The following is a 144,179-nucleotide window of genomic DNA, read 5'->3' on the forward strand; positions in this document are numbered from 1 at the left end:
TTGGTAAATGATTTGGGTTTTCATTGATATACTTGAAAAGCATGCCTTTTTTTCGGAACTACGAACGAGCTGAGAAATATATCTATGAGTTACTTCTTTTATCACTTTTATTATATTGTTATGAACTGTTGTTGGCTATTGGTGTTGGACTCCGCCCTTTGTTCCAGCTCGTCACTACTTTCAACCTAATGTTAGGTCTGTTACTTATTGAGTACATGGGGTCGGTTGTACTCATACTACACTTCTGCATCTTGTGTGCAGATGTTGGATGCTGATATTGTTGTGCACGGCGGGAGCTGGATTTGAAGATGTACCTGCATTCCGATCATAGCTGCCTCTTGATCTTGGTAGCTTTAGAATTTTAATCTGTTCATGTATATTTCAAACAAATGATGTACTTTATTTCATACAAGCTTTGTAAATTTTTAATCTTAGAAGATCATGATTTGTACTACCAGTCCTTGGGAAATTCTTTGTATAAAAGCAGTTGTATTATTATTATTTCTTCTCTTAATAAATCTCATTAAATTGGATAGTTGTTAATTGGCTTACCTATCGGGTTGGGTTAGGTGCCATCACGACTAGTTGGATTTTGGGTCGTGACAACCGAGGTGGTATAAAATATCCACATCATAGTCCTTTAACAATTCGAGCCACCTCCGTTGCCTCAAATTCAACTCTTATTGCTTGAATATATACTGCAAGCTCATGTGATTAGTGAATATGTTAACATGAACTCCGTATGGATAGTGACGCCATATCTTTAGAGAGAAAATGATAGCTGCTAGCTCTAGATCATGGGTTGGATAATTTTGCTCATGTTTTCTCATCTTCCTTGAAGCATATGTAATCACTTTCCCGTGTTTCATTAGTATGCTTCCTAAGCCCACTCTGGAAGCATCACAATATATGACGTACCCCTCGGGATCTTCAGGAAGAGTTAACACTGGTGCCGAGGTTAATATGTCCTTTAAGTCTTGGAAGCTCTTCTCACAACCATCGGTTCACCGGAATTACCTTGCCTTATGCGTCAACTTCATTAATGGAGAAGCTATAGATGAGAAATTTTCTACAAACCTTCCATAGTAACCGGCCAAGCCCAAGAAGCTACGTACCTCGGTAGGAGTTGTGGGCCTTGGCCAATTCTTAACTGCTTCAACTTTTTGACTATCAACTTTGATACCTTCTCCTGATACTATATGGCCAAGAAAAGCCACCGAGCTTAGCCAGAACTCGCACTTAGAAATTATGGCATACAACCTGTGATTCCGAAGTGTGCGTAGAACCTTTCGCAAATGCTCTTCATGCTTTGCCTCCATTCGAGAGTACACCAAAATATTGTCAATGAACACGATCACAAATATATCCAAGAATGGCCTGAATACTCGATTCATCAGATCTTGACGGCTATTGGTGCGTTGGTTAGGCCAAAAGACATAACAAGAAATTCATAATGGCCATATCTCGTCCAAAAGGCTATCTTCAGAACATCTTCTTCCTTGATCCTTAGCTGATGATACCCAAATCTGAGATCGATCTTCGAAAAATACTTAGCGCCTTGCAATTGATCAAACAAATCATCCATTCTTGGAAACATATAATCGTTCTTAATGGTTACCTTATTCAGTTTCCGGAAATCAATACACATCCTCAACGAACCATCTTTCTTTCAAACTAACAACACTGGGCTCCCTAGGGGGAAGTACTGGGTCGAATGAAGCCCTTATCAAGAAAATCCTTCAACTGATCTTTTAATTACTTCAACGCTGCAGGAGCCATCATGTATAGAGGAATAAATATTGGTTGCGTATCAGGTGGCACATCGATGGCAAACTCAATCTACCTCTCGGCTGGAATACGCGGGAGCTCATCAGGGAACACGTCGGTAATTTCACTAACGACCAGAACCGACTAAAGGTTGGGAGAACTCGCCTCTGTATCTTGCACTCGTATCAAATGGTAGAAACATCCTTTCGTGATCATGTTTTGAGCTTTAAGGTAAGAAATAAACTTCTCTTTTGGCGCTGCAACATCGCCCTTCCATTATATAACAAGTTCTCCCAGAAAGTTAAAGCAAACAACTTTCTTCCAACAATTCACTGTGGCATAACAAAAGGACAGCCAATCCATTCCCATAATAACATCAAATTCTGTCATTTCTGATTCATTCAAATCAGCCAAGGTATGGCGATCATGAATTATTACATCACAACCTCAATACACCCGTCTAACTATCAAGGACTCTCCCAATGGCATGGACACTTCAAACGGTTGTCGTCGCAATTTAGGTACTTTACCACATTTACTAGCAACAAATGGACTAATATATGACATGGTAGAACCTGGATCTATCAAAGCATACATGCTAATGGAAAACACGGATAGTATACCTATGATTATGTTTGGTGAAGACTCTGAATTCTGATGACCTGACAACGCATAGATGCGATTATGTTGTTGCCCACCCAGGCTGGATATGGACATTCCATCTCTACCTCTACCTCTTCATATCGACGTCCGTATACCTTGCTCTCGAGGATGTGCTATTAATGAAGAAGCTACTACTGACCCCATAGGAAGTATCATGCTACCCATAATTCTCACTGGGCAAAAGAGCATGATGTGACCGGGCTGCCCATAAGAATAACACAAATCTGAACCCTAGCGGCATTGACCAAAATGATTCCTACCACATCGGCCAAAACGTGGCATCAGGGGTCTCGCCCTGCTAGGATCCCCACTATTCTGTGAACTCTACCCTCAGAAGTTCTGGCCCCGACTGCAATAAGTGGTCTGTTATTGATACTAGCCCTGGGATTGTGATGGAGCATACCTAGCCAAGGAATTAAATTTCATGCTGTACTCCCGGACACTCATATTACCTTGCTCCAACTGTAAGAATCTATCTTGTCAAGCTCGGCAGAGTTCAACGACCTATACTATTTGTAAGAATGCCTCAGAAAATTCCCTCCATCATGCTGCTGGGGCAAGAGGTCCCCTAGACTGTTCCCAAGTCTCATACCACACCACAACTATATCCCTCAACCTACAATAGGCAAGCTCTACGGACTCGGTATCAGTGGGCGTGCATCACTCGTAAAGTTCGTTGCATTTAATCTAAAATTTTTTGAGGATCTTCGTTTGGATATGTTCCTGTGAATAGCGGAGGGGGTCCAAATTTATGAATTCTCGAACTCTCGTACTGGCTACTTTATCTGAAGTGGCAGCGGCCTGACGTTAGGCCTGTGAGGCCATCAACCGTATTAACAATTGCACTACAATTCTCATATCTAAATCTTGGTCAGTAGCAATCGGAGGAGGAATAAGAGATACATTAACTTCTCTATGCTGTTCCGGGGGTGGTGGTGCCGTCCTCGAGGCCTGAGTTCCAACCACATCATGAAGTCCGTATTGACCCATAGGGGCAGGTGGCACCTGACTGGTACCTTCTCCTACTTCTTCATTCAATCCTTGAGAAAGTTTTTGACATCTCGTGGTAGGCATTTCTATAAAAATAAACAAGATGGGGATCAGAAGCAAATACTTATAACCCAGCTCTATCGCACGATCTAGATTAGAAAAAGGGTATTCATTCTAGATATCTTGTAGCCTCCTATTTATAAGTATGGTGCAAAACATACTCATGAACAAGACTCTACTGGATACTACTTGCAGACTTCCTAGGACACGACCTACTCTAGTACCAAGTTTTTCACACCCCAACCTTGGGAGGTGCGGCTGGCACACGATGCCGAAGACCCGTGCGAACCGATGTATGCTCTCATATCTCTTTATTCATAAATATCTGGGCCATGGGCCTCCATGTAATAATCACCAGAATTAATATGTGTACAACTGATTAGCAAAAGAAATGTTGGCATTTTATACGTGATCATCAGTGTCACCAACATAGTCATACCCAACCATTACATGCAACTGAGCGCTAGCCTGAAAGCCTCTAAGAGTACAAAAAAAGTTGTACACTTACAAACTTGGTCGGGATAGGGCCCCACCCTACCCAAAATGATTAGAACATATGCTTCAGTGCCTATTGACCCTTTAACAGCTACTCCGTAGATGTGGAGAGCAACCACCAATAGCTGAACTGTGCACCTACTAGGGAGGGGCGTCACCGGATTTGTCTATACCTGGGGCATGAACACAACGCCCAAGAAAAGGGACATCAGTACAGAAAATGTACTGAGTATGTAAGGCTAATAAAACATGTAAATTAGAGACATAACATAAGAGATATGGTTGCAGGATTTCAACTTGGGTACCGAAGACAAGCCCCGGGGGCATAAACTGTAGAAGCCATAAACTTGAAAAGATACAACTATATGAAGGGTTAGGCCACTCATTGACTCTATGCATTAAATACAATACAATGTTACATAGCCCCTCATTGGGGAATCTTACTTTGTATCGCACCTGGCCTCACAAAGGACTCGGTAAACTTTATTTCTTTCATCATATCGTACCCGGCCACAAGAGGTCCCGTTTGTACCTAGCCTCAAGATATCTCGGTCGTATCCAGCCACATGAAGGCTCGATCGTGTCTTTTACCATCATCATATCGTACCCGACCATAATAGGCTCGGTAAAACGTACCCGGCCATCATAGGGCTCGGTAGAATCGTACCCGGCCACGTGGAGCTCGGTAAAACCCAACTGATCAGTGTTTGCACAATAGGTACCATACCCGGCCGACTATAGCGTGGCTCGGTAGAGTAAAATAGATACATATATATGATGCATGCTGGACTCATTGGAATCACATTTTGAACCTTTCGGAGTGACGTAAGGTCGGTATCCTTCGTACACGTTATTAGGATTAACTCTTCATCAAGAATCTTATAAGAATCAGGAACTACCAACAACATTGATAATATAAGAATAAGAGAAGTAACATCAATATCAATCGTTTCATAAGAAGGGCAGCAATGTAAGTACTGCTAGCTTCTAAGAGTAGAGTATCTTTGGGAGCTCGTTCATTACATTATGTACAATTGGAGTCGTGCAAAAGAATGAAGGGTATTGCCTCACATACCTTGTATATACTGCCTCTATGGTGATTAAATTTGCCTCTAACGAATCTTTAGAATCAATACCACCAGATGATAGATGTTGCAACAACGATTTCAAGTTTCTTTAAGCTAAATCCTAATAGAACCGTCTTCTGACTCAGTTTATTCTATTTTGAAACTTCAAAGGAGATTTGAGAGAGCTTAAGGTGAGTTGTAGTGAGTGATACTCCTAAAAAAATGAAAGAGAATGAGCCTCGCAGGCAGATATTTGGCATAAAGTATGTATATTTATATGCATATTACCTCGCATTTTACTCATGTTTCGTAGATGTTGGATTTGTAATGTACTAATATGTGCTAATTCGTGGTATTTTGTATTATGTAGGAGTCATCTGGAGGCAATGTGGGATTAAAGTAAAGGATTTGAAGCAAAAAGGGAACAAAACGAAAGAATGGGCCAGCGTAGTGCACCGCGCTACCCGTGGCACAGTTTATAGATGCAAAATCTTTCCAGCGCTAGGGTTAGCGCCCTGCGCTACCCTGGGCGCTAGGTGACAGGAAGTCTTCTATTTCGTGTGGGACAACGTTATTTCGACCCTACATACCCCCAACTCGTATAAAAAAAATCTAAACCTATTGGAGAGGGGAGACGCCACTTTGAGAGCAAAATACAAGTACGGAACACTCAGGAGTAAGGATTCTCAGTTTTTCTTCATCTTTCTTAGTATTTTTAACTATTCATCACTTATGAAATTATTTACCTATATCATGAGTGGCTAAGAACCACATTATTCTGGGCTTATAGGTTGTTCTTGACTATTGTAGTTCGACGGTTGATTGCTTTGCTTGAATTATCATATTAATTTGTGTATTCAATCTTGCACTTAATTATTCTATTGGGTAGCTCACAATAGAGTACTATCTATGAATTTATAGTTGAACTCGAAAATGGGAACTATAGATTGCATATAAGATTGAGTAGAGTAAGTTCTTGAATCCGGGCATCGGAGAATAGATTTGCGATTAGGATAGACATATTCTAGTTACCTTACTTGGTTATTTTTGCAGGAAATATACATGCGTTCTTGTCAGTTTTAATTTTATAGACATATAGTCTTAGGTTGGCTTGAATAGGTGAGTGAAGCATCGAAAGAACTTTGTGAGCATAATAAACCCTGCTAATCAACAGATTAGATAAGTCACTTGATTACATCAACTAGAAGAACGCAATAGGAAAGACGTTAAACCCATAACCCTGTAATATCCCCATCTTATTGAATTCTTGCTAAGTGGTTGTTTACTGTACTTGGGATCTTATTTTCTTGTATGCTTATTAGTCTCGTAGTAATTTCGTTAATTAAAACCACAATCATTTTCTTCACACTAACTGGAGCATTAAATTTATAAATAGTTTAGATTGGATAATAGTTGATCATAAATCCTCGTGGGAACGATACTTTCTCATCACTTATTATTTGTTGACCGCGTATACTTGCATATGCGTTTGGACCCAACAAGTTCTTGGCGTTGTTGCTTGGGATTTAGAAATTATCTATTTGTACGAAATAAGCTTTTATTTGTTTTTGTTCGAGATTTAATTTGTTTTGCTGTTCTGCCTCTATAGGTGTTCATAGAGAATGCTAAGAAGAAGTAACAGTTTGAACAATCTTTCGCCTTTTGATCTTAAACCCGAAAGACTCTTCCATAGGTTAAGCAGGGAGACGGAAGCAAGAGCAGGAATTGCAGAGTTGGCACCATAGTCCAGCCACAATCAATCGAGATGGTAGAAAATGAAGAGCGACTAGTGATAGAGGCCGCAAGGCCTAATCTGGCTAATATGACTCAGGCTATCGTGAAACCTGATATAACTGGGCACTTAGAGCTGACGTAGTACATGGTGCAACTGATTCAATCCATAGGGCTATTTGTGGGTTTATCAAGTGAGGATTCCAAAGGCATATACATAATTTATTGGAGATTACGGATACATACAACTATACGAACATCTCCAAGGACTATGTCAGACTCACTTTGTTTCCCTTTTATATGATGGGGGAAGCAAATGAATGGTTAAACAAAGATCCCACAAACTCGATCCACAATTGGGATGATCTAGCACAAAAATTCTTAATCAGGTTTTTCCCACTAAAAAGACAAAGTCATTGAGGAGCCAGATTCTTGGGTTTCAACAACGAGATGGTGAGACTCTTCGTCAAGCTTGGGTAAGATACAAAAAACTACTCAGAGACTTCCCACATCATTGTCAGACTGATGAGGTGTTGGTATATACTTTTGTGGATGGGTTGGACGAGACCTCCAAATTAAATATAGACTCAGTTTGTGGAGGAAGTTGCATGCAAAAGCCATACAGTGAGATTTAGACTCTACAGAACAATTTTACTGCAATCGATCATAACTGGCAAGAAGAGGGTGAATCGAGAAGAATGATTAGACAGAAAGCAGCATGTACACTCGAGCTAGATGAGATGTCAGCCATGCGGGAAGAAATTTCTAAACTTACCAACCAAGTGGCTAAGATAGCAATGGGTCATGGGTATCAGATGCAGCAAGTTTAGATGGTGGCCATATGTTGTGAAATTTGTGCTGAAGGTCACACGCGTGATCAATGTCCGGTAAATACAAAATCTATTCATGTGGGCTACCAGAGTAGAGGTCCAATGAAACAAAGTGCACAATATGGAAATACTTATAATCTCAATTGGAGGTCCCACCTGAATTTCTCATGGGATGGAAACCAGGCTAGTCAAAATCAATACAGACCCCAAGGAAACTACAATCATCCCCAAAGGCCATATAACAGGTAGAAGAAGACACAAATAATATGTTGAGAAAACTGTTAATTGACAACCAGCAACTTCGAATAGACAACCAGTAGCTAAGGACTGATTTTCAAAATTTAGAAAGGCAAATTGTGCAGTTAGCTGCACAATAAAATTCCCTACCTACTGGAGCATTTCCAAGTGACACTAAGAAGAATCCTATAGAACACGTGCACGCAATTAATTTGAGAAATGGGAGAGAATTGGAGGAGCCTCATTCTCAAAAGCCTGTATTTGAAAGAGAGTTGGTGCCTAAGCAGTAAAAGAAGCCGAAAAGAAGGATGGTGAACATAGGAAAGTTATAGAGGTAAGGCCACCACTACCTTTTTCTCAAAGGTTGAAAAAATATAAAGATGATTCCAAGTACAAAAAGTTCTTAGATATCTTGAGCCAGGTGCATGTGAATGTACCTCTGGTAGATGTGTTGCAAGAAGTTCCTAAATATGCCAAGTACCTGAGAGACATTGTGTCCAACAAAAGAAGGTTGACAGAGTTTGAAACGGTTGCACTTACTGAGGAGTGCAGTGCTAGAGTATAGAGTAAGCTCCCGCCTAAGTTGAAGGATCCAAGTTGTTTTACAATTCCCTTGGCGATTGGAAAACACGAGGTTGGTAAAGCCTTGTGCAATTTGGGAGCAAACATTAATTTAATGCCACTATCAATGTTCAAGCAGCTCAATTTTGGAGCCCCCAGGCCTATTACTATAACTCTACAACTAGCAGATCGGTCATTAGCAGTGCCTGGCGGAATTATTGAAGATGTGCTGGTACGAGTGGGGATGTTCATCTTCCCCACTGATTTCATTATTCTTGACTACCTGACAGATGAAGAAGTGCCTATTATTTTGGAGTGACCAGTCCTGGCTACTGCTGGAGGAATTATAGATGTGAGGGAATGAAAGCTGAAGATGAGAGTACGTGATGATAAATTAACTTTTAATGTGTACAAGGCGCTTAAAATTCCCAAGCATTATGAGGATTTGTGCATGATCTCGGTGGTAGAATCAAAGTTGATAGGGCAAGATCTTTATGTGGAGCCTACTGGCATGGAAAAGAAAATTGAGTTAGAAGAAGTGGCGTTGGGAGCTGAATGTGAAAGGTAAAAGAGAAAAGGGTCAGAGAGGAAAGAAAAGATCCTCCTAGAGCACGGAAAATGCAAAGCTCTATGAAAAGAGGAAGAAGCGAAAGCACCCAACCTGAGCACAGTAGCAGAGTCATGCCACGATTATAAATAAGGCACTTGTTGGGAGGCAACCCAACATGTATTTTATTTATTTTTATTTTTATTTTTTTAGTGTTATATTTTGTTTGTTTTTATTTTGCAGATTAAGGGAAGTCCGAGTACCCGGAGTTGAAGCTAAGGAGCATGTTTGAGCTTAAGTGTGGGGTCGCCCTGATCCTTAATATTGAGGATAATATTGCTAACTAGGCCCTAGAGGATCTCAGGGAGTATTTCTCATCCTTGTTTTAATATCTTTCTCTGTGATCCATGCATCGAGGACTATGCATGATATAAGTGTCGGGTGGGGGAACTACTTTCTGAAGTGTAATTGTATAAAACTTTTTCTTTTTCATTTGTTTTTTTTTGAAGTCATAGTTAATCATAGTCTAGTTTAGAGTAGTAGTAGACAACTATTGAAAAAGACAGAAAAATTAGAAAAAAATCAAAAAAAGCTCGGACTTTTCCCGACGATGGATCTCTTGGACAACTATCTTGAGGGATTAAGGTCCGATTAAAATACCAAAAAGATTTTCTTTTATTTTTTAGGATAGTTAGATAGTATCCCTTGGTTTTTCTTTAGGCACCGGTTCTTTTCCACGGGTATATCTTGAACCGCGTATTTTGATTTTATCTTTTTAGGAGTAGGATAGGAAGAAAACTGAGTGCTCTAGATACATGACATGTTTGATGCTGGCACATTAGGGTATGGCATGTGCTCTGTCTTCCTGTTATATTTGATTTGAATTGTAATGCCTAAGTAAAATAAATAGCCTACTCTGTGACGCATGTTCTTAGTTGTTTGACTTGCATGTCACCTAGTGCATTATTTCTTAATTTTCTCAACTATATGTGCTTGCTTGACTTGAGAGTTGAATAGAACCATCTAGATTAAGTTATGTGCAATGTGTGTGTGAAGATTTGTGATATTCTATGCTATCCTGTGTAGTCTCGAACTTGCCATGTGTGTTAGTCAAAGTGAAATCTTTAAGTTGTGCTATACTAGGCGATAACGTAGGCAGTTCTTTGCTTGATCACAGATGTACTTGTCACTTACAACTAAAATATCTCCGTTGTTAGACCCTTTGAGCGTGTAGACCTTTTCCTTAGCACCCATATTACAAGTCGTATCCCTAATTTTGTTCTTATCTTAAGCTTGTTGAACCTTTACATCCGAAGGCACTTAGTCGCTAAAAGAAGTACGGTGAGAGTGTAACGACAGGATCGGTTATTTTGAGCAATTGCAATCTGTTTAGCTATTTGAAGTCTTGAGTAGCTTTGTATGATGCATTATTACATGTGTGAATCGTCGGTTTTGGTTTTCAGGTTAATCGGAATTAATTTGGGAAAGATTCTCAACTAGGAAGCTTTAAGTTGGAAGAGTTGACCAAATTTGACTTTTGAGTATTTAACCTTGGATCGAAGTTTGATGGTACTGTTATGTCCGGATGGTGATTTTGGACTTGGGCGTATGGTCGGATTTTCATTTGAATATTTTTAGAAGGTTTTGGCACTAATTGGCAAAAGTTGAAAATTTGAAGGTTTGGAATGTTCATGAGTTTGACCAGGAGTTGACTTTGGTGATATAGGGTTTAGATTGTCATTACAAGAATTAGGATAGCTTCGTTATGTCATTTGGGACTTGTGTGTAAAATTTTAGGTCATTCCGAGTTGATTTGATATGGTTCGGCACGAGTTTTGGAAGTTGAAAGTTCAAAAGTTCATTAAGTTCGATTTGAGGTGCGATTCATAGTTTTGATGTTGCTATGCGTGATTTTAGGCCTCGAGTAAGTCCGTGTTATGTTATGGGACTTGTTGGTATGTTCGGACGGGGTCCCGAGGGGCTCAGGTGAGTTTCAGATAGGTTTGGGTTGTGTTGCGCTCATTTTTGATGTTTCAACGTTATTTCTTCAAGCATAAATGGTACCACATTAAGCAAATGAGCTCCAATTTCTGTTTTGATTGAAGCATTATATCCGTATCATAATTTTGAAACCATAGCAACTGCAACTATCAAATTTCGACATCGTATGAGAAATTTATGGTCATTGTACTAAGAATTGGGTTGCTAGATTTTTTTCGAATTAATTACGCAATTGCCACTGGATTCGTATTTAAATATCCGCACTATATTCAAATATTGAAACCAACGTATCTCTTTTATTATAAGGTCAAATGGAGTGATTCAAAAGCCCACTTTGACTGAAATATCACGAGGAATCCATTAGAGGTGTCAAAAATGAGTTTTAGGATTTTTTGACATGAGAAACGAGGTAGAACAATTGGGCAGAAACATATAATATCGAGGGTTTGTTCATTTGGTCATATTTTGTGTTGGGGAGCTCGAATTTGGGCAATTTTGGAGGCGATGTTTCACCACATAGATTGGGGTAAGTGTTCAATACTCGATTTTGGTTATATTTCATGAATCCATCTTCGTTTTTGGCATTTGATTGATGATTTGAAAGTGAAATTTGGGAGTTTTTGTTTAAAATTTGATAAAGTAGAATTTTGAGTTTTGAACATTGATTCGGAGTCAGATTTGAGTGAAACTAGTATGGTTGAACTCGTAATTGAATGGGTTCTCGGATTTTGTGAGTTTTGTCAAATTCTGAGGTGTGGGCCAGGGTTTGACTTTTTGGTTGACTTTGGGATTTTGATTAAACATTCCAACTTTATCGATTGTGTTTGTTTCCTTTTGCATTTTTTTGATGTTCTTGAGTTTCTTTTGGCTAGTTTCGAGCCATTCAGAGGTCGGTATGCGCGGGATGGCATTTTTGGAGTATTGTTTGGCTTGCTCGGTATTGGATTCGGCTTGTTAGAGGTAAGTAACACTTCTAAACTTGGTACTGAGGGTATGAACCCATGAATATACGTGTTATGTATTTGGTATTGAGGTGATGCACATGCTAGGTGACGGGCGTGTGGGCATGCACCGTGTGAATTATGACTCGGTTGACTTTGTGGTATTGTGTAGTTACCTAATCTTATTTGTATCCATGAAATTTCTACGTGCTAGCGTAATTGAGCTGTGATCTATGTTAGAAACCTTGTTTAGGCTATATGCTTATCCTATTGGGACCCACTGAGGTCATTTCTGTTGTTGAGTTCTTTGCTTAAATCACATTTACATACTCAGTCATATTCATTCATTTGCATATCATACCTTAGTCTCTGTTATCATTTGTTGTCACATCATGTTATCATTGTTGGGCTAATTGGCTTGATATTTGTGAGCCCGAGAGACTGAAGAGATTGATGATTGAGTTGGGGCCTAAGTGCCAGATTGTGAGTAATATTGACAGGATCGGGTTGCACGCTGCAACATGCCCTATAGGATTTATATATATTATTGATGGGATCGGGCTGCATGCCGCAGCAGGCCATATTGGCTTTATATATATATATATATATATATATATATATATATGAATTGGGTTGCATACCGCATCATGCTTTATGGGTTTTATATATATTATTGATGAGATTAGGCTGCACACCGCATCAGGCCATGATGGCTTATATTGGCGCTTGGTCAGGATCCGCTCCTCCGGAGTCTGACATACCAGCAGTGAGCGCAATATTTATTGATTCATGATGGGATCGGGCTGCTTGCCGCAGCAGGTACCGTACAATGCTGAGTGACTGAATGTGTTGAGTGATTGAGCGTAATGAGTGGGAGTGTGAGACAATGATATTGAGTACTCTGAGAGTGTGAGTACGTGAGTTTAGGACTATGATGCATTGCATTTGACATGCATATTTGACAAAAAGGCATAGAGATACATTTCCTCATGTTACACGATTTTGTGACATTTATGACTTCACATACACATTGACATGTAGGCATAGAGATGTACTTTCCTCATGCTATCTGAGATTGAAACATCTTATCTATTGTTGAATGTTTTTGGGAAAAATCATAGATTTCTGACTTACTCATATTTTGATGATTTCGGTGAAAGATTTGGATTTTACTGTTATACTTGAAAAGCATGCCTATTTTTTCGTAATTGTGAATGAGCTGAGCATCATATCTTTGAGTTGTTTCTTGTACTATTATTATATTGTTATGAGTTGTTGTTGGCTATTGGTGTTGGACTCTGACCGTTGTCCAAGCTCGTCACTGCTTTCAACCTAAGGTTAGGTTTGTTACTTATTGAGTACATGTGGTCGGTTGTACTCATACTACGCTTCTACACCTTGAGTGCAATTTTTGGAGCTGATATTACTGTGTATGGCGGGAGCTGGCTTTGAAGATGAACCTGCGTTCCGGTTGTAGCTGCCTCTCGTTCATGGTAGCTTTAGATTTATAAAAATCTATTTATGTACATTTCAAATAGATGATGTATTTATTTCATACTAGCTTTGTAAACTCTAAATCTTAGAAGCTCATGGTTTGTACTACCAGTCCTTGGGGATTCTTAGTATAAAGGTTCAGTTATATTATCATTATTTCTCTCAGTAGATCTCATTTGAGTAGGATTGTTGCTAATTGGCTTACCTAGCTGGTTGGGTTAGGTGCCATCACGACTAGTTGGATCTTAGGGTCGTGACAGAGAGATTGGGAAGTAGCTTTCGGCTGGAACCATGGAAAGGCCCATAAGGGGCACTAAAGTTGTGAAAAATACCACTAGCCGATGAAGAGTGTGTGTAGAAAAGAAGAAAAAAAAGAGAAAAGAAAATTGCAATGAAAAAATACAAATAATGTAGATAGTCAAAAAGAAGAGGAAAAAAACACACACCTCCTATTCTTCCTAATTCATGCTAGTGGGGATATAGAAGTGCTTAATTGAACAATGCTATGTTGCGTATGGTTTGTGGCGAGTGAATTGGTTGAGAAGAATATATGCTCAATTATTGAGTGTAGTGTATTAAAGTGCTTAGGAGGGTTAGTCACTATTTCTAAATGTATCTTACATGTCCCTTAGCCTATATTACAACCCGTAAAGTCATAATTGATCCTAGACTTGGCTAGCTTAGATTAGTGGAGATGTATACTACGGGCAAGCTTATGGTATGACCACGAGATACACATGAATTTCTTTGTGAGAGTGAGCGAATTTTGTTCAATTTTGTGATGTCCTTAATTTATGTTCAAAGTTATACTTGAACGTGTGGACTATTTCTATATTGACTCTCTTATTTCTTGGTGAGGAAACATGATCTCATGACGGATTGGTAATGTTGTTAACTTCTCTTATTGGGTGAGTGCGCGAGTTGTGGGTGATTAGTGGCAACGAGTCAGCTCTTGAGGTAGGGTGGTTATGGGTAGGTTGTTTGAATTGGTTAAGTTGAAATGTCTATACTTGTGTATGTTGAAAAATGAGAAGAATGTAAATTTCGTATGCTCATGCTTGATTGCCGGTATCGACCATAATCAAAGATAGAGTGTATGATTGAAAATTGAATTGCTCCTCCATTGTTGAGATGTAAGTTGTTGGAGGTGTAGTTGATAGTTTCATTGCTCGAGGGAGAGCAAGAGCTTAGTGTGGGGTGTTGATATTCGGCATAAAGTATGTATATTTATATGCATATTGCCTCACATTTTACTCATGTTTCGTAGATTTCGGATTTGTAAGGTAATAATTTGTGCTAATTTGTGATATTTTCATGTGTAGGAGTCACATGCAATGTGGGACAAAAGTGCACTATTTGAAGTAAAAAAGGAACAAAACGAAAAATGGGCCAGTTAGCGCCCTGGGTAGCGCCCCACGCTACCCGTGGCACAGTTTACAGATGCAATTTTTTTTCCAGTGGCAGGGTTAGCGTGGACATCCCCAACTTGTATAATAAGAAGTTTAAACCTATTTTGGAGGGGGTTGGGGGGGGGGGTGGGATAACACTTTGAGGGCAAAACACAAGCATGGAACACATGAGCGAGGATTCCTAGTTTTCTTTATCTTTCTTAGTATTTTCAACTATTCAACACTTATGAAAGTGTTTACCTATATCATGAGTGGCTAAGAACCTTATTATTCTGGAGTTATGGGTTGTTTTTGACTATTGTAGTTTGACGGTTGATTGCTTTGCTTGAATTATCATATTAATTTATTTATTCAATCTTGCACTTAATTATTCTATTGCATAGCTAACAATAGAGTACTATCTACGGATTTATAGTTGAACTTGAAAGTGAGAACTATAGATTGCATATAAAATTGAGTAGAGTAAGTTTTTGAATTCGGGCATCAGAGAACATATTCGCGATTAGGATAGACATATTCTAGTTGCCTTACTTGGTTATTTTTGCAAGAAATATATATGCGTTCTTGTCAATTTTAATTATATAGACATATAGTCTTAGGTTAGCTTGAATAGCCGAGCGAAGTGTCGAAAGAAATTCGTGAGCATAATAAACCCTGCTAATCCACATATTAGATAAGTCAAGTGATTACATCAACCAGAAGAACACAATCGGAGAGACGTTAATCCCATAACCCTGGAATATACCCATCTCATTGAATTCTTCCTAAGTGTTTGTTTGCTCTACTTGCGATCTTATTTTCTTGTTTGCTTATTAGTTTAGTAGTAATTTAGTTAATAAAAATTACAATCATTTTCTTCACACTCACTTGAGCATTAAATTTATAAATAGTTTAGATTGTACAATAGTTGATCATAAGTTCTCGTGGGAACGATACTTTCTCATCACTTTATTACTTGTTGACCGCGTATAATTGCGTGTGTGTTTGGACCCAACAATGCCCTTATATACACGTACCAAGTATAGGGAACTCCGTCCGCTCCGCATGCAAAATGGGTCGCCCCGCCCTGTTTACAGCACCCGGCAAGCCAATTGCTGTTAGCGTACTGAACGTGTCATCCCCATTCGACCCCTCTATATCCATATGTGTCACCGGCTGATTGGCCTCATCAGAGGTCAAAATTACCAAGCTTCATTTAATGTGTGGGGTGTAATAATTTGGAAGGATTTGAGCCAATTATGAACCCTAAATGGGTTAGGATGGTATTGCTCAACTTTGTGGAATTCAATATTGAAAAATGTAGATTGATATTAATTGAGTGAGTTGGACATTTGAATTTTTTGGAGGTAAGGACAAGATAAGTTAAGATGTACCTTCTTTTGAAGAGAATTTCATGAAAATCGCGATTTTAAAGTATACAGAAATAATTTGAAATGTTGGGATATGTTCATAGGAGAGAGTGGATCGTGCCTTCTATTGTTGTAATGTTATAAATAGTTTTGTGCTATCTTACAATAATAACAATAACAAATCCAGTGTAATCCCATTAGTAGGATATGGGGAGAGTAGTGAGTACGCAGACCTTAGCCCCACCTTAAAGGTAGAGAGGCTATTTCCGGTAGACCATCGGCTCACGAAAAATGAAAACAACAGCATTAGCACCAAGCAGTAACGACAACAAGATAGTAAGTAAACGAAGCAAAAGGAACAAGTAATACTTCAAAAATTTCTAACAATAATAAAATACAAGACTAACACTAATACTCTCGACTACCTACTAGTCGTCTTCCTTGATTCTCGACCTCCATACCTTCCGATCAAGGGTCATGTCCTCGGTAAGCTGAAGTAATGCCATATCCTGACTAATCACCTCTACCCAATACTTCTTTGGCCTACCTTTAGCTCTCCTCCGCTCCTGCAATGCCAACCTCTCACACCTTCTTATTGGGGCATCTTTATTTCTCCTCTTCACATACCCAAACCATCTAAGCCTAACTTCCCGCATCTTGTCCTCCACCGGAGACATTCCCACTTTGGAGTGAATATCTTCATTCCTAATCCTATCCATCCTGGTATGCCCATCCATCTCAATATCCTCATCTTTGCTACTTTCATCTTCTGGACATACGAGTTCTTGACTGTCCAAGACTCATCCCCATACAACAAAGTCGGTCTAACCAACACTATGTAAAACTTGCCTTGGAGTTTAGTATCACATTTTTATCACATAAAATACCGGATGTTAGCCTCCACTTCACCTATCCCGCTCCAATACAGTGTGCAACACACTCGTCAATCTCTCCATTTTCTTAGATAATTGACCCAAGGTACTTGAAACTATCTCTCTTTGGGATAAGTTATATATCAAGCCTCATATCTACGTCGGCTTCACTAGTTGCGGGACAATTGATATCGCACTCCAAGTATTCTGTCTTGGTCCTGCTCAACTTGAAACCTTTAGACTTCAAGGTCTATCTCCAAACCTCCAATATCGCATTAACGCCACCTCACGTCTCGTCAATTAGTACAATATCATCTGTAAATAACATACACCATGGTACCTCCCCTTGAATGTGGCGCGTCAGTATGTCCATCGCCAAGGAAAATAAAAATAGTATGAGAGATGACCCCTGGTACAACCCCATCACAACTGGAAAGTGATCCGAGTCTTCCCACCCCCTATCCTCACTTGGATCTTAGTTCGATTATACATGTCCTTAATCACCCTAGTATAAGCAACAGGAACACCTCTAGCTTCCAAACATCTCCATAGAACATTGTCATAACCCAAACTAACCCCTGTCGTGATGGTGCCTATCGTGGAACTAGGCAAGCCGACTCATTTCCAAAACAAATCGATATTTTCATTTCAAAGATAATTTCAATGTTATTTAACATAAAAACCTTCGTAAAGGAGTTCCAATCAAAATAAAAGTACGAAATGAAAAGCCCGACATCGGGGTGTCACTAGTCATGAGCATCTACTACAAACTGTCTAACGATATCAAGGCTAACTCAGCCTAGAAAATAACTAAATACAACTAGAGGAAGATAAGAGGGAGAAGAGCAGGGGCTGCGATCGTCAAACAGCTACCTTGCTATCTCCAATCAGAACACTCAATAACCGCTACCATGTACAGCTACGCCTGAATCTGCACACAAGGTGCAGGGAGTAACGTGATTACGCCAACTCAGTAAGTAACAACAATAAATAAAGACCGTGCAGTGGTGACGAGCAATAAAGCATATAATATTCATATCGGGAAATCTCAGTAAAATACCACATGCTTTTAAAATCAGGATTTGAATCAAAACATCTCGTTTAACCTAGTTCCAGTAAAAATCATTTAAAGATAATTTTCAACAGTTTTCAGACAGAGGAAAAATGTAAAGGTGAGCAAAAATGATGAAATCATAAACAACCCCTCGGGCAAAACATCACTCATATACAGCCCCTCGGGCAAACCTCACAGTCACTCATGTCACTCGGACATACCTCACAATCACTCTTGCCACTCGGGCATACCTCACAATCACTCATACCTCCCAGTCATTCGGCACTCGGCACTCGCACTCAATAGGAACCTGCGCTTACTGGGGGTGTGTACAAACTCCGTAGGGGCTCCTTCAGCCCAAATGCTATAATCTGCACGGACAACTCACGTGTTGCACGGATAACTCACGTGCTATAATAATAAAGTATGCTGCAGGCGAGCAGCCCCGATCCATAATCATCCTCACAAATCAGGCCCTCGGCCTCACTCAGTCATAAACCTCTCAAGCCACTCGGGCATTTCAATAAAACAGGGCATTCGGCCCAAAATATTTATATGCATCAAAATAGAGTCATAAAACTGAATTATGCGGTAAACAAGTATAAACATGACTGTATAGATTTTCAATCGAAAACAGTGAGAGGATAGTAAGAAACAACCCTAAGGGTCCAAACAGCACTGGCGCAAGGCCCAAACATGGCATTCAGCCCAATTTACAGAAACTCTTTCTAAAACATATGAGTATCATATAGTTTTAACAAAATATGCAACTTTACAGTTGCTATGGGACGGACCAAGTCACCAATTCCCAACGGTGCACGCCCACATACCCGTCACCTAGCATGTGCGTCACCTCAAAGTAGTAAAATGATACGAAATTCTGGGTTTCATACCCTCAGGACTAGATTTACAATCGTTACATTTACATTAAGACGTGAAATTCTTATTCTGTAATGTCCTTTCCTCGTGAATTGGTCTCCAAATGCCTCGAATCTGGTCATAAATAATTCATTTCAGTCAATAAAATTCATTGGAATTAATCCCATAAGAAAATAATGATTTTCCATAAAAATTTGAAAATTAACTCAAAAATCGCTCGTGGGGCCCTCACCTCGGAACTGGACAAAAGTTACAAAATCCGGAAGCCCATTCAACCACGAGTCTAACCATACCAATTTTACCAAAATCCGTCCCCAACTCGACCCTCAAATCTTCAATTTAAACCAAGTGGGTTTTTAAATTTTTCCAACTCAATTCACCAATTAAATGATAAAAACAACCATGGATTCGGGTAATTTAACCAATATTGAGTTAAGAATACTTACCCCATTATTTTCTCTGAAAATCACCCAAAATCGCCTCAAATCCGAGCTCCAAATCGTCAAAAAATAGTCCCATTTTCAGAACTTAAACTCATTGCCCAGACTTTTCTTCTTCGCGAACGCGGTCAGTGCCTCGCGTTCGCGAAGCACAAAATAACTCCCGTCCAAATTCCTCCTTCGCGAACGCGACAACACCCTCGTATTCGCAAAGCACAAAATGCCTCTGCCTCAATGCCTTCTACGCGAACGCGTCCAACCCATCGCGAATGCGATGCTTCGTTTCCCCCTCACTGCGCGAACGCGACACCCCCTACGCGAACGCGTAGACCAATTGCCTGGGGTCCTCGGCTGCTTCCTCTCTTCTTTGCGAATGCGTAATACTTCTCGCATTCGCGATGCACACCTAGTTCACCCTTCACGAACGCGTTCTTCTCTTCTCGAACGCAAAGAGCAAATATTGCCAGCCTCTTAGTTCCTCTTCGCGAACGCGATGAAGGAAACCAGATGGTGCATCAGAAAAATTCCAGCAGAGTTCCAAGTCCATAATCCAACCCGTTAACCATCCGAAACTCACCCGAGCCCCTCAGGACCTCAACCAAATATTCCAATAAGTCCTAAAACATCATACGGATTTAGTCGAACTCTCAAATCACCTCAAAAAATGCTAAAACCATGAATTACACCCCAATTCAAGCCTAATGAACTTTGAAATTTCTAATTTCTACAAACGACTCCGGAACCTATCAAATCACGTCCGATTGACCTCAAATTTTGCACACAAGTCATAAATGACATAACAGAGGTATTTCAATTTTCAAAATCGGATTCTGACCCAAGTATTAAAAAGTCAACCCCTCGGTCAAACTTCTCAAAAATTAAACTTTTGGCATTTTAAGCCTAATTCCTCTATGGACCTCCAAATAATATTCCGGACATGCTCCTAAGCCCAAAATTACCATACGGAGCTATTGGAATTATTAGAATTCGAATCTGAGATCGTTTACATATAGGTCCATATCCGGTCCACTTTTCTAACTCAATTTTTCAATTATGAGTCTAAGTATCTCATTTCACTCCGACTTCCTTCCGGACCCGAACCAACTAACCCGATATAACATAATATAGTTGAATAACACAAAAAGAAGTAAAAATTGAGAAAACGGGGCTATAACTTTCGAAACGACCGACCGGGTCGTTACAAACATCCCTTGGGACATTGTCATATGCCTTCTCTAAATCAAAGAATTTTGTGCTACCTTATAATATCATTTATATATGTATCATAGGTTTGGCTAATCTAAAGCTCCATAAATTACCATGCTTGGTCGAGTTTAGTTGCGGGATTGAGAGATTAAGCATGTAAGAGAAATCCCAAGACAAGGAGTCACAACTACGTATGGCACACATGGCCTTTGTAGCTGACAGCAATAGCTAGCGCAAAAGTAAGCTTACCCATGCATGCCTAGCAACTCCTACACAGGAAGGGGTTTTCCTACGTAGGGAAGATGAGCTCCTATGCACACAATCCCTCTCCTATGGAGCCTTCCTACACACAACCCCCCTACTCCAACCCCTTCTACGCGCAAATAAGGCCAACCATGCACCCTCTAATCTCCTATGCACGCTCGGGTCTCCTACACATATACATTTGTGCATAGCTACACGTGGTCCATAGCCCATTCCAATGGTAAGGACAAAGAGTTTAAGGGGAGGATATCCATCCCTACGTAGCTATGCACGAGGGCTGCATAGCTATGCACACCCCTTGGGAATTATAAATGGCAACGACAAGGAGAGAGGATAGAGAGAATTTTGAACAAGGTCTTGATTCTAAAGAGAGATGATCACTTTTCTCATAAATACACCCCAAAGTAAGAATTTATGATACATTTATAACTGCATAACATCCTTAATGCTAGCCTAATACCTTTTCATGGATCAAACCCATAGGAATCCATTAAAATTTCAAGAATCTCTACCAAGATTCCAAAATAGAGTTTTGAACTCATAAGGTAATATCTGTATCCTATGTTCTAATACAAGTGTGAGATGGATAATTTGGGAATATAATAGGTGAAGAATTACCATTTGAATGAGAAGATACACTAGTTTTTGAATGGATATTATGAAATAAGGTTTGTGATAAATAATAAATGAGTAGAGACAAAAGGTAAAATTAGATGAATAATATCTAGCACCTATTGTATTGTTTAGATTGAATCCTTTTAAGTCAATTGGGATACGAAGAGCTACGCTAGCTTCAGTACACTCAAGATATATTGAGATGTACCTTTCCATCAAATTATTTCTTCAAAACTTTATGTTTTCTAAATGTTAGCTATATGACCTTTTTTTTTTATAAGGAATGAATAGCTTCTAAAAGCTATATGACTAAATAGCTTCTAAAAGTTATTAGTGTATAATTGTGTATGACAAGTAATTATACACTATCAATATTTTACCCTTTAATGATATAGTTTCAAATGCTAAGCTTCACATGACGAATTAATTATGAATAAATCAAGGTTTTAAATAAAGATTAATAAGATGCTAAAGCTTTTCCAAGAGCATGAATATGATTCTATGGCTTTTCAAATGATAAAGGCTAAAAATATGCAAATAATTAGTGAAAGATTAAAGACTATGATTATGGCCAAGGGTGCCAAATGAGAATGAAACTGTTTTGGGAGTATCCTTAGATGACTAAAGGTTATTTGCAAAAGAGTGGCATATTACACGCCCCGGTGTAGGACTAAGATCCTCCGGTGTTCGCAGGTTCTATGCCCAAGGATGACCCCCAAATTTTAGTTGATGGGTTGTTGATATCCCAGTGGGTTATGCATCAGAATGGAGGTCGTGGAACTAACCTCATACCGGTCAATAGATGTGGATTCCATGTGGTATTATATATGGAAAGAGTCTCATTGAAATAATGCTTCTCCCGCAGTTTGGATGAATTCACCAAGGTTTCATAGATATTTTCTTTCCTACTTAAATGAGAGAGGAGCATGCTTTGGGGTACGTGAACTTGAAGCAAGGAACTATGAGTGCGTGAGATTATAGCTTGAAGTTCTCCCAAATTTTCAAGTATGCTCCCTACATGATGCCTAACATAGGGGCTAGAATTTGTCGATTTGTGCAAGGCTTGGGGGCCATGTTATCAATGAGTCCTCGATAGCCGCCATGAATTATGACGTGAATTATGCCAAGATTATGGTATTTTCGCAAAAGACCAAGGCACACAAACATAAGATCTTTGTACGGTAAGGGGTCATCCGTACATACTCAGTCAGTTGCTCATTATTCTATCAATGATAGTCACCAAGGCCTAGGTAGAACCAGTGGATCTAGTCTAGGTAGAGTCATAGTAACACGTACTCTACAAGTTCAAAATAGTGTAGGCTAGAAGTCACAACAACAACCTTCTTGTGGTTAGTGTGGAGAAGGTCATTTTAGGGTATGTTGTTATGATGCTAATGCATGGTATAAGTGTGGTGTCAGGGGCCACATAAGGAAATATTGCCCATCCCAATAGAGGTTTAGTGGAGGTATGGCACAGCCTACTAGTTCAATGGCCATTAGCTCGTGGCACTCAGGCACCTCGAGGTGCGGTGCAGCTAGGGGTGGTACACAGAGTTCGGGAGGACCCAACTATTTCTATGCTATGAAGGGTCGCCAAAGTTCAGAGGCTTCTCTAGATATCGTCACAGGTATATTAACTGTCCAATCTCATGATGTGTATGCTCTTATTGATCCTGGTTCTAGTCTTCTTATATGACCCCATATGTTGTAATGAAATTCAGCATAGAGCCGGAGCAACTACTTGAGTTGCTCTCTATATTTACTCCGATTGGTGATTCTATAGTGGCCACATGGGTTTAGAAGGGTTATATCGTAATAGTACATGGTCGAGACAGCACAACTAACCTTGCCATTGGTAATGATAGACTTTGACATCATCATGAGCGTGTATTAAATATACTTATGTTATTCCATCCTCGATTGTCGATCCAAGATCAGAGGTTTAGGTTTCCAAATGAACTAGTCATTGAGTGGAAGAGGAATATTATCATGCCTATGGGTAGGTTTATTTCCTATCTTAAGGTAAAGAAGATGATCACTAAAGGGTGTATTTATCACTTAGTTCAGGTTATAAACACGAATACTTAGGCACCAACTCTCTGGTTTGTGCCAATAGCGAATAAGTTTTTGAAAATATTTAATAACAAGCTTCCTGACATTCTACTAGATAGAGTGATTGATTGATTTTAGGATCGCTATTATTCCAGACATGCAACTGTAATGATCCGATAGGTTATTTTGAGTTCTAGCTTCCTATTTTGTGATTTGAGATCTTGAATAGCTTCATTTCATAACTTATGACAAGATTGCATGGTTCGTTTTATTTTTTGGAAGGTTTTGATGTATTTTTATAAAGAAATCTTGATTCTAGAGCTTTAAAGTTGTTGGAGTTGACCACAGTCAACATTCTTGGTAAACGACCTCGGATCGGTATTTAACAATTCCGGTAGTTCGTATGATGATCTTGAATTTGTATGCATATTTGGTTGGGTTTCAAGTGACTCGAGGCCATTTCGGTGCTTATTGTTAAAAGTCAAAAGTTTGAGTTAGGAACATTGAAATTCTTGAGTTTTGATGGCTGATTATGATTTTTGATGTTATTTTCATGTTTTGAGCTTATGAGCGAGTTCGTATGAGGTTTATATACCTATTTGAATGTTTGGATAGGGCCCCGAGGGGCTCGAGTGAGTTTCAGGTTTATTTCGGGCTGATTTTTGCTAACTTTCCATTGGTGGTTCTACTGCATTTATGATGTCCAGCTCGCAAATATGAGATTCACATTTGTGAGTGCTAGCTCGCATTTGCGATACCTGGGGAGGAATTTCGCAATTGTGATGCATATGTCGCAATTGAGGCTCTTGCAATTGTGATGCACCTGTTGCAATTGCAACTTTTGAGGCTAATGGGACCCTATCGCATTCCACTATTTTTGCATTTTCGAGCTCCACAATTGCGACATATGCAGATGGGTAAAAAGGGAAGGGTTCTGATATTAGCTCATTTTATTCCATTTTGAGACCTTGACTTCGTTAGGAAGCAATTTTTAAGAGGATTTTCTTTTCAAATTCAAAGGTTAGTAACTTTAACTTGTTTTTGATTAATTTCTATTTTTCCCCATAGATTTTCATCCCTAAATCTAGAATTTCATAGAGTAAAAATAGGATTTTTGGGTAGAACATAGGATTTTGTATTTTAGAGATTTAGACCTTGATTTGAGGTCGGATTTTAAAATAAATTACATATTTGACCTTGGGGATTAATGCGTAATCGAGATTTGGTCTTGATTTCAGATTTCGACCAAGTGGGCCCGGGTTGGATTTTGCTTACTTTTTCAAATTTGTTAAAGATCAAACCTTTTTTATACTAGGATAGCTATTAAAAGTTGTTTTGCCTTATTTGATTTTTAATTGATTAGATTTGAGTTGTTCAGAGGTTTGTGCTAAATGAAAAATGGTAGTGGGGGTTGGGGTATTTCGAAAAGAGGTAAGCGTCTTGGTTAACTTTGATTTGAAAGAATTAGGTTGTGATTTATTCTACGTGTTATATTTGTTGGAGGCGCCACATATACAAGGTTACGATTATATATGTGTTGGCCATGGGTTAGGCATGCGGGTAGAATTAGCCTTATTCATAACTTATTGCTTCACGTATTATTTCTAATATGCTCTAAACAGATCATGAAACTTCTTGATTGTTCTTATTCATGTTATAGCTATGTTTGAGCTTGTTGAGATGATTGGATATTAAGGTTTATGAAATGTTGGCTTGGCTATTGGTGCAAAAGTGATAGTTATCCCTCATGTGGTGTGTTATACTTACTCACTCTTCTTGATGTTGTTTGTGCTTCAATACATTACATATATATATATATATATATATATATATATTCTTAGTAGGAGAAATAATTGCATGAAGGATGTTTCCACGCTTGTGAGGAAGAGTGATTATGCACGAAAGATGTTTTCATGCTTCTTGATATTATTACTATTGCACGATGGGTATTTTCGTGCTTGTGAGAAAGAGTGAATACTCACAAAAGGTATTTTCATGCTTGTAAGGATGAGAGAGAAATGCACGAAGGGTATTGCCGTGCTATTTGATATAATATCTTTTATTCCTTGCTTTTACTATGCGGATTGAGGACTTGGCTATGTTGTTTCGTGGTTGTCTTGTGATTCTCCCAGATTTGAGTTATTTTGAAAGTCTTGGTTGTTCTATTTGAGAAAATATGGTCGTTATTGTCCTTAGTCGATTTTTTTACTATTCTTCTACGTCTTCATCTTGCTATTACTCTTGTTATCTTACTTGTTATCTCCCTATTGCTATCTTACTTGTTATTCCACTTGTTATTTTGTTATATCTCTTGTTATAACTCCTTTTATCTAGCTGCATAGGTTTATATAGTAGGTGTCCTGTCTTAGCCTTGTCACTACCTCGTTGGGGTTAGACTCGACACTTACTGAGTACGTTGGATCGGTTATACTCATACTACACTTTTATACTTCTTGTGCAGACTCTGGCATTGGTCCTAGCGGTGTTTAGAGAGATAACTAGCTTGGACTGCTAAGGAGACTCGGGGTAGTTCTGCACTCTCATTCGCAGATTCTGGAGTCACCTTCCCTATCCTTGTTACTATTTATTATAGCAGATGGTGTTACTTTTCATTGCAGATGTTTTATTTGGTAAATCTTTAGAAGCTCATGTGCTCAGTGACACCAATCTTGGGAGGTTATTTAATGATTGTTTTGGTTTAGACTCGTTATTTATTGCATAGCTTTTACTCTCATTTATTATATCATTTTATTATATGTTAGTTTTGTATCTCTTATTATGGTTAAATGTTGGCTTGTCTAACAAGCAGTGATAGGTGCCATCACGACCACTTGGTTAGGATTTTGGATCGTGAGGACAACCCATATCAATACTGCCATATAGAATAGCCCCAGCAGAGTTGAAAGAGCTAAAGCAATAGTTTAGGGATCTTCTGGAGAAAGGTTTCATATATTACGAACCAAAATTCCCCCATTGGACATGATAGAACCTAACCTCCCGCTAGGTAAGCCAACATTTGCAACAAAGTAAGTTAAAACAAAGAAGGATAATCTACTGACATGATATAAATAAAGCATACATAAGTCTCAGATCATCAACCAAGTACCGGAATTACTACAACAATCTTTTAAAACCCGATAGTATGGAGTCATAAGCAACTAAAAAAAGTACAACTAAGACTCAAATATAAAAGTACTATATGAACCAAAATAACAATAGGATATATAAGATGGCCAAAAGCTGCGAATAAAGTACAACATCTCACCACGAAGTTTCCGAACCAAGCTTCTAAGCGCCCTCCTGAATGCTACTGGGACCAATACCAGGATCTACACAAATATGCGCAGAAATATAGTATGAGTACAAAATCAACATGTACCTAGTAAGTATCAAGTCTAACCCCGATGAAGTAATGGTGAGGTTTAGACAAAGGTGATACTATTCCATAACCTAATGAACTCATAACAATGTACAATAAACGAAAGAACTACTAAAACATCACGGAGATATATAGTAAAGTACAAGGCCAATAATCAACTATTAAACATGCTTCCAAGTAAGTTGATCAAGAACTCAAGTAAGGCACAACATTAGCATATAAGGATCACTACATGAGTCTACAATGTCAATGCATAAGAAAAACTCCATTTCTTCCTCAACCGACACCTCCCAGGTACCTATATCACTGTGCACACCCAACCCTAGGTAGAATGGGTGATCACGTGATCTAGAGGGATGGATACAAATTTATGCACCGAGCATCACAATTCCATAATAAATCATCAACATCTCAGCTTTTGATTCCGTGTTTTAGGTGAAAAATCCATGAGGAATCAAGGTTTATGAATAAATCCAAGTAAGAATTACTTACCCTTCAAAATCCCCTCATCCTATTTTTCATAACATAAAAATGGTGAAAATGAGCTAAATCTCAAAATGTGGTTATAGTATACCCCAAAATACACATTGCGGTTTCAACTTATGCAACCGAGGCCATCATCACCGCGATGTACCCCATGCGATCGTGAAGAACACCCATGTGCACACATATGCGGTTGTGACCCCCTGTACGGGTTTGCAAAGACAAATTCCTAGACCCAAAATTCCTTCTATGTAATCGCGACCCTAGGCCACGCGATCGCGATTCACTACAGTGCATCAGAAAACCAGTAGTTGAATCATGTTCCAAAATACTCCAAAATTTACCCCGAAACTCACCCGAACCCCGAGGACCGCGTTCAATCATCCTAATAAATTCGTATACCCTATAAAAACTTGTCCAAAGGCTTGACACACTAATAACAACATCAAAACTAATAATTAATCTTCAAACAAAAAATTTCAAACTTTCTTAAGTTCATAATTCTGACTGTTGACTAGAAGTGCCGAATCAAATCCAGCCCATCTGAGATTCAAATCGAACACATGTACAAGTCAAAAATCGTCATATGAACCTATTGGAGCCTTCAAAATACCAATCTGAGCTCGTTAATCCAAAATGTTGACTATGGTGAACTCTTCTAATCGTAAGCCTCTAGTTAGGAACTAGGCATTCCTAATCAATTTTGAACCCTTTGGGAATCAAATCAACCATACCCCAAGTCATAAAATGCCAAAATAACCTAAGGGAACCATCAAATAGGTAAATGAGTTTCTAGATGTAACGAGTCGACCAATCATTTTGTGTATTTTAGCCACGTTCCCCTATTTATTGCCTTCTCTATATTTATTTATGGTTATGTGACTTGTCGGGGTAGTTGGTTTGGGTTTCGGTAAGTTTCAGAGTAAATTGGAATACTTAGTCCCAAAATTTGAAGCTTAGATTGAAAGAGTTGACCAGAGTGTTGGTTTGGTACATTTCAGCATAGTTTTAGAAGTTGGAAGTTCATTAGTGCATTAGACTTGAATCAATGTGCGATTCGTGGTTTTGGTATTGTTTGATGTGACTGAGGCTTCGAGCAAGTTCGAATCGCATTTTAGGGCTTGTTGGCATGTTCGTACGGGGTCCCGGGGGCCCCGGGTGTGTTTCAGATTGAGTTCGGACCATTTATGCTTGTGTTGAGATTGTTGGTTTCAGAGCTTTTGATTTCCTTCTTCGCGATCGCGTAGGGTCTTTACTGGAAGATGATTTTTGTTCTTCGCGTTCGTGAAGGATTGGCTGTGTTCACGGAGTGTTGGGTGATTGTGCAATGCGAACACGTGTGAGGGACCGCGTTTGCGTAGAAGGAAGGATGGGCTGTATGATGGCACACGTTATTCATCGCATTCACGTGGAATAGTCCGCGATCGCGAAGCCTGAGGATGTTTTGCCATCGTGTTCGCATCTGTAGCCATGTGATCGCGTATGGGACTTTGTGAGCTACTAGAGTTTGTTCTCCCCAATCGCGAGTGCTTTTCCGCGACCGCGTAGAGTAATCACTGGGTAGCAGATATTAAAATTTCAAATCGAGGGTTCTGTTCCATTTTTCATCTTTTGAGTTAGAGATCTCGGATTTGGGCGATTTTGGGGAGGATTTTCAAGGATTTGATCAGGGTTAGCGTTTTTTTACTCGGATTTGATTATTATTCATTAATCCATCATTGTTTTTATCATTTAATTAGCGTTTTGAGTTGGAAAAATTGGGAAATTTTGTGAAAACTTCCTAAGCTATAATTTAAAGATTTGAAGGTCGATTTGAGATCAGAATTGGATAATTTTAGTATGGTTGGACTCGTAATTGAATGGATGTTCGAATTTTGTAAGTTTGGTCGGGTTCCGAGATATGAACCCGGTGTTGACTTTTGAGTTGACTTTTTGATTTTCTTTAAAGATTGGAACTTTACTATCCGGAATAGTTTCCTATGGTTTGTATTTATGGTATAAAGTTCTTTTGGCTAGATTCGAGTAGTTCGGAGTTGGATATTCGTAGGAAAGGCTTACTAGTGGATTGAGTTAGCTTGTTTGAGGTAAGTATCTTGCCTAACTTTGTGTGGGGGAACTACCCTTTAGGAATTGGTTTGTTTTTGCTAATTGAGTTATGTGAAAGCCGTGTACGCAATGTGAAGAGCGAGTACACGGTCCATATTTGGTATTTGACCGATTTAGGCTATTTAGACTCTTTTCATGCTTTTAATTGAATTGTCTTAACATGTTATATCTTTCATTGTTAATCCACCCTTTCATGTGCTAATCTACCCTTACGTGCTTTATTTGACATTGTTAACACTTCTTTCACTTCTTATTTTCTAATTTGCTCTTATATGTTTTAGTTGAAGTTATTGCCTTCGTGGTGTTTTGTTACATCTTTCAATTGGTGAATTACTTGTAATTGAAGTTATTGGTGTTGAGGTTGAGAAAGCCGTTATCACACTGAGGCGAAGTTGTTAATTATTGAGATATCCTTCTTGTTGGGCTATTCACTTTTATTGTGCTATTATTGAGATTCTTGTATATATTGTGGTTGAGCCATGGGCTATTTGTTGTGGAAACATTGATATTATTGATTCTTTTGGCAAGTTGTGGTATATGGACACTTGTGGTGCAAGTTGTGATTATGTAGTGATATTGATACGCATGCGGTGGTATAAGTTTTGGGGTTGATACGCATACGGTGAGATAAGGTGGGGTTGATACGAGTGTTACTAGTAGGGGAACTACTTGAAGCCACGCGGTGTGATAAGTTGGGCTAAAACGCGAGTAGTTATTTCGGGAAAAAAGATTTTTAAAACTAAATGTAAGGCTCTCGCGGTGATATAAGGAAAGATTGTGGTTGTGGTTGTGAAATAAGATTATGAGGCGGTACCTCGGTTGTGATTCTTGTTGTTACGTCTCATTTACCTCACTTGTATTTGCCCACATTGTTTTCTTGATGTTCTTATTATGTGTTCCTTCCTTGTTGCCTTTATTGCTTTAAATTCAGTTGTATCTTATCTTCTTGTATTGCTTTATTGCCTCATTTTTCTCGTTTCCATTATTAGACTGTACTATACTTGTTCAACTTCTTTTTCTTATCCTAGTATGTGTCTTGACCTGGCCTCATCACTACTCTATCGAGGTTAGGCTTGATACTTACTAGGTACCATTGTAGTATACTCATACTACTCTTCTGCACATTTTTGTGTAGATCCAAGTACCTCGACCCAAGCTAGGCACCAGTGAGTAGAGCATTCAGTTCGGAGACTTCAAGGTATACCTGCCCGGCGTTCGCAGGCCTCGGAGTCACCCTCTGTCCTTGTTTTTCTACTGCTTACTCTTTATTTAGACAGTGATGTATATTTTATAGAATATTCGTATAGAGCTTATGACTTAGTCTTACCAGATTTTAGGTGTTATTGTCAGCGGTATTGTTGAGTTCTTTTATGATAGCTAAAGGGTTAAATTTGAATTTCTATTCTTATTTCTGCTATTTCTCCATGCATGTTAGGCTTACATAGTCTTAGAGACTAGGTGTCATCACGACATCCTACAGTGGGTGATTAGGGCCATGACAAGTTGGTATCAGAGTTTTGGGTTTATAGGTATTACGAATCATAAGATGATTTAGTAGAGTCTTGCGGATCTGTACGAAGACGTTTGTACTTATCTTCGAGAGGCAACATAACTTTTAGGAAACTTCACTTCTTTGATTCCTTATCGTGCTAATTTGTTGGCTTCAAAATTTTGAATTTTTGTTTTTCTATTCTCTCACAGATGGTGAGGATACACACTACTAGATCCGGAAATCAGACACCCGCGCCCCCTGATAGAGCCGTAGGAGGCCGGGGTTGGGGCATAGGTCGAGGAGGGGCACGTGGTGCAGCTAGAGCACCTGCCCGCTGCGACAGGGGGCCACCAGTAGCTCCAGTTAGGGGGCAGGCACCCGAGGCGCATGTTGCCACCCCTTGCAGTTTAGGAGACCCTCGCACAATTATTGAGCATGTTCAGCACTCTAGCTTAGGAGGGTTGATTCCACTTGTACCAACCATATCTCAATCTAGGGAAGGAGCTCCGAATCCCGCAGCCCATACTCTAGAGCAGTGGGTCCATGTTGCCTTTGACGAGGAGCAACTTAGACTTGAGAGGTTCAAGAAGTATCATCTTCCTACTTACTGTGGCTTAGATTCAGAGGATGCACATGGGTTTCTAGAGAAGTGCCACCGTATTCTCCGTACCATGGGTATTGTAGAGACGAGCATAGTTGCTTTTACTACCTTCCAGGTGTCAGGAGCAGTGTATCAGTGGTGGAGAGATTACGAGGAGGGTAGCCTAACCGATAGAGCTTCACTTAGATCGACTCATTTCACAAAGATATTCTTGAGAGAGTTTGTTCCCCAGACCCTTTGGGATTATGGCACATGGAGTTTGAGCAGTTGCGCCAGGGTACTATGACAATGTCAGAGTATGCTGTTAGATTCAGTGATTTGTCTAGACATGCACATGCCTTGGTTTCTACAATCAGAAAGCGAGTCCGCAGATTCATCGAGGGGCTCAACTATGGTATAAGATTCAGCATAGCTTGAGAGTTGGAGACAAGTACCTCATATCATCTGGTGGTAGAGATCGCACTGAAGTTGCAGGGTATGCAGGGCCGTGATAGAGAGGACAGGGAGGCAAAAAGGCCTCGAGATTCTGGCGGATATAGTGGTGCGCGTTCCCCACTTGCATCCCATCATGATAGAGACTATGTGAGCCTCCTAGTCCATTCAGCACTTCTAGCTTCTAGTGGTACTCTGGCTATTCCGAGGTCTCAGGTTGCACATGTTGCTTAGCCACTATCTAGTGCACCTCCTGCACGGGGTGCGTTCAGCGGTCATTCTAGTCGACCAGGCCCGATCCAGTTCTAGCATCCACGCCCACCGAGAGCTTGTTTTTAGTGTGGGGACACCAGACATATGGTGAGGGACTGCCCCAGACTCAGGAGGGGTGCACCTCCACAAATTACTTAGGCTCCTCGTATTACATAGGGTCCACAGACTTCTCAGGTCGTGGTTGCTGCTCTAGTTGCTGCTTCACCTGCATAGCCAACTGGGGGTGGAGGTCAGACGGGTAGGTGTCACCCTAGAGGGAGAGGCCAGGCCAGATTCTATGCTTTTTCGGGTAGGACGGAGGCAGTTGCATCAGACGCAGTCATCACAGGTATTGTTCGGGTTTGTCATAAAGATGCATCAGCCTTATTTGATCCAGGCTCCACTTACTCATATGTGTCATCTTACTTTGCTCCGTATTTGGATATATCTCATGATTCTTTGAGTTCTCCTGTATATGTGTCTAGACCTGTAGGAGATTCTATTATTGTGGACCATGTGTATCAGTCGTGTTTAGTTGTTATGGATGGTTTTGAGACCATAGTAGATCTATTGATACTCAGTATGGGAGACTTTGATGTTATCTTTGGCATAGACTGGTTGTAGCACTATCATGCTATTTCGGATTGTTACGCTAAGACTGTGACACTAGCTATGCTAGTTTGCCACGGTTAGAATGGAGGGGTAAATTGGATTATATTCCTAGCAAGGTCGTGTCCTTCCTTAAAGCATAGTGGATGGTTGAGAAGGAGTGTGATGCATATCTAGTCTTTATGAGAGATGTCAATGCTGACATACCTACCGTTGAGTTAGTTTTGGTAGTGAGAGATTTCACAGATGTATTTCCAGCATATCTGTCACGCCCCAACCTCGAGAAGCGCAACCGGCGCTTAACCGAGTGAACCCGGCCAAGAAAGCCTGTCAGATACTGTCTACCCAACTTACCCATGATGAAGAAAAGATGTGATTTCATTAATTATACAGTAGGGACCTCATTCATGTAATACTAAATACAACATAACTGGTTTAATATTCCCAACACCCATATACAACCCACATAGTGTCTACGGAGCCTCTAAACAAACAAAAGAGTGTAAAGATGGTGCCGGAAACAAGGCCCTGGCTATACCTCAAAAAGTGACCACAATATAAACAAAAGGTACAATACATGACCCTAGAATGAAATAGGGCTCACCGAGTCCTCTAGGAAGAGGATGCAGCAATATCTGTGATCAACATTGTCTGCTATGTAACCACCTGCATCCATTTAAAGAAGCAGGCCCCCGGCCAAAAGGACGTTTGTACAGTCGAATGGCACTAGTATGTATAGCTAAAATATCAAGAATTTAATAAGAGCTTCAAATAATAATAAGAGCTTCAAATAATAATAAAACATCAAGTTAAAGATCACATAAGTTTTCAAGTCAATTTCCACGTTATTAGGTAGGATGGTTTTTATTGCCAATATGCCACAATCCACATAACCACCGTGTTCTTGCACGGAGTCCGATCTCGGCCCGATCGGCTAGGCCATCTAATTTGAGACATCAACCATTTTCACATCTTCATCCACAATACCACCGTGTTCTTACACGGAGTCCGATCTCGGCCCGATCGGCTAGGACATCTCATTTGAGACATCGACTATATTCACAATTTTATACACAATACCACCGTGTTCGTACACAGAGTTCGATCTCGGCCCTATTGGCTAGGCCATCTCGTTTGAGACATCACCCCTTTTCAATTAATCATTTCAATTCATATTTCTTTTCCCTTTTTCCAATACAATGACACGAGTGGCCCCAATTATAAAGTTATTCTGGGCGTTTGGCTGTATTTCATGATTCAACTTCTTTTCCACATTCCAACATTATTTCTATCATCAATAACAACACTGTTTTTCATTCAAGGCTTATGATTTTACATGTGAGCAATTTAGAATCTAAGGCTCATAGAGGCGTTTCACACAATTTAGCGCATATTATAAGCTTTGAACATTTTCTCAGATGACGAGATAACATGATGAAAGCATGGGAATACATATTACACATATATTTTTAAAGCAAGCACATTCGGGATAGCAATTTCTAGGACGATCAATTTGGGACTTACGTCGATTGCTTGAATACCGTGGGATTAAATTCTAAGAAGAGGGGGTTAGCCAACATAACTCAATTGAGCCTCTTAAAACTCTAAGATATTCCGGAATATTAGCAACTTCAATCTATTTTAGCAATATAGCAAAATTGAACCCAAGATTAGGAAAACGATCATAATTCTAGCTCACTTGAGCATTCTATCAAACACTATATGTGTATTAAGGTTTCATGATACTTTTTATGAAAGACTCCACCAACCCACACCCCATTCTTTTCTATCTTTAACTCACAACCTCCCCACATACCTTAGGAACACATGCGTGCAAGGTAAGCACTCCCATCCCCGTGAATTACCTTACTAATGGTCCATTCTAGTTACATTTTGAAATTAAGAGTTTAGGTGATAGAATCTTACCTCTTAGGAAGAATACCTAGGTGCCTCTCTTGATAATCTTCAATGTTTTAAGTGAGAATTGAAGAGCAATTTGTTGAACATCATTTTCTCCCTCTAGGACCCTCTCTCTAACTCTAAAAATATCAGAAAATAAGTTCAAAATGGTCCAAGGTAGGTGTTTTAATGGAATAGGGTCGGGTTTAAAAACCCTAAAAATAAAGCTTCGAAACAGGTTCTGAGGTCGCATATGCGACCGCATAATGGTTATGCGTTCCGCGAAATGACTGCGAAATTGGGGTGCCAAAACTGGAAAACACCTGATCGGGTCTGCGGTCACTATGCGGCCCGCATACCTATTCTGCGATTACATAATACACCGCAGAATGGTTTTGCGGTCGCATAGTGCACAACAGAACCTCCCTCCGAAAATTCTGAAGGCGGGATATATGATAATAGTGCGGCCCGTGAAATGGTTATGCGGTCGCATAATGGCCGCGAAATTGACATAAAAAATGCCTAGAAAACTGCCCCACTCTGCGACAAGTTTGTGGTTTGCAAAAATGCCTGCTTCTGCCCAACATTTTCCTTCAACTCCCCACCGTACTTTTCAATCCAAAAAGTCTGAACTGCGGCTCGCAAGCTCGCCGGGAAGAATTTCTACTATTATTAACCTCTACGCCTACTTGGCATCACAAAATCTGGATTTTTAGAAAAATTTTTACGGGGCCTTACATCCTCCCCCACTTAAGATCATTCGTCCTCGAATGAGGATCGGGGTCTACTATTAGCACCTTATGCAACTCAGGTTTTCATACCCCACACCAACAGCCCCAAATTTAACTAACTCCCTAAATTTTCAAAAATTTCGCCAGAGCTTCTTTTGTAACTAGGCCTATCCACCTGTTAGAGAGCCCCGGAATCACATCCTAAAAACATGTACACAATCCAACGATGTAACATAACTCATAATAATACCAACCGTGGCCTCATGTAAACAACATATAATCAAAAGGAACACTTTTACATTAACTGAACAAGTGATACAAAATTCATAGGTGACAAGTTCATAAAAATAAAGGATTACAAAACTATTTAAACAAGTAAGGATACTTCTTCTTCATTTCTTCCTCGGCCTCCCAAGTGGCCTTTTCAACCTGCTGGTTTCGCCATAACACTTTCACGGAGGTAATTTCTTTATTTCTCAACCTTCAGACTTGTCTATCAAGAATGGCAACTGGAGTTTCTTCATATGACAATTCTCCATTAACCTCAATGGTCTCAATCGGCACAATAGCAGACGGATCTCCAACTACCTTCTTCAACATGGACACATGAAATATCGGGTGCACTAATGACATCTCGGGTAGTAGCTCAAGCTTGTACGCCACCTTACGAACCCTCTGGATGATTTTGTACGGCCCGACATACCTCGAACTCAATTTTCCTTTCTTTCCGAACCGCATTATTCCCTTCATGGTGGAAACCTTCATAAATACCCAGTCATCTTCTTTGAACTCTAAGTCTCTATGACGAACATCCGAATAGGATTTTTGACGACTCTGAGCAGTTCCAAACCGTTCCTTATTGGTCTTAACTTTTTCCATAGTCTGATGCACGAGGTCTGGCCCTATAAACTCTACTTCCCCAATCTCGAACCACCTAATGGGAGATCTACATCTCCTACCATACAATGCCTCAAATGGTGCCATCTGAATACTTGTATGAAAGTTGTTGTTATAAGCAAACTCTATGAGTGGCAAATGATCATCCCAACTACCCTTGAAATTAAGAACACAAACACGCAATGTGTCCTCAAGCATTTGAATAGTCCGTTCTGCTTGCCGTCGGTCTGTAGATGGAAGGCTGTACTAAGATTTACCTGAGTACCCAAACCTTGCTGAAATGTCTTCCGAAAATTGGCCATGAACTGAGCCCCTCGATCGAAAATGATAGAAACTGGAGTGCCATGTAGCCTGACTATTTCCTTGATATACAACTGAGCATACTGTTCCGTTGTGTCAGTAGATTTAATAGGCAAGAAGTGTACTGATTTCGTGAGTCAGTCCACGATCACCCATATTGAGTCAAACTTGCACGGAGTGCGCGGTAATCCTACCACAAAATCCATATTAATCATCTCCCACTTCCATATTGGAATTTCTATGTTTTGTGCCAACCCACCAGGCCGTTGATGTTCGGTTTTCACTTGCTGACAATTCGGACACCTTGCCACAAAGTCCGCCACATTCCTTTACATGTCATTCCACCAATAGAGTTCCTTGAGGTCGTGATACATCTTCGTAGAACCTGGCGGAATACCTAGAAGCATGAGCCTCGATCATGATTCTTTCCTGGAGACCATCTACATTTAGAACACATAGGCGCCCTCGGTACCTTAGTGTACCATCATCCATGCCAAGAGTAAAAGCCATAGTTTTATGTTTTTGAATCCCCTCCTTCAATTGCACCAAAAATGGATCGTTGTATTGCTTCTCTTTGAGTTCTACAACAAGCGATGATTCAGTCCTATTTTACATAATTACCCCTCCTTCATTAAGGTTCGTAAGATGAACTCCCAAACTAGCCAATCGATGGACTTCCTTGGCCAATGGCCTTTGATATACCTCCAAGTGTGCTAAACTACCCATAGAATTCCGGCTAAGGGCATCCGCCACAACATTGGCTTTCCCCGGTTGATATAAAATATCGATATCGTAATCCTTGAGTAACTCAAGCCATCTTCTCTGCTTCAGATTCAGCTCCTTTTGTTTGAAAATATATTAAAGACTCTTGTTGTCCGTGAATACCTCCACATGGACCCTATACAAATAGTGACGCCAAATTTTCAATGCAAAAACCACCGCCGCATGTTCTAAGTCATGAGTTGGATAATTCTTTTCATGAGTTTTGAGTTGCCTAGAAGCATAGACTATAACCTTGCCGTGATGAATTAATACACACCCAAGCCAAAGCATTGCAATATACCACAAACCCTTGTGTACCCTCTGGCAGGGTCAACACCAGCGTTGTAGTCAATCTCGATTTCAACTCTTGGAAGCTCCTTAGACAAGAATCAGACCATTGGAACTTCACCGCTTTCTGAGCCAATTTAGTCAACGGAGAGGCAAGAGTAGAGAACCCCTCCACAAACTTCCTATAATACCCTGCTAAGCCCAAGAAACTGCGAATCTTGGTAGGCGATGTAGGTCTAGGCCAATTCTTCACCGCTGCTATCTTTTGAGGATCAACCTTAATTCCTTCTTTGGAGACAACATGACCAATGAATGTGACAGATTTGAGCCAAAATTCATACTTTGAAAATTTCACATACAATTGGTGCTGATGAAGAGTCTGCAAAACTGCCCTGAGATGATTGGCATGGTCCTCCCGACCTCGTGAATATACAAGAATATCGTCAATGAACACTATCACAAAGGAGTCGAGGAAAGGCTTGAAAACACGATTCATAAGGTCCCTGAAAGCTGCTGGGGCATTTGTTAGCCCAAAAGACATTACTAGAAATTCAAAGTGCCCATATCGGGTTCTGGAAGCTGTTTTCAGAATATCCCGCTCCCTGATCTTCAATTGGTGGTACCCGGATTGTAAATCAATTTTAGAGAAGTATCTAGCACCATGTAACTAATAAAACACATCATCTATTCTTGGTAGTGGGTACTTGTTTTTGATTGTGACTTTGTTGAGCTGTCGGTAGTCAATACACATCCCTAGTGATCCCTCTTTCTTTCTCATAAAAGAGGACCGGTGCACCCCATGGTGACACACGCGGTCGGATGAAACCCTTTTCTAACAAATCCTTCAATTGTTCCTTTAGTTCCTTCAATTATGCTGGTGCCATCCTGTAGGGCGGAATAGATATAGGTTGCGTTCCTGGCATCACATCAATCCTAAAATCAATCTCCCTGTCTGACGGAATCCCAGGGAGCTCATCAAGAAAGACCTTTAGAAATTCATTCATAACTGGCACAAACTCGAGTGCACGTGATTCATTCACAACTGGCACAAACTCGAGTGTATGCGCCTCAGCATTGGTGTCTGTAACCCAGACCAAATGATAGATACACCCCTTATTAATCATCTTCATGGCCTTAAGGTAAGAAATAAGCCTACCCTTCGGCATCACATTATCCCTCTTCCACTCAATAACCGACTCATTTAGAAATTCCAACCTCACAGTTCTAGTTCGACAGTCGAGCTTAGCAAAACATGAATAGAGCCAATCCATCCATATACTTACATCAAAATCGACCATCGCCAATTCAATGAGATCGGCCACGGTGTCCCAACCACGCACCATGACAAAACAACCCCTATAAACTCGTGCGGACACAATATTCTCGCCAACTGAAGTAGATACAGAGAACGGCTCAGGAAGTTATTCCGGTTCTATCCCAAATTCCATAGCAACATAAGGGGTAACATAGGACAAGGTGGAACCAGGATCAATAAGAGCATATACATCATGAGTTTGGACAGTCAATATACATGTGACAAAATCTAGAGAAGCCTCTGCACTCTAGCGACCACTCATAGCATAGAAATGGTTGGGTCCTCCTGAACTCTGTGCACCACCCCTAGCTGCACCACGCCCTGCTGGTGCCGGAGTGCCTCGAGCTGGAAGGGGTGCTGAAGATATAGTAGTTGTAGAAGTGGATGGTTGTGCCGTGCCCCTGCTTGCTCCCTGGCAGGATGAACGACACTCCCTCTGAATATGACCCCTCAATCCACACCCGTAACATATAAGTAAGTCCATGTAGCAGATCCCCGAGTGCATATTCCCACACCTGGGGCATGAGGGCCTCCACTGCTGCCCCGATTAGGCCTAAAGTGACTCCCCTGCTGCTGACTATTCCCCGCTAGCGGTGCACTGACTGAAGACTGAGCATAAGACTGGGATGGCCCTGATGACCCTCCCTTGAAAGCTGATTTTACCCCACCAAATGATTCCCCAAAGTTGCCCGCAGACCGAACCTTGCTGGTACTCTATCGCTCCCTTCTGTTCTTCAACTTGCGGTCCTCTGTAGCTCGAGAAAATGTTACCATTTTCCCATAGTTCATATCTAAATTCAAGGCAGCTCTAGCCTCTATAGTAGTTAACATGTGAATAGCATATTTTGACAGGCGCGCGAACTCTATGTGACACTCCCACACACTCCTACTCCCTTGCTTAAGATTCTCAAACTCTGCGGCACGGGATGCCCTAGTCTTGGCAGGCAAGAAATTGTCTATAAAGGCATTACCAAACTCACTCCACCTCGCTGGAGGTCTCCCTTCCTCCCAAGAGTCCTCCCACAGCTTAAACCAAGAATAGGCCACCTCTTTCAGGCGGTAGGTGGCCAACTCCACTCCCTCTGTCTGAGTAGCCTGCATAACCCGGAGAGTCTTATGTATATCATGAATGAAGTCATGTGGGTCCTTCTCAGGATTAGCACCCGTGAACACCGGAGGATCCAACTATAAAAACCTGTTCACCCTCGAACTAGTAGAATCCTCTTGTGGGCTAGAAGATGTGTGTGAAACATTCGACCTTTGGGCCTGAGAAGCCACTATCTGAGTCAGCATCTGAATAGCTCCCCTCAGATCCCCATTAGAAATACCAGAGCCGGAAGCTGGGGCTGGAGGTGGAATCAGAATATCAGGTGGAGGAACCGTCGCCCCCTCAGTAGGTGTAGGAACTGGTGTGGCCTGATCCAGTGTAGTGGAATCAGGTAGTGTAGCAGTCAGGGGATTATCCTCACCCTTCGGGTGTTCACCTGCATCCTCAAATAAAGGGTCAACTGCTACTCCTAAGGCATCCTTGGCTCCTTGGCCAGTTCTTGCTCTCTTCTTAGGTGCCATATTATGAAATTTAAAGCAATGCACGAGTTAGAGGAGGAATATTTGCACATTTAGTTTCATCGCACGATCCAGAATATCAAAGAAGGGTATTTTTCCTAAATGTCCAAGTAGCCTCCAACTTATAGATGTGGTCTACAACACACCGATAAGAAGGACTCTACCAGATACGGCTCCGAGATATCCTAGGACACTTTAAAACCTCAGGCTCTGATACCAAGTTTGTCATGCCCCAACCTCGGGAAGCACAATCGGCACTCAACCGTGTGAACCCGGCCGAGCAAGCCTGTCAGATACTGTCTACCCAACTTACCCATGATCAAGAAAAGACATGATTTCATTTATTATATAGTAGGGAGCTCATTCATGCAATACTTAATCGTTTTATTAGCCATAGCGCCTTTGAGTCTCAAAATACACATTTCTTATAGTTCGAGTGGAAAAAGTGATCAAACACAGCATAACTGGTTTAACATTCCTAACACCCATATACAACCCCACATAGTGTCTACAGAGCCTCTAAAGATACAAAAGAGAGTAAAGATGGTGCCGGCAACAAGGCCCAAGCTATACCTCAAAGAGTGACCACAATATAAACAAAAGGTACAATACATGACCCCGAAATGAAATGGGGCGCACCGACTCCGCTAGGAAGAGGATGCAGCAATATCTGCGATCTACATTGTCTGCTATGTAACCACCTGTATTCATTTAAAGATGTAGGCCCCCGGTCAAAAGGACGTTAGTACAGTCGAATGACACTAGTATGTATAGCTAAACACCATCTCAATAGAATGAATAATAATACAAGAGGAACAATCAAGAATTCAATAAGAGCTTCAAATAATAATAAAACATCAAGTTAAAGATCATATAAGTTTTCAAGTCAATTTCCACGTTATTAGGTAGGATGGTTTTTAGTGCCAATATGCCACAATCCACAATACCACCATGTTCTTACACGTAGTCCGATCTTGGCCCGATCGGCTAGGCTATCTCATTTGAAACAACAACCATTTTCACATCTTCATTCTCAATACCACCGTGTTCTTACACGGAGTCCGATCTCGGCCTGATCGGCTAGGCTATCTCATTTGACACATCAACCATATTCACAATTTCATACACAATACCACTGTGTTCTTACACGGAGTCCGATCTCGGCCCGATCAGCTAGGCCATCTCATTTGATACATCACCCCTTTTAAATTAATCATCTCAATTCATATTTCTTTCTCCTCTTTCCAATACAATGGTACCAGTGGCCCAAATTATAAAGTTATTCTAGGCACTTGGCCGTATTTCATGATTCAAATTCTTTTCCACATTCTAACATTATTGCTATCATCAATAACAACACGGTTTTTCATTCAAGGCTTATGATTTTACATGTGAGCAATTTAGAATCTAAGGCACATAGAGGCTTTTCACACAATTTGACATAGCAGTCTTTAATCAAATTTGACTTGGAGTCCAGACATTTTTTAAGCACATATTCTAAGTTTTGAACATTTCTCAGATGACGATATAACATGATGAAAGCATGTGAATACATATTACACATATATTTTCAAAGCAAGCACATTCAGGATAGCAATTTCTAGGACGTTCAATTTGGGACTTACGTCGATTGCTTGAATACCGTGGGATTCAATTCTAAGAAGAGGAGGTTTAGCCAACATACCTCAATTGAGCTTCTTAAAACTCTAAGATATTCCGGAATATTAGCAACTTCAATCTATTTTAGCAATATAGCAAAATTGAACCCAAGATTAGGAAAACGTAATAATTCTAGCTCACTTGAGCATTCTATCAAACACTATGTGTGTATTAAGGTTTCATGGCCCTTTTTATGAAAGACTCCACCAACCCACACCCCATTCTTTTATATCTTTAATGTGCATCCCCCCTTCATACCTTAGGAACACATGCATGCAAGGTAAGCACTCCCATCCCCATGAATTACCTTACTAATGGCCCATTCTAGTTACATTTTGAAATTAAGTGTTTGGGTGATAGCATCTTACCTCTTAGGAAGAAGACCTAGGTGCCTCTCTTTATAATCTTCAAGGTTTTAAGTGAGAATTGAAGAGAAATTTATTGAAGATCACTTTCTCCCTCTAGGACCCTCTCTCTCACTCTAAAATATCAAAAACTAAGTTCAAAATGGTCCAAGGTAGGTGTTTTAACGGAATAGGGTAGGGTTTAAAAACCCCCAAAATGAAGCTCCAAAATAGGTTCTGCGGTCGCATATGCGACCGCATAATGGTTATGCGGTCCGCGAAATGACCGCAAAATTGGGGTGCCAAAACTGAAAAAAACAATCGGGTTTGCGGTCACTATGCGGCCCGCAAACCTATTATGCGGTCATATAATGCACCGCAGAACGGTTATGCGGTCACATAGTGCACCGCAGAACCTCCCTCTGAAAAATCCCAAGGCAGGATATGCAACAAGAGTGCGGTCTGCGAAACGGTTATGCGGTCGCATAATGGCCGCAAAATTGACATAAATAATGCCCCAGAAAACTGCCCCACTCTGCGACCAGTTTGCGGTCCGTAGAGTGGTTCTGCGGCCACAGAATGGGCTGCAGAAATACCTATTTCTGCCCAACATTTTCCTTCAACTCCCCACCGCACTGTTCAACATTTTCCTCTATGCCTACTTGGCATCACGGAATATGGCTTTTTAGGAAAAGTTTTACGGGGCCTTACAATATCTTTTGGGCATGCCATCCGACAGAGATATCAATTTTGGTATTGACTTATTGTCGGGCACTCAGTCAATTTCTATTCCACCATACCGTATGGCACTAGTAGAGTTGAAGGAGTTGAAGGAGCAGTTACAAGAGTTGCTTGATAAGGGTTTAATCTGGCCTAGTGTGTCACGTTGTGGTGCTCCTATTATGTTTGTCAAGAAGAAGGATGGTTCTATGCGGATGTGTATAGATTATAGACAGCTAAACAAGGTTACAGTGAAGAACATGTACCCATTACCCCGAATTGATGACTTATTTGACCAGCTATAGGGTGCCAGAGTGTTCTCAAAGATTGATTTATGGTCAGGGTTTCATCAGTTAAAGATTCAAGACCCGGATATCATGAATACTACCTTTAGGACTAGGTATGGTCATTACGAGTTCCTTGTGATGTCATTTGAGCTGACCAACACCCCAACAACATTTATGCATCCGTTGAATAGTGTATTCCATCCATATCTTAAATCATTCATCATTATGTTTATTGACGACATCTTGGTGTATTCCTGAAGTTGAGAGGATCATGAGCAACATCGGAGGATCATGCTCCAGACCTTGAGAGAGAAGAAGTTGTATGCAAAACTCTCGAAGTGTGAGTTCTGGCTTGATTCAGTGGCATTTTTGGGACATATGGTGTCGAGTGAGGGGATTAAGGAAGATCCAAAGAAGATTGAAGTAGTACAGAGTTGGCCTAGACCATCTTCAGCAACTGAGATTTGGAGTTTCCTTGGTTTGGCTGGGTATTATCGCCATTTTGTACAGGGTTTCTCATCCATTGTTGCACCTATGGCCAGATTAACCCAGAAGGGTGCTCCTTTCAGATGGTCCAAGGAGTGTGAGGAGAGCTTTCAAAAGCTCAAGACTTCTTTCACTACAACCCAGTGTTAGTGTTGCCTACGGGTTTGGGGTCTTACACTGTGCATTGTGATACGTCATGTGTTGGCCTGTGTTGATGCAAAACGGTAGGGTGATTGCCTACGTGTCTCAGCAGTTGATGGTTCATGAGAAGAATTATCCTATACACAATTTGGAATTGGCAGCTATTGTTCATGCCTTGAAGATTTAGCGGCAATATTTGTACGGTGTCCCATGTGAGGTCTATACCGACCACCGGAGTCTCCAACATCTGTTCAAACAAACATATCTTAATTTGCGGCAGCGAAGGTGGTTAGAGTTGCTTAAAAATGATGATATCACTAATTTATATCATCCCGGGAAGGCCAATGTGGCGGCCAATTCCTTGAGTAGAAATGCAGAGAGTATGGGTAGTTTTGTATATCTATCGGCAGTAAAGAGGCCACTAGCCATTGATGTTCAGGCCGTGGCCTATCAGATTGGATGTTTTGGAGCCCAGTCGAGTTCTTGCTTGCGTGGTTTCTCGGTCTTCTTTATATGAGCGCATGAGAGAGTGTCAGTATGATGACCCCCATTTGCTTGTCCTTAAGGACACAATGCAGCACGTCGATGCCAAGGAGATTTCTATCGAAGATGACGGTGTGTTGTGGATGTAGGGTCGGTTATGTATGCCCAATGTAGATGGGCTACATGAGTTGATCTTTCAAGAGGCCCACAGTTTGCAGTACTCCATTCATCCGGGTGCTGCTAAGATGTATCAGGATTTGAGATATCATTATTAGTGTAGCAGAATGAAGAAAGATATAGTGGAGTATGTCGCTCGGTGCCTACTCCAATCGAGTATTCAGATGGCTCCTTAGGAGGCCCTATATGGGGAGGTGGTTCCGTTCTCCAGTTGGTTGGTTTGAGCTCAGTGAGGCTAGATTGTTGGGCACAAATTTGGTTCGAGATGCCTTAGAGAAAGTCAAGTTGATTTAGGATCGACTTCATATAGCTCAGTCTAGACAGAAGAGATATGCCAATCAGAGAGTTCGTGATGTTGCATTCATGGTTGGAGAGAGAGTTTTTCTCCAAGTTTCACCTATGAAGGGTGTGATGAGGTTTGGGAAGAAGGGCAAGTTGAGCCCGAGGTATGTTGGTCCTTTTGAGATCCTCGAGAGAGTAGGGGAGGTGTCTTACAAGCTTGCATTTCCACCTAGCTTATCTGTAGTTCACCCGGTGTTCCATATTTCCATGCTCTAAAAGTATCACGGTGATCCATCCCATATTTTAGATTTCATCTCAGTGCAATTGGACAAGGATTTAACTTATGTTGAGGAGTCGGTGGCCATCTTGGACAGGTAGGTCTGAAGGTTGAGGTCAAAGAACATTGCTTCAATAGAGGTTCAGTGGAGGGGTCAACTAGTCGAGGAGGTGACTTGGGAGACCGAGCATGATATGCGTAGCCGTTATCCTCATCTTTTCACCACTTCAGGCATGTCTCTATACTTGTTCGAGGACAAACGTTTGTTTAAGAAGGGGAGGATGTAATGACCCGGCCAGTTATTTTGTGAATTTAAGCCCCGTTCCTCTATTTATTACCTCATCTATGTTCATTTGTGGTTATGTGACTTGCTGGGTGGTTGGTTTGGGTTTCGGGTAGGTTTTGGAGTGAATTGGAATACTTAGTCCCAAAGTAGGAAGCTTAGGTTGAAAGAGTTGACCGGAGTTTGACTTTTGTATAGATGACTCCGAAATGGAATTTTTATGGTTCTGATAGCTTCGTACTGTGATTTTGGACTTAGGCGTATGTTCTGATATTGATTTTGTGGTCCGTCGGTCGTTTTGGCTTGAATTGGTGAAAGTTGGAAAGTTAAAGGTATGGAAAGTTGAGAAGTTTGACCGAGAGTTGACTTTATTAATATCGAGTTCGAATTTTGGTTTCGAAAGTTGGAATAGATCCGTTGTGTCATTTATGACTTGTGTGCAAACTTTGAGGTCATTTGGACTTGGTTTGGTACGTTTCGACATTAGTTTTAGAAGTTGGAAGTTCATTAGTTCATTAGGCTTGAATCGATGTGCGATTCGTGGTTTTGGTGTTGTTTGATGTGATTTGAGGCTTCGAGCAAGTTTTTATCATGTTTTAGGACTTGTTGGCATGTTCTGATGGGGTCCTAGGAGCCCCGGGTGTGTTTCGGATTGAGTTCAAACCATTTATGCTTGTGTTGAGATTGCTGGTTTTAGAGTTTCTGGTTTCCTTCTTCGCGATCGCGAAGAATAGGTCACGATCGTGTAGGGTCTTTGCTGGCAGTTGATTTTTGCTCTTCGCGTGTACGAAGTATTGGCTGCGTTCATGGAGGGTTGGGTGATTGTCAACTGCGAACGCGTGTGAGGGACCGCGTTCGCGTAGAAGGTAGGAGGGGCTATGTGATGGCATGCGTTATTCATCGTGTTCGCGTGGAGTAATCCGCGATCGCGAACCCTAGGGATTTTTTTGCCATTGTATTCGCATCTGTAGTCACGCGATTGCATACGGGCTTTTGTGAGCTGGTGGAGTTTGTTCTCTGCAATTGTGAGTGCTTTTCCGCGATCGCATTTGAGTAATTATTGGGCAGCAGATATTAAAATACCAAATTGAGGGTTTTATTCCATTTTCATCTTTTGAGTTAGAGAGCTCGGCTTTGGGAGATTTTGAAGGGGATTTTCAAGAAGTTGATCGGGGTAAGTGTTTTTAACTCGGATTTAATTATTATTTATGAATTCATCATTATTTTTGTCATGTAATTAGTGTTTTGAGTTGAAAACATTGGGGAATTTTGCGAAAACTTCCTAAGCTATAATTTGAGGATTTGAAGGTCAATTTGAGGTCGGAATTGAATAATTTTAGTACGGTTGGAGTCGTTATTAAATGTGTGTTCGAATTTTGTAAGTTTGGTCGGGTTCGAGACGTGGGCCCAGGGTTGATTTTTTGAGTTGGCTTTTTGATTTTCTTTAAAGTTTGCAACTTTATTGTCCAGAATAATTTTATGGTTTGTATTTATGGTATAAAGTTCTTTTGGCTAGATTCGAGCCGTCTGGAGTTGGATATTCGTGGCAATGTCTTACTAGTGGATTGAGTTAGCTTGTTTGAGGTAAGTATCTTGCCTAACTTTATGTGGAGGAACTACCACTTAGGAAATGGTTTGTTTGTGCTAATTGAGTTATTTGAAAGCCGTGTATGCAAGGTGACGAGTGGGTACACAGGCTATATTTGGTATTGACCGATTTAGGCTATTTACACTCTTTTCATGCTTTTAGTTGAATTGCCTTAACATGTTATTCTTTCATTGTTAATTCACTCTTTCATGTGCTTCTCTACCCTTACATGCTTTATTTGACATTGTTTATACTTCTTTCACCTCTTACTTGCTAGTTTGCTCTTATATGCTTTAGTTGAAGTTATTATCTTCGTTGTGTTTTGTTACATCTTTCAATTATTAAATTACTTGTAATTGAAGTTGTTATTTCGTGAAATATCTTATTGTTGAGTTATTGGTGTTGAGGTTGAGAAAGTCGTTATCACATTGACGCAAAGTCGTTAATCGTTGATATATCCTTCTCGTTGGGCTATTCACTTTTATTGTGCTATTGTTGAAATTCTTGTAAACATTATGGTTGAGCCGTGGGCTATTGGTTGTGGAAACATTGATATTGTTGGTTCTTTTGGCAAGTTGTGCCATATGGGCACATGTGGTGCGAGTTGTGATTATGATGTGATATTGATACACATGAGATGGTATAAGGCTTGGGGTTGTCACATATGTGGTGAGATTAGGTGGGCTTGATACGCGTGTTTCTAGTAGGGGAACTACTTGAAGCCACGCGGTGTGATAAGGTAGGCTACAACGCGAGTAGCTATTTCGAAAAAAATAATTTATTCAAATAAATGTAAGGCTCTCGCGGTGATATAAGGAAAGATTGTGATTGTGGTTGTGAAATGAGATTACAAGGCAGTACCCTGGTTGTGGTTGTTACCTCTCATTTACCTCACTTGTATTTGCCTGCATTGTTTTCTTGATGTTTTTATTATGTGTTCCTTCCTTGTTGCCTCTATTGATTTAAATTCAGTGTAGCTTATCTTGTTGTAATTCTTTATTGCCTCATTTTCCTCGTTTCCATTATTAGACTGTACTATACTTGTTCAACTTCTTTTTATTATCCTAGTAGGTGTCTTGACCTGGCCTCGTCACTACTCTACCGAGGTCATGCTTGATACTTACTGGGTACCATTATGGTGTACTCATACTACTCTTCTGTATATTTTTGTGCAGATCCAGGTACCTCAACCCAGGCTAGGCACCAGTGAGTAGATCATTCAGTTCGGAGACTTCAAGGTATACCTACCGGCGTTTGTAGGACTCGGAGTCACCCCATGTCCTTGTTTTTCTACTGCTTACTCTTTATTTAGACAGTGATGTATTAGGGATTTTACAGTATATTCGTGTAGAGATTATGACTCAGCACACCAGATTTTGGATGTTATTTTCAACAGTATTGTTGAGTTCTTTTATGATAGCTAGAGGGTTTAAATTTGAAGTTCTATTGCTATTTCCGCTATTTCTCCATGCATGTTAGACTTACCTAGTCTTAGAGGATAGGTGCCATCACAACATCTTACAGTGGGAGATTGGAGACGTGATACTAGAACTCAAATGACCGGTTGGGTCATTAAATTCTCCACCTCTTATATAAATATTCATCCTTGAACGGGTTTAGAAATTTTACTGGACCACTAAAAAGGTGTAAATATTTGCTTCATATATCTGACTCGGCCTCCCAAGTATCCTTCTTACTCGATTTCCCCTTCCAAGGTATCTTCACCAAAGTGATCTCTTTGACCTCAACTTTCAAATTTTCTTGTCCAAAATATCTTTGAGCTCATATTCTGTTACACCCCATATTTTTGTACGTAAAAGTAGGCCATAAATAAACTAATAAAAGCTCGGAAATGAGATATTGCATCCCGCATTTTCGTACGTTAAAGTTTCATCGTAAGTTAATCGACGTAAATTAGGGAATGAGATTATTTTGAGATTATAAGCATTATGCTTTTTCAAACAAGTGATGAGTAAATTCGTGAAGTTGAGAGGATAGGCAAGTCGAAGAAAATGAATTTTGTCGAGGTTTGACATTTTGGGATGAAATACGGCCCGAGCTAAAATACCCGGTATTTATGGACTAGTACCATACAAGGTATCCCATGACCATGATAGTAAGTTATATAATGTGTATTAAAAGTAAGCAGTAGGTTAAGTAAGTTGAGATAATTCTTAACTATGTGGATAGTTGGGGTAATTAATAATTTTTGGTGGAAAATTAGGTAATTAATTAAAATCTTTGGGATAAAGATTAACGTGGCAGCTTTTTCCTTAAACACCTTGTGACTCTTACATTTACTAAATAGGTGGCATGAATCCAAAATGAGTCTTGGATAAGGGATAGTTACAGTGGCAGTATTTAAATCAAGGAAATATAAGAGTTATTTCCTTTCGTTTGATTCACTTTTTGGAGGATAACATTTCAATCTCTTAAGAAAGAAATCCAACAAAGCTTAAACGTTATTTTCTTATTTCTTAAGGGAAGTTTCAGCCAAGCATAGAAACATTACTATTCAAAATCACTTTCTAATCCAAGAAACATTAGCAACGTTAATTCCATTTCCATATAGCAACGTTGTTGGAAAATTTTTAAGGAAAGGTTTCGGCCAAGTTTTCTTTGCATAAGCAACGTGATTGCTTCAAGCTATTTATACGACTTGTTCTGTATTTTGTTGCAATTAACGCATGTTAGAGGAATTGTCAAAAGAATCGGCTCAGGTATGTTAAGTCTATCCCTTCCTTTCTTTTGGCATGATCTATATGACACGAACGAAATGAGCAAATGCACAATTTTCATAAATGTCTCTATTCATAGATTTATTAGGGGTGTCTAAATTCTTGATTCCCCATGTGAATTATTATTATATCTTCTATTCATGGGTCTCAAAAAAATACGTATTTGATAAAATTTATCCGACATGCATATTATTTTTATGACATTCTAAGAAAATCTTATTAACGTATTTCTTAAGACATATTATTTTTATGACATTCAGAGAAAATATTATTAACGTATTTCTTATGCATTTCATGCATTTATATATATACATTGACCCATGACCAGATGACGTTATATACGCGTATATTATATGTATACGGGATATGGAAAAAGGTTATGGCGTTATATACGCACCACCACCTGATCAGCTGGTATACGTTGATGATTTGCCCACAGTGGCCGAAATGATATGATGGGATGCCCTTAGAGGCTTGATGATGTTATGAACACATATACCTATGCATGGTATGGAATTTATACGTATATGCATGACGTTATAAAAATGAAATGATTTAGAGCTATGCAGACGTACATGTCGAGTCTTTTACTCCAAGTAGGCGATCAGCTCAGGAAAAGATATTGGTGCACTCCATTTGCTGCGGAGTAGCTTGTTTGGTCTGTATGATTTAGATGTGTATGTTTTGGAATGGCGGGGCTCTGTCCCGATCTTTATGACAATTATGTACTCTTAGAGGCTTGTAGACAAATGTCGTGTACGTGAAAGATTGTACGGCCTTGTCGGCCTATGTTTTGAGTTTATAAATGATCATGTTGGCCTATTAGGCCCGTATGTCACATGTATATGATGAAGTAATAAGAAAGATACGTTACGTTGGTACTTGGTTGAGTAAGATACCAGGTGCCCATCGCGACCCATCGGTTTGGGTCGTGACATATTGTAACGACCCGGCCGATCGTTTTGGGAATTATAGCCCAGTTTCTCTCTATTTCTATTTCTTTTATTCTCTCAAGCTATATTATGATATACCGGGTTAGTTGGTTCGGGTCCGGAGTGGTTTCGGAGTGGAATGAGACACTTAGTCTCTTATTTAGAACCTTAAGTTGGAAAAGTCAACCGGATGTTGACCTATGTGTAAACGATCTCGGATTTGAATTCTGATGGTTCCGTTAGCTCCGTTAGGTGATTTTGGACTTAGGAATGCGTCCAGAATGTGATTTGGAGGTCCGTGGTAGAATTAAGCTTGAATTGGCGAAATTGGAAATTTGGTAATTTTTGGTCGGCAGTGGAAAATTTGATATCGGGGTCGGAATGGAATTCCGGAAGTTGGAATGGGTTCATAGCGTCAATTGTGATGTGTGTGAAAAATTTGAGGTCATTCAGACGTGGTTTTATTTGTTTCGGCATCGGTTGCCGAATTTGGAAATTTAGAAGTTCTTAGGCTTGAATCCGAGGGTAATTTTTTGATTTGATGTTGTTTTACGTGATTCGAAGTTTTGACTAAGTTTGCATGTTGATATATGACTTGTTGGTATTTTTGGTTGAGGTCCCGAGGGCCTCGGAGTGATTTCGGGTGGTTAACGGATTTGTCGAAGTTGGAAAATGCAGTTCAAGCTGCTACTACTGCTATTTCTGCACCTGCGGAAGAAGGAGTCGCAGGTGCGAGGTCGCTGGTGTGCAAGGGGAGTCCACAGATGTGGAAAAGAGGGTGCTGGGCAGGCTTCGCAGAAGCGGAAGGAAACGCGCAGGTGCGCTACTGCAGGCGCTAGAATGTGAAGTGCAAATGCGGAAAATGGGAGGCCAAGGCTGGAGCGCAGGCGCGAAGGATTTGGACGCACCTGCGAGCCCGCATGTGCGAGACCTGGGAGCAGGTGCGGAGGCTAACAGTTTAAGTGATTCTCGCAGGTGCGAGGATTTTTGACAGCAGGTGCGGTCCCGCAGGCGAGTGGAATAGGCTGCATGTGCGAAAATCTAGGCAGAATGTTTAGATAGCACTTCGCGAATTTCGGTTCATTTTCACCATTTTCAAGTTGATTTTTGGAGCTTTTGGAGTGATTTTCGAAAGGTGATTCAAGGGCTATTAGTGAGGTAAGTTGCTTGAGCCCTAATACTTGTATACATGGTGATTTGTCCGTTGTTTAATCATTGTAATTAGTGAAAATGGGGGGTTAGGGCTTGAAAATATTTAAGAGATTGATTTAAGGATTTGAAGGACCAAACGATGTCGGATTTTGATGAATTTGGTATGGTTAGACTCATGAGTGAATGAGCTTTCTAGTTTTGTAAAGTTTGCCGGATTTTGAGACGTGGGCCCGAGGGCCAGGTTTGAGCCAATTTTGGGTTTTGGTCTAATTTGATAGTTTTCCTTGTGGAATTCATTCCATTAGCGTATATTGATGGTATTGTACTCATTGTAGGTAGATTTGGAGCATTTGGAGGCCGAGTCTAGAGACAAGAGCATTGCGAAGTAGAGATTTGACCGGTTTGAGGTAAGTAACGATTGTAAATCTAGTCCTGAGGGTACGAAACCCCGGATTTTGTATCATTCTACTATATTTAGTAACACACATACTAGGTGACGGGCGTATGGGCGTGCGTTGTTGGGGATTGTGACTTGGTCCGTCTCGTAGCAACTGTAAAGTTGCATATTTTGTTGAAACTATATGATACTTATATGTTTTAGAAAGAGTTTCTGTAAATTGGGCTGAATGCCATGTTTGTGCCTTGTGCCAGTGTTGTTTGGACACTTAGGGGCCTTTTCTTACTATCCTCTCACTGTTTTCGATTGAAAATCTATACTCAGTCATGTTTATACTTGTTTACCGCATAACTCAGTTTTATGACTCTATTTTGATGCATATAAATATTTTGGGCCAAATGCCCTTTTTTACTGAAATGCCCGAGTTGCTTGAGAGGCTTATGACTGAGTGAGGCCGAGGGCCTGATTTGTAAGGATATTTATGGGATCGGGCTGCACGCCGCAGCATGTTTGATATAGGCCGAGGGCCTGAGTGATTTATGCCATGATTTGGCTTTATGTAGCGCTTGGGCTGAAGGAGCCCCTCCGGAGTTTGTACACATCCCTAGTGAGCGCAGGTACCTACTGAGTGCGAGTGCCAAGTGCCGAGTGCTGAGTGACTGGGAGGCATGACTGATTGCGAGGTATGCCCGAGTGGCAAGAGTGATTGTGAGGCATGCCTGAGTGGCACGAGTGACTGCGAGGTTTGTCCGAGGGGCTGTATATGAGTGATGTTTTGCCTGGGGGGCTGTTTATGATTACATCATTTTTGCTCACCTTTGCTTTTTTTCTCTGTTTGAAAACTGTTAAAAAATATTTTTAAATGATTTTACTAGAACTGGGTTTAAACGAGATGTTTTGATTCAAATCCTGATTTTTAAAGCATATGGTATTCTACTGAAATTTCCCGATATGAACGTTATATGATTTATTACTCGTCACTACTGCTCAGTCTTTATTTATTGTTGTTACTTACTGAGTTGGCCTACTCACATTACTCCCTGCACCTTGTGTGTAGATCCATATGTAGTGGGACACGGTAGCGGTTGTTGATTATTTTGGTTGCAGATTTTCTCGAGGATAGTAAGGTAGCTGCTTGGCGACCGCAGCCCCTGCTCTTCTCCCTATTATCGTCCTCTAGTTGTATTTAGCTATTTTTCAGGCTGAGTTAGCCTTGATAATGTTAGACAGATTGTAGTAGATGCTCATGACTAGTGACACCCCGATATCGGGATTTTCTTTTCCACACTTTTATTTTGATTTGAATTCCTTTGAGAAGGTTTTTATGTTAAATAGCATTGAAATTATCTTTGAAATGAAAATATTGGTTTGTTTTGAAAATGATTCAGCTTGCCTAGTTCCACGATAGGCGCCATCACGACATGGGTTTATTTGGGTCGTGACAGATTGGTATTAGAGCCTAGGTTACATAGGTCTCACGAGTAATGAGCGGGTTTAGTAGAGTCTTGCGGATCGGTACGGAGACGTCTGTACTTATCTTCGAGAGGCTGCAGAACCCTTAGGAAAATTTCACTTTTTTGTATTCTACCGTGCGAAATTGATTCATCTTGAAACATAACTCTTTGAATTCCTTCCACGCATTCGTATGCGCACATGAGCTCTCGCTATCAGTTGTGCATCGCCGGCTTGTGATTCTATGAACGAGGTTCGAGATGTGTATTTTGTGTTTTGGTGATGGGCTAGTCTGAAGGACTTGAGGCCAGGTTTAAACCATAATTTTGGCTTGGTAGCTTCAGTTGTAACCTGTACATTTGGACTTATATGTCCGGTAATTCCACTACGAGTGGAATTCGTGGCTCGATGAGCGGTGGAATGGCTTTGTGATGAGTATGATGTAACTGCGGGATGTGTTAAGATGATTTGAATGTGACGAGAAGTGTTTCCTTGAAATGTAAAGGAAGGCCATTGGGCGCTTGATTTTCGTTTTGATGTGACGTACAATCTCGAGTGTGAATGTTTTGAAGGATCTTTCATGTTGTTAAATTTTGGGGCAAATTAAATTCTCATGTCTTGTCAATGAGTTTGGACTCAAGAAGAGTAAGTGATTGTGTAGTTATTGTGGTTGCGAATGGGTATTTTTGATGTTGATGGCTCGAGAAAGATGATCTTCGAAGAGACTTAGAGTCGGTAACATTTTACTAGTTCAGGTGCGACAGAGATACATTTCAATTTGAGGCAGCAGTTGGGTAGCAAAGTATGAGGGAAGACATGACGGGAAGTGTTTCGCGGTGGTTGAAGTACTAGCAAGTCAAGTAGGAGAAGCAGAGGTTGAGAAGTTTTTAAAGGAGATGATTTAACCGAAGTAAGAGTGGCAGGTTAGCATATGAATTCACTAGTAGGGTAGTCGTGCACCTTGAGAGAGTGTAGAATGTTTTGGAATCATGTTAGTATGTGAATCGGCCTATAGACTCTAATTGGAGTTATGGTTAGTGTACAAAGGAAAATTGAATATGGCAGAAAGTAGTGTGTTTGAAATAAATAGAGGCGTGAAGATCTGATTATTGTGTTAGGTGCAATATGACTTGAGTTCGGAAGGTATTGTTGACGTACAGTTGATGTCACTAGGGAAAGTATAGACTTATACAAATGGTGGGCGAGCATGAACTCAGGAGAATTTACGGATTTAGTGCTCGTTGCACTCAGTACAATGTCATTGGAAGATGTCGGTAAGGAATTCCACATGTGGGTTATCTCCTGTGTGCAGCTAGCGGTGGCGTGATGTTGATAAAGCTTTTGCGAGGAATATTACTTGCTACCCGGTAGGAGGTCGCGTATGTGATTTTGGCTAGAGATTTAGAATATTCATGAAAGGCTTAATAAAAGACTTCGAGAAGTCTGGCAGGTTAACGTTGCGAGACCTTGGTAATTGAGAAGGATAAATCCTTACGGGTTCTAATTTTATATAATTGTAGCTTAAGGCTAAGTGGGGGAGTCTGCTATCGACGAGTTGATTGCACGGTTATGGGTCATATTAGTTTCGGTTCGGGGTATACCAGTGAATCAGTTATGACTTGTAGAGGTCGAGATCGAGGATGACTCAGGTAAAGGAATTTCTGGACACAAGTTGTATTACACTCTATGGTTATAGGACGACCATAAAATAATTGAGTGGTTATTCACAGAGAATGTAGTGTACATAGAGCGGGATTTTGCTCGGTTGCGTAGGAGTGTGGGTTACTCTTTATTCCCTTGGGTGTTGGTGTGCTAATGGGGTACAGGTCATTTCGGTTCGTTTGGTTGGTTAATTCGAGAATTGAGTAGAGTGGATAACTCTCGAGAATGGTTCCAATGGATTCAAAATTTATAAATATGGCTAGAAAATTGGGAGTTGCATTGAACGGTGTTGAGACTCGTGGCATCTTATATCATTGTGAATTATGCATTTCAGTATCAAGAAGGTGAAGGAAATAGTTTTAGGTTCACATAAAGTCTCTTCGGAGTAAGCATTTTTGGTTGTGGAAAGTTTGGGATACTTAAAAAGGGAATTCGGCGGCTTATAAGCCTTAGGGCGGCGTGATTCTATGCTAGAGTTCGTGGGGTAAGTTTAGTTAAGGATAGTAGTGTTCTAACAAGGAAAAAGTAGCAATTTGAAGGAAATTTAGAAAGAACTTGGAGAAATAGGACAGCTTGGTAGTAGGTTAGGTCAGCACAGTAATGGGTATGATCGGTTCTTTCAGTACTTATGATGTGGCTAGTATCTACAGGTATTTTGTGGCAATGCTCTCGAATTTGGCAACCTGTGTGGCTTGGTGGAGTTAGAGGAATTCAGTTTAGATAGCTTGGTTATGTGCAAATGGATTTTAAAGTGTTCATGATGGGTTCTACCATGGTTTGAACTGGATATTTTCTACCGATGTACGGAACGTGTTGTGTGTTATGATTTCCTCCTATAAAGAAGCAAGAAAGAAGTTTTTGACTAATAAGGTATGTAATTTGCTAGTGACTCAGAGTAGATAATGGAATACTTATGTTTGTCACATGATGGCATAATAGATATGGTGTGTTGTGCGGGAATAGGATTTACATGTACAAGGTCACAGTTCAGTTTTGAAGGGAAAGACATAAGTTCTTAGGCAGCATGAACAATTTTTGTTGACTAGGTAAATGATATTACTATATGGTATATCTTGATGAGAGTGTACATTTCAGAAGGGGCAATGTGTTTTGATTTATGGGTACTTCGCTGGTATTACGGCACTCTCTTGGTTGATCGACTGTTAATATTTAAATTTTTGTGAGGTGGCACTGAAGAATTTTTTTTTTTTTGTATTTCTCGTGGGATGATTGTATATGAGAGAGGTGTTAGGTATTCGGGCGGTGGAGGTGGAATCAAATATGGTGATTCATGTGTTCTATGGAATTGGATATTGGGAGTTCGCAGGAGCAGATTATTTCATGGTTGTGGACTGTGAAGTTGTGGCCGGGGCTAGTCAGATGATAGAAGGTATTATGATTCCGTCATTGTGGACTTTCGGAGGTTGTTTATCTATTGGTGGCTGACCATAGTTGATTTGGGGCCTATTGGTAGGCCCAATTAGGATGTGTATTCTACACCGAGCCGGATTGATCGGCTCCATATTGCTATTGTTGAACGATGTGCCATTCGGTTGATGTGAAGCTTATTCATGTTCTGAAATGATCTGTGAGTTACTCTTCTATGCTACGAGAAGTTGTGACTCATTGGTTATATACACATATGGTGCGGTTCTATTATGGCCTTATAGCGAAATTTGAGCGAGAATAGTATTGGATATTGCTTGGTTGATGACGTATTGGTTATGTTCTTTCGGGTTTGATGTGGCATTATGTCATTTGCTTCACCGTGGTTATGGTAATGCACTTTGGGTACTTGATGTCGAATTGCACATGGTTATTGATTTTAGCAAGGTGTCTTGAGGTGTTTCATATGGACCAGTATTTGGATAGGGTCTGGTATTGCAGCAGAGTAATGTCGAAATATGATCCCTCGTGTAAGATTCGTGTGTTATGGTTCTGCAGTGTGTGATGGGTTCTTAGCATTACGTCGGGGTGGTACTCGTCGAGCATGCAAAACGGTTCTCCTATTTCGGTCATTGTTACGATTGGGTACATTTGGAATGTTGCTATCTGGTGCACGGATTGCACGGGTTGTGGCTTTAGATTGTATTGATGTGTCATGTCACTAGAGTGGTCGTGTTGGATAAGACGAGGTCATTGGGCCTAGAATGGATGCTATCAGATTTGATTGTGGTATAATTGGGAGGATAATATCGGAAGTCGGCTTTGAAATTGGCTATAGTTCTTGTAGAAGGAACGGGAGCTCCATGACCTGTTGGTCTAATGAATGGTTATGAATTCAGTATGTTTCTTTCATCATCGGCAGTGTACGAAGGTATTAGAACGAGGTTTTGTCTGATATGAGGTTTATTACCAACACTAGGTTGATTTGAATCGATACTGTGATTTGAAATCATTGCTTCGAGCATTCAAGCTATGCGGTATTTGAATTTGAGTATTTGAGTTATGGTTACAACTTTTGGTACAGCTTGTTCAGATTTATACAGTATGTAGATGCGAACTTCTAATCTTATAAGAAATTTTGGATGTCGGAAATTTGATTCGAAGGCTTGTGGGCTAGGTTGAATTGAGGAATTTCAGTTATGCTGTGCTATCAGACCTGTATGGGATAGGGTGACGTGGGATCACCCCCGGGTATGTGCATGGGAAAGCTTACACAACCATTTCTTGGCTTTTGGAACAACTCTCGGCACATTCTAGGATGAACGTATGTTTAAGTGGGGGAGGATGTAATGACCCGGCCGGTTGTTTCGGGAGTTATAGCCCAGTTTCCTTTATGCTCTCAAGCTATATTATGATATACCAGGTTAGTTGGTTCGGGCCCGGAGTGGTTTCAGAGTGGAATGAGACCTATGTGTAAATGATCTCGGATTTGAATTCTGATGGTTCCGTTAGCTCCGTTAGGTGATTTTGGATTTAGGAGTGCGTCCGGAATGTGATTTGGAGGTCCGTGGTAGAATTAGGCTTGAATTGGCAAAATTGGAAATTTGGCGATTTTTGGTCGGCAGTAGAAAATTTGATATTGGGGTCAGAATGGAAATCCGGAAGTTGGAATGGGTTCGTAGCGTCAATTGTGACGTGTGTGCAAAATTTGAGGTCATACGGACGTGGTTTTGTTCGTTTCGGCATCGATTGTCAAATTTGGAAATTTAGAAGTTCTTAGGCTTTAATCCGAGGGTAATTTGGTGAGTTGTTGTTGTTTTGAGTGATTCGAAGGTTCGACTAAGTTTGTATGTTGATATATGACTTGTTGGTATTTTTGGTTGAGGTCCCGAGGGCCTCGGGGTGATTCCGGGTGGTTAACAGATTTGTCAAAGTTGGAAAATGTAGCTAAAGCTGCTGCTACTGTTATTTCCGCACCTGCGGTAGGAGGAGTTGCAAGTGCGAGGTCGCTAGTGCGCAAGGGGAGTCCGCAGATGCGGAAAAAAGGGCGATGGGCAGGCTTCGCAGAAGCGGAAGGAAATGCGCAGGTGCGCTACTGCAGGCGCGAGAATTTGAAGCGCAAATGCGGAAAATGAGAGACCAAGGCTGGAGCGCAGGCGCGAAAGATTTGGACGCACCTGCGAGCCCGCAGGTGCGAAACCTGGGAGCAGGTGCAGAGGCTGAGAGTTTAAGTGCTTCTCGCTGGTGCGAGGATTTTTGACGGCAGGTGCGGTTCCGCAGGCGCGCGGAGTGCGAGTGTCGAGTGCTGAGTAACTGGGAGGCATGAGTGATTGCGAGGTATACACGAGTGGCAAGAGTGATTGTGAGGTATACCCGAGTGGCATGAGTGACTGTGAGGTTTGCCCGAGGGGTTGTATATAAGTGATGTTTTGCCCGAGGGGCTGTTTATGATTTCATCATTTTTGCTCACCTTTGCATTTTTCCTCTATTTGAAAACTGTTGAAAAATATCTTTAAAATGATTTTTACTGGAACTGGGTTTAAACGAGACGTTTTGATTCAAATCCTGATTTTTAAAGCATGTGGTATTCTACTAAAATTTCCCGATATGAATGTTATAAGATTTATTGCTCGTCACTACTGCTCAGTCTTTATTTATTGTTATTACTTACTGAGTTGGCATACTCACGTTACTCCCTGCACCTTGTGTGCAGATCCAGGTGTAGCTGGACACGGTAGCGGTTGTTGATTATTTTGGTTGCAGATTTTCTCGGGAATAGTAAGGTAGCTGCTTGGCGACCGGAGCCTCTGCTCTTCTCCTTCTTATCTTCTTCTAGTTGTATATAGCTATTTTCTAGGCTGAGTTAGCCTTGATATTGTTAGGTAGATTGTAGTAGATGCTCATGACTAGTGACACCCCGATATCGGGCTTTTCTTTTCCGCACTTTTGGTTTGATTTGAACTCCTTTGCGAAGGTTTTTATGTTAAATAGTATTGAAATTATCTTTGAAATGAAAATATCGGTTTGTTTTGGAAATGAGTCGGCTTGCCTAGTTCCACGATAGACGCCATCATGACAGGGGTTTGTTTGGGTCGTGACGCATATTCATTGGCCAAATTTTCATCTAGATGTACTGTGCTAAAGTTCAAAACATGTGACTTATCTTCATTAAGCTTTCGAAGCATAGAAACATGAAATATCGAATGTACCCTCGAAAAGCTAGGAGGCAAAGCATGCCAACAGATCATCTCTTGTACCTATGCATACATCATTCCATGGTTATTTCTCTGTCCATGTGCATCATACATACTTATATCTTATTCATATACATATATACATGCATATGTTTATTCTATATAGACTGAGGTTGTGACATATGAATTGTTCATACGAGTTGAGATGATTATGGCATGTGAATTGTTCATGAGTTGATGTGACTATGACATGCGAGTTGTCCGTGTGAGTTGAGATGATTATGGCACGTGAGTTGATGATTATAGTATGTGAGTTGTCTATGCGGGTTGATATAATTATGGCACATGAGTTGTACATGCATTGATCATGCTGGTTCATGTTCTGTTTTGCATGTGAATACAGATTCATCCCCAAAGGTCAACCTCCTATATTTTTCTCTTGGTGGCGTACGCGTGGTTCGACAATATATGAGTGTTGGGGCACTGTGATTGCCTATTTCTTGTAAAGTTTGAGTCTTTAATATGTATTGATATTCTAGACTCATGTAGAAACATCCATTCATATCATCGTTATATGCATATTCATGCATTTTGCATATGCATGAGGCTTGTTAATGGATTATTAGACACTTGGAGAGTGTCAGATTGATTTATATGTTGAATCTTTATCATGCATAAACATTTTTTACTCATGTAGGAGCATTTGTATAGATGCTACTTGGGAATTGATGTAAAATTGGGTGCGTATCATGAATAGACAATCTTTATTCATGTAGAAATATTCAAGTTAAAGCTAATTGGTGCAAATTTTCTATATATGTGGATTTGGTGCATTTGTATATGCTTTGATCTGGTAATTTTAAAAATCATGCTTCTTATCTTCTTCTTTGATTATGCACCTTATTATTGATATCCGATGTTCCTTGACTATTTCTTGGCTATTTCTCTATTATTGTATATGCTTATGAGCTACACAAATTATATAAAGTGAGTATCTTTTGACTAAACGTTGCTACTGACTTACTGAATACATGTAGTCAGTTGTACTCATACTTTACCTCTACACCTTGAGTGAAACGTTTGGAGCGAGCTGCTGTGGAAAACGCATGCTAGCATTGTAGATGTGCCAACATTCCAGTTAGAAGCTACCATTTTGTTCAAGGTAGTTTAGGACTTGTATTTCTATTTATGTAAATTCCAAATGAATGTTTCCACACCAATGTTGTACTTATTAATCTAGTGGCTCATGACTTGTACTACCAGTTCTCTAGATGATTGTATTAATATTTGTACACTTATTTTATTATTTATTTAATGATCTTCAGTTCGAGTTGTGTTCATGTTGGTTGACTTGCTTAGGGATTAGGTTAGGCACCATCACGATCTTGATGGAATTTAGGCCATAGCACGTGTAATGACCCGACCGGTCATTTTGATCCCTAGCACGTCGTGTGGTTTGATGCCATGAGTAGCTTCACTTCAAGTATTATGACTTGTACATATGGTCGGAATTGAATTTCGGGGAGTTCGGAGTTGATTTGGAAAGATAAATTCTAATTTCGAAAGCTTTAAGTTGGAAAATATGCTAAGGTTTGTAATTTTTATAAATGACCTCAGAATCAGGATTTGAAGATTCCAATAGGTTCGTATGATGATTTCAGACTTGGGCGTATGTCCGAATCAGGTTTTGGATGACCCGGGAGCGTTTTGTCGCCTATTGTGGAAAGTTGACATTTTGGAAGGATTTCATAAATTTCGGTTGAAATGCATTTCAATGTTATCGATGTCCGTTTGGGATTTCTAGCCTGAGAATAGCTCTGCATTGTGATTTTGGACTTAGGGGCGCGTCCGGAAGTGGATTTGGAGGTCCGTAGGTCGTTTCGGGGTCATTTGGCGAAAAATGGAAATTTGAAGTTTTTAAAAATGTTTGACCGAGTATAGACTTTTTTTTATCCGCGTCGGATTCCGATTCCAGAAGTTGGAGTAGGTCCGTAATGTCAAATGTGACTTGTGTGCAAAATTTAAGGTCAATCGGATGTTATTTGATAGGTTTTGGCATCGATTGTAGAAGTTTGAAGTTTCAAAGTTTATTAAGTTTGAATTGGAGGGTGATTCATATTTTTAGCGTTGTTCGATGTGATTTAAAGGCTCAACTAAGTTCGTATGACGTTTTAGGACTTGTTGGTATGTTTGGTTGGGGTCCCGGGGGCCTCGGATGAGTTTCAGATACTTAACGAATCGATTTTTGAACTAAGGGAATGCTGAGATTTTCTGGTTGCTGGTGGAATCGCACCTGCGGAAAAAGGGCCGCAAAAGTGGCAAGGCAAGCACAGAAGCGGAGGTTGGCCAAACATCCCGGGGCCGCAGAAACAGGCACAAACGCGCAGGTGTGCGAGCACAGATGCGCTGCATGGGGCGTAGATACGGGGACTGTTGGGACGAGCTTAAACCGCACATGCGATGAAATTTCCGCAGGTGCGGAGCCGCAGGAGTGGCTATTGGACCGCAGAAGTGGAAATCGTGGCTGGGCACTGAGGTTTCTTAATAAAATGGGGTTTGGCCATTTTCATTTCATTTCCTTCAGGAGAGCTGGCCTTGGGTGTGATTTTGGAGTGCCATATTTGTCATCCTTCATGAGGTAAGTAATTCTCACATATTGTGAGTTAAATACATGGTTTATATATGAATTTAAATATGAAAATTAGTAGAAATTGGGATTTTGAAGAAAAACCTAGAAATTGGTATTTTTAGATTTTGACCACGAATTTGGGCATGAATTGAGAATAATCTATATATTTGAGTTCGTGAGGCTATATGTAATGTTTATCTTCGAAAATTTCGGAATCCTGGCGTGTGGGGCCGAGGGTGATTTTTATCGACTTTTCGAGCGGAGTTGGGAATTATTGTAAATTGGATTATAATGAGTATTAGAGTATATATTTATGGATTTGCACATTTATTGACTTGTTTTGGAGTGATGAGCATCGGTTTGAGCTGTTGGAAAGGCTTTGGAACTGGTTATGGAATTTCAGAGCAAGCTAAGTCACTTTTCTAACCTTGTAAGAGGGAATTAACCCCATAGGTGAATTGAATTAAAATGTGCTTCTATTTGTGGGGGCTAAGTACGCACGAGGTGACGAGAGTCTGTATGTAGCTACTAATTATGCTATTTTCAGGATAGTCTAGGACCCATACCATTATATACATACAATGTTGTACCCTACTTGTTAATTTAATTGCTTAAATCATATTGAAACTTGATAAAGGAATTGTAAAAGGTTAAACTTTATTTTCTTGACCGTTAATGAGAATTTGGTATTCCCTTGAATAATTTCCCCTTAATAAATCTTGAATTGGTTGTTGTAAATGTATTTTCTCTTTTGTGGAGCGGGCCGAACACCTCGATAGCAGATAGATGCATCTATGGTTCATGCCGTTCGACCCTCGGCAGTGCACAGTTTAAATATTATGTTGGATCGGGCCGTACGACCTCGGCATAATTTGCGCATGATAAATATTTGGAACCAATTCTAGTTGATATTGCTTCTTTGGCTTGAGATATAAATTGTTAAATGACGAGAAGAAATTTGGAAAAATTTCCTATTAATAAAATAATTACCCACTCACTTCTTGTTATTGAGTTTACAGCTGTTTCATACAATCCATGCTTAAGTATAATATCGGTATTTATTGTTAGCCTATAGTAAGTGTCGGAGTTGACCCCTCATCACTACTTTTTCGAGGTTAGACTAGATACTTACTGGGTACGCGTTGATTTCCGTACTCATACTACACTTGCTGTATATTTTTGTGCAGGTGCATATATGTGTAGCAGATTTGTGGGCGCTGAGGTGGGCTATTTCGGGGAATTAGGTGAGCTACATCCCATGTTGCGTATTCGCAGCACACAGAGTCTCCATCAGAGCTATCTACCCTCTCCTGTCTAATTGTACTTTCAGACAGATGTTGTATTTCTAATATATTTCCTAATTGATGCTCGTCTACTTGTGACACTGAATTTTGGGGGCGATTTGGGGTTGTTTAGTACTATCATTTATTTGTAAAGTCTATCTCTTACTACTTAATTGAAGGAAATTATGATTTCAAAAATACTAAAATAAGTAATTAAGTTAATCAATTATTGTTCGCTGGTCTGACAGCTGTGTTAGGAGCTATCACGACCTTTAATGGATTTTGGGTTCGTGACAGCACGAGCCTTAAGTATTTTTGCACTATCATCAGACTTAGGTGTCACCTTGTAGACCCATTTGCAATGAAGAACCTTCTACTCAGCTGGTAGAGAAACCATATCACAAGTTTCATAAGTCAGTAATGCATCTTTGGCCATTGCTTCCTGTTAACCAAGGTGCATGGCAGCCTGGGAATATGAGACGTACTCTTGGATGTGAGGCATAAAATTCAAAAGGAGTTGATTATAAGGGTAAATGGCAGTAAAGGATAACTTTGTATTAGAGATAGGAGAGAGAATAATAAGATAGGTAGAGGGTTCTCTATACTCTCGTAAGGGTCTATGCAAAGTAGTTCATATACTCACTGGGGCAGGAGGGTTAACAGTAACAGGTGATGAAGATGTGTAAGGATAAGTGGAAGAAGATGCAGGACTAGAAAAATCAACATTAGAAATAGGAGAAGGAGGATTAGTAGGAATAAACTACAAGGTGGTAGTGTCAAAATGTGTAGAAAATATAATGGAAGAATCAACATAAAAGAAAGTGGAAGGTGAGTTAGAAAATAAAGGAGTGATACAAGGATATGTGATGGCGCCTATCGTGGAACTAGGCAAGCCGACTCATTTCCAAACAAACCGATATTTTCATTTGAAAGATAATTTCAATACTATTTAACATAAAACATTCACATAAGGAGTTCAAATTAAAGAAAACAGAAGTGCGAAAAAGAAAAGCCCGACATCGGGATGTCACTAGTCATGAGCATCTACTTCAATCTGTCTAACAATATCAAGGCTAACTCAGCCTAAAAAATAGCTAAATACAATTAGAGGAAGATAAGAGGGAGAAGAGCAGGGGCTGTGATCGCCAAACAGCTACCTTGCTATCTCTAAGAAAATCTACAACCAGAACACTCAATAACCGCTACCGTGTCAAGCTACACCTGAATCTACACACAAGGTGCAGGGAGTAACGTGAGTATGCCAACTCAGTAAGTAACAACAATAAATAAAGATTGAGCAGTAGTGACGAGCAATAAAGCATATAACGTCCATATCATGAAATCTCAGTAAAGTACAACATGCTTTAAAAATCAGTGTTTGAATCAAATCATCTCGTTTAAACCCGGTTCCAGTAAAAATCATTTAAAGATATTTTTCCAACAATTTTTCAAATAAAGGCTCAATGCAAAGGTGAGAAAAAAATGATGAAATCATAAACAGCCCCTCGGGCAAAACATCACTCATATACAGCTCCTCGGGCAAAGCTCACAGTTACTCGTGCCACTCGGGCATACCTCACAATCACTCTTTCCACTCGGGCATACCTCACAATCACTGTTGCCACTCGGGCATACCTCACAATAACTCATGCCTCCCAGTCACTCAGTACTCGGCACTCGACACTCGCACTCAATAGGTACCTACGCTCACTGGGGGTGTGTACAGACTCCGGAGGGGCTCCTTCAGCCCAAGCGCTATAATCTGCACGGACAACTCACGTGCTGCACGGACAACTTACGTGCTAGAATAATAAAGTATGATGCAGGCGGGAAGCCCCAATCCACACTCATCCTCACAAATCAGGCCCTCGGCCTCACTCAGTCATAAACTTCTCAAGCCACTCGGGCATTTCAGTAAAACAGGGCATTCGGCCCAAAACATTAATATGCATCGAAATAGAGTCATAAAACTGAGTTATGCGGTAAACAAGTATAAACATGACTGAGTATAGATTTTCAATCGAAAACAATGAGAGGATGGTAAGAAACAGCCCCTAAGGGTCCAAACAGCATTGGCGCAAGGCCCAAACATGGCATTCAGGCCAATTTACAAAAATTCTTTCTAAAACAAATAAGTATCATATGGTTTCAACAAAGTATGCAACTTTACAGTTGTTACGGGACGTACCAAGTCACAAATCCCCAACAGTGCACGCCCACACGCCCGTCACCTAGCATGTTCGTCACTATAAATAGTAGAATGATACAAAATCTGAGGTTTCGTACCCTCATGACTAGATTTACAATCGTTACTTACCTCAAACCGGTTAAATCTCTACCCTGCAATGCTCTTGCCTCTGGACTCCGTCTCCAAATGCTCTGAATCTATTCACACTCAGTACAATACCATCAATACACGTTAAAGGAATGAATGCCACAAGAAAAGTTACAAAATTAGACCACAACCCGAAGTTGGCTCAAACCCGCCCCCGGGCCCACGTCTCGAAATCCGACAAAATTTACAAAACTGAGAGCTCATTCACTCACGAGTCTAACCATACCAAATTCATCAAAATCCGACATCGTTTGGTCCTTCAAATCCTTTAATTACTCTCCAAACATTCCAAGCCCTAACCCCTCATTTTCACTAATTACCATGATTAAATAACGGGAAAATCACCATATATACAAGTATTAGGGCTCAAGTAACTTACCTCAACGAAGGGTTCTATTTATGGTTTCTGCCCAGGTTTTTCCCACCTGCGGCCATTTTCTCGCACCCGCGCGACCGCACCTGCGGTCCAAGGAGTTGCACCTACGCAAATCACTTAATCACCCAGATTCCTCACGTGCGGACACCTTTCTCGCACCTGCGGACTCGCATCTGCGGTCCCTAGTGCGCATCTGTGAAACCAGCCCAAAATTCTCATCTCCGCATCTGCACTCAAGGCCTCGCACCTGCGGCCAATTATTCGCACTTGCATTCCCAGCCTTGGCCCAACGTCGCCCGCACCTGCGCACTCCCCACGCGCACCAGCGGCCTCGCACCTGCGACCCTTTCTTCCGCAGGTGCGGAAATAGCAGAAGCAGCAGCTCCAGCTGCAAATTCCAACTTCGGCAAATCTGTTGACCACCCGAAATCACCCCGAGGCCCTCAGGACCTCAACCAAAAATACCAACAAGTCATATATCAACATACAAACTTAGTCGAACCATCGAATCACTAAAAACAACATCCAAACACCAAATTACCCTCGGATTCAAGCCTAAGAACTTCTAAATTTTGAAATTCGGCAACCGATGCCGAAACCAACCAAACCACGTCCGAATGACCTCAAATTTTGGACACACGTCACAAATGACACCACTAACCTACTCTAACTTCCGGAATTCCATTCCGACCCCGATATCAAATTTTTCACTGCCGACCGAAATTGCCAAATTAGCAAATTTTGCCAATTCAATCCTAAATCTACCACGGACCTCCAAATCACATTCCGGACGCAATCCCAAGTCCAAAATCACCTAACAGAGCTAACGGAACCATCAGAATTCAAATCCGAGATCATTTACACATAGGTCAATGAGGCTATTTAATATAGCTGAATAACGTAAAAGAAGTAGAAATGGGAAAAATGAGGCTATAACTCTCGAAACGACCGGCCGGGTCGTTACATTATCACCCTCTTAAACATCCGTTCGTCCTCGAACGAGTCTAGAAACATACCTGGAGTCTCGAATATGCATGGATATCTACTCCGCATCCCCCGCTTGGTCTCCCAGGTGGCCTCCTCCACAAGCTGACCTCTCCATTGCACCTTCACCGAAGCTATATACTTTAACTTCAACCTTTGAACCTGCCGATCCAAAATAGCCACCGGCTCCACATCATAAGTCATATCACCCTCCAACTGAACCGTGCTGAAATCCAAAACATGGGACGAATCTCTAATATACTTCCGGAGCATGGAAACATGAAACACTGGATGCACACTCGACAAGTTGGGTGGCAAGGCAGGCTTATAAGCCACCTCCCCTATTCTCTGAAGCACCTCAAAAGGCCCAATGAACCGGGGGCTCAACTTGCCCCTCTTCCCTAACCTCATAACACCGTTCATGGGTGATACCTTCAGCAAAATCTTCTCCCCAACCATAAAAGACACATCACGGACCTTCCTATCCGCGTAGCTCTTTTGCCTAGACTGTGCTGTGCAAAGCCGCTCCTGAATCAATTTCACATTATCTAATGCGTCCCGGACCAAGTCTGTATCTAAGAGCCTAGCCTCACCCGGCTCAAACCATCCAACCGGAGATCTACACCTCCTCCCATATAAAGCCTCGTACGGAGCCATCTGATTACTCGACTGATAACTGTTGTTATATGCAAACTCTGCGAGTGGCAGAAACTGGTCCCATGAACCCCCAAAGTCAATGACACAAGCACACAACATGTCCTCCAATATCTAAATAGTGCACTCGGACTGCCCGTCCGTCTGAGGGTGAAAAGCTGTGCTCAGCTCATCTTGAGTACCCAACTCTTGCTGCACGGCCCTCCAAAACTGCGATGTGAACTGAGTACCCCTATCTGAAATGATGAAAACTGGGACACCATGCAGGCGAACGATCTATCGGATGTAAATCTCAGCCAACTGCTCTGAAGAGTAAATAGTACAAACTGGAATGAAGTGCGCGGACTTGGTTAGCCGATCCACAATAACCCAAATAGCGTCGAACTTACTCGAAGTCCGTGGGATCTCTAATCTCTGAAGAAAGCCACCCGGTCTCTGATGCTCATACTTAACCTGTTGACAGTTGAGACACCGAGCCACAAACCCAACTATATCCTTCTTCATCTGCCTCCACTAATAGTGTTGCCTCAAATCCTGGTACATCTTCGCGGCACCCGGATGGATGGAATACCGTGAGCTGTGGGCCTCCTCAAGAATCAACTCTCGAAACCCATCTACATTACAAACACATATCCGGCCCTGCATTCTCAGCACGCCGTCATCACCAATAGTCACATCCCTAGCATCACCTCTCCGAACCCTGTCTTGAAGAACGAGCAAGTGGGGGTCATTATACTGACGCTCCCTCATACGGTCATAAAGAAAAGACCTGGAGACCACACAAGCCAATACCCGACTAGGCTTCGAAATATCCAATCTGATAAGCCGGCCCACTAACGCCTGAACATCCAATGCCAACGGTCTCTCTACTGCTGGAAGATATGCTAAACTCCCCAAACTCTCTACCCGGTGACTCAAAGCATCGGCCACCACATTGGCCTTCCCCGGATGGTACAAAATAGTGATATCATAGTCCTTAAGAAGCTCCAACCATCTCCGCTGACGCAAATTAAGATCATTCTGCTTTAACAGATACTGCAGACTCCGGTGATCAGTATAGATCTCACAATGAACCCTATACAAATAATGATGCCAAATCTTCAAGGCATGAACAATGGCTGCTAACTCAAGATCATGGACATGATAGTTCTTCTCATGGGTCTTCAACTGGCGCGAGGCATAGGCAATCACCCTACCCTCCTGCATCAAAACACAACCAATGCCTATTCTCGAGGCATCACAATACACGGTGTAAGAACCTGAAGCTAATGGCAGAACTAACACTGGAGCTGTGGTCAAAGCAGTCTTGAGCTTCTGAAAGCTCTCCTCACACTCATCCGACCACCTGAATGGAGCACCCTTTTGGGTTAATTTGGTCAAAGGAGATGCAATAGATGAAAATCCCTCCATAAAGCGACGGTAGTAACCGGCCAAACCAAGAAAGCTCCTAATCTCCGTGGCTGAGGATGGTCTGGGCCAACTCTGCACCGCCTCTATCTTCTTCGGATCCACCTGAATACCCTCACTGGACACCACGTGCCCCAAGAATGCTACTGAACTGAGCCAAAACTCACATTTGGAGAACTTTGCATAAAGCTTCTCCTCCCTCAATCTCTGTAATACAATCTTTAAATGTTGAGTGTGCTCCTCCTGGCTACGAGAGTACACCAGGATGTCATCAATGAATACAACAACGAATGAGTCCAAATAGGGATGAAATACACTGTACATCAAATGCATGAATGCTGTTGGGGCATTGGTCAGCCCAAAAGACATCACCAAGAACTCATAATTGCCATATCGGGTCCTGAAAGCTATTTTAAGAATATCTGAATCCTGAATATTCAGCTGGTGATAACCGGACCTCAAATCAATCTTGGAGAACACCCTCGCTCCCTGAAGCTGGTCGAATAAATCATCAATATGAGGCAAAGAATACTTGTTCTTGACTGTGACCCTGTTCAACTACCTGTAATCAATACACATTCTCATGGAACCATCCTTCTTCTTCACAAATGATCCGGTGCACCCCAAGGTGACACACTAGGCCGAATAAACCCCTTACCAAGGAGTTCCTAAAGATGTTCTTTCAATTCCTTCAACTTCGCCGGTGCCATACAATATGGTGGAATAGAAATGGGTTATTTGCCCGACACCAAATCAATACCAAAGACAATATCCCTATCAGGCAGCATGCCTGGCAGGTCTGTAGGAAACATATCCTGAAAATCACATACCACAGGAACAGAATCAATGACAGGAGTCTCTGACTAACATCCCTCACAAAAGCCAAATAAGATAGGCAACCCTTCTCAACCATGCGCTGAGCCTTAAAATATGAAATCACCCTACTTGATACATAATCTACAGAACCGCTCCACTCAACCCCCGGAATTCTTGGCAAAGCCAACGTCACCGTCTTAGCGTGACAATCTAGAACAGCATGACATGGAGATAACCAATCCATACCCAATATCACATCAAAGTCAACCATACTAAGCAATAATAGATCCACTCAGGTCTCCAAACCCCCAATAGTCACCACATATGACCGATATACGCGGTCCACAATAATAGTATCGCCCACATGAGTAGATACATGTACAGATGAAACTAAGGACTCACATGGTATATCTAGAAAATGGGCGAAAAATGAGGAAACATATGAATACGTGGAACCAGGGTCAAATAATACTGAGGCATCTCAGTGACAAATTGAGACAATACCTGTAATCACAACATCTGAAGTAATAGCATCTGGTCTGGCAGGGAGAGCATAGAAACGGGCCTGAACGCCCCCTGATCTGCCTCCCCCTCTAGGGTGACCCCTAGCTGACTAACCTCCACCCCGAGCTGACTGGGTGGGTGGTGAGGTAACTGGTGCTATAGTTGGAGTTTGACTCCTCTGCTGAGATAGACCTCCATGACGACGAGGACACTGCCTCCACATATGCCCAAGCTCCCCACACTCAAAATAACTCCATGGTGCTGGCGGCGGAAATTGAAGGGAACCCCTAGCATCAGGATGACTAGTAAAAGAACCTAGCATGGAAGAGCCCTGAACAGGTGGAGCACGGGACGAACTCTGAATTGGAAGGGAACTAATTGATGAGTGGCCCTGATGAGAACTATGAGAACCATGGCAAGATGATGCACCCCGATGAAATGGCCGAATGGATTGAGCCTGCCTGAAATGACAACCTCTGTCGTGCTGGAACTGACCCCCAAAAGGAGCACCGATGAATCCACCCTGACCACGAGGCCTCTTGGCCTCCCTCTCAACCCTCTCCAGACCGCGAACCATCTCAATCTGCCCAGCAATGTCGACAATCTCATCAAAGGTAGCACCCGAAACTCGTTCCCTGGTCATGAGCAATTGTATCTGATAAGTGAGGCCATCAATAAACCTCATGATCCTCTCTCTCTGTACGTGGGAACCAACCAGATAGCATGACTGGCCAACTCGGTGAATCGCATCTCATACTGTGTCACAGACATATCACCCTGGCGAAGCCGCGCAAATTGTCTACGCAGGTCCTCTCTACGGGATCGAGGAACAAACTTCTCCAAAAAGACCATGGAGAACTGCTGCCAAGTAAGGGGTGCTGCGCCAATAGGCCTACGCCTCTCGTAAGTCTCCCACCATCTGAGTGCAGCCCTAGAAAACTGAAAGGTAGTGAATGAGACCCCACAAGTCTCCAGAATACCAGCAGTTTGGAGTATCCTCTGACACCTGTCCAAAAAGTCCTGAGCATCCTCTCTCTTTGTGCCACTGAAAGGTGGTGGTTGGAGTCTCCCAAACCTCTCCAACCTACACTGATCATCCTCAAGCATAGCAGGAAACACATAATCCTGAGCAACCGCAACCGGCTGGGCTGGTGGTGCCTCCGGTGTCTGGAGTCCCTGAATAACCTACTCGAGTGTGCGAGCGACGGGAGTCTGAGTGCCTCCCCTGGCCTGAGAAGTGGTTGCGGCCGTCGAAATAGAGACCGCCTGAGCAAGGCCAGTACACGCTGTCAGAATCTGAGCTAGGGCCTCCTGAAGGCCTGGAATCATAATAGGCACAGGTGGTGCTTGAGCTGGTGCATCAACAACTGGAACCTGGTCCTGATCTGGGACAATCGATGGATCTGCAGGTACTTCCCCAGCTGTTGTACGGGCTGCACCTCTGCCCCTACCACGGCCTCTACCACTGCCTCTCGCGGCCCTGGCTGGTGGTACTGGTAGCTGGCCCTCCTGACCGGTAGTACGAGTCCTCACCATCTGTGAGAGAATGAAACAACAGATGTTTAGTTACTAGAATCAACAGATTCGCACGACAAGAATTCAAGAATGTGGAGTTTCCTAAAGGTTTCGCAGCCTCCTGAAGATAAATACAGACGTTTCCATACCGATCCGCAAGACTCTACTAAACCCGCTCATGACTCGTGAGACCTATGTAACCTAGGCTCTAATACTAATCTGTCACGACCCAAAAACCTAATATCTCGTGATGGCGCCTATCGTGGAACTAGGCAAGCTGACTCATTTCCAAACAAACCGATATTTTCATTTCAAAGATAATTTCAATACTATTTAACATAAAACCTTCATTTAAGGAGTTCAAATCAAAGAAAATAGAAGTGCGGAAAAGAAAACATCGGGGTGCCACTAGTCATGAGCATCTACTACAATCTATCTAACAATATCAAGGCTAACTCAGCCTGGAAAATAGCTAAATACAACTAGAGGAAGATAAGAGAGAGAAGAGCAAGGGCTGCGATCGCCAAACAGCTACCTTGCTATCTCTAAGAAAATCTGCAACCAGAACACTCAATAACCGCTACTGTGTCCAGCTACACCTGAATCTACACACAAGGTGCAGGGAGTAACGTGAGTACGCCAACTCAGTAAGTAACAACAATAAATAAAGACTGAGCAGTAGTGACGAGCAATAAAGCATATAACGTCCATATCATGAAATCTCAGTAAAGTACAACATGCTTTAAAAATCAGTGTTTGAATCAAATCATCTCGTTTAAACCCGGTTCCAGTAAAAATCATTTAAAGATATTTTTCCAACAGTTTTTCAAACAAAGGCTCAATGCAAAGGTGAGCAAAAATGATGAAATCATAAACAGCCCCTCGGGCAAAATATCACTCATATACAGCCCCTCAGGCATACCTCACAGTCACTCGTGCCACTCGGGCATACCTCACAATCACTTTTGCCACTCGGGCATACCTCACAATCACTCTTGCCACTTGGGCATACCTCACAATCACTCATGCCTCCCAGTCACTCAGCACTCGGCAGTCGGCACTCGCACTCAATAGGTACCTGCGCTTACTGGGGGTGTGTACAGACTTCGGAGGGGCTCGTTCAGTCCAAGCACTATAATCTGCAGGAACAACTCACGTGCTACACGGACAACTCACGTACTATAATAATAAAGTATGATGCAGGCGGGCAGCCCCGATCCACACTCATCCTCACAAATCAGGCCCTCGGCCTCACTCAGTCATAAACCTCTCAAGCCACTCGGGCATTTCAGTAAAACAGGGCATTCGGCCCAAAATATTTATATGCATCGAAATAGAGACATAAAACTGAGTTATGCAGTAAACAAGTATAAACATGACTGAGTATAGATTTTCAATCAAAAACAATGAGAGGATGGTAAGAAACAGCCCCTAAGGGTCCAAACAGCATTGGCGCAAGGCCCAAACATGGCATTCAAGCCAATTTACAGAAATTCTTTCTAAAACATATAAGTATCAAAATGGTTTCAACAAAGTATGCAACTTTACAGTTGCTAAGGGACGTACCAAGTCACAAATCCCCAACAGTGCACGCCCACACGCCCGTCACCTATCATGTTCGTCACTATAAATAGTAGAATGATACAAAATTCGAGGTTTCGTGCCCTCAGGACTAGATTTACAATCATTACTTACCTCAAACCGATCAAATCTCTACATCGCAATGCTCTTGCCTCTGGACTCCGTCTCCAAATGCTCCGAATCTATTCACAATCAGTACAATACCATCAATACACGTTAATGGAATGAATGCCACAAGAAAAGTTACAAAATTAGACCAAAACTCAAAATTGGCTCAAACCCGGCCCCCGGGCCCACGTCTCAAAATCTGACAAAATTTACATAACTAGAAAGCTCATTCACTCACGTGTCTAACCATAAAAAATTCCAAGACCTTACCCCTCATTTTCAAAAATTACCATGATTAAACAATGGGAAAATTACCATATATACAAGTATTAGGGCTCAAGTAACTTGCCTCAATGAAACCCCCTTGATTACCTCTTTAAATCTCTCCCTAAAGCTCCAAAAACCGAATAGAAATGGTGAAGAATGCACCAAAATCGAAGGGTTCTATTTATGGTTTCTGCCCAGGTTTTTCGCACCTGTGGCCATTTTCTCGCACCTGCGCAACTCACTTAATCACCCAGCTTCCCTACCTGCGGACACCTTTCTCGCACCTGCGGACTCGCATCTGCGGTCCCTAGTGCGCATCTCCGAAACCAGCCCAAAATTCTCATCTCTGCATCTGCGCTCAAGGCCTCGCACCTGCGGCCAGTTATTCGCACTTGCATTCCCAGCCTTGGCCCAGCGTCGCCCGCACCTGCGCACTCCCCATGCGCACCAGCGGCCTCACACCTGCGACCCTTTCTTCCGCAGGTGCGGAAATAGCAGAAGCAGCAGCTCCAGCTGCAAATTCCAACTTCGACAAATCCGTTGACCACCTGAAATCACCCCGAGGCCCTCAGGACCTCAACCAAAAATACCAACAAGTCATATATCAGCATACAAACTTAGTCAAACCTTCGAATCACTCAAAACAACATCCAAACACCAAATTACCCTCGGATTCAAGTCTAAGAACTTCTAAATTTTCAAATTCGGCAACCGATGCCGAAACCAACCAAACCACGTCCGAATGACCTCAAATTTTGCACACACGTCACAAATGACACCACGAACCTACTCCAACTTTCATAATTCCATTCCGACCCCGATATCAAATTTTCCACTGCCGACCAAAATCGTCAAATTTCCAAATTTCGCCAATTCAAGCCTAATTCTACCACGGACCTCCAAATCACATTCCAGACGCACTCCTAAGTCCCAAATCGCCTAACGGAGCTAATAGAACCATCAGAATTCAAATCCGAGATCGTTTACACATAGGTCAACATCCGGTTGACTTTTCCAACTTAAGTTTCTTCTTAAGAGACTAAGTGTCTTAATTCACTCTGAAACCACTCCGGTCCCGAACCAACTAACCTGATATAACATAATATAGCTGAATAACGCAAAAGAAGTAGAAATGGGAAAAATGAGGCTATAACTCTCGAAACGACCGGCCGGGTCATTACATATGCAATGTTAGAACCAAATTCTTAGGCATTGTCAGATTTGTTTTTTACACCATAGTGTCAAATTGCCTTTCTACCATAGAAATGAAAGACTAGAGAATGACAAAGGTATTACATTTTATGCTTAAATGGTAAGTTCAAATACCTCTATTAAAGATGGCATGACCCAAAAATCTCAATCCATCATGATGGCGCCTAACACACTTACTAGGCAAGCCGACATTCACATAACTGATAAACATTTGAATAAAAAAGGTTTAAGAAACTCAATAACGGAAAATCTCATAAATTTATGATAAACATAACTGAAACTCTACTACAACCATCCCAACAACTAGTGTCAACGAGTACATGAGCTACTAGGTATCAACATAGTCTGAAACTCTAGTACAACTGTCTGAGTAATAGAACAGTATTGGATAAAATGAAAAGAAAGAGAGTAATGGTCTGCAGTCGTCATAGCAGTTACCTCAAAGTCTCCGAGCAGGTACTAGTACCAAATCTAGCAATCACTACGTCCAAATATACTTGAAACTACACACGAAGTGCAGAGTGTGGTATGAGTACCACCGACCTAATATACTCAATAAGTATTGTAGCTAACCTCGGCGAGGTAAAAGAAGCACAAATTATAAATGATGCTAGCTATCACCTGAACAATTTCATCTTTTAGCAAGTACATAGCAATAATGAAATCAAGTCATAAAGCACAAAAACAAACATTTGTGTGTATGTGTATAGTTTCTCAAATACTCTGCTCAGTCAATATTCGGCATATAGATATGATATGAAGTTAAATCAAGTAAATGATCACGGAAATTGCAAGTAAACATGAAAATACAATTTTAACATAACACTGGTCAGACATTCCTCAACCTTTCCATTTAGATACAAAATCACTAATTAGTTTTCCGCAATATCTGCGTGTACTCCATCAAGAGAGAAACATGAGAGGGTGACCCTAGGAGGATGAATCCATATCCACATGCAAGCATGGCCAATTCAATATGCTACCAGCCCAGTGTGGTCACAGGCTCAATATCATAATCCGCCTGGCGTGGTCACTGGCACAACAACACAATCTGCCTGGCGTGGTTACAAGCATAACAATACAATCCACCCGGCGTGGTCATAGTCATAACAACATAATTTGCCCGTCGTAATCACATGCATAACAATACAATCCACCCTGCATGATCACAGGCACCCAATCCAACCATATAACACAGGAGCAAATAAATACGAATACATGTATATGATGGATAAGTAACAAATCTCATGCTCCTGGACTGGTATAAATGATATGCTAAAGTGTAGGCAAGTGCAAAGTGTGCTATCGTAGCTCAAATCAGCAAATTTCATCATAGAATAGCATTTATCAAGTTCATTCAGAGACCAAACCTCTATGTAACCTCAAACATGGCTCAAATAGTCCACAACAATGTCACAAATATGTGAAGCATCATAGCTTAAAGCTTAACAGTCAATTCTAGGTTTATCATAGCCTAAGCACAACCCGAGCATGGATAAATACCCCCCAGTGTCAGCATATGGGCTCAAACTCCACACATGTGCGCACCCATAGCACGTAGATATCACACAAATTATTCAAGCAACTAGTGCCTCAACCAAGTTTATATAAGATACTTACCTCAAGAAAACCAATCACTCTGCTAACAAGCCCATCCCGCGCGAATCAACCTCCGGAAGGCTCGAATCTATCCAAAATAACGTAATACTATCAATAAAAGGCATAGGAAGTGATTCCATAAGATAAAGCTAAGGTTTTTAACTCAAATAAAAAAGTGAACCCAAAGGGTCAACCCTGTGCCTGCACCTCGGAACCCGACAAAATTCATAAATTCCTAACATCAATTTAATTACAAGTTCAACCATACCAAAATCATCTAATTCTAACCACAAATCACCACTCAAATCCACAAATTTCACTCTCCAATAACATAGTCCAAAAATCCCCAAATTCTAAGTTAGATTCATGAGAAATAGGTAAAATAATCAATGGATATTCAATATTCATGGACAAAAGTGATTAAAAATCACTTACCTCTTCAATCTAGGTGAAAACCTCTCCAAACCGCCCTATTCCCCACTCCAAAATTCCCAAAATGAAAGAAAACTCAAACCCTCGACTTTTTATCCTTCTGCTCATCGAAACCGCACCTGCGGTCAGGATCTCCGCTTCTGCGGTCACACATCCGCATCTGTGAAAACACTTAAATCCCGACCAGCCACATCTGCGTCCATATTAACACACCTGCGCATCCGCGACCAAGGCCAAGATGCCTCCCTCCTTACCTGCGGACCCCTCATCGCAGAAGTGCTTTCGCTTCTGCGGGAAATCACACGCTTCTGCAGACCTCACTGTCTCCCTTCCATTCTGCACCTCTGACCAAGGCTCCGTACTTGCGGTGCCGCATCTGCGGCCACTCCCACTGCAGGTGCGAATACACCAGATACTTGAAATTTCAGCACTTTGCCAAAGTGCAACCAAGCTCCGTCAACCATCTGAATCACACCCGAGGCCCCCAAGACCTTGACCAAACATACCAACAAGTCCTAAATCATATTTTGAACTTAGTAGAAGCCTCAAATAATATCAAACAACATCAATAACATGAATCGCACTCCAATTCAAGCCTATTTAAACTAATAAATTTCCAACTTCTAAAATCGATGCCGAAACCTATCAACTCAACTCCGATTGACCTCAAATTTTGCACAAAAGTCATAAATAACATAACGGACCTACTTCAACTTCCGAAACCAAAATCCAAACCCGATATCAAAAAAGTCAACTCTCGGTTAAATTTCTTAACCTTTCAAACCTTCAATTTCCAACTTTCTCCAATTCAAGCCAAAACGACCTACGGACCTCCAAATCAATATCCGGACACACTCCTAAGTCCAAAATTACTATACTGAGCTATCAGAATCATCAAAACTTTATTCCGGAGCTGTTTTCTAATAATTCAACATCCGATCAACTCATTCAATCTAAACTTCCAATCTTGGAACTAAGTATCCCAGTTCGTTCCAGAACATCCCCAGAACCTAACCAACCATCCCGAAAAGTCACGTAACCACAAGTGAATATAGAGTAAGCGATAAACAGGGGAATAAGTCTATAATATACAGGACGATCGGCCAGGTCATCAACTATAGTAAGAAAGTACTTAAATTCATTATGAGTTGTTGTTTTGTGAGGTTCCCATGTATAAATATGAATAAGTTAAAAAACTTGTGAAGAAGAAATAGAACTAGAAGAAAAAGGTAATTTGTGTTGTTTGCTAATGGGAAAACAAAAAGGGGGATTAGATCATTATTAATAGCAGTTTATGGAAAACAAGCAATATTTTTCATACTAGAAAATAGAAAGTGTCCCTATCTAATATGCCATATATTTTGACAACATTCTACAAAAATAGATATAGATTGAACAAGAAAAGAGTTGTCACTATTATTCAAAAAAACTAAGATATTTTTATCAGTAGTTGTATGTCTAGAAGGAGATGAATTGATTGAAGAAGGTATACACCATTTTTGAGTCTACCAATATCCAAGGACATATTTAGTAAAAGGACATGCAAAGAGCATTGAAAATCACCAAAAATCATATTACAACCAAATTGAAGACATAACTTGTGAATAGATAACAAGTTAAACTTGAAATAGGGAATGTTGGACCCTATTTTGTACTTAGTCAATATAAAATACAACTAATGGTTCCTCTAAAGTAGATAAAAGAGAGTTGCCACCTAATATTTTAATGTATATTAGGGTACCTATGTGTTTGTAAGATTATTATCCTAATGGTCTGCTAACCGATGAGATTTGAATAAGGGTTCTGGTTATTCTAAGGGAAAGGTATTAGGCATCCCTTAAAATCTCCCTGAGGTAGCTCCTTAGTCTTAGGCTAGGTTCGAGAAAAGAAATATCTATATTCTACTTAATCCTGTGTTTAAAGTCTGTAAGACATGCTAAGTCTTGTCTAAAGTCTACTATTCTAGAAAAGGGGGTTGTGTATGTACTTAGAAAAGAAGTTATGAGTTTTGGGGTTTTAGAGTCTAGGAAATTGCTTTTTGAAATGTGTATATTTATGAGGTTAAGAACTAGATATGCTTTACTTTTGAGAAATATTTTATAAAGAATTCTATGTTTAAAAGAAAGTTGAGTGTGTGTTTTAGGGGAAGTAAATACTTATATATATTTTAGTAAACTAGGAGACCATTTGAAAATATACCTTAAGTTTAGAATAGGTATACCTTTAAAAATCAACCGCAACCTTATGTTTGAGGCTCGTTGAGGCCCACCAGTTTACAAACATCAACTATGCTTGATTTTTTTTTTTTTTTTAAAAAAAAAACAGCTTCGCAATTAGTTTCGCGATTCTGATTTTTTAAAGAGGGTTTGCCTTTGCTTTGAATCTGTCAAAGTCTAAAGTTAATAAGAATCGCCAGTTATAACAATACATGTGCTTTCATTTGTTAAGAAAAAATAAATCTGAAATTAATAAGTGGCCAAATATTAAAGGGGTTTAAAGTGCAGAGTTTTGATTTGATTCTTGTCTATAAACTTTGGTTTGCCTATATTCCTATACAATCAAAGTATCAAAATTATTCAATAAAGTAGGTTATTAAAATATACACAACAACGAACAGAGTTTGAAATAAATAAGGAAGAGAGGTAGGACTCTTGATAGATTGGGCCGGTAGACCTGTCCAAGCCCTGGAGAATTTAATTCAAGGCGGCAGACCCGAACGTGTGGAACAGGAGCAAGATGGATTTGGATTTAGGCCGTAGTTCCCAATGGAACACCGTGGGTCTAATTCGAAGCGTGCATACAAAAAATAAAAAAAATCATTAGTGTATATCAAATGTAAAATGAAATAAGATAGAAATTTATGACAAAATAATAACAAAGAGCTAAAAAATATGGTGAGACAAATTTCATTTATGCTAATCTTATGAGGAGTAATAGGAGTTAGTGACTAGAGGTTTGGTACAAATCCCCATTTATGGATACGATTCCCCTTTGTGAGCCCTTGACACTTCAGAGTTCATGAGGGTCTCGCGGATCCCGAGCAGTGCTTGTGTCATGGAGAGGTATCATAACCACAACAAGTTTTCACACCCAAATACCCTTAGCCACCTACTTTTAATCTTCCTCAAAGGTTTAAACACAAATACAAGAATCAACAGAGTAACTTTATACTACTAAGATAAAAACAGTAAGGTACAAGAGTCATTTCAAACGTTTTAAAATTTCAAACACACAAAACCCAACAACTGTGAATAAATAGAATATTGTAGTTCATCATCTAAGCAGAGATGTAGTTAAGGCACAATATTGACTTAAGAGGATTCATATTAGAGTGTAAGATATACAGGTAGGCATGAGGTCACTGTGGAGACATGGTCAAACAAAAAATCAAGGTACAAGCAATAGACATGTTTCACTACTCATAGATCCTTAAACTCAGAAGTGTTACAGATAAGTATCACACAGAAATGAGCATAGGTGCATGTTCTATTGTCTTCACTGTAGGTTTGATGCTTCAAATTTATTCTACATGAGTTCAGATCATAAGGTATGTTCAAAGGTATTTATAAAGCCTCAGTATAGTTAACAACAGGCATACATTTCATTAGGATTCTATTATTTAACAGTTAGGCTAATAATGCTCACTTAGAATTCCAAAAAGAGTTGTTGACCACTCAGGACAATAGAAAATTAACTAGGAAAAAGTTAATCTTAGCCTTGCTTGATCCACGTGGACTAATTATATCAACAAACAGATCTTCAATCGTTTTAGCTATCAAATTTAAACAGACTTCAGACAATGACACTGGCAGGTATAAGATAGTAGATAATGGCATTTTACTTTAACTTGAAAAGGCATATAGGTCACAATGAACCAACATTTGGACATGTAGGCAAGTTTACTAGCATAGCATATTAATAGAACTCGGTTTATGATTTATATACCAGTTATCATGACAGACACATAGAGATCAAGATAGTGTGAGGTCATGGTTAAGTAGAGATTAAGATACTGTGAGGTCATGGTTAAGCCCAACAGTTAAAGTCACAAGCATTAGTCATTATAAGCATTAGGAACAAGTTTCCTCAGTGAGAGATATTTACAAATACAGACCAATGTAACATCATAGCAGGGTCAGAATCATGGTAGGTAGAGAGTTAACACATATGTATAAGTGTAAAATTCCTCAACAAAAAGTCATACATGGTCTATGAGCACAACACAATTAACATGACAGATGTGCACTCAGACATGGAGAGGATTGATATATCAGCAGGAGTTTCACAAAGCTCAAATAGGCAAGTGTCAACATTTACTATAGAGAGTTCTCCTAGTCAAGTTATACTCAATCATATGTGCAGGTTCCCTAACACATTAGCAAGGTTTATTTGCATATTTTCAAGTTATTGCAGAGAACACATAGAGATTATTCTATTACATTAACATAAGCAAGCTATTAGTTAGAGTTCGAACAAGTCATCATGAGGATAGGAACTGAATCCAAACAACATGACATTACAAGTATCAAAATTGCTTGGTGTTGACAAGTATCAGCAGTGTTCTCGAGAAGATCTTAAAGTTCTGATTTTTATTACATTTTTTATGTCACGGCCCCAATTTCTCTCTGTAGGATGTCATGATGGAACCTAGTCTCTATGACTAGGTAAGCCTAACAGATAATAATAACTTAGCAGAAACAATTATCAAAATACTAAAATAAAGCTGAATAACTGATATAACCTTCTGAAACAAAGCAAAATATCATCAATACACTCCCTAAAACCGGTGAAACTGAGTCATAAGCTCTATAGAATAAACTAGAATATATAATACATCACTGTCTAAAAGAAATACAACAGGAAGTAAAATAGGGAAGGTGACTCTGAGGCCTACGGACGTGGAGCGGGTATACCTTGAAGTTTCCAAGCAACAACTCAAATCAACTCTAGTGTTCGGTACGGGCAGACGTACCTGGATCTGTGCAAATATTGTGTAGAAGCGTAGTATGAGTATACCACAATGGTACTCAGTAAGTATCAAGCCTAACCTCAGTAGAGTAGTGACGAGACCAGGTCAAGACACCTACTAGGATATAAATAAGCAGAATAAAACCAAAAGACCGAATCATAATAGAAAAAAGAGAAATAACCGATACGAAACAAGATAATAACCTAAACTAATACCGAAAATTTTAACATGGAATTAACATAAAGAAACAACTGAAGAGAACCAAAATGCTCATATACGGACAATAACTGCTAGGACAAGGAAAAACAAAACAACTGAAAGACCTTTGCAACATAAGATAAACAAAAATATCACAATGAGGTACCACCTCGTGTACTATAAGAATCACCACCGAGGTACCGCCACGTATAAATCAAGAGTCATAACCAAGGTACCGCCTCGTATTTACAGTTCACAATCTCAATCACAGTCTTTCTTTATACTGCCGCGTGAGCCTTACATTTGTAATAAGTTTTGAAAATAATTTTTTCGTGATAGCTACACGTACTTTATCCCACCTTATGACGTCGCGTGGCTTCACGTAGTTCCCCTACAAGCAACACGCACATAAGTACCGCCTTATACTACCACATGCACATTAACCCCAAGCCTTATACTGTTGCATGCACGTCAATATCATATCACAATAATAACTCGCACCACAAGTGCCCATATATCATAACTTGCCAAAAATTAACAATATTAATGTTTCCACAATAATAGCCCACGACTCCACCACAATGTATACAATAATATCAACAACAACAATGAATGTAAAATGCTCAACAAAGAAGGTGTTTCAACAATAACAATTTTGCTGCAACGTGATAACGACTTTCACAACTTCAGCACCAATAACTCGACAATGAGAAATAATGTATAACCACGATAATAATAAGGATAACTCACAATGGAAGAGATAACGTATAACAATGACTTCAATTATTGGAAATCAACAAGGAAAGGGATAACATTAACATTAGCTTCAAGTATTGATAATCAATAAGGAAGGAGATAACACGAACAATTACTTCAAATAATGATATTTAGCAATAAAGATGTAGCATGTAATAATAAAAGAGGCAACAAGTTCAACTAGAGCATGAGAGAAATTTATCAAGTAGGATATAAAACAAGTGCTAAACAAGTCAATTAAGGCATCTAAGGATAGACCAACATAAATAAGGATAGATTGACTATGAGAATTTAGAACATGATATGACATTTCAATTAAAGCATGAAATTATTGTAAGTAGCATAAACGGGTCAAATACCACGTACAACCGTGTACCCACTCGTCATCTTGCGTAACACAGTTTTCACATAGCACAAAAGACATAATCAATACCAAATCCTAAGGGGTAGTTCCCCCACACGAAGTTAGGCAAGACATTTACCTCGACTTGGGCAACTCAACCCTCAGAAATTGCTTTTCCCTTAAAACTCGTCTCCACACGGCTCAACTCTAACCCAAAATTAACTCAATATCATCAACCAATACAAGAGAAAATAATTACAATAAATAAAACTTTGATCTTTACACTTTTCCCAAAAAGTCAACAAAAGTCAACTCGGGGCTTGCTGGTCAAAACCCGGGTTCAATGGTAGATTCCGACTATCCATGACCTCACGAGCTCATATATGTGATTAATTTCAAAATCTGAGTCCAAATCGACTCTCAAAACTCAACTTCTTATTTTTCAAAAACTTGACAAGGTTTCACAATTTTTCACTTTGATTCACATGATTTTGATGTTAAAATCTAAAATATAATGATGGAATATGATTAGAAATAGATTAGACTTACTTACCCAAGGTTTGTAGGTGAAAATCTCCTCTTCAAATCGTCTCCTACCGAGTCTAGGGTTCAAAAACGTGAGAATGAGAGGTGAAATCCCAACTTCCAGCCCTTTTGATCATCTCCTACCGGCCACTGTCAGCCCTATGAGGAGGTCGCAATTGTGAAGCTTGTCTCCATTGTAAATGCGATTGTATTATCGCAAATGCGAACTACCCTCTCCGGGAAGCTTTTTCGCATTTGCGAGCCTGGCATCGCAGTTGCGATACCTAAGTCCCCCACCCCCACCCCACCCCCCACTAAGCTCGCAAAGAGCGCTAAACACCAGATTTCTGCAATTTCAGTCCAAACCACTCCGGAACATGTCCGAAACTCATCCGCACCCTGGGGATTCCAAACCAAACATCCACAAAAATCTAAAAACATCATACGAACTCGCTCGCATGATCAAAACAAAAAAATAACATCTAAAACTATGAATTGAACTCTAAAACACATGAATTGCAAAGAAATTTTCAAGAACTTCTAGAATTATAACTAAACATCTGAATCCTATCAAATCAACTCCAAACTACACCAAATTTTGCAGACAAGTTCTAAATACCATAACGGACTTATTCCATGTCACAAAATCAAATTTCGAGCTCAATAGCTAAAAGTCTATATACGGTCAAACCTTTCAACTTCAAATTGTCAAATTTTGGCAAATCCACATAAATCAATTTACGGACTTCCAAAATCAAATTCTGGGCATATGCCCAAGTTCGAAATCACAATACGAAGCTATCGGAATCATAAAAATACAATTTCGGGGTCATTTTTACAAAAGTTAAAGTTTGATCATCATTTTTAAATTTCTAAGTCAAGAATAAAAGGTCCAAATCAACCCGAAAGCTTCCCGGAATGGAACTAACTAACCCTGCAAGTTATAAAATTATTAACATATATGTGTGAAGTGTAAAAAGGGAAAACGGAGCGTAATTACATAAAACGATCGATCAGATCGTTACATTTTATCTGCATAACCAATTACTAGACCACAGATCGCATACATCATAGTTAATATAGGATTTAATTAATCATGAAGCTTTAAAGGATCTAAAAGTAAAAGCTATACATGGATCAATAAATGTATAAAACAGGTAGGTCATCCCTCACACACTTATCAACCAAGATTACTAGGGCAGACATGTTAAGTACATAACATGGAGTACATGGGATATATTTGTAACATCAACATAGCATCATAAGTAGGAGGTTCAAGTAATCTGGAGATACATGGATACAAAGAAAGGTTCGAGGACATGATTCAACTAGCTTAGCAGACATGACAGTGCTCATGCAATTATTTGTTTTGGTTTACATAATATCATTAATATAATATTTGATCTATTTAATAGTAAGGAAAATTAACTGGATTTAGTCATGAGAGAATAACAATTCAAAACACTTTCAAATAGCTAAGTCATGATAGATAACTTTAATTAACAACACAAGTTGATAACAGTACCAAGAACAACATAACTCAATCTGAAATTTTATGAATTAACCATAAGGATTGAACACAAAGACAGGACATAACAAGTATAATATATACCACAAACAAAGGATGATTGACAAGAAAAACATTACGAATATAGGACTACATGATTAAAGTGAGATAAAAGGAGGTCAATGTGCACTAACCTTTTGCAGGGCAGAAAACCAAGTAGGATCATATTGATAGCCATTTAGAGACCAAAATCAACAACAGTCAACTCTCAAGGGTTGAATTCACACAAAAAAGAAGAGAGATCAGAAGAAAGAACACTACCGAGGTTCAAGCTTTAGACAACAAAGACTCAAACTTGAATTTCCTAAAGTGTATTCATATTTATTTGTGTTTCTTCGTGTGTTAGGTGAGTGCATTTAAAGTAGTATTTATAGTGGCCTTCAATGCCTTAGGGTTCCAGTTGATTCAAAATTGTGAGTGGAAAGTGACAAAGGGGCGGATGATGATAACAAACACGGGTGAGAATCAGAAGAATAGAGGGAAAAACGTCGTAGAAATTACCTGAGTATGAGGGTCGACCGTTGAAACCTTTGGACTGTTGGTCAAACCCTAATATCCATAGGTCTTGATGTTTGACCTATGGAAAGAAAATAACAATGATGAATCGGAGATAAATATCCATGTGATACTGATAAGCACATCAGTCAATATTCGAGGATGAATGTATCAAAGGGGGAAATGATGTTACACCCCATGTTTTTGTACATGAGATTACATCGTAAGTGAATTGATGTAAGTTCAGAAATGAGATCATCTTTGAAAATGCATAAAGTAAGTTAATCATGTTACCGTGAAGGTTACAAATATTAAAGATCATTAATAACAAGTACCAAGAGGGTTGGAAGGCTTAGAAGATAAAAGAATTGAAGAAAATAAGCTTCATCGAAAGTTGACAAGTTGGAAATGTTATAACATGTACTTATGGGGTGAGACTAGGGTGCTTAACATGATAAAGAGGTTATGTGTTGAGTTATTTTAGTCGTATGATAGATGTATGTTATGTATTTAATTCAAGCGAGTTGTGGAACAAAAGTTGGCAAAGGTCATCACAAGTTACATTCATAAATATACTGAAAATTAGGTCAAATGTAGCAGAGATTCTCTCTCAATATACTAAGAACTATGTGGTGATGCACCTATAAAATTGAAGATATACGAGTCTATCTTATAACACATTAAACCGTTTGTTGATACGACGTCAGAGTATAGAGATATTCGCGTTTTTGCAAGACTGCACAGATTGGTAGGTGACGAGTAGGTATGTCACCTACTTGTTTAAATGAAAGGACCAAATAAATCCCCAAAAAGGGGAGGCCAAGGGTCCTTTTAAGGGATGAATTACATTATTTTATTCACTCAATTTTTTGAGTAAGAACTTCAGATTGAAACCCTACAACTCCTATCCCAAAAATCCCACACAAACCTTAGGAGATTTCGGGTGATACGAAGTGATTCTACTGCCGAAAAACCCGGACAACTTGCTAATTTCCCTTTCTCCTTCTTGTAGCTACGTTGGGGGACTGATTTTGGATGAAGAGGTACTAGGGTTCAAGGGTTCTACTTATTCCAGTGTAAGTTTATGCATCTCTTTCCCTTATCTATGCTTCTACGAGTTGTAGCTCGATCGTTAAGACTAGAACTTGTGAGTATCGAAAGAGTAATATGTTGTTTGTTGTGGCGTCACTGTTGGCTAGTGGACAGCTTAATTTGAAGTTACATTCATGGCTGTATTATATGAGAAGAGGCTTAATTATGTACTTTTGGTTGTGTTGCTCGATTTGAAAGAAAAGACAAGTCGGAAACGTGTTTTACTAATCTAAAACAATGCGTTTTGAGTTGCTGAACTTGTAGGACTGTTAAGGGGTCATTTTAAAGTTGTATTATGGATGAAAGTTAGTAGGAATAATTGAATATGTGGCGATTAATGTTGTTAATAAATTCTGGAAGGAATAAGGGGTTTGAAACTATAATTGTTTAGTCACAAATCAAGTTTGCCGCTCGTCAGGATTGTTAAACAGTTTTGAAAGGTTTATTATAAGTATTGTTGATGTTGTTTGGGCTATTGTTGGCTGTTATAGCTTGTGGGAAGTCATATAAACAGGGGAGGTGTTGTTCGTTTAATCATATAATAAGTGTGTCGTTCCAATGCGATAATTTATGGCATTAGTATTGTGACGATAGTATTTGTTACACCCCATATTTTCGTACGTGAAAGTACGCTATAAGTAAATTGATGGAAGCTCGAAAATGAGATGTTACATCCTGCATTTTCGTACATTAAAGTTTCGTCGTAAGTTAATTGACACAAGTTCGGGAATGAGATTATTTTGAGATTATAAGCATTATACTATTTGAAACAAGTGATGAGTAAATTCATGAAGGTGAGAGGGTAAGCAAATTGAAGAAAATGAATTTCGTCAAAGTTTAATATTTTGGGATAAAATACGGTCCGAGCTATAATACCCGGTATTTATGGACAAGTACCATACAAGGTACCACATGACCATGATAGTAATGTGTACAAAGTGTGTACAAAGTGTGTTAAAAGTGAGTAGTATTTTAAGTAATTTGAGATAATTCCTAATTATGTGGATAATTGAATAATTATTGGATAAGGATTTAATCCTTAAACGCGGCAGCCAAAAAAATGTGACTCTTAAAGCTCACATATAGGTGGCATATTTAGAATAATAGTTGGCCAAGTCATCCAAAAGAGTGGGGCCCACATCAGATTTAACAAAAGACATCTCTAACAAAGAGAGGTCATATGTAACGTGAGGGCATCTCTACTTTAAGCATATATCAAATGCCAAAATATGGATCTTCAAGAATTCAACGTGAGGGCATCTCTACTTTAAGCATATGTCAAATGCCAAAATATGGATCTTCAAGAATTCAACGTGAGATTTCATAGCATCTTCAACAGTTCAAAATGTGAGATTTTGCAATTATAAGGGAATACGGTACAATCTTTCTCAAGAATATCATACGGATTTTTTCCTACTCTGATCTTGCCGTCACGTGTTTTGTCGCAATTAACGTGTGTTAGAGGGATTATCAAGGGAATTGACTCAGGTATGTTAAGGCTATCTCTTCTTCCTTTTTGGAAAGATCTATACGAAACAAACGAAACGAGAAAATGCACAACTTCCATAAGTGACTCTATTCATAGAAATACTAGAGATGCTTATGTTCTTGGTTCCCCACATATCCTATTATTCTATCATCTGTTCATGGGTCGCAAAAAAATACGTAAGTTGAAAAAGGTTTACTTCGTGATATTAATTAGAGGCATAATGGTCTTATGACATTCCGAGATATTTTATTGGTGTACTTCTCATGCATTGCATTCATTTATACATGTATATTGACACATGACCAGATAACATTATATACGCGTATATATGCATATATATCTATATGGGATATGGGAAAAGGTTACGGTGTTATATATGTACCACCACCTGATCAGCTGGTATATGTTGACGATTTACCCATAGTGGCCGAGATGATATGATGGGATGCCCTCAGAGGCTTGATGATGTTATGAACATATATACCTAAGCATTTTATGATATTTCTACGCATATGCATGACATTGTAAACATTAATGATTCACAGAGTTATTCAAACATACATGTCGAGTCTTTTACTCCATGTTTTTCTCATATCTATTGTTTACTGATTTTCATTCCTTACATACTCGGTACATTATTTGTACTGATGTCCTTTTTTTCCTGGGGATGCTGCGTTTCATGCCCGCAGATCCTGATAGACAGGTCGAGAATCCTCCAAGTAGGCTATCAGCTCAGCGAAAGGTGATAGTGCGCTCCATTTGTTTCGGAGTTGCTTATTTGGTCAGTATGATTTAGATGTGCATTGTTTGGTATGGCGGGGCTCTGTCCCGACCTTTATGACAATGATATTATTCAAAGGTATAATGGTCTTACGATATTTATGTACTCTTAGAGGCTTGTAGACATATGTCCTGTATATGAAAGATTGTATGGCCTTGTCGGCCTATGTTTTGAGTGTACAAATGATCATGTCGGCCTTATAGGCCCGTATGTCACGTGCATAAAATTCTATATCATTTTGGGCCGTCATACGAAATATACATTACGTTGGTACTCGGTTGAGTAAGGTGTCGGGTTCTCATCGTGGCCCATCGGTTTAGATTGCGACAAAAGTGGTATCAGAGCAGTTCTGTCCTAGGGAGTCTACAAGCCGTGTCTAGTAGAGTCTTGTTTATGGGTGTGTTGTGCACCACACTTATAAGCAAGAGGCTATAGGGCATTTAGGACTGTCACTCTTTCTTCTTACTCTAGATCGTGTGGTAGAGCTCAGTTGTAAGAACTCAATTTCCTAAAATCTATCTTATTCGTAATACAATGATACCTACATCCAGAAAGACGGTTGGTAAGAGATATAGTTGTGTAAGAGTTGAGTCAAAGGAACTCGATTTTGCATCATGCTTATGATGAGTAAATGTGAAGTTTTCAGCAGATCATGTGTGTAAGCTTCTAGATAAGGAAACTTAAGGTAAGAATATCTACCCTTATGGTGAAAAGCAATGAGAGATTCAGGAGGTAGATATAAGTTTCAACAAGTAAAAGAAGCAAGGTGAAAAGGGGTACGAGGTACCCAGCTAATGAAGATTATCAGTATTTACAATTCAGGTAGAGGAATATAAGCTTTTTGAGTTACTTTTAATTGTAACAGAGGTATGTACAATTAGTCACACCCATCTCAGTTATGCTCCATGGGAGACAACAGATATAGTTTAAGAGAAGGACGGGATATCAGGATCCAACTGGGGTTAAAGTAACCCAAAATATTGGATGGATTGTTAGCGTTAGCTGACATTCCGAAGGATATTGCGAATGTACTAATAGATCTCCTTGTGAGACACCCAGATGGTGCGCTCTAAAATAGTACAGCTAGATATGAGTACTGTAAAGACATGCACTAGAAGCCTTGAAGGGATAGATATTACCTTGATGTGGCTCCCGTCCCTAGTAGAGAGAGAATGTTAGGCAACCTGAAGAGCTAGTGGATGGAGCAAGGGGAGCTAAAAGCAAAAGAATGTCTTGTTGAAGTTTTCAGAATAAAGTGATAAACAAAAATGTTAGCAGGGAAATAAGCATATGGTTAATGAAGCATTATGAGTAAGATGTGATACATGGATGACAACGATAGATCAAGAAAATGACAGTATTACAGAGTCTATAGTCAAGTAAAGGAAAAGACGAGAGGTGACAGGCCTGGCGACAACAAAAGAGTATAGGCCATAAAGTTATATCCTCATTTCGAGAAATAAGTTTGTGACTCCAACGCGACTACCAGGAGGAAAAGTTAGACCCCAGAGTAATAGGAATAAGTATGGGTTGGTGAACAAGATAAACTAAACATGAATTAGGGACTGAATAATTTGATAATGGTCGACGTCATGAGAATTTCAGATTTTGTTCCGGTGATAATAGACTGGGCAACAGAAGAAGATTCATTAGAAATTCAGAGAATGGTCATTCAGGAAGACGCTTACCAAAAGCAAGCAATGTGAGCAAAGTTCAGCTTAAGGGACTGTATGTACCAGTTATACTAAGTGTCACCCTCGCGGGTAAGGAAATTCGTTATCCTTGGTACAGAATGATTACTGCGAGGTGAGTAAGGATCATCGATGATGTGGAAATACGCCAAAGATGAAGAGGTAAAACATCTATACATAGATCGTTGTAGCACTAAATCTTAGTACTCCCCTAAAGGGGGGAATATGGAGTGATGTGGCGTTAAGTCAGAATTAAGTGTTCTAGTAAATATGGAATGGTAAAGGAAGAATGCGATAAAAATGAGAAAGGGATGAGATTGCACTTATTCAAATCCTACCGATATGCTATGATTCCAGAAAATTATGCAAACACGATGTCAAGGAAAGGAAGTAAGGGTTCCTACCCGAGATGTTATTGATAAATAAGGAGCCAGTGCGAGACGTAAGTTAAGACAAAGGGAATAACCCGAGAGGGATTACGCGGAATAGAAATATGAGAATGGACCAACGAGCAGTTAGTAGTTGATTCAGGAAGAGTCTAGTTATGGCTAGACAAGAGGTTACAGACAAATAAACAGATCGTGCAAGATAAATATAGTGAACCCCAACATGGGAATTCAGTCTCGCAGATGCGACATCGTGACCCTTGAGAAATATTCAGATAATAGTTGGGGTAGTTAAAGGTATCGTATGAATGTTATGGAAATAAAGGATAGTCTCACTGGGAAGAACATCAAAAATTCCGTCAAGTATACGATGTAATAAGCTCGCAACTTTACAAGAGTCAAAAGGTCTTCCCTAAGTACTACAACGAAAGACTAGCTGAGGAAATAAGGAAGAAGACTTCAACCTAAGCATAGTGACCTAAAGAGGAAATGGTCATGTAAAAAAAATAGTTTCACTACAACATTGTATGCACTCCATGAGGAAGTGGCACCTACCGTAGATAAGGAACGGGAATAAAAATCAAAAGTAATATTCGAGATCATATGAGTTGCACGAAAATTTCGGCATGCGTGGGAACTGAGATAAGCTAAGTATGCAAGCAACAAGTGGCAAAACGACCAGGAAAAGTAATTGCTTACATTTAAAGAAAGCTGAGAAGGAACGAAAGGAATTATTCGATCAGTGATCTAGAGTGAGTTACGTTATGAATGCACTTTAGATTTCGGAGTATTATCCATGCAGCATATATGCTGACAATCATACAGTCGTAGGAGACTCTGTTATAAGTTAAAAGAAAGAAATGAGTCCAGTTCATAGACAAAGGATTGAATCGTTAAGAAAATTGTATCATGGATATTCTGTAGCGCCCATGAAAGTACAAAGTAATAACTAATACCATGAACCGCGGATCGGAAAATAGCTTAAGCCTACATAAAGGCTGATCAGAAGGAGGAGGAAACTAAAGAGTTACATCAACGAAGTAAATCAGAAATCTGATTATTGGACCCAGAAAATTATAGACCTCGTGATTGAGAATATTGCAGGATTACTCTTAGATATCAGAGATACAAGAGAGAGTGTACAGTAGCCATATGTTATAATGGATCTACGATAAAGCCAATTAGAAGAGCACCATCCTCATAAGAAGTCAGTATGAATCTCCCACTGAATTTTGTATGCACCAGAGGTGCAAGTGTTATAATAGAGCTTCAGGTTGTGGATGTGAATTATACCTATGTGGAAGGGAGGTCATAAAAGAGATAGAAGATGTGAGGCGAGATTTTAAGGTAAGTAAGGTAAAGTGAACAACGTGCGAGATACTCAAATGCAGAAGGTTATGAATAGTCCATACTTCAGATAGAAGGCCAGAAATGTTGAGACTCAGTATCCAAGAATGATAACGTCATTGTCAGTGGCATATTTTTTGGCCTATGATTTCTATGTATCAAAAGGTCTTGTTAAAAGAATAAAAAAGAGTTAGAAACGATGTGATGTCTCGCTTGATGTTCCAGGATGAAATAGGGAAACCTATGATGCAAGTAAGTTGAAGGAAGGTTGCGAGTAGTATAAATAGATATGTGTAGGTCGCAAGCTAAAGTATGGTTAGGAAGACAGGAGTAAGGATAAGAAAGGGCGAGTGAGAAGGTGACGAGAATGGATAAGTCCTAGGGATTATGCCCATGAAAACATGAGAGTTGATGATTTCTCTAAGTTATGGAAAGCTTAGTATATCCTGAATGAACTCAAAGGAGTCTAAGACTAGCAGCATTAGAAGAGATGGAATGTTGCCCTGGTAGTAGAATAAAGGTGTAATTGTGATATATGAAGGATGGCGCGTGGGCCTTCGATTGTCCATGTAAGGTAAATCACATTGGGATGCTATGAAATACGATTATGGAAATATAGCATTGTATCGCCCCCAGGTGGATCAGGAAAATCACTTCAAATGATCCTCAATGCAACGTGAGCCCTAGTGATTACGTAAGAGGTTTCAGGTTATCAGTGATAGATGATAGATCAACATTAAGGTGAATCAATAATGGATGGACAAAAGTCACAAAGTATGAGGTGAGATTAGGCCGTCATTCTTAAGATAAATAGTAATGAGGAAGCATTAAAGGACACAAATTTATACATAAGGGATAAGCAAAGAACGTAACCTGGAGTTTGGTAGCAGACCTCAGTAATGATAAATCAAGGTAAGAGTTATGGTATATTATGTCCTACTTAGATGCAGTAAAGTCGTGCGGATAGATAATCGGGCCTATGAAATAAGATATAGCAATATTCGTAAGTTCGACAAAGTACCGAGCGAAGAACTTCAGTATACCTATAGATGCCCAGAGGGACATCTTATTAAGCTTGTATATGTTTACAAAGTAAGGCCTAGAGATTGGCTAAAATCTGGAGGAAAAAGGAGAAGAGAGTCGCATAAGCGCACTTACAAAGTCAGAGTTGTACAGGCTGCATGATAGAAGGTAGCAACAGTTACGAGATTGGAAGGATTCTGACCATAACTCGTGGTGTGAAAAAGAGGTCTAAAGGGGGGAATTCCCTGGCCTTTGGAATTATTCACAGAATAGTTGCCTAGATGGAAAGAAGAGTACTAAAGTATTCGGAAGACATAAGTCATGAAAATGATAAGTGCATCAGTCAACATTCGAGGACGAATGTTCCAAAAAGGGAAATGATGTTACACCCCGATTTTCGTACGTGAAAATACGCTATAAGTAAATTGATGGAAGCTCGAAAATAAGATGTTACATTCCGCATTTTCGTACGTTAAAGTTTCGCCGTAAGTTAATTGACACAAGTTCTGGAATGAGATTATTTTGAGATTATAAGCATTATGATATTTCAAACAAGTGATGACTAAATTCGTGAAGGTGAGAGGGTAAGCAAATTGAAGAAAATGAATTTCGTCAAAGTTTGACATTTTGGGATAAAATACGGTCCGAGCTATAATATCCGTTATTTATGGACAAATATTTTATATGGTACCACATGACCATGCTAGTAAGGTGTACAATGTGTGTTAAAAGTGAGTAGTATTTTAAGTAATTTGAGATAATTCTTAATTATGTAGATAATTGGGTAATTATTGGATAAGGATTTAATCCTTAAACGTGGCATCCAACAAAATGTGACTCTTAAAGCTCACATATAGGTGGCATATTTAGAATAATAGTTGGCCAAGTCATCCACAAGAGGGGGCCCACATCAATTTTAACAAAAGACATCTCTAACAAAGAGAGGTCATATGTAACGTGAGGGCATCTCTACTTTAAGCATATATCAAATGCCAAAATATGGATCTTCAAGAATTCAACGTGAGGGCATCTCTACTTTAAGCATATCTCAAATGCCAAAATATGGATCTTCAAGAATTCAACGTGAGGGCATCTCTACTTTAAGCATATGTCAAATGCTAAAATATGGATCTTCAAGAATTCAACGTGAGATTTCATAGCATCTGATTCCATAGCATCTTCAACAGTTCAAAACGTGAGATTTTGCAATTATAAGGGAGTACAGTGCAATCTTTCTCAAGAATATCAAATGGATTTTTCCTTACTCTGATCTTGCCGTCACATGTTTTGTCGCAATTAACGTGTGTTAGAGGGATTTTCAAGAGAATTGACTCAGGTATGTTAAGGCTATCCTTTTTTTCTTTTTTGCATGAACTATACGATACAAACGAAACAAGAAAATGCACAACTTTCATAAATGACTCTATTCATAGAAATGCTAGAGATGCTTATGTTCTTGATTCCCCACGTGTCCTATTATTCTATCATTTGTTCATGGGTCTCAAAAAAATACATAAGTTGAAAAATGTTTACTTCGTGATATTAATCAGAGGCATAATGGTCTTATGACGTTCCGAGAAGTTTTATTGACGTACTTCTCATGCATTGCATTCATTTATACTTGTATATTGACCCATGCCCAGATGGCATTATATATGACTAGATGGCGTTATATACGCATATGTTATATGTATATGGAATATGGGAAAAGGTTACGACGTTATATACGCACCACCACCTGATCAGTTGGTATACGTTGATGATTTGCCCACAGTGGCCAAGATGATATGATGGGATGCCCTCAGAGGCTTGATGATGTTATGAATGCATATACCTAAGCATGGTATGATATTTCTACGCATATGCATGACATTGTAAATATTAATGATTCATAGAGATATTCAGACATACATGTCGAGTCTTTTACTCCATGTTTTTCTCATGTCTATTGTTTACTGATTTTCATTCCTTACATACTCGGTACATTATCTGTACTGACGTCCCTTTTGCCTAGGGATGCTGCGTTTCATGCCGTCAGGTCCCGATAGACAGGTCGAGAATCCTCCAAGTAGGCTATCAGCTCAGCGGAAGGTGTTGGTGCGCTCCATTTGCTCCGGAGTTGCTTGTTTGGACAGTATGATTTAGATGTGTATTATTTGGTATGGCGGGGATCAGTCCCGACCTTTATGACAATGATATTATTCAAAGGTATAATGGTCTTACGATATTTATGTACTCTTAGAGGCTTGTAGACATATGTCCTGTATATGAAAGATTGTATGGCCTTGTCGGCCTATGTTTTGAGTGTACAAATGATCATGTAGGCCTTATAGGCCCGTATGTCACATGCATAAAATTCTATATCATGTTGGGCCGTCATACGAAATATATGTTACGTTGGTATTCAGTTGAGTAAGGTGCCAGGTGCCCGTCGTGGCCCATCGATTTGGGTCGTGACAGTATCGTTCATTGCTAGTAGACAAATGAGCTGCAGGTTAAGTTATCTTGAGTATTGTAATGGACATTATCAGGTATGTTAGGTATTCTTTTCTATTATTTGGCATGATTCTGTAAGTTGTGTTGCCCTTATAAGGAATTCAAGAGGGCGTGTCTTATTATATGTACTATTCCGACAATTAAGGTTTGTTCACGAGTCTATAAATAGCCATACGAATGTTGAAATGGATTGTGTTTGTCACCATCTCATGTATTCTTAAGGGGTAAATGCAGCCTTCCAAAAGGTCCTTGTCTTCTATACGTAACAATACGTCTAGAAGTGTATAAAAAATTATGTACGAATGGTCTAACAAATCAGAAGCAATATAGTGTCTGTATATTGAGGGATAGTTATACACGAATAGTCCAACAAGTACAATAATATATAGTTTACTGAATGATAAGAATGGTTCGACCTAAGAAATGCTCATAAGTTAAGAAAGGTTGATTATGTATGAGGGTGATTTTAAGAAACGTTATATGCTATCTATGGGGTTGCAAACTACAGAATATGATAAGTTTAGCAACAAGAATGTAGTTGACAGAACGTAACTCCCGCAACTCTTGTAACGTATTGATGAATGGATATGTATATGTATAATGAGTATCCTCACAAGCTAAGAATATTACATAGCTATAAGTAGATAGAATCATGTAATCCTCAAAAACGTGTCGTGATGTGAAATACGGATAAAATGTGATTCTGAAATAATTACAACATTTTTTACGGCCAAATATTATAAAATACGATGGATGACGTAACAAGCAGCTAAGGAATAAGGATTGGTTACTGTAATGAGTTACTCACGAACTTATTTGTTTATGAATACGAGCTTTTCTATTGATGATCTAATGATGTCTGCATGAGTGATATGAAATGAGTATGTATAAGACATGATTCCTACGGATGGTCTACGAATGCATAGGTGTACATTGAAGCCCTACATATAGGTCTATGAATACATAGGTGCATAATGAAGGTTTGTTATGGACGGTCTCAGTTGCATACATAGCCAGATCTTGGTACTGTGAGTCGTACGGATGGTCTACTATATTACGTGTACGAGTTATTGTTATTCATGTTTATGAGTGAGCCTTACAGACGGTCTCTTATGAAATGCGTTATTGTCACTTTTATGTTTCAGTGTATCCTTAAAGATGTTTGATCTATATACGATAGCATATATGAACAAGTTCAGGTATATTATATCATGACACGAATTAGATACATATACGACAGTCGCGACACTAGATGTTCTCGGCCAACAGAGCCTTCCCTTTTCAGTCTACATCCTTTGTAAAGTAAGTTGGATAATTCAATACGTAGATATGTTACGAGTCAGAATAAGGTAAGTATGATTCCCAAATTTCATTGAACTTCTAGATTACTTTCAGTATATCATATATACATGTCAGTTCAGTTTCAATTCAGTTATTCATAAGTTATCTTCCTTACATACTTACTACATTTCTTTGTACTAATGTCCCATCGTTGGGGCACTACATTTATACCTGTAGGTTCATGTATCTAGTTTGACGGGCTTTTATCATAGACAGAGTTGATATCTAGCTGAGGATTGGAAAAGCTCCATTTCATCTGGAGTACAGCCGAGTCTAGAGGTTATATATATATATATATATATATATATATATATATATATATATATATATATATATATATATATATATATATATATATATATATATATATATATATATATATATATATATATATATATATATATATATATATATATATATATATATATATATATATATATATATGTCAGATACTCTTAGAGGATTTGTAGACACAGGTTCAGTATGTACAGTATGTCATAGACCTTGACGGACCATGTATATCCATGTTCTGAGTACAATGGCTTGTTGATATAGCATTTACCCACTTAGAGTTATACATTACGAGTTGTGGCCATGTTGGCCCATGATAGTTACAGAAAAATGAGTTTAGCCAAGTCGGCCTATGTATGTTCTAGTTTTTGTCGAACAATCATGAATTACAGAGTAGTTCGCTCGGGTCAGTACGGCATCGGGTGCCAGCCATGCCTCGCCTAGGTTGGGGTGTGACAAAGTGATATCAGAGTAGGTCATATCCTAGGGAGTCTACAAAGCCGTGTCTTGTAGAGTCTCACTTATGGGTGTGTTGCTTGCCACACTTATAATTGATAGGCTACAGGGCATTTAGGAAATGTTACCCTTCTTTCGTTTATTGATCGTCCGATAGTGTTGAGTCATAAGAAATTAGTATGAAGCTTTTATTGGATTGTTCATGCACTATAGGTAAAAGTATTATAGTAGAGCTTTAAGGCGTGGATGTAAATTCCACCTATGTGGAAGGGAAGTTATGAAAGTGATAGAAGATACGATGCGAGATTTAAAGGTAAGTAAGGTAAAAGTGAAGAAGATACGAGATACTCAAGTACAGAAGTTTGTGAATAGTCTAGACTTTAGATGGAGGGCTAGGGGTGTCGTGATTAAGTATCCAAAAATGATAGTGGTGTCGTCAATAGCACATCTTCCAGTCTATGGTGTCCAGGTATCGACGGGTCTATTTACGAGAGAAAAGAAGGATTAGAGGCAAAGTGATGTCTCACTTGAGGTTCCAAAATAACATAAGGAAATCTATGGTTCTAGCAATTTAAATGAAGGTTGTGAGTAGTATGAATAGATACGTGTAGGTTGCAAGCAAGAGTATGGTAGAGCAACAAGGTTTTAGGAAGATAAGAGTAAGGATAAGAAAATGTGAGTGAAAAGGTAACGAGAATAAGTAAGTCCTCGGGATTAAGCCCATCAAAACAAGAGAGTTGATGGTTTCCGTAAGTTATAGAAATATAAGTATAAGCTAAATGAACTCGGAGGAGTTTAAGACTATGAACATTTATAAGAGATGGAATGTAGCCCTGCTAGTATAATAAGGGTGTAATTGTGACAAATGATAAGAGGATGATGTTTAGGCCTTCGCTTGAGTAATGATTCAAAGAGAAGGGACTTCATGAATTGCATGGGATTAGAATACCCCCATAAGATGAATCAGGTTGAGATGCTATGAACTACGGTTATTGAAGTGTAGTATCGTCCCTAGGTTGATCAGGCAAATAACTTCACATGTTCCCCGATGAGACGTGAGCCCTAGTGACAATGTAGCACGTAAGAGGTTTCATGTTATTAGCGGTATATTATAGGTCACCATTAAGGTGAATCAACAATAGTTGGATAAAAGTTCCAAAGTATGAGATGAGATTAGGCTACTATGGTTAAGATGAGCTGTAATGAGGAAGCATTAAAGGACTTAGATTTATACGTATAGGACAAGCAACGAGAGAGTAACCTGGAGTTGGATAGCAGACTTTGGTAATAATAAATCGAAGTAAGTGTTATGGTAGTATGACCTACCTAGACGCAGTAAAGCCATAAGGATAGATAACCAAGGCTATGAAATAGAATATAGCAATAGTCGTAAGCTCGACAAAGTACCAAGCGAAGAACTCCAGTATACTTATAGATGCCCAGAAAAATAACTTCTCATAGTTCTGTATATGTTCACAAAGTGAGGCCTAGAGATTGTCTAGAAGTTGGAGGAAAAAGAAGAGAAGAGTCATGTAGGCGCACATAGAAGGTCAGAATCATGCAGGCTGCATGACAGAAGGTAGCAATAGTTACAAAATTGGAAGAATTCTGACCACATGTCGTGGTATGAGAAAGAGGCCTAGAGAGGGGGAATGCCCTGGCCTTTGGATTTATTCACATAATAGTTACCTAGATGGCAAGGACAATATTAAAGTATTCGTAAGAGCTATAGTTTATGAACTAATAAGCGCATCAGTCAACATTCGAGAATGAATGTATCAAAGGGGGGAATGATGTTACACCCCATATTTTTGTATGTGAGATTACATCGTAAGTGAATTGATGTAAGCTCAAAAATAAGATCATATTTGAAAATACATAAAGTAAATTAATCATGTTACCGTGGAGGTTAAAAAAATTAAAGATCATGAATAAGATGTAACAAGAGGGTTGGAAGGCTTAGAAGCTAAATGAATTGAAGAAAATAAGCTTCATCGAAAGTTGACAAGTTGGGAATATTATAACATGTACTTATGGGGTGAGACTACGGTGCTTAAAATTATAAAGAGGTTATGTGTTGAGTTATTTTAGTCGTATGATAGCCATATGTTATGTTTTGAATTCAAGCGAGTTGTGGAACAAAAGTTGGCAAAGGTCATCACAAGTTAAATTCATAAATGTGCTGAAAATTAGGTCAAATGTTGCAATGTTTTTCTCTCAATATACTAAGAATTATGTGGTGATGCACTTATTAAATTGAAGATATATGAGTCTAGTTTATAACTCATTAAACCGTTCGTCGATACGACATCAGAGTAGAGAGATATTCGTATTTTCGCAAGACTGCACAAATTGGTAGGTGACAGTGTGTCAAGTAGGTGATAAGTACTTGTTTAAATGAAGGGACCAAATAAATCCCCAAAAAGGGGAGGCTAAGGTTACTTTTAAGGGATGAATTACATAATTTCTTTCACTCATTTTTCATAGTAATAACTTCAGATTGAAACCTTTCCACTCCTCCTCTAAACTCCCACACAAACCCTAGGTGATTTCGGGTGATACGAAGTGATTCTAGTGCCGAAAAACCAGGACAGCTTGCTAATTTCCCTTTCTCCTTCTTGTATCTGCATTGGGGGGCTAGTTTTGGATGAATAGGGACTAGGTTTCATTGGTTCTACTTAGTCCAAGTTACGTTTATGCTTCACTTTCCCTAATCTAAGCTTCTACGAATTGTAGCTCGATCGTAAAGACTAGAGCTTGCGAGTTTTGAAAGAGTAGTATGTTGTTTGTTGTGGCGTCACTGTTGGCTGGTTGAGAAATTAATTTTAAGTTGAATTCATGGTTGTATTATATGAGAAGAGGCTTAATTATGTACTGTTGGTTGTGTTGCTCGATTTGAAAGAAAAGACAAGTCGGAAACATTTTTTAATAATTTGAAAAATAAGTTTTGAGTTGTTGAACTTGTGGGAATAATTGAATATGTGGCGGTAAATGTTGTTGATAAATTCTGGAAGGAAGAAGGGGTTTAAAACTATAGTTGTTTAGTCACAAACCGAGCTTGCCGCTCGTCGGGATTGTTTAACAGTTTTGAAAGGCTTATTAAAAGTATTGTTGATGTTGTTTGGGCTATTGTTGGCTGTTGTAACTTGTGAGAAGTCATATAAATAGGGGAGGTGTTGTTCATTTTATCGTAGAATAAAGTGTCGTTCAAATGCGATAAGTTATTGCATTCGTATTATGACGATAGTATTGTTCATTGCTTGTAGACAAAGGAGTTGCAGGTTAAGTTAGCTTGAGGATTGGATTGAATATTATGAGATATGTGAGGTCTTATTTCTTCTATTTGGCATGATTCCGTATGTTATGTTGCCCTTATAAGGAATTCAAGGGGAGAGACTTTGTATATGTACTATTCTGTCGATTAAGGTTCACGAGTCTAGAAATAGTCATACGAATGTTGAAATGGATTGTTTTAGTCTCCGTCTCATGTATTCTTAAGGAGTAAATAGAGCATTCCAAAAGGTCCTTGTCTTCTATATGTAACAAGACGTATAGACGTGAATTAAAAATTATGTACGAATGGTCTAACAAATCAGAAGCAATACAGTGTCCGCATATTGAGTGATAGTGATACACGAATAGTTCAACAAGTAGCATAATGTATTGTTTACTGAATGATAAGAATGATTCGACGTAAGGAATGCCACGACTTCCAATACTTACACGTTTGTGTTCAGGAAACTGATAAAGATCCATGAAGATAGTTACGTTGCTCACAAGTTAAGAAATGTTGATTATATATGACGGTGATTTTAAGAGACAATATACGCTACCTAAGGGGTTGCAAACTAAAGAATATGATAAGTTTAGCATTAAGAATGTAGTTGATAGAGCGTAACTCCCGCAACTCTTGTTACATATTGAAGAATGGATATTTATATGTATAACGAGTATCCTCACAAGCTAAGCATATTACATAGCTATAAGTAGACAAAATCATGTAATCTCCGAAAATGAGTCGTGGTGTGAAATAAGGATAAAAATGCGATTCTGAAATAGTTACAACGTTCTTTACGGCTAAATAATATAGAATACGAAGGATGACGTAACAAGCGGCTAAGGAATAAGGATTGGTTGCTGTAATGAGTTACTCATGAACTTATATGTTTATGAATACGAGTTTATTTGTTGATAATTGAATGATGTCTGCATGAGAGATATGAAATGAGTATGTATAAGACACGATTCCTACGGATGGTCTATGAATGTGAAGGTGTATAGTGAAGCCCTAAGGACGGTCTATGAACGTGTAGGTGCATAATGAAGGTTGGTTATGGACGTTCTCAGTTGCACGCATAGCCAAACCTTGGTATTGTGAGTCGTACGGATGGTCTACTATGTTACGCATACGAGCCACTGTTATTTATATTTATGAGTGAGCCTTACGTACGGTTTCTAATGAAACACGTAAGTGCCACTTTTATGTTTCAGTTTATCCCTAAAGATGTTTGATTTGTCTACGATAGCATATGGGAACAAGTTAAGGTATATCATGACGCGAATTAGATATATATACGACAGTCGCCACATTAGATGTTCTCGACCAACGGAGCCTTCCCTTTTCAGTCTAAATCCTTTGTAAGGTAAGTTGGATAATTCAATACTTAGATATGTTACGAGTCAGAATAAGGTAAGTATGATTCCCGGATTTCATTGACCCTCCAGATTACTTTCAGTGTATATCATATATACATGTCCATTCAGTTTCAATTCAGTTATTCATATGTTATCTGCCTTACATACTTAGTATATTTCTTTGTACTAATGTCCCATCATTGTGGCACTACATTCATGCATGTAAGTTCAGGTATCTAGTTTAACGGGCTCTTATCAAAGACGGAGTTGATATCCAACTGAGGATTGGCAAAGCTCCATTTCATCCGGAGTACAGCCGAGTCTAGAGGTTATCAGACTGTCCTATGTATATATATACTTATAGGTAGGTCAGTGTCCTGTCCTGACCATATTTTGATGTCGGATACTCTTAGAGGCTTTGTAGGCACAGGTTCAGTATGTACAGCATGTCAGAGGCCTTGACGGCCCGTGTATATCCATGTTCTAAGTACGATGGCTCACTGATACAACATTTGACCACTTAGAGTTATACATTACGAATTGTGGCGAGGTTGGCCCATGATAGTTATAGAAAGAATGAGTTTAGCCAAGTCAGCCTATGTATATTCTAGATTTTATCGAACAATCATGAGTTATAGAATGGTTTGCTCGGGCCAGTACGACATCGGGTGCTAGCAAAATTCCACCTTTGATTCACATGAACGGGGTGTAATAATCCATGGGTAGTCAATATCTAACATCAAAATAAAGTAAAATGCACTTACCCCTTCAATTGTAGATAGAAACCCTCGAAACATCGCCCCTAACCGAGCTTCACAACTCTAAATAATTAGAAAATAGCCAAACCCTTTGAAATATTATTTTGTCCAGCATTTTCGCATTTGCGGACAAACTACCGCATCTGTGGCTCCACTTTTGCAGACAGAATTTCCCATATGCGAGTCTCAATTAATCTCCTGACCTCCCGCATCTGCAGCCCCTCCTCCGCATCTGCAGGTTCGCTTCTGTGGCCCAACTTCCGTATTTGCGGTCCTTGGATCCTCCAGCCTAGCCCAGCATCGCTTCTTGCATCTCCAAGCCCGCATCTACGACCAAATTTTCGCAGATGCGAAAACACTAGAACTCGGCAACTACAACAATGCCAACTCAATCCAATATGATCCGGAATCCATCCAAAACACACCGAGGCCCAGGGAACCTGTCCAAATACACCAACCAATCCCAAAATATAACTCGGACCTACTCGAGGCCTCAAATTACGTAAAACAATACCAAAATAATGAATAACATCTCAATTCAAGCCTTAAAAACTAATGAACTTTCAAATTCCAAAACTCATACCGAACCACATCAATTCAACTTGGGATAACCTCAAATTTTGCATACAAGTTCCAAATGACACAACAGATCTATTCCCACTCACGAAACCACAATCCGAATCCGATATCATCAAAGTCAAATCTCGGTCAAACCTATGACCTTCCAAACTTTTAACTTTTCCAACTTTCACCAAATAGAACCAAATTGGCCTAGGGACATTCAAATTCAAATTCGGACATACGCCTAAGTCCAAAATCACCATATGAACCTATTGAAATCATCAAAATACTATTCCGGGATCATCTATACAAACGCCAAACTCTGGTCAACTCTTACAACTTAAGCCTCCAACCAAGGGACTAAGTGTCGCAATTCAATCCAAAACTCCCCTAAAACCAAACCAACTATCCGAGCAAGTCACGTAATCGTAAATACACATATGTAAAGTATCAAATAAGGAAAACTGAGGCTAAATTTATAAAACGGCCGACCGGGTCATTACATGATTTGGATCTATCCCTCTAGGGTTATGTGATTATGCATGTTACCTTGAGTCGTATGTGTGCAATTTTTTTAAACACTTGGAGGATGTCGGTTGATGTAAAGCTTAAGTCTTTATCATGCATAGACATTCTACACTCAAGCAGAAGCATGCATATAAATGCTATTTGTTGCATATTATTTTTCTATGCGAATTTGGTGTATTAATTTAAACTTTTGATCATTATATTTGAAAAATATACTTGTTATTATTCTTTTTATCTGTGCACCTTATTTTTGATATCCTCTATTTCTTTATTATATCTCTATATTGCTTATGTTTATGAATTGCTCTGGTTATGGAAAGTAAGTATTGTTTTTATCGAACCTCGCCACTACTTTCTTAAGATTAGACCTGATACTTACCTAGTACATGTTGTTCTTTATACTTGTACTGTATTTTTACATATTTTTGTGTAGATCATGACATTGGTTCTAGCGGTGTCCAAGATAGGGCTTACGAGCGTGCTCAGAGACTTCTGGCTAAGCTATTGTGTTTGGATTCACAACTTATGGATTTTCCCTTTTACTTTATCTACTGTCTCTTATTTCGGATAGTATTTTGTACTTTAAGACTATGTTGTATTTATTTAGTGACTCATGATTTGTACTATCGGTTCTTGGGGGTTGATGTAATATTTTTGTACTTTTATGTTGATTTTAGACTTATCTGTATTTATTTATATTATGACAATTGCATAGCTTTTATATTGTTTTGTTATGGTCACTTGTGTGAATTGGTTCGTCTAGCAGGTCAGATTAGGAGCCATCACATCCGTAGTGGGATTTGGGCTGTTACTGAAGATATATTAGCGTTCCAGTTAGTAGCTGCCATTTGTTCATGGTCTAGGATCTTGTATTTCTGTTTATAGGCGTTCAAATAGAGGATATATTTTATTTATAGCAACATTGTAAATATACTCTTAGTTGCTCATGACTTGTGACATCAGTTCTTCTTATAATTTATATGACGATCTTCAGTTCAAGTTATATTTGTGCTGGTTGGTTTACCTAACAGGTTGAAATAGATGCCATCATGACTTGATAAAATTTGGGTTGAAACATATAATCGTTTTCTTTTTGGAAACACATTTTAGTTTGATTTTCAGAAAGTAAAATCTTCTTAAAAAAGAAGATATGTTTTTAGTTGTTTGCAAAAAATTACTTCTAACCATTTTATTTTAGAGATCCAAAAAGACGCAACTGAAGAAGAAAAAGGAAAGAAAAGAAAACACACATGGCTCCACTCATTTAGGTGTGCTTGGCATGACGGATAATATTGTTTGAAAGATGTGTTTTTCTAGAAAATAAGCTATTTTCTCGCATTTTCATGGTTTTTGATTGCTATTTTTTCCAAAAGAGCGAAAATGTTTTTCCTTACTTTTGTGTGGAATTCATTGTTCTTCACAACCTTTTTAACTTTAACTTTGTATCACTGCTCCTATAGATATATACTTGAAAATTGTTATTAATCTTTAATACTCAAAACATTTCATCAATATTTAGTATTAATTTTCAATAAATGTTTTTTTCTCGACTTTTTTTTAACCCCCAACCGAACATGGGAAAACGTTTTACAGGAACAAATTTTCCAAAAGGATTGAGTCATTTTCCAGAAAACATTTCTCAGGAAATATTTTCCATATATACCAAAGAGTCAGATTTTTTGGAGCCAAAATGGCACTCGCAATCCTATAAATTTTTAATAGCCTATGAGAGTTTGGCATACTTTTTTAAAAGCTAGACAGATTAATAATGTTGTATTAATAACTGTCCTTTTAAGCTCATAATAATCTCTTAGGCACGTGTTATATTAGCACCTAGGTGTAGTGTTGTATAACTCAAGTTTCTTCATAGGGGAAATGATATTGAGAATTAGAGCATGTTTGGACATAAGAAATTTTTTTCTTTTTTTCTAAAAAATTTTCATATTTTTTCGAAATCAGTACCCTTTAGCCTTTACAATGAAATATCTATTCATTTAAATTTTTTTTTGTCGGCAAAAGTTTGCTCTTCTGAAATTCATAAAAACTTACAAGTCTTCTATAGTTAATGCAAGAGTAAAAGGAGCAGTATACCTCAAATCTTTACTTAAAACACCTCACTTTAAGTAACGTGTTAGATGACCTCGAAAGCTAATTGAGTTGAATTTCCTAGGTGTAGCATTCTATAATTCCACATGGCTCTATACATACCGGCAGAATTATATTTCAAGTACTATGATTTAAGGCTATTTCTGAAAGCCTAGACTCCCGCAAAGTGCACGCATGATCTGAGAGTAAAGTTGCCATATTGGTAAAAACGAAAAACGCTGATGGATAAAAATTGGACAGCCCTCTTTAAGGAATAACATGACAAATATTCTTGAAACCCACTACAACTCCGTATAACAACAATCCTCTATAACCGTCAAGTTTTCTTTAGTATTGACTTTTCATGTTATGTTATATTGTATATGTTTTTTATGCTAACATTTCGCTATAGCGGTCAAAATATCTGGACAAACGATGTCATTATTGAGAGGTTTGACTATATTAGTAAATTCTGAAGCTGCTATCTGCTCTTCAAAAGCATGAAACTTTCAGCCTAAACAGTTTTAAAGCACAGCAATAGCCAGCATCAACAGATATTGATGGATTGATATGCAATCAAATTTCTGCTTATAGACAATTTTAGATGTTCATCATTCAAGTACTATGTTTCTCTTCCAAGGAGCACGAGCATGACAAGGATTACATCATAGGAGAGATTATTGTATGATACACTTTTTCAGTATATTCTACATGAATCATGGTTCAAAAAGCAAATGATGGCTCTGCCAATTACGAAAACTTTTAATAAGAAAATGCTATTGTAAACTAAAATCAACAGTTGAGCGAACATTTGACGGTGCGCTATACTGTAGACTAGTTATCTGCCTTCATTGGTCATCAATTGTGAAAATACCTGGCTTGTTGATATATCTGAAGCCCCATCACCAGTATATGCCTCATTTTGGGTGTTGCGGAGACTCTCTGGCAGTGGCAGCGGTGGAGAGATGGAATTAGAAATCTCATGGGGTTCTGTAAGTGAATCAGATTCTTGAAGCTGGAATGCATATTCCAAGTTCCACAGCACGTCACCCATCGTTGGCCTATCGATACCATAATCAGCCAAACATTTCTCTGCAGTCTCTCCGAACTTCTTCAAACAGCTTAGCTTTATCTGACCTCTGATACGGGGATCAACAATCTGCTCTAGTTGTCCGTCCTTCTGCCACTGCATAGCCCATTCGGCCAAATTCACTTGCTCCCGTGAAAGCAGAGGATCAATGGCAGGTCTAGCACATAAGACTTCGAAAAGAACAACTCCAAATGAGTAAACATCTGACTTATCTGTAAGCTGCTGCCTCCGAAAATATTCCGGATCAAGGTAGCCGAAACTTCCTTTTACACCAGTGCTGACATGGGTCTCATTGAGACATGGGCCTGTCCTTGAGAGACCAAAATCAGCAACCTTAGCAACATAATTTTCATCAAGCAGGATGTTTGTTGACTTGATGTCGCGATGGATAATTCCTTGAGCAAAACCTGTATGAAGGTAGTGGAGGCCTCTTGCTGCACCAATGCATATCTCAAGCCTTTGCTTCCAAGATAAGGGTGTTATTCCTGCACCATACAAATGCCTCTTAAGAGGTCCCTTCTCCATATACTCGTAAACAAGTATCATCTCAGACTGTTCTTCGCAATAACCTACAAGTGAAACAAGATGGTGGTGGCGAATCTTGGAAAGAACTGTGATTTCAGTATGAAATTCAGGCAGACCCTGCCGGGAACCTGGAACACCTCTCTTTATAGCAACTTTTCTGTTGTCTCCAAGAACTGCTTTGTATACCATCCCAAAGCCACCAGAACCAACTATCAAACTCTTATCAAAATTATTAGTAGCCAATTGTATTTCGGCAAAGGGAATCCTCTGACCTAGAAATACATTTGGTCCAGCTGAAGTCCCATCAGACAATGTACCATGGGAAGTACTTCCATATTGACATAAAGGCGTCCAGCCAGCGCTTTCTGAACGCTTTGGTTTTAGCTTTTTCTTTCTGCAGACAAAGAATAGCAAGGCAGCAAGTATCACCACACTCAGCAGAATAAAACTTCCAAGAACAGAACTCACTATAACCCAAACATTTCTCTTCTTAGAACCTGATTTTGAAGCCACATAATTAACCATTTTCATAATCTCAACACCATTCAGAATGGCATTCTTCCTCATAGTACTACTTAGGTTAGAAGGATCAATGCTTACTTGCACAACGCCTGAACTGCCTGAGTACACCACAAAATCTATGTAATATGGTGTAGCAAGCTCACGGAATGTAACGGAAGACAAATCAAGGTCTTTGTACGCTGTGAACCCGTTGAGATATACATTAAAGTACAACTGGCCAGGCGCCATACTAACAATGTCACAGAAATGTAAACGAACAAAGTGCGATGCATCTCCAGCATCCACAGGAAAGTTCCATGTGATATTGAATATGAAATCTGTAGTTACATTCTCCCTATTCATCTGCTGTGCTGTCATGTACACATTATCAGGAGCAATTTCTCTTGTGGCACCACCCTTTTGGTACTTTGGAACATGAGAGGTTCTTGCTATTTTAGCAGCAGATTTCAAGACAAGAAAAACCTCATCAGGAACCCAACTTCTCCACATAGTATCATTAAAAGGAGTTAACTTCAACCCTCCAACATTGATCCTATGAACAGTTTCTAATGTTTGTAAAGTCATATTCTGACTGAACTCCTGAATTCCCCTAGGACCAACTGATTTAGCCCCATCACCAATTATGAAATCATCAGGGGCTGAAAACACTTCAATTGCATTCACAAAAGCAAAATTGGATTCATAAGTTGGTGTGAACTCAATTTCAAGCTCAAAATTATCCACCATCAATATGAACTCTCTAAGCACAGTAGTATTAACACTAAAATTACTAAAAAGCAGAACCCCATTTGCAGAAAAACTGAAACTTGCTTTCCGGAGATCATGATTCTGAGCAGTGAAAGGAGAGAAATGAAGGCGCAAAAAATGGGTCCCAATCTTCTTGATATTCAGCACATACTTTGAAGCACCATTGAAAACTCTAGCAGTAGTATAAAGCAAAGACAAATTGGAAGATGGGTTTAGATTTTCTTGAAAAATTGACTTACCTTGAGAGGTATGAACTGAATTTCGGTCATTAGAGTCCCCAAGGAAGTGCCTGTTATCAACTATAGCATCAGTATTTGAACCACAGTTTATCAAGTAGTTATCTTGAGGGGAGAAAGCAGTTGATAAATAGATGAGGAACAAATAAAGGATGAAAAAGAGAATAACTTTACAACTTTTCATGGGATTTTTTTTTTTGTGGGTTCTTGAAATACTCCTTAGAAATGAAGGAGAAAAGGAAAGGGGGAGAAGTGAAGCATACTCAGTGGAGAAGAATGAGTGAATTCTTTTTCAACTAACAGAGCATGTGAATTTCCATTAAGTAGGAAAATTATAGTCTAGAGAGGAGGCATGAGAGCTGTTTAATGGACTATTGTTTAAAGAAAGGAAACTGGTCCATGAAGACATTTTTGAGCATTATTAATAATGTCTTCCAGTTGGAACTCTCCATATGTGTAGCACTAATATTTTAACATTCAATCAAACACAAAAAAAAAAAAAAAATACTTCTTCTGTTTTAATTTTAAGAAAAAAAAATATTTTTGAAATTTGTGTTGCTAAACACTTAAGAGATAAAAATTAATAGGGCCGTAACATTTGTATGCTTCTCATTAAGAGTAAATAAAAAAATTTAAGTTAAATTGTTTCTAAATATAAAACATGTCATTCTTGTTTGAACGAATTAGAATTAATAAGAAAAATATGTTATATAAATTAAAACGGAGGAAATGTGCGTTAAAATAGCATTAACCTTTCAAAGTAAACTTCTTTTACTAGTATTCATAAAAAATATTTTCATCATATCAAATGCATCCTAGAGGAGTATATATTGTAAAAAAAGAATGTGTCCGTGTTTTATCAGTGAAAGAGTTCTTTTGATAAAGAAAGTATTTCGATCGAATACCTCATACCACAAATGGAAAGAAAGAAAAAAAAATTATTTGCAAAAGCTTCTTCAAGAAACTTCTTTTTTTTGTTTCCCATCCGGTGTCCGATATCCTCATTGTAGCCCGACTATATCAGAATTCGTGTCGGATAGGACCCTATTCGAAGTAGAGCTCCCTGCCAAGAATTTTTCCATACTCATGCTCAAACTTCTTCAAGAAACTTGGACAAAGGCCAACTTGGAATTTCTCTTTTTTTTTAAATAAAAAAAAATTCTCATGGACAAATGCCTTTGTCTTTGAAGAATTGCAATTTCACTTATTCTTCTTAATCATCTTCTCCTATTTAATTTTATCAAATGCATTTTGAGGTTCAGTGTAATGATGTATTCATTCTTGATTAAACTTTGCTTCCAACCGGCAAATTATTTGTCTCATATCAACCTAGTTTACATGACACCTATTGAATGAATTCTGAAACCAGCAAATTAAGGTCACCTCATATAAGATTGTTCTTATGCGAAAAAAGAAAAGCTAATACAAACTCTAGAAGTTTTTATTCTTAATTCATTTCCTCATTGCCAACTAAAAGAACTTACATCTTCAAATTCTATCTGATTATCAATATCGAAATTGACATACTTTTTAAATTGAAAAGTAAAAATAGAGTACTCGGGAAGTAATTATGAAGTTGAACCGGAGAGTGAAGAACTATGAGGAAAAAAAGAAAAGGAAAAAAACAAGAGCAGAGAAGAAAAGAGGTAAGGAAAACAAAACAAAAATATAAGGAAATAAGAAGCAAATTTGCTAACTCGAAGCATATATAGTAACTAGTGGAGCTTCGTAGTTGAAAGATTAGAAATGGTGGCCTTATATGAATGTTGTAGATATAAAATAAATAAATAAAAATATTTTCCTCTACTAATTTAGATTTTGCTGTTCGTACAATTCAATAGAATGATATAATGGATACATTCTCTATTTGTGTCTTATCACCAACCATATATACTGTAATATATTTTTATCGTGTTTGACCTAATAATTCTGCATGAGAACAATATGAAAATCCAATTGGTGTATTGAGTTCCTGCTATCGCAAAATTCAAAAAAATATTAGAGCACACTTACAATCATAAAATTAACCCCACACAAAAAAAAATCCCTCCTTTTTAATGCCACACTGTTAAACCACAAAAATTCGTGCCTTTACGTTTAAGAATATACAATGAGACAGCTAATTGAAATATGTAAGCAAAGGCAACAGCTGGTCTTAAGTTTAGGTATTCCATTTTAATTTCCAACCTTTCATATGCTTTCAATCAAGTTCAGTTTTGACTTTAGCTACCACTTAAGTATTGTTGTATTAGTGCTCCACCGTCATATTATATTCTTTTTCTTGTATTTTTCATATTATAAGATCTCTCTCTTTTATTTTCCAATTAAACATGTAATATAGCCTTTTTGTTTTTTCTTATCCCTTTTTAAGTTAACATTATTACATTATGATTGCTACCACTCCTAAGAGACTCACATTGTAAAACCTGCACTTGGTAAGTGTATACGGTAAAATACGCCATGCTAAGTTGCCGCTTAAGAGAATGACACGTGGAACTTAAGGCGGGGATCGTTAGAATCGAAGGCAATTATCCCGTTTGTTACCGGAAAGAATGACACTCGTAAAGATATAACAAATATACATGATCGGTAGCATTTAATGGAGAATATTCCACAGCATTAAGTGCACTGCCCGTTACAGAGAATTTGTCATTTATGCTCATCGTTACACCTTCATCAATGACTCTCATAATTGACATTAAAGAAGAGCACGATCCTAGGACCTTGTTTCCTACGCGTAGCTATAAATAGTGAGATATATTATCATTGTAAAGGATACGAATTTTCTGGCAAACTTACGCTATAATCGATTAAAAGCTTTATACAATTTTACTTTTTTGTTCCTTGGTTTCATCACTGTTGTGCCCGGAAACTCTGCCCCCGGAATTACTGGTTTTCGTGATTTCATCTTCATTTCAAGGCTAAGTATTGTGCATTTCTTTAATTATTTTATTATTTCAGGATCAAATTAATTCACTTGTCTAGAAATTACGTATAAATTCAACTATACCGTTTTATAGGTAAACAGCTTGGCGCCCACCGTGAGGCCTAGACAACCGTGTAATTAAATTAATCCTTGCCTCTTTTACTAACGTGTTTTGATTATTTGGCTTAGCAAAAAATCATAAGAAATAGAAGATAATGGTGCTAACAACACACAATCCTGAGGTTCAAGGAGACCAGCCTCATCTCGAGGATTCAATCAGTGATACCCGCAATGAGGGGAACGATACCACACCGGTCCATGACAAGCGGTACCCGCGACATGTTCGGGAGGCAACTCCTGATGATACCGGAGAGGAGCATGTCGTTGATCCGGTAAGGGTCCTACAAGAGCAACAAGTGATCATTTTGGGCCACCTTACACGGCAGGATAAGGTTATGAAGGAGTTGAAGCACGCGTTATCGGGAGCTTCCAATAACGCGAATAGACGAGGTCCAGTTCCTCCCGGCGCTCCCGCAAATCAAATAATGCAGAGGGTCGACAACAACACCCCAAGGGGCGAGGTTGGTTCCGATGGGGCTGGGGCAGCGTATCCGGCCCCAATAACAAAAACAATCCTTTTAAGAATGAACTCTTATGATTTATGAGAGAAGTGAATGCCCGCATGAACCAAATCCCGGGCGCACCACCGGTGCTGAAAGGTCTAGACTCAAAAGAGTATACTCAGTTGCGGTACAAACCAAGCGCGACACTAGAATTAATCCCGAAACGGTTTAAAATGCCCGACATGCCAAACGTATAATGGAACTTCAGACCCTCAAGAGCATATTACCACCTATACAATGACGGTGAAGGGGAATGATTTAGCTCCTCACGAGATTGAATCTATTTTGCTGAAAATATTTGGAGAGACTCTTACAAGGGGAGCCTTGACGTGGTATTCATTGTTACCCGAGCATTCCATACATTCCTTTTAGATGCTCGAGGATTCTTTTATTAAGGCTCATGCTAGGGCCAAAAAGTTGTAGGCCTGAAAGACCGACATATTCAGAATTGCACAAGGAGAATCCGAGTTGCTGCAAGAGTTCGTTACCCGATTCCAAAAGGAGAGGATGTTGCTCCCGGCTGTTCCGGATGAATGGGCGACTGAATCATTCACCAAGGGTCTGAATCCGAGAAGTTCAGACACTTCCCAAAAATTGAAGGAAAGCTTGCTTGAGTTCCAAGCAACGACTTGGGTGGATGTCCACAACCGTTATGAGTCAAAGATAAGGATCGAAGATGATCAGGTTGGTTTCCCGTCGTCGGCAAAAGGACGGAAAAAGAATAAAGAAAATTCAAAAGATGATTTTGACACGGACAAACGGTCTTCGAGGGACCGGTTTTTCGCCCTACGAATGGACTGAAGGTCGCAACAGAGGCTTTAGGTCCGTAGACAGGTTTGCTACCGACAGAAGGACTGATCGCGGTCGGAACAATAGATCGTTGCAAGACAAAGGAGCGTCAGGTATGCGGGATCCTTCCTATCCCAGGCTTTCATAATACAATTTCAATATCAGTGTAGTAGAGTTGGTATCAGCTAAGAGAAACATCAAAGAACCACAGTTCCCGAAGCCGGTGAGATCCGATCCCAGCTAGAGGGATCCCAACTTGTGGTGTGAATGCCACGGGATGAATGGCCATCGGACTGGGACTGCCGATATCTCCGGGAAGAAGTGGCGACACTATTGAAGAATGGAAACCTCATAGAATTCTTAAGTGACCAAGCCAAGAACAACTACGGTGACGCGGAACCCTCGAAAGTAGGGGAATATCCCCCGTGCCAAACGTTCAACATGATCTTTGAGAGGGGAACAAGATTAACAGGGTCACCTTCTCGGCATAAATTACTCATAGCAAGAAACTTCGGGAAATTGCTGAAGATGACATCACTTTCACAGAGGAGAACACAGGCAGATTGTTGCTACTGCACAACGACGCATTGATAATTTTTTTTTTAAAATGTGCTAGACTTTAAAATCAAACATGTTCTAGTGGATCCAGGAAGTTTGGCCAATATCATACAATGGAGAGTATTGGAGTATGCTAAACTCACCGGAAGCATTATTTCGGCCACAAAACTCCTCGCCAAATTCAACCTCGCGAGCGTGACAACCCGAGGAGAGATTTTGTTGCCCGCGAATGCTGAAGGAGTGATGAAAATGACTCTTTTTGAAGTAGTGGATGGTGATATGGGATATAATATTATTCTAGGAAGACCATGGTTGCATGATATGAGAGTTGTACCGTCAACGTATCATCAGTTGCTGAAATTTCCAATGCCCGAAGGAATTAAGCAGATAAGGGGCGACCAACAGGCGACAAGGGAGATGAATGCGATTTTGGTCTCCAGTAGGAAAGGGAAGGAGCACGTGACATAGAAAATACAGGAACCGACACCCACTCTCGAATCAAATGAAGTTAGCCCGGGGGTAGAAGTGTCAGAATCTTATCAGGTGCCAAGGTATTTTCAGGTACCAGAAGAGACAGTGTAACAAAATCCACGGTGGAATAGCTCGAGCAAGTTGCATTGTTAGAAAAGTTCTTAGAAAGGAAATTCCACTTGGGAATAGGATTGCACCCGGAGCTCAGGTTTGGCTTTATTGAATTTCTTAAATTTAATGCCGATTGTTTTGTATGGTCGCATGCGGACATAATAGGTATCCCAACGGAGGTGGCCGTACACAAGCTAAGTTTGGATCACATCATCCCTCTGATAAGACAAAAGAAATGCCCTATTGCGGAAGCCAGGAATAATTCGTCAAAGAAGATGTAACTTGCCTACTTGATATATGTTCTATCCGAGAGGTAAAGTATCCAGACTAGCTAGATAATATAGTAGTAGTTCCTAAGAAGAACAATAAATTTCGCATGTGTGTAGATTATAAGGACTTGAATAAGGCATGCCCGAAAGACTCGTTCCCACTGCCAAACATCGATCAAATGATTGATGTGATGGCCGAGCACGAGTTAATGAGTTTCCTCGATGCTTATTTCGGGTACAACCAAATTAAGATGAACCTGGAGGATCAGAAAAAGACTTCGTTCATAACGAATTTCGGCACATATTGCTATAATGTAATGCCCTTCGAGTTGAAGAATGCTGGAGCCACTTATCAGCGGCTCGTAAACAAGATGTTTGAAAAAAAAAGGAAAAACTATGGAAGTTTATATAGACAATATGTTTGTCAAGTCTTTGAGTGCAGATGACCACCTTAAGCATCTGCGAGAAACTATTGACATCCTAAGGAAGAATAACATGAAGCTTAACCCCGAGAAGTGCGCGTTCGGGGTCAGCTCCGGCCTAGGATTTCTGGTATCACAAAGGGGGGTTAAGGTAAACCCCGATAAGATCAAGGCCATCGAAGATATCCCGGACTAGCTGTCAAGCGTGGAAGAAGTCCAAAGGTTCTCGGGGAGATTGACTGCTTTGAGCAGGTTCATTTCCTGGTCATCATAGAAATGCCACCGTTTCTTCGCACTAATTAAAAAGTCGAATGGACCCCGGAGTGCCAGCAGGCTTTGAGAGATTTGAAAAGGTACTTGTCAAGACCTCCGTTACTTTCGAAACCAAAGGAAAGTGAAACATTGTTGGTCTACCTCGCAGTCTCGAAAGAAGCGATAAGTGTAGTTGTAATCCATGAGGATGAAGGTATGCAATATCCCATTTATTACATTAGTAAAATTTTAACGAGAGTAGAAACTCGCTACCCGCATTTGGAGAAGATGGTCTTAGCTCTCGTAGTCGCTCGGAAGCTGAGGCCCTATGCCTAATGTCACCCGATAACTGTGGTGACCATATTTCCCCTGCGGAACATCCTTCACAAACCCGAACTCTTGGGTAGGTTGGCCAAATGGGCCATCAAAATGAGTGAATTTGGAATAGAATATAAACCAAGGACTGCGATTAAGTCACAAGTCTTGGCTGACTTTGTAGCCGATTTCAATCCAGGATTGCTGCCTCTAGCAACCAAAGAGGCAGTAATGGTGTCAGGATCGACATCGGGAGTTTGGAACTTATTTACGGACGGAGCCTAAAAAGGTTGCGGGCTTGGCATAGTATTAACCATGCCTTCGAGAGAAACCCTAAGGCAAGCCATCAGAACGGTCCCTTTAACTAACAATGAAGCAGAGTATGAGGCTTTGATTGCAGGACTCGAATTGGCCCAGGGACTAGATTCCGAGCTCATAAAAATAAAGTACGACTCACAACTGGTGGTAAATTAGTTCTACTAGATCTTCGAAACCAAAGAGGAGCGTATGCAACAATACGTGGTGAAGGTTCAAGCTCTGATGGCTCGATTTCGGGAGTGGTCGATTACTCATATCCCGAGGGAAGAAAACGCAGAAGCAGATGCACTGGCTAACCTCGATTTGTCAATGGAAATTAAGGGATCAAAGTCTGGGACGGTAGTACAACTGATGCACTCGGTCCTGGAAGCAGATAGCTACTACGAGCTAAATACGACTAATTTGGTTTGGGACTGGAGGAATGAGATCATTGGTTATCTCGAGCACAGGAAATTGCTCAAAGATTCCAAGGCATCCCGGGCGCTGTGTGTCAAAGTAGCATGATATAGCTTCAAAGGAGGACAATTGAATAGAAAATCTTTCCAAGGCCCGCTGGCCCGATGTTTGGGAGCATCCGAAGCTAATTACGTTATGTGAGAAGTCCACAAAGGGATATGCGGAAATCATTCGGGCGCAGATTCTTTAGTGCTAAAACTGGTAAGGGCAGGATATTATTGGCCACACATGGAACAAGACGCCAAAGCTTTCATACAAAAATGCGATAAGTGCCAATGCTACGCACCGCTGGTACATCAACTGGCAGAACCACTATATTCAGTTCTGTCTCCGTGGCCGTTCATGAAGTGGGGGATGGACATCATCGGACCACTGCTACTGGCTCCCGGTAAGGTAAGATTTTTTTTGATTTTAACTGACTATTTCTCTGAGTGGGTGGAAGCAGGTCCTTATCAGAAGATCGACGAACGCAAAGTGGTGGATTTCTTGTGGGAAAACATAATCTACAGGTTCGGAATACCAAAAGAGATAGCATGCGATAATAGGCCACAGTTCATCATCACAAAGATCACAAAGTTCCTTGAAGATTTGAAAATAAAGAGGATCACATCTTCATCTTACCATCCGAGCGTAAATAGTCAAGTGGAGTCAACGAACAAAGTGATTATACAAAACCTCAAGAAAAGGTTGGAAACGGCTAAAGGTAAATGGCCTGAGCAATTACCTAGAGGTTTATGGGCATACCGAATGATGAGTGCAAAACACACACTTAAATATGCACGCTAGTCAAATATAGTATAGAAAAATATCGTATCCACAGGGATTGGATTTGAACAGTGTTTTCATAGCTTCTAGTTTAATTGCTATCTAAGATGATCGACAATTTAGATTTGTGTGATTAAAACTAAAATTAACTAAAAGTCTAAACTATTGGCTAATGTCAATCGCAATAATAGTAAGCAAAGAAGATATCAATGGGAGAAAATAGGGGTTGATTGGATAGGTGCAAGATACTTGTCTGGGATTTAATTCTAGTCGATTCACTTATATGGTTCAAGTGAGTCTCTCGAATTCACTCAATTATTAATTCAAACATTCAGTGGAAACTCTTCTCTCAATTAAGTCTCAACCTCACAAGATGAACTAAGTAAGCTCGGTGAAGATATGCATGAATTCATAGTTGATTGGTCTTTAGAAGAACCTCTTCCGATTATCCTCCTAACTAGGTCTAAACAATAATTCAACTAGCCTCTTTCGATTACTATGAAGAATCAACCGACAAGATAATGCAAAAATATCACAAGTTATGCCTCTTTCGATTACACGAACAAGTAAAAATAGATGCAACAATTAAAACACCTAAAACGTTCCAATACATAAAAACTAGAGTTAATATCCACAAACAATTCTCAATACACCAAATCCATCAATCCCTAAAGAGAACTACTCCATAGATATGGAGTAATTCATCACAAATAAGTTTAAGTTCAAGGAAAACATACAACGATCCAAACTCTTATCTTGAGTAAGGATTGAATGATGAAATCCTTTGTGTTTTTTTTCTCCCACCTCTTCTTTGCCTCCTTAGGTCTAAAGTATATCAAAAGTCCCAAAAATACCATTTTTCCATGTATATATACCAAGTAGGGTTGGGCCCAAATGAACACACCTTCTCCTTCGGAAAGTAGGACTCTTTCCAAAATAGGACGTGCGCAGCCGCGCACCTGGGAGTGTGCTCACTCATATGGCCGCGCACTTTGGATAGTATTTTGCCTCACTTACACGCCCAGTGTGCGCTCGCGCACCTGGTTGGCGTCCTACTCGATTCTCTGTTTCTCTTGTTAAGTGCACGATTGCCCGTTGATCCCCGAACACGATCCCAACTTAATCCTTAAGCTTTTACTTAGACTTCAAAGCTCCAGAATAGCTTGAATTCATTACATAATATCTACATAGCTCGGGATCATTCCTACAAGGCATAAAACACACAATTAATGCAAAGCACTAGCGATTAATGCTCAAACTCAATTAAAGTAAAATAAATTAGAGTGCGATGAGCAACTAAAACATGCAATTATAGCCTACCATCAATACCTCATACTTAAACCATTGCTCGTCCTCGAGCAATCAAACTACACTTTATAATGACACTACCCTTTTTTTTACAACTTACATAACTCATCACACCAAGAATATTTAAAATCGATTAAGCACAATAGTGTAATATCCTAGCCTCAAAATTTGACTCACAAGCACCACGCATTATTCATATCTCGCTCACTTACTCCAACATAGAAGTCAAGCTTTACCTTTCCTTCATTAATCAAGTCCCCTCACACCAAAAGAGAGTAGTTCCACACACAATAAACATTAAGAACAACTAGGAACTCAAGATAAACAAAATTCACTCGCTCTCAGAAATAACATTCATATGCCACAAACGATGAACCATAGGCTTGCCCGTAGTGTACTATTCTACTAATTGAGCTCATTCGGTCAAGGATCAAGTAGGACATTAATTGGTTGTAATGTAAGCTACGGGAGTGACTACACCTCCCTAAGCACTTTAATACATACATCTCATTATTAAAACCCCACACTTTTGTCAAGCCAATACTCCACCTTCACATCAATTTACATTAACTCCCAACTTCTTTAAGCACAAATACATCAAGAGTTACCACTTATCAATGAATAATTTTCACAACAATACACTATGTATTTTTTTTTTTAATTTTTCAATTTAAATGGATCTTACTTTTTCAAAACAGTGCACCTTTCTCCTTATTTCATTAGCTTTACTCAAACACCAGCCCAATCACCCCACACTTCAACTTTTACAAAGTTCATACAATTTCAAGTGTTCACGAAAGGTAAATGGTTCAAATAGATGGTTAATTCAAACAACTGGGTAAGGCTTGTAATGTGGCTACCAAATAAACAGGATTACAGGCTCAATGGGGTTAAATACGATACATAATAATTTGGTGGGTAAACGCATATCATTCGATCAACAAAGAAATACCTATATCACTTCCAAGACTGAATAAAACTACTATTTCGCTTTGCAAATACACGAGGCAAGTTCTAGACATCAAGTGTAATACACAGAATAACACAAAAACCTCATACACACCTGGCACATAACTCACTCAAGTTTGGATTATCAAGACACTCTAGTCAAAGCAGTCAAGCAAAGTCAAGGACATACAATTTAAGGTACTTCTACGAGAGTAAACAATTGAGCCTAAGCATCACAACTAGAGCACTTACCACTTTCAAGGCACAAAAGAGTCAATAGATGTTGCCTTCCATTCAAATCAGAGCTCAAGGTACCTACTCCAACAAAAGAAATAAAACTAACTACACTCGGTTCAATCAAAATCCTTGGACTACCTCACAAGAGAAAATCTTTTTGTCTTTTTCTTTCGATTTTAATCTCTCAAAAAACCCGTCGAATGATATCCATCGTCAGGAAAAATCAAAACTTTTAAAATTTTTATGGCCTTTTTTGTTCTATCACACTACTACAACTAACCAAAAGAAACTAGACTTAATATACATACAACATACATACAAATATATCCCCCACCCCACACTTTAAGTTATGGCATGTCCCCATGACACATAATTAAAAAGTATAAGGCAGAGAAAACTTCCGTGAATCTCTAGTCGGGGTCTGAGTCAAAGTCGGGCTCCATTCTTCGTACCCGAACTAGTGCACACATCCACGCAGACAGCTTCTTCTCAGCCTTCTTGGAGTACACCCCACACTTGTCTTTCTCAATCACTGAGACCTTCTCTTTCGAGCTTTCACTCTCCACTCTATACTTGCAGATGGCTTCTCCTTTCTCACCCCCATCTCCACATTCATCTCGAAAGTCACCGTCCCCTCACCCATTCTAAGAATGAGCTTTCTATTATGTATGTCTAATATTGCTCTGCCCGTCGCTAAGAATGGTCTTCCTAAGATAAGGGGGACCTCTTTGTTCTCCTCAATATTCACCACAATGAAATCTATAGGAAATACAAACTTATCTACCCGAACTAAGACATCTTTCACTATCCTCTTGGGTATTATAGTTGTTTGTTCTGCCAGCTGCAAAGATATTGGCGCCGACCTTATCTCTCAAAGACCATTCTCCAATTTCCTGTAAATAGACAAAGGCATTAAATTAATTGAGGCACCAGAATCATACAAAGACTTATCAAAATTAAGAGTGCCTAACGAGCAAGGTATAGTAAAACTCTCTGGATCTCTACACTTTTGTGGGAGTTTGTTTTGCAAGATTGCGATGCAATGCTCTGTGAGCTTTACCACTGAGGTCTCTTCTATCTTCCTCTTCTTTGTAAGGATCTCCTTCAATAATTTAGCATAAGCTGAAATTTTTGAGAGCACTTATGTGAATGGCAAGTTTACATTAACTTGCCTCAGCATTTCTAGAAATTTCTCAAACTCCTTGTCCAACTTTTTTGTATATAAATTTTGGGGAAAGGGTAGAGCAGCCATATGCTCGCTCTCATTAGATTTCTCCCTTCTTGAAGTTTCCTCCTTCTTCTTTTTCTCAGCTCCTTTCTTGCCTTTCTTCTTCTTATCAACTTCATTTTTCAGATGCTCCTCGACTTCCTTTTCAGGTACACTCTCTTGTTGGATAGGGGCAGGATCTTTCAACACTTGCCCGCTTCTCAAGGTCACAACATTCACCATTTCCTTGGGATTTTCTTAGTGTCAGCTGGTAGAGTACCTAGGATTTTCTCAGACAATACAGTTACAATTTGTCCCACTTGCTTATCCAAGTTTTGCAAACCAGTGCCAAGTTCTTTGATAGCTGAACCATGACCATCTAATCTCTCATCTGTCTTGACAATGAAGGACATCATTAGATCTTCTAGCCCAGACTGAGTGGAATGTTGAGGCTGGAACTGTGGCCTCATCTGATTCGCAAAACTAGGGGCTCCTTGTCCTTGAAATCTGGGATTGTTTTTTTTCCATGCGTTTGCAGTACCCCTAGGTGAACTCTATGAAAAACCGGGGTGCTTCTGACCCATTGCATTGAAGTTATAATTCCTGACAGTATTAACTTCCTCGATTGAGTCTTGACACTCATGAGTAGGGTACCCTCTTCCACATATATCACACGCTACATGGGGTTCACTGTGTATCGAGGCTAAGGTCAGCTTCCTTATTTCCTTGGCCATGGCATCAAGCTGTACTTGCACAAATGTGTTAGCGTCAACTTGGTAAACACCAGTTGATCTTCTTCTTTCAGCAATTTCAGAGGGCCACTGATTTGTATCCTCAGATAACTCGTTTAGAATTGTGACTATCTCCTTTGGAGTCTTTTTCATCAACGGGCCTCCAGCTGCATTGCTCAATGTTCTGTGTGAGGCTGGTGTCAATCCATCCCAAAAATCCTGGAGTTGCAGCCAAATTTCAATTCCGCTATGTTGGTACTTTTACACTATCTCCTTAAACCTCTCCCAAGCTTCAAACACAGTTTTAGTCTCGTTCTAGCAAAAGTTATGGATTTCTCTTCTAAACTTGCCCGTTTAGCTGATGAGCAATATTTGTCAAGAAATTTTCTGATCATCTCATCCCATGTTCTAATCGATCCATTAGGCAAGCTTCGAAGCTAGTTCTTTGCATCGTCTTTGAGAGTGAAGGGGAATGCCCATAAGTAGAATGCATCTTGTGACACCCCATTATACTGAAAGGTGTTCATAATCTCTTCGAAGTCCATTAGATGACTGCTTGGGTCTTCGTTCATCTTTCCTATGAAGACACAACTGTTTGAAGAGTTTGAAGCAACCCCCGCTTTAACTCAAAATTGTTAGCTGCAACTGGAGGTGGTCTCAGACTTGATAAGCCTTGGTTGTAGACCGGTCTAGCATAATCACCCAGTGGTCGCCCAGCACCGGGGAGCTATATTTCCGAATTGGTCTGCACCCAAAGGTAGATTCTGAGCAATTCTCCGAGCCCTCCCCTCTTCATAGACAAGTTGTGCATTTTGAAGAGCTGCCTCCTCAGCATCTCGTGCAGCTTTTTTTATTTGCTGGGCTGCCCCTCTTACAGCCAAATCAACATTATCCTCATCTCCCGTCATAACTTCCTTGGTTGAGGATTGCCCAACCTTCTCTGTATTCTCGGGGAGATTTCTTTCCTTCCTCAACTGTCGCAGTTGTTTCTCGATTTCTGGTTCGTATGGGGGCACTTCCTTCCCACAGGATTGAGTCATGCACCAATCGAACCTGTAGCCTGCACACAGTCAAGGAACACCAAACATAAAAAGAGAAAAATAAAATAAGAAGAAAAATTCCTGAATTAGCACTACAAACTATTTCCAACACTATTGATTGCTAATCACCGGCAATGACGCCAAAATTGTCGAGCGCAAAACACACACTTAAATATTCTCGCTAGTCGAATATAGTATAGAAAAATATCGTATCCACAGGGATTGAATTTGAACAGTATTTTTGTAGCTTCTGGTTTAATTGATATCCAAGATGATCGACAATTTAAATTTGTGCTAAAATTAACTAAAAGTCTAAACTATTGGCTAATGACAATCGTAACAATAGTAAGCAAAGAAGATATAAATGGGAGAAAATAGGGGTTGATTGGATAGGTACAAGATACTTGTCTTGGATTTAACTCTAGTCAATTTACCTATAATGTTCAAGTGAGTCTCTCAAATTCACTCAATTATTAGTTCAAACGTTCAGTGAAAACTCCTCTCTCGATTAAGTCTCAACCTCACAAGATAAACTAAGTAAGCTCGATGAAGATATACAGGAATTCGTAGTGGATTGGTCTTTAAGAGAACCTCTTCCGATTATCCTCCTAACTAGGTCTAAACAATAATTCAACTAGCCTCTTTTGATTACTATGAAGAATCAATGAATTCAACCAACAAAATAATGCAAAAACATCACAAGTTATGCCTCTTTCGATTACATGAACATGTGAAAATATATGCAATAATTAAAACACCCAAAACGATCCAATACATAAAAACTAGAGTTAATATCCACAAATAATTATCAATACACCAAATCTGTCAATCCCTAAAGAGACTTACTCCATAGATATGGAGTAATTCATCCCAAATAAGTTTAAGTTCAAGGAAAATATACAACGATCCAAACTCTTATCTTGAGTAATGATTGAATGATGAAATCCTTTGTGCTCTTTCTTCTCCCACCTCTTATTTACCTCCTTAGGTCTAAAGTATGTCCAAAGTCCTAAAAATACCATTTTCTGTGTATATATATATACCAAGTATGGTCGGGCCCAAACGAACACACCTTCTCCTTCGCAAAATAGGACTCTTTCCCAAATAGGACGTGCGCGGCCGCTCACCTGAGAGTGTGCTCGGGCATATGGCCACATACTTTGGATGGTATTCTGCCTCACTTGCGCACCCAGTGCGTGCTCGCGCACCTGGGTGGCATCCTGCTCGATTCTCTGTTTCTCTCGTTAAGTGCACGATTGTCCGTTGATCCCCGAAAATGATCCCAACTTAATCCTTAAGCTTTTACTCAGACTTCATAGCTCCAGAATAGCTTGAATTCATTCCATAAAATCTATATAGCTCGGAATCACTTCTACAAGGCATAAAATACACAATTAATGCAAAGCACTAGTGAGTAATGCTCAAACTCAATTAAAGTGCAGTAATCTAGAGTGTGATAAGCAACTAAAACACGCAATTATAGCCTACCATCACCGAACGATGAACAAATCAAGCACGGGGGAAACTGCTTTCTCCCTTGTGTACGGAGCAGAAGCCTTAATTCCGGTGGAAGTAGGGGATCCTAGCTTAAGGTATTTCCAGGCAAGCGAAGAAGCGAACAACGAAGCGATATTGGTCAACTTGGAGTTTCTCAATGAGGTCAGGGACTTGGCACATATAAGGATGGTGGCACAAAAGCAGATAATTGAAGATATTATAATCGAAGATCCAACCTTCATTATTTTAAAGTGGGAGATTTGGTTTTAAGGGAAGTAACTCAAAATACCCGGGAACTCAATGCAGGGAAGCTAGGCCCAACCTGATAAGGCCCCTACCGAGTTTCAGCTATCACGGGGAAAGGTTCGTACGAGTTAGAGAATTAGAATGGTGAAGCGTTATCAAAAAATTGGAATGTGGCACACCTCAAGAGATATTATTGCTGACAAACATCGTCTGTACTGAAAGTATGTGCTGCACTCTTTTTCCTTCGTCCAGTTTTGTCCCAATAGAGTTTTTCTGGCAAGGTTATTAACGAGGCAGCAACAGAAAGCATGCTACGAAGAAAGTTTCAATGGCAGTAATAAGACCTTTAATAACAAGGCACACAAGCGAAGAACCACTCCAGGGCAATTAGATAATCTTTGGCTCGATAGAAAAATTCCCACCGGAAAAATAAGTTTGCTATCAAGGATAGGTTACCGGACAATTCACAAGTACAAACCATTAGAGGATTGTTAGATAGTCTTTTGCTCGATAACATAAATTCCCAAGGGGAAGTGGAGTTTGTTACCGAGCAAAAGATTGTCTAGAAATTCATTAGTGGGATCCTTGAAGGTGCAAGATTCCTAGTGTTCCAATTCGCATTCTTCGCATTTGAACACTAGGGGGGATGATATGAGAATGCAGCAAAACCGGGAACATAATTGTGTCATCGGGATCGGGGACTGCGCGGCCAGCCCCGTAGAAACAAGTTGTACGAATTATCCACAAGAAATGTCAATTTCTCTTTAACATAATGAATGCTTATGTACTTTTTGAAAACAGAAGAAATAAAATAAAGTCCTTTTATTTTTTTATCTTGTTTCTTGCCTGATCGATGAATTAATTTTATCATTTGAAAGTTAAACAAGTACTTCAAATGCTAGTGCCGTAATAAACATGAGACGTCCTCTTCAAGATCACCGTAAACATAAGATGGCCCTCTCTTATGAAAAACCTCACGTTAAAGGGTTGATTTCGGAAGAACTTATGCCCAGAATCATAATGCTTTTGGGGAAAAATACACCCAAGGTTTTACGTAATAAGATGCAAACAGTAAAGATTGCGCAAAATACTTAGGCAAAAGAAAAAAAAAAGAGTGTAAAACTTGCATAAACGTTCAAACGAAAGAAAGAGTCAAACAATACTTGAGCAAAAAGATATCTTTATTTACAATAATGTGCCAAAGTGGAATGTATACAAAAGTAGGAGTAAAAGAAAAGCTAAATTGCTGCATCTCTGGAACCCAGAGGAAGAGAAATGTACGCGCCCCCAAGGGAAGTGGGTAGATCTGCTGATGGCTCAACATTTTGGCCTTCATCTGTTTGGCCTTCAACATCTTCGCCTTCCGTTTCCTCTTTAGTTCCCGAAGTTTCAAAATCGGAACTAGAATAACCGAAAGCATCAGGCTCTACCAGGATACCACTTTTAGCAGCTAACTCAAGCTCACGGGCCTTAGCAATTTCAGCATCAAAGTCAATGATACCATCTTTGGCCTCTTCCAAGGTTTTTTTCCTCATGGTGTACATAACGTAAGTTTTATCAACAACGAGGGAAGTCGCTCGGTGCTTAAGTTCTTCTTTGAGTTGGGTTACCTCGGTAGAAAGGTTTTCCCGGGCGGATCTAACAAATCTGAGGCTAATATCAAGGTCACGGATAGTTGAACTAAAGAGCCTATTATGCTCAATAGTCTTCTTATACTTCTCCTCCAGCTGAGCATGTTTCATCTCCGCAGCAGCAAGCTCTTCAGTTTTGGAGTTCAGGCTGCCTCCAAGTTGGTTAATCTTCTAGTGGAGGCAGCCTCGCGGTTAGTTGCAGCAAGAACGACATTATGTACTTCAGCCCATTTGGCCCTGACTTCGTCAAATTTAACCCTCAGCGGGCGAATCTCTTGGCTAAGAGTTACCACTTCTTGCTCGCTTTGCTGTAAATGAGTCTCCAATACAATAGCCTCAACAACTTTGGCTTCCAACTCTCAGAGGCGAGTGGCAGTTTGCTCCTGCTCGGCCAAAGGTTTTTCCCATGCGGAGATAAGTTCTTCCTTTTCCCGAATCAACTTTTGGAGGCCTTCAGAAGCAAGAAAGTTGGCCTACAAAGCAAGAAAGGAAAACTCAGGAAAGCCAAAGGTTTCATATAATTAGCAAGTTCCATCGGTCGGGATAGCAAGTTGTATTCGGTGGAGACCGAGAGAGTAACGTTCTTCCTCCTTTACAGATTTTCAGAGGGGGAAGCATAATTTTTCCCCAAATTCCCATGAACTGGGGAAGAGTAACATCCTCTTCTCGGACAGATGTAGCCGGTGGAGATGATGTAGCAGTTGCTGATGGAAGAGCTGGTGAAGAAGACAAATTTGATGGCGATGAAGGGTGAGAAACAACCGCAACAAACATAGTGCTAGTTGTTGGTTTCTCGCCAACCGAAGATGGAAGGGACCCGGTACTCATCCCCGCAATACCGGGCACAGTGACTTGAACGTGAAAATGGGAGTTGGCATTTTCTACCATCTCAAACTCCCCCCAAAGTGCCGAGACATCATCCTCGGTTGGTGTAACTAACTCAACAGGTTGAGCATTCTGTTGAGTTGATGAGGATCGTCGTCTTCTATATAGAGAAGCTTCCACATCACTAGCGTCTCCATCATTGTCCATCATCACAGTGTCTATGACCAGCCTGGGAGAAGGGCTAGTCACCACAACTTTTAGAGATAACTCTGGGGCAACAGTCTTCGCCCTCTTATTCTTTTCCCCGATCGCGGAGAGGCGTCTTCTTTTTGGTTGCTTGTCCTCTGGCCAGGGACTTTATGAAGAAACACATGTACCAGAAGTAGGCCTGGAGACACCTATTCGAGTAAGCGCCTCTTGAAGCAGCCTAGCCGCATCAGCAGGATCAGCTAAAACATCCTCCTTGGGGACAACAACCGAGCTCGCAGGTAGACCTAATTTCAGAAAAAGGGAGAAATGAACAATCAATTTCCTCGTGTAAAAAGCAAAAATGAGACGAGTTTAAGTTACTATGATTTTTGGCCTTCCACCCGTATTTGAGGGCCAGTTCTTTCCATGTGCGGGTTTCAGGCGTAGTAACGTCCAAGGTTTTCTGGACTCACTAGGACAAGCCTTCAACCCTAGGTGGATCACGTTACTGAAATAGGCAAAAGGAGGAGGATCAGTACAGATATCAAGGAATTTCTAATAAAAGAGATATTAAACAAGGAGTTTATGAGTGAGGTTCCATGATTTCGGAAAGGATGAAGCCGTTGCCGGAATAATATCATTGGTGGCAAATGCAACAAATCGTTCCATCAACCCACGATCTTTGTCGTCATCCATGCTAGATGGTAGAGTATGGTGGCCGCGTTTGCTTAAGTTTATCATTCCCCCATGGAAGACTTTGGGGGAATAGAGATTCATCACATGAGCTAAATATAGCTCTGCTCCTATCTCTTGGCACAAACACCGAAGGCAAGCAATCATCCTACACACAGAAGGACTTACTTGTGCCAAACACACCTGGGAGCGGAGGCAGAACTCCGCAATAACGGAGTCAAGGTCTCCACTCAAAGAAAACACACCCAAATTAAAAGGATACATGTAAAAGTATGTAAAACCCTCCCTGGGTAGGGTTACTCGCTCTGTTAGATTAGGAGAAACAAAGTCCAAATCTTGGCAGCGACAATCTTCCTTCACAATAGAAAGACTGGAATGACGGATTAAAGAAGGGTATCTGCCGACGGCCCATGTGCAAGGGTTAGCTTAAGGGAATTTCTTTTCGAAGTCTTTTGTTGTAACAAGACTTCTAGGGATGATGGTGCCCACTATTGGAGGAGCAGCATCCTCGGCTTTGCTCTTGCCCTTTGAAGAGCTGGTACTCTTTGAAGAAGAAGCCATTATATGTTATGGATGAAGGAAAAGCTTTTTTGTTTAAAAAAAGTTAAAGAAAGTTAAAGAAAGGTCGAAGAACAATAAAGAGAGTTTTAGAGAGTTTGAAGAGTTATGGAGTATGAGCGAAGAAGGTTGATGCGTACAAGTAAAGGTTTAGGCGACTAAATTCGTGGCCATGATTACCTCGATAACCGACAAAAGGTATACTGAATCGTGGGATGACGCATGTCCGGGGTATTAAATGCGGAGAGACGTGCATCTAATCAATCGTCAGAAGCTTTTCAGAAGGAATCATAGTAGTTCCCGCCAAAAAGAGTCTTTGTACCAACTTTCCGGTGACATAAAGTTATGTCACTGGAAAGAATGGGGATTATCTGTATACGGTAAAATACACTATACTAAGTGGCCACTTAAGAGAATGACACGGGGAACTTAAGGCGAGGGATAGTTAGAACCGAAGGCAATTATCCCGTTTGTCACCAAAAAGAATCACACTCGTAAAGATGCGATAGATACCCTCCAACCGGTAGCATTTAATGGAGAATATTCCATAGCATTTAGTGTGTTACCTGTTACAGAGAATTTTTTATTTATGCTCACCGTTACACCTTCATAAATGGCCCTCATAATTGACATTAAAGAAGGGCACGATCCTAAGACCTTGTTCCCTAGGCGTAATTATAAATAGTGAGCTTTGTTATCATTGTAAAGGACACGACTTTTCTGGAAAACTTACGCTATAATCGATTAAAAGCTTTATACAATTTTACTTTCTTGTTCCTTGGTTTCATAACTGTTGTGCCCGGAAGCTCTGCCCCCGGAATTACTGTTTTTCGTGATTTCAGCTTCATTCTAAGGCTAAGTACTGCGCATTTCTTTAATTATTTCAGGATCAAATTAATTCACTTGTCTAGAAATCACGTATAAATTTAACTGTATCATTTTACGAGTAAACAGTAAGGAGTAGAAATAAGGAAATGTATTATAATTAACCCTACACCTATGAAGAGATTCACATGTGAAAAGTAAAATTGAAAAAGGATTTAGTTATAATGTGTTAGGACACTTTTAATAATGTGATGTCTTTGAAACAATTCGTGTCGGTTTGACCTAAAAAAGACAATATCAAATCATATTAAGAGTATCTTTCGGTTATTTTAGCCCAACAACTTATATCAGAACCAAGTTTAGCAAGACACGAGTGCATAGATGATGTGCGTCCCCGCTTAGTGTATATCACCCCATGTTAGAAGTATTTGTGGATTGTTTTTAGCCCAATACACCTTATAACAAACCACACGAGTTTGTCCAAAAATTCTTATGTAGCACCCAGCTTTGCGTGACCAGTTGAATTTGTACCCACTTTTTAAAAAATTTTAACTGATACCCAATTTTTGGATAACCTAGATACATACACTTTTCTTCATCTTTTCTGATATTTTCTTATTCTTTATGCTTAGAGTTTCTTCTTTTTCTTCTTAAATGCAAAATGGGTTTGTTAAAATTGTTGTTGTTTTGACTAGGGTTGTCCATGGATCGGATCGGATCGGATCGGATTTAGCACATTTTGGATTGAAATTTCGGATTTCGCATTCTACAAAATGCAATCCGAATCTTATCTGAATTAATATCAGATCAGATTGAATTTTAAAGTTTGGATCGGATAAATATTTTAAATTTTGGGATCGGATTGTACGTATTATTAAGGCTATTGCTAATCTAATAGGCTAATGCATCTGCTTTATCTGTTTCTTCTGTGTTCTGTGCTAATACAAACATCTCTTTACTTTTCATCCCTTTTATCAGCATTGCGTCTCTAAGAAAATATTTCTATGGAGGTTTGAATTGTTATGCCTCTAAAAATAGTTTCAAAACTCATACTTATATTTTTTTTTGTAGAAGAGACAATACAACAAGAAAAATTCATGTTTCTGCAATTATGAGGGGACTATGGTGCCAATATAGCCAAATCCAGCAATTGAAAAGGTAATAACTTGGAGGAAGATGTAAAGTAAGTACTGGCTTTTCCCATAAAGAATATCATAGCATCCACAGAAGAAAAGGAAAGCTGCAAATCCCAATTCTTGTGGTAGAATCATGTGCAATTAAGCTATTGCTAATCTAATCGGCTAATCGCTACTGCACTTTACCATTATAATAAATTAAAAGGAAACAAATATCTTTCATTACATTAACAAAACACAATCTTCATAGCAAAAAATAATAACTGAAATCCCAAATAGATGTCTAATAAACTGAAATCCTCAACAAGAATTCATTAATAGATCACAGAAAAGAGTTACAAGTTCTAACTTCTATGGCCATCCCACTCAATTCTGGCTCTCTTTCAAGTTTAGCAACACTGCATTTGACAAAAATGAGAGGATATCACATATCAGATTGGCGAACTATTTGCCTGTTCCAAGAGATCAAATTAAAATTTAGAAATTTAATTGTGGAAAGTAAGGAGCAAATTCAACAGATAAAGGCCTATAACAGAGAGTAATATCTTTTAATCTGAAAGCATTTCATAAACTGCACTCTGATGCTATTCAGAAAATATGTTACTAACATGAAAATATAAAAGAAATATTACATGACTGAGATTGATTAAAAAGGAATTGATATGCCATATATCATTGACATTTGATGAATAAGGCAGTGAACGTTACCTTTCCACCAATCTATTGTAGCTTAATGGGGAAGACATCCCATCATCATTTTCGTTGAAGTTGTACACTTTCTTTATCTCAGATTCTAATTGAATTCAAGTTAGTATAATTCTATATGGGATTCAAAATTTAGATTCACTATTCTTCCATCTTCTAGAAAGATTCACTTAAATTCATTTAAGCACTTTCTTTATTTCCAATAAATTCATTTTTGTACTTAAACTTCCATCCTCAAAATTCAAATTCACATTCTCTATCTCAGATTCTATTAGTTTTTTAGACCAGCAGACAATATGGAATGCTTATACAAGATGCACACAAAAATAGAAAGAAATATACCGGCAGTAGCAAACAGTAATCTTCATCGCTATATGTCGACGATGCAAGGCTCTCTTCCAGTATTAATAACATCTGTAGAATAAGATAGTACTAGAAGAAATAAATTTTAAAAATAATCTAAAGAAACTCAAAATAAATATACATTAAACACAATTAAAGTAATAGAAGAAATAAGATAGTCTTACCAGCTTCAAGTTGTTCAAGATTATCTAAATCTTCTTCAATTTTAACCGGAGTTGTTGATTCGTTCCGAAGCTAATATTGGACACACACAAGAGGTTGAACCAATCTAGGAGTCAATGAACTCCTAAATGGATCAAATATGCGTCCACGGGTACTAAAGGCTGATTCTAAGGCAACACCAGAAATAAGAATTGCTAGCACATCATGTGCCATCTCAGCAAAAGTGGAAACTCTGGGTGAGTTCAACTTTCACCACCCCAGTATGTTAAAATTTTCATAGTCTTCCTTAACATCTTTACCCAAATATTTATCTAACTCTGTTTTAAATCAATTCCTTCACCCTTCTTATACTTCTTTAAATCTAGCATGAATTTTGAAATCGATGATGAAGAAGTAGATGAAGTTGGAGAAGATGGACATGAACCGGGAGAAGATGAAGACGGACATAAACCGGAAGATGGAGAAGATGGACATGAACCAGAACCACCATTCTTCTTTGCGTACACATTGAACAAAGATTCCATGTACGTCTTCACCTATTCTTGTATTTTTACACCTATTATTTCTCCAAACATAGCAGCAAGTGCAAACGAAAGAGATTGAAACTTGTGGCGTGGATCCAACACACATGAAATAAAAATTATTTTATTCATCTTTTGTATATTCCCCCAATACTTCATCTTTTGTGTATCCCCCCAATACTTATCAAATGTCTCTTTCATTTTCTTTGCCATTTCTTTCAAGGTAGCATCTTCACTTTGCATCAACTCTTTCAAAGAAGAACCAACAACACATATCTCAGGAAAGTGCACATTAGATGTAATATAAAGTGTACCTGATACCTTCAGGGTGAGTTCATAAAATATTTCAAGAAACTTCACAATACGTCTTACACTATTCCAATCAGTACTTAAAACTGGGCATGCAGGTTGTCCATCCTCACAAATACAGTTAGAAATACATGACATCAAACCATAATCAATATCATAATATTTTATAAAGGCTTCTTCATAAACTGTAGCAACCTTCAACATCAAATATGTTGAGTTTCACCTAGTAGGAACATCCAAGCACAGTGTATTTTAGAAGTTATCTTATCGAGATCACAATATTCTTTAAACTTCTTTCATCTTACGGGAGATTGTCTTATGTACCTAACAGCTTGTCTTATTCATTCCACAGACACACTCCCTTCTCTCAACCCATCTTGAACAACTAGATAGATTATGTGAGCCATACATCTCACATGAACATGCTTATCTTCCATCAAGTTATTGTTCCATCTAGTAAATTATTTGGATAATTCTTTAACCATGACATCGTTAGAACTCGCATTATCAAATATCACAGTAAATACTTTATCCACTCCCCATTCAAGTAAATACTTAGCAATACCACTATCTAAATCGTGACCTTTGTGACTAGTAATTGGACAAAAATTCAATATCTTTTTATGCAATTTCCAATTCTTGTCAATGTAATGTGCTGTAACACACATATAGTTAATTCTATGAATTGATGTCCATGTATCAGTCGTAATACAAATTCTCTATTTTGATTCTTTAAAAATTGACTTCAAAGCAAGTCTCTCTTCATGGTAAATCTCAAGACAATCCCTATTCATAGTAGTATGAGATAGAATATGAAATAAAGGTTGAAGAGTTCTAACGAAGTCTCTGAATCCATTTTTTCAACTGAAATGAAGGGATGTTCATCTATAATTATCATACGAGCTAAAGCCCTCCTACACGCCTCTTGATCAAATTTTCAAGGGATAAGTGAGACATCACCTGTTTGACCTTTTTGTTGAAAAGCTAATTTTATCTGGCTTGTCTCCGCCTTGTTGGGATTGTTCGGACACTTGTGAATATGCGATAGCAAATTGCTTGTACCACTATTTTTGGTATTAGCTACATATTCTTCTGAACAATACTTGCATTTTGATTTTTTAACACCCTCGGCATCAGTGAACTTGTTGAAGTATCGCCAAGTAGCTGATCTTTCTTTATGGCTTTTCTTTTGTTCGAACCAGATTGAGATTCAATGTTGGTTGTGGAATCATTTGAAGCACCACTTTCACCATATTTTTTCAAGTGTTTGAACTTCATTCCCCATCTCTACCTCATTTTCCATCTACAAAACAAACAAAAAATTACAAAGTAAAATCAGAATAGTAGTACTAGTATGGACTATTTCTGTTAAATAAAGTGAAGAGTGAAACCCCCAAAACAAATTTATACAACAAATCAAAAATTAAAGTCTTAGCAATCCCTAAAGCCAAACGCTCAAACCGATATAGGCACCAAAATAAGTCTTAGTAGCAGTCCCTAATTTATATCATCAATTTCTTCCATGAAATAAAAGAGAACAAAACCTTCCTTTAAGCTCTAAGAAAGGGGGAGAAAGAGAGAAAGGGAAAGAGAGAGAGAGAGAGAGAGAGAGAGAGAGAGAGAGAGAGAGAGAGAGAGAATGAGAGAGAGAGAGAGAGAAGGAGTCAGTCTTACCTTCGTCCGGTTGCCGTCGATAGTTGGAACACAGAGAAGAGAGACAGAGCGGAACAAATAGAGCAGTCGAGAAGCAGTCTCTCTGAACTCTGAAGAGAGATTAGAGATAGAGACGATATAAACTAGGCATGAAGACTGAAAATGAAATAAGACCTAACCCTAAATTTAAAATTTAGTATTTATACATGACCTAATAATTTTTGATTTTGGATCGCATCGGGTTAAAATTATACCAATCCGAATCCAATCCGGATATCCGAAATTTTTAAAAAATATAATTCAAAATCTGATATAAATATCCGAAATCCGAAATCCAAAATTGAACGGATATCCGATCCAAATGCATAGCCCTAATATAAACTAGGCGTGAAGACTGAAAATGAAATAAGACTTAACCCTAAAATTAAAGTTTAGTATTTATACATGCTCTAATAATTTCATATTTCGGATCTGATCGGGTTAAAATTATACCAATCAAAATCCGATCTAGATATCCGAAATCTTAAAAAGCATAATCTGAAATTCGATCCAAATATCCGAAATCCAAAATCCAAAATTCAAAATATAGAGCGGATCGATTCGAATTTTAGATATCCGATCCGAATGCACAATCCTAGTTTTGACAATTTGATGATTGAGATTTCTTCTTTATGATATTTAAAAGTTATGTTTTAAATTTGAGCTCATTTGGAGTAGATTTCGGCATTGAATCGTGTATTGGATTGGTAAAATTCGAAAAACAAGTTTATGTTTCAAAAGTTAAGATTCAAATTTTTGAATTTGCATTCAATAGATTGAACTACTTAAGATTCGAATTTCTCAAGTTGCATTTGAAAGATAGAAAAATTTCATATTTCATTTCTGAAGTTACTTTGAAGAGATTGAACTACTTCGGATTCAAATTTCTGAAGTGCATTTGAATGATAGAAGAACTTTAGATTTGATTTCTGAAGTTAGATTAAACTACTTTAGATCTGAGCGGGTACACTTTGTAAAATTGTTTGCAATGCGGATATAACTTGGATGGTGGCCATAAAGTAGGTATATATGAAAATACCCCGAATTTGTCATAGTTGAATGAAAAATAGAGGTGAAAATATATGCAAAATAATTATGATTAAGTGAGCAAAGTATGATTAAGAGCCGTGAGGCAGTCTCATATCATATACTCCCTCCGTTCACTTTTACTTTTCTACAATTCAAAAAATATATTTTTACTTTTACTTGTCGACTATATTAAATCAAGAAAAAATTAATCTTTTTTTCTACTTTATCCTTATCATTAACTACTTATTTCCCAAATTATTTTTCAAGAATTTTGGAAATGCTATCGTTATTATGTGTAAAATTGTAAAGTACATATTTCATTTATTATTTCTTAAGGGGTGTAAAAAGTCCAAAGTGGACAACTAAAGTTAACTGAGTGAGTAATTTATTATGTATTTTAATTATAGTTGTACAAACTTTTGACGGTTAGAAATAAATGCATATAATTAAGTATAATATTTGTTCCGAGTGTTTTCATTAATGTTCAAGGGGTATTTTGTAACGATCCGACCGGTCGTTTTACTTTCTAGATCCCCCTTTCCCTAAATAAGACTTTCTGTATGTGTTTTTACTGTTTTATGACTTGCGGGGATGGTTAGTTCGGGTTTGGAAGAGTTCGGGTTGAAATCGGAATACTCAGTTCCTTAATATTGGCTTTAAAGGGCTAAGTTTGACTTGGGTCAATATTTTTAGTAAATAACCTCGGAATTAGGATTTGATGGTCCCAATAGGTTTGTATAATAATTTTGGACTTGGACGTACGTTCGGATCGAGTTTTGGATGACCCGGGAGCATTTCGGCACCTAAAGTTGAAAGTTGGTTTATTGAGGGTTTTAAAGTTCTTTAAATTTGGTTTGGAGTAAGTTTTGGTATTATCAAGGTCCGTTTGGGATTCTCAGCCTGGGAATAGCTCTGTAAGGTGACTTAAGACTTACACACAAAATTTGATGTCATTCCGAGTAGTTTAAGTATCATTCGGCGCGTTCGGAACAAATTGGAAGAACTTGAAGTTCATAGGTTGATTCGATTTGGGTTTAGAGTGTGATTCTTAGTTTTGGTATTGTTTTTAGTGATTTATGAGGTCGAGCAGGTCTGTTCTATGATTTTGAACTTGTTCGTATATTTGGGCGGGGCCACAGGAGCCCCGGATGCCATTTGGACGAGGAACATAACTCATTTGACTTGGAAAGAATAGTTGAAGCATCAGAGTTCTGGTGCAATCGCACCTGCGGAGGGCCAGCCGCAGGTGCGAGCTCGCATGAGCGAGCCATCAGCCGCAGAAGCCGCCCAACATGGGCTTCCCAGAGATCGCAGATACGGAGCATGGTGCGCACCTGCGGAAGCGCAGGCGCGATAGAAGCAACCGTAGAAGAGGCTAAAGCCGCAGGTGTGGCACGTGCGTCGCAGAAGCGGGATAGTTATCCGCAGATGCGAAAGTAGGACAACTGAGGGAGAGTTGCATCTGCGATGATATTTCAGCAGATGCGGAGCCACAAAAGCGGCCATAGATCGGTAAAAGTGGAAGTGCTGGAGGCTGTGAGGTTCATTTAATACGGGACTTAGGTCATTTTTGACTCATTTCTCACACTTCTTGGGCGATTTTGGAGCTTCTTAGAGAGGAGTTTTTACCTAGATATTGGAGTTAAGTAATTTCTACCCAATGTAAGTTAAATACATAGATTATGGGTAGATTTTAACATGTAAAATTATGGAAAGTATGGGTTTTGATGAACAAACCTAGGTTTAGATAAAAGAAATAGAATTTAACCACGAAAATGGTTATGGCATTGAGTGAAAATTATATATTTGAGTTCGTCAGGTTATGGGTAACAATTTTCTTAAAACAATTCTGTAATCCGGGGCACGTGGGCCCGGAGGTAAATTTTAAGAATCTTTCAATTTGGGTTGGGTAACTCTTTTAATAGCTAAATTATTAAATCTTGAGCGTATATTGATTATTTTATATAACATTTGGTTAGTTGTGGATTGTTAGACACCAAGTGGGGTCTTTAGAGTGAATTTATGGCTGGAAAATGAGTTTTAAGACGAGGTAAGTCTCTTGCCTAACCTTGTAAGAGGAAATTTACCTAATAGATGATTTAAGTTACTATTTGATCATAATTGTGGGGGCTACGTACGCACGAGATGAGGAGAGTCTGTGCGTAGCTACTATGTTATGCTTCTGTCCAGGAAGTTTAGAACCCAAATCATGAAATGCTTGTAATGTTTGCACCTATTTTTTTAATTAAAAGTGCCTAAATTATATTGGAACTTGATAAAGGAATTGTAAAAGACCGACTTCCACTTACTTGAGTTTTGGCGAGATGCTTGACCGTTAATAGAAATCGAGCTCCTTTGTGTATTAGCCTTGTAATAGCTTTTAAACCGAATGTTTATAAAGTATCCTCTCTTTTTCTGGAGTGGGCCGAACGCCTCGACAGTAGAATAGATGCATTTATGGTTCATGCCGCTCGACCCTCAATAGTGTACATATTATAGATGCATCTATGGTTCATGCCGTATGACGTCGGCATAATCGTGCGTGATAATACTCGGAGCTTAATTATATTTGATTTTATTTTATGGATTCAGAGGTTAGAACTATATATGATAGAAACTGACTTGAGATTCACTATTAGTGAAAGAATTATTTATTTCCTGCTTGTTATTAAGATATTATTATTATTTACACTAACCATGCTTATTTAGAACTTTTGTATTTTTATTGTTAGCCCAGAGTAAGTGTCGATGTCGACTCCTCGTCACTATTTCTTTGAGGTTAGACTAGATTAATATGTTGTTTATGTACTCACGCTACACTTCTACACTAACCGTGCAGGATCTGAGGCAGGTGCATCTGGCGGTCCTACCGGCGCACACCCCCGTTACCCTGAGGCCTAGTGGTGAGCTGCTTCCTGAGCCGTTCTGCAGTACCTAAAGTCTCTCTTTTGTATCTATTTTTTCTGTCTACTTTATTTCAGACAGTAGTTAGAGCTTTGTATCTTCTACTAGTTTCTCATACACTTGTGACACCAGGTCTTGGCACACATACTAGTAGACTGTATGGTTTTGGAGTATATATATCACTATGATTGCCACTCAGTTGCCTTCGTTTTATTTATTAAATTTTCTACTCCTTAATTTAGTAAAAAATGAAATTTAATTACTTGAAAACTTATTAAAAAGAGCAACCACATGGTTAGTTCATCGTTGGCTTGCCTAGCGGCGACATTGGACGCCATCACACCCTATAGGAAAAATTAAGTCGTGATACATTCAGAACAATTACAAAAGTCTAATCATAGATTTTATTAAAATCCGTGAAAAGGACAAGAGTTTTAATTAAGATATGATGTCTTGATTATTACTTTCACAATAATCACCTTACCAAAGAGAAAAAACACTTGTATAGTTCTTGCTCTTTTCCTTAGAAGAAGAGATATCGTCAAAGGTAATTAATAGGAAATCTGGAATTTTTCAGTGATCGACGGTACTATTTTTGAAGCTAGTTAGATTTCGTATCCGGTGTAAAGGCAACTAGTTATAAGGGCCCATGGCTAGTAACATGGGATTTTAACGACATTACTAATGAAATATTTGGGGGGCTTCCTATTAACTACTGTAAAATTTCTAGGTTTTTGAATTGTCTAGATTTTTGCGCCCTCTTAGATTTAGGTTATAAGGGCTCAAAGTATACATGGACTAACAAGAGAAAAAATAAAACCAATATCATGGAACGTCTGGATAGATACGTCGCTAACTCAAAATGGATTAACCTATTCCCAGAAGCCCATGTAACCCACTTAACAAGAATTTACTCGGACCACTGTCCCCTTAAACTAGACCTTGTAAAAAGTTACAGTCGCAATAATAAGGTCTTTAGAGTTGAATCCATGTGGCTCTCACATTTAATTTTTAAAAGCCTAGTCAAACACTTCTGGGTCAATCAAGATAGTATTATAGCGGCAATTGACAACATTACTAAAAACGTTAAGGATTGGAATAAGAATACCTTTGGCAATATTTTTTATTAAAAAAATATCATTTCAAACCGCCTAAATGGAATACAAAATTCTCCAAAGTACTCCACCAATCAGTTCCTTCTGAACCTAGAAACTCGCCTCCTAGAAGAGCTTAATAACTTACAAAAGTTAGAAGAAGAATTCTGGTGGTTCCTGGCTAAATGAGGGTGACTCCAGCATAAAATTCTTCCACATCACTATCATGCAAAGAAAAAGAAAAAATAGTATCCTAAGCTTGAGAGACGATGTTGGAAATTGGTTTTATGAGCAAAGGGACATAATAGACATAATAAAAAAACTACTACCATAACTTATTCACTACTAGTCAAAACATTTCCTATAAGAATATCCACTACATATCTCACAACGCTACCTTAGATAATGAGGACCAACATATGCTAAGCATGGACATCAATAATCAAGAAATTAAAAGGGCTATCGACTCCTTTAAATCGTATAAGGCACTGGGCCTGATAGTTTACGTCCTTTTTTCTATCAAAAATTTTGGGATGAAACAAAAGAAAAATTAATTGATTTTTGCAAAAGTACCTTTAGTAGCATAAGAAACATTACGTATATTTGTTTGATTCCAAAGTGCCAAAATGCAAAAACGATAAATCAATACCGACCAATTAGCTTATGGAATACAGCTTACAAAGTGGTTACAAAAATCATAGTCAACAAAATCAAGCTCTTTCTTCCAAAACTTGTAATGATCCGACCAATCGTTTTTATTTTTAGAACCACGTTCCCCTAAATAAGACTCCTTGTATGTGTTTTTACTATTTTATGACTTGCGGGGATGGTGAGTTCGGGATTTGGAAGGGTTCGTGTTGAAATTGAAATACTTGGTTCCTTAGTTTGCTTTAAAAAGGCTAAGTTTGACTTCAGTCAATATTTTGAGAAAACGACCCCAGAATCAGGATTTGACGGTTCCAATAGATTCGTATGATGATTTTAGACTTGGGCGTATGTTCGAATCGGATTTTGGATTAACCGGGAGCATTTCGGCGTTTAATAGTGAAAGTTAACTATTTGAAGGTTTTAAAGTTATTTAAATTTGGTTTGGAGTAGGTTTTGGAGTAATTGAGGTCCGTTCGGAATTTCGAGCCTGGGAATAGTTCTGTATGGTGATTTAAGACTAGCACGCAAAATTTAGTGTCATTCTGAGTAGTTTAGGTATGTTTCGGCGCGTTCGGAGTAAGTTTGAAGAATTAAAAATTTTTAAGTGGAATCAATTTGGTTTGAGGTATGATTCTTAGTTTTGATATTGTTTTACACATTCTGAGGGTTTGAGCGAGTCCGTTTTATGTATTCAAACTTGTTGAACTGTTTGGGCGTGCCCCCGGGGGCCTCAGGAGTTAATCAGACTAGGCTACCAAGTTGGAACTTGGGAGCAACAGCTGAATCTCCCAGTTTCTGGTATAACCGCACCTGCGCATGGACAGCCGCAAGTGCGAACTCGCAGAAGCGAGCCACGAGCCACAGAAGCAGCCAAGAAGGAGGCTGCCGGTGACTGCAGAAACGGAGAAATGGACCGCACCTGCGAAGGCACAGGTGCGAGGAAGGCAGCGCAGAAGCAGTCTCGCAGAAGCGAGCCTTTGGTCGTAGAAGCAAAGGAGCCGGCTAGGAGAAGGACCGCATCTGCGAGGCCCTTTTCGCAGATGCGGTGGTTGAGCCGCATATGCGAAAATCACAGAAGGCAAAACCTTGTTTTAAGTCGGGGTTTGAGTATTTTTGACCCATTTTTCTCCATTCTTGGGCGATTTTGGATCTTCAAAAAGGGGATTTCAACCTAGCTATTGAGGGTAAGTAATTTCTACCTAATGTGAGTTTAATACATAGATAATAGGTAGATTTTAACATGTAAATTCGTAAAAAATATGGGTTTAGATAAAAAAAAACATAGGTTTTGACAAAAATGAGAGTTTAACCACGAAAATGGTTATGAATGGGATGAAAATTATATGTTTGAGTTCTTAAGGTTATGTGAGACAATTTCCTCTGAATATTTATGGAATCCAGGTACGTGGGCCCGGGTGTGAAATTTAGGAATTCTTCAATTAGGGTTGGGTAGTCACTTTAATAATTAGAATATGAATTTTTGAGCATGTATTGATTGTTTTATATAACATTTGACTACTTTCAAGTCGTTTGTCAGCAAATTGAGGGTTTAAGCACAACTTTGGACCGAAAATTAGGCTTTGAGACGAAGTAAGTATCTTTTCTAACCTTGTAAGAGGGAATTAACCCCATAGGTAAATTTAATTAATATGTTCTTCTATTTGTGGGAGCTAAGTACGCACTAGGTGACGAGAGTTCGTACGTAGCTACTAATTATGCCTATGTCAGGTTAGTTTTAGGTTTACATCATGCTTTGCTAACACCGTTAATTGATTATGCTTACTAATTGTCTTGGATAGAGCTGAAGTTGAGGATTTCAATATTTTAAAAGTTTCCAGTTGAATTTCTTGTTTTGGAAAGAGTTGAGGGATATTATAATAACTTGACAAATCTATGTTCAACTGCGTCGCAAGTATATTTCGCGAGCGGGGTAAATTTCTACTACTCTCATGGGAGTAGGCTGTTCGTCTCGGCAGGTTAATAGATGCATCTATGGTTCGTGCCGTTTGACCCTCGGCAGTGCACACAGTATATGTATATGTATTTTGGTATTGGGCAATACGTCCTCGCTATAATTCGTCCGTATTAATACTGGGAGCCCAATTATAATTGATATTGTTTCATTGGCTTGAAAGGTTAAAGTTTTAAATGAGGGAAATTAATTTGGTACTTACTATTGGTGAAAGGATTATTTATTTATTTATTTATTTATATTTATTGCTTGCTTCCAAATTCTATTGTCATTTACATATCCCATGTTTAATTATAATTTTATATATTTTATTGTTGGCCCATAGTAAGTGTCGAAGTCGACCCCTCGTCACTACTTCTTCGATGTTAGACTAGATACTTAGTGGGTACATGTTGTTTATGTACTCACTTTACACTTCTACAATAAATGTGTAGGATCTGAGGCTGGTGCATCTGGATATCAGTCTGGCCCGCATCCTTAACTACTACGAGACTTTGTGGTGATCTGCCTTCCGAGCACGTTC

At 39.3% G+C, this 144,179-nt stretch overlaps 1 protein-coding gene across 2 annotated transcripts; it reads right to left on the reverse strand.

Moving 5' to 3' along the window:
• Nucleotides 1-108,356: 108,356 nt before the first annotated feature.
• LOC107801192 (putative receptor-like protein kinase At5g24010) lies at nucleotides 108,357-111,352 on the reverse strand. 2 transcript variants are annotated; one of them, XM_075252421.1, is made up of 2 exons: nucleotides 111,175-111,352; nucleotides 108,357-110,964 (listed from the first exon to the last, which is right to left on the reverse strand). In XM_075252421.1, exon 2 carries the CDS (start codon nucleotides 110,652-110,654, stop codon nucleotides 108,630-108,632), a length of 2,025 nt encoding a protein of 674 aa, XP_075108522.1. In that variant the 5' UTR covers nucleotides 110,655-110,964; nucleotides 111,175-111,352; the 3' UTR covers nucleotides 108,357-108,629. The 2 variants fall into 2 exon arrangements, with proteins under 2 accessions (XP_075108522.1, XP_016479961.1); XM_016624475.2 differs by having other exon boundaries at nucleotides 108,357-111,299.
• Between the last annotated feature and the right edge of the window lie 32,827 nt (nucleotides 111,353-144,179).

This window comes from Nicotiana tabacum, chromosome 4 (genome assembly GCF_000715075.1).
Source record: "Nicotiana tabacum cultivar K326 chromosome 4, ASM71507v2, whole genome shotgun sequence".
Lineage (NCBI taxonomy): Eukaryota > Viridiplantae > Streptophyta > Magnoliopsida > Solanales > Solanaceae > Nicotiana > Nicotiana tabacum.

Excerpts from the sequence above, each read along its gene's own strand:
- LOC107801192 (XM_016624475.2), bottom strand. The coding sequence starts at position 111,095 with ATGAAAAGTTGTAAAGTTATTCTCTTTTTCATCCTTTATTTGTTCCTC.